Below are 144,179 nucleotides of genomic sequence, written 5' to 3' on the forward strand. Positions count from 1 at the left end.
GTGTGCAAGAATGTACCGTCCCCATCGCCGCAACGGAGACACGTGGGGGACCCAATTAAGTGTATGCGCCAAAGGCGGTGCCGGGTGTAATACGCCCTGTGCAGGTATTTGAATTGTATGAAGCGGTATTTGGTGGCCACCGCAGCATATCGCGGACCCGCTGTAGCGTCTGCCCAGTCATCCTCCGTGAGCGCGAGGATATCGCGCTGCCACGCCTCCTTGGTATTATCTAGGGTAGTGTTCATGAAGGTTGTCAGAGTCTGATAAATATGGCGAATTTTGTGATCCCCGAGGTCTCCCATCAACAGTCTACCCTCTAGCGGGTGGAACTCTGGCAGAGTGTCTAGGTGCTAGATGCTAGGTGCGAGGGCATGCCGCAACTGGAGATATTTGTGAAACTGGGATTTATGCAGCTCAAAATCGGCCTGCAGCATCTGAAACGACTTAAGCGACACTCCCTTCATTACATCCCCCAGCGAGGAGATCCCTATCATGTCCCAATAGCGAAAGCCCTCCAGACTTGCCATCTCCTTGAGCAGGGTACCCTGCCACAATGGGGTGGCCCGCGTAAGCCTGCCGCGCCAGCCAATAGAAATGACCGATTGCCGCCAGATCCGGATCACCGTAGCACACGCCGGGGGCAACCGGTCCAGCGAGGAACGGCTATAAAGAAAATGCAGCAGAGGCCTCTCCGCCAATGCGGCCCGGTCCAATGCGTAGGCTGGATCCGCGGGGGAGGCATACCACCAGTCATTTATGACTAGGAGATGCGCGGCCCTGTAGTATGCCTGAACGTCCGCCACCGCTATGCCCCCGCAGTAGGTAGACTGCACACACGTCACCAAGGCCACCCTCACCGGCCCGCCATGCCAGAGGAATTCATTCAAAAGTGCATTCAGCTGGCGGAACCACGCCTGGGGCACCTGGAAGGGGTAGTGTTGGAGATGGTACAAGAGACGCGGTAACGTCACCATCTTGAAAATGGCCGATCGGCCGTAGAGGGAGAGTGGAAGATGCGACCACACCCTAGTTTCATTGCAGACTTGGGTCAGCAGGGGCGCAATATTCAGAGTCCAAGCAAGATCCGGCGTGCGGGTGACCCGCACTCCTAGGTATTTGATATGGTCCAGGGCCAGCACTAATTGAGAGGCCCAAGCCTGGCTTCTCTGGTCACCATACAGGGGAAACAGAGTGGACTTAGCCGGGTTAGCCACGAGGCCCGACGTCTCGCCGAACACCCGCAGAATCTCAAGCACCCGGGGCCCAGAGGCCCACGGGTCCACCATAAAGAAGATGACATCATCTGCATATAGCGCGATACGATCAGAGTGGCCCGAGGGCCAGTCCATACCCCGAAGGACCGTTTTTTGTGTGTGGTCTTAATGATTACACAGTAACTTAAGATTAAAATTGTTGATAACCCCTTTTCCTCTCAGGCTACTAAAAAGGTCTATTTACCAGAGCTGAAGTGGAAGGAACTGCCTGGAGCACTCTCAGATGGTAGCATACAGAGGATTGCTAGTAACTGAAGCAACCTCAGTCCCTAGTGTCCATGTTTCGATTTGGAGAATCGGTGTTGCTGATGTTCCAGTGAGTCGAGAGTGAGTTGTAGCAGCGGAGGAGTGAGTATTAATATGGTTGTGTATAAGATGCTTATGCTGAGCTTGCAGTGTTTGTCACAACTGTGTGGTGTCTTGCGGAGATTGTATGATGTGATAATGTTTTAGATTATCGTGTGAGTGTAGCACTTATTGTGGGAAAGTTGTTATTGGATCCAACTTGGCCTAAGACTCCAGGATGATAATAAAAAGTGTAGAAGACACTATATTGTAATTGTCTGCTGAGATTTTGTGGAGTTTGTCATGAGATGTCGCCGACAGCCCAATCAAGATAGGGACATTTACCTTTTTATGTGAAAGTGAGGTATGATTAGTGTGGTGGACATTTTGAGCAGAGGAAATCTATAATGATCAGAGGGATCCCACACAGGACAAGGTTTTATTTGGCTGTGTGTTTTTGTTACTTTTGTATGATTGTTTTCTGTTGTTCCTTTAGTAAATCAGACAAATGTTTCTTGTTGCTATTTGCATTGTATTTAGTTGCAAGCATATTGCGGAAAAGGGAGCATACATGAAATTGTAAAGGAGGGTGAGCTGCTGCAAGGAGTGAGATTGTAATCACAGTGTGCTGCACTGGGATAGGTTGGTTGGTGTGAAGCTGCTTTGTTATTGACTCTCTATGTCATGAGGTGGTTATTAGTTGATTTGGAACAAGATTTTAAGTAAAATATAGATTTTTGTCTTGAATCAAAACATTTTTTTAAAAAGTTGTACGAAATTTGTTAGAGAAATTTTCAGATTCCTCTTAGAGGGGGGAGAAGCAAAGCCTTGAGACACTGCAGGATATTATATGGCGATAAATGTACGGTTACACACATGTATTTGGCTAGAACAATGGCCCAAGATCACGGAGAAAGAAGGTGCACTGGTGTTTTCACGTTATTGTAAATTTAATCTGAGAATTATTGAACATTGGAAGAGAATCCTTCATGAGGTGAAACTACAACCTAGACCCACACAATTTGAAGTTATTAACACTTCGAAGCATTTGGCTCAGGACACAGAAAAAGAGAGATATCAGGGATGAGTAAAAAAGGCAGTGTGTAGTTACGCGGATGCAAGGTGGGATGCATAGCAGAATAGGTAAGCAACTGACATGATAGAAGGAGCTAAAATACATCCATTATTGCAAAGCGGAGAAGTGGAAAGTGGGACTGAATAAAGAAAGAAGGCTAAAACAAGAGAATCCAGAGTGAAAGAAGAAAACAGTGATAGTGACACTAGTGACAGTCTTTAAATGTATTAATGTCTAACCGACCAGCTCCATATAATGATATTCAAATGGAGGTAGGTGTGAGCGAGGTTGAATGTGGGAATATTGGATTGTCTACTGGACCAGTAAGTGCAATCCCTGGTATGTTCGGGGTCTCTCTTGTACACATGGATGAGAGCCTGATGAGGACTATTACAGTGAATCAAAACATGATAGGAGAAAATGCAGGGACTTGTGTTTCTTGGTCCCCCACTGTCTCTTAAGTCCCGAATGCACTTACAGTTCCTGTAACCATAGGGCCAGAGGTTTCTGTATATAACACTGGTTCTGGGGGAAAGGGGATTCAAATCTTAGCTCAACAACAAGCATCATAAATCCCCTGAGTTGGAAGGTGAAATAATCCATCCCTTTAAGTCCGATTAATGCAAGTTCTCCTTGTGGCCCAAGTATAGACCGATCAGTGCATAAGACTGGACTTGAATCTTTAAGATCATTCCCGTGGTTACCAGATCTGGGTTTACTTACTTAGGAATATGCAGAGTAGCACACCTAAAGTAAAAGAGGTATCTAACCCCCTGAGGTTTGTCCCGAGCCTAATATTCAGGAATTGGAAGACTTTTTGAAAGTTCTTAATGCTACATCGAATGAGAGTGGGAGTACCGAAGTGAGTCAAGGAACTCTTCAGGCGTCTTTGAAAGTAAATTTGGTGGATATGGGAAAAATAAAGTTTGGAATTGGGTGAAATGATAAGTGGTTGTCTTCCATTAGATTGAATGAAAAAGTTTCAGCAGAGTGAACTTTTGTTAATGAGTAAGGATAGTTACTAGGAAAGCAAGAAAAGCCCATTATAAATTATCTGAATTAGCTCAGAAATATGAGGTAGGTTTGAAAAAGACAAAGGCTTTACAGAAAAGCTACCATCTCGCTTTCAGTGATCAGGACATAGAACATATGAGAATACCAGGGATGAAAATGCAAAGTTGGGAATTAATTCACAATATCCAAATCTGGAGCCAATTAGAGAAGTGGGAATTTAAATGGTTAAAAAGAGTGACTCCATTGAGAGATGGGAAGAAGGAACCCCCTGGGCCTGCTGGAGGGCACTGCAGTGCCCTCCGTTGTTGGACAATCTTCGGGAGATGCAGAGACTGAGGTTTCCTAAATATCACAGATGCTTAAAAGAAAATCACTCATCTGTGGAGTGCAGTGGGTTTGAGGGGCAAGAATGTACCCCGTGAAGGGGAACACATGTGATGACTCACGCTCAGAGCCCAACAGTGTCGTGGTAACATTGTGACAAGCTGGTCACAGGCTAGTAGAAGAATATGAGTGGTGCCTATACTCCTGTTTATGTTTATGATTTGTAAAGTGCATGACTGCCCAAGGGCTTCCCCACGCTACTGAGTGCTGAACTGGGTAACCATACCTACTAATGCATTCAGAGAGGGAACAACCAGGTCTTTAGTTTTTTCTAAAGGTTGATTCATCTTGCAGTGATCTAAGGCCGAGTGAAAGACCGTTCCACAAATTAGTTACCATGTGTGCAAATTATCTTCCTCCCCATCTTGTCCTTTTGACTTTGGTTGTGCTGAAGAGATGTAGTGTAGTTGAGAGGATCTTAAGAGACTGGCTGGAACATATGAAGATACCAGATTTCTGAGCTTTACTGGACCTTTGTTCTTTATGGCCCTGCATGCAATACAAAGGGATTTGAACTTGATTCTTGCCTCAATCGGTAACCAGTGGAGCTGTTTGAAGGATTCTCTTACTGGAACGTGGCTTGGAACCTTTAGCAAGAGCCTAGCTGCCACATATTGCACGACCTGAAGTCTGCTTATTACATGCTTAGGTGAGCCCACATAAACAGAGTTGCCATACTCTAGACTCGAGGCTATGAGGGACTGAATCACAGTTTTTTTTAAATGATCTGGGATCAATGCTATTATCTTCCTGATCATTTTGAGTAGCCCAAAGCAGATTCTAGACAATTTGTTTGCTTTACAATCCATTGGAAGGGCTCTATCCAGCCAAACTTCCAGTTTTTTATAGGGGATTTGTGGCCGGGGGGTGGTTTGAGAATACCATTTGGCCAATTTTCCAATGCTCTGGGTGAACTTGCGTGTGTGAAGTGGAGCATGGAGAGGTGCGTAGCCATGCTTTGTAATGACCCACTAACATGTGGAACTGGGTGACTGGTGAGCACCTAAGGGGATATGGGTATGCCTGGCTTCAAGGCAATACACTCATCAGCTGGCGAGGTATGGCAGTTATGAGCAACTGGATTATATCTTTACCCATTCGGGCAGTGAGAGTTGATTCCGTGATACCGGGTATCTGGTGCAAGGCATTTCCGATCACTACCTGGTAGTTGCAGCACTCTCGGACCCTACTAGGGACTATGTGCTTCCCTCCAAGATAGCTGCATGGTGCTTGAAGGATAGGGACATCCAAGATGCAATACGTGAACATACGGAACACTACTTACATGAAAATGCGGGGTCGGTAGACTCCACTTGTATTTTGTGGGAGGGCTCCAAGACAGTATTGCGGGATCAAACCCAAGATGTCTTAGGGGTACAGAGAAAGGAACGGGCCATCAAGTGCAAATCATGAGAGAGAGATATATCTCCTTCCTCAAAGCACAATGGCAAAAGGGGTGGAACCTGACTCTCACCTGACTCATAACATACAGCTGAAACAGTGGGAGCTGAGGGACTTAGTGGAGGATAGTGCCTGAGTGCATATACTGGCCATACAGAGAAGACTATATGATGTGGGCGATAAGGCCAACAAGCTGTTAGCTTTCTTTTAAAAGAGCAATAAGGGCAGAAACTGTGTGCAAGAAATCCGGGGTTCGGGGGGGGGGGGCGTCCTGCACCACAGGCTAGAAAATAGCAGAAACCTTCATGTCATGTGATGAACAAGTATATGCTTCCAGGACTGCTTGATCTGGTCGAGACCGTGCAGAGATTCTGAGGCACCTCACTCTTCGCACTCTCTCCTCAGAGCACAGAGATATGATAAAACAGTGTTAGACCTTGGCGTGGGTCTCCCTTCCATTTTTGTTGCCTCATATGTTTTTGCTGGTGTTAGATGCTTTGGGCACTGTGCCACTGCTGTCCAGCGCCACCAAACAGGAACTGATGGTGGACGAGATAGGAGCAATTAAGGGATTACAGTCTGGCAAAGCAGCTGGCCTGATGGCCATCTGGCAGAACTTTATAAATGTACAGCAAATAAAGCTACACCCTATATGCTTAGTATGTTCCACTATGCCATACAAGAAGGACCTTCTAGTATACCAGTGTAGTGCTGTGATTGTGGTTCTCCACAAGAAAAATAAACCACCAATAGCCTGCAACCCTTATAAGCCAATATCGCTTTTAAATGTTGAAGGCAAGGTCCTTGCGAATACCTTTGCTAATAGACTGGTGAATGTAATTTCTACGGTCATCCATCCGGGTCAAGCCGGATTTATGCCTCGTCGAGGCACAAGAAACACAATTGATGGACGGAATGCAGAACAAATCAAAACATTCACCCCCAGTCAAGATAGCTGGGTTAAATCCACCATTCTATTGCTCACCATGGCACCCCCGTTTAGACCTGGCCATATGCAAATCAGTCTTGACCCTGTGCCTGGAACAGTCCAGCCCGAACTGCCAAGCTAGGTCTTCCCTGGATCGGAAACAAGCATCCTAGGATTGGCTACAGGGTTTCACACCTCAGCAGCCAGAATAGCTTGAATCCAGTGGCATAATGAGCCTGGGACCTACGGCTGGGCATACCCAGCACACTTAGGGCGAGGAAGCAAAAGACACTCAATTGATGGACAGAATGCAGAACTAATCAAAACATTCACCCCTAGTCAAGAGATCTAGGTTAAATCCATCATTCTTTTGATCGGAAACAAGCATCCTGGGACCAGTTTCGGGGCACTAGACTGAACCTGAGACATCTGTACAGGGTACTACATATGACAGCAGCCACCCAGGTGGGGGAGGCCACATTGCTCTCACTTGATGCACAAATGGCTTTTGTAGCATCAAATGGCCATACTTGTTTGTAGCCCTGTCTAGGCTTGGCTTTGGACCCAAGTTTTGCTTCTGGGCCAGGCTCCTATATCAGGGTCCCATGGCTAGGGTGCTGGTCAATGGTGTACATTCTCGTACTTTCGCTCTCTTCAGGGCCACTAGACATTGTTGCCCCCTATCACCAATGGTTTTCACCCTGGCCTTGGAACCTTTGGCAGCGTAGATATGTCAAGGCCCTTTGCTTTGGGGGATTCAGGGAGACAGCGCATGGGAAGAATATATCTCGCTTTATGCAGGTGATATTCTGCTGTATGTGACACACCCATGCCATTCGATCTATTCTGGAGTTGATCCGGCTACCAGATAAACTGGGCTATGTATCTTATTTTTCCCCTGGCTGAAGGGGGGCTGTTTTGCTGCCTGGGTGCGAGGCCCCTGTAGTAACGGGGGGTTTTCAATACTTGGGCATATACGTGGCCAGAAATGCCAAGGAGTTTCTAAACTGCAATCTGCTCTGTCAGTTACAGTGTATAGGTGAGGACATAGCCCAATGGAAGACAGTACCCGTCTCTCTTATGAGTAGAGTGGTACTCTTTAAATGATGACCCTCCCCAGCATTCTATATGTTCTGCAAAACACCCCTTATAGGATTCTGCCTGAGTTCTTTCGCAAGGTGAATAGTGAATTGCACAAGTTGCTGTGGGATGGGGGCAAATCTCGGATATCCCTTGCTGAGCTGCAGCGGCAGGTATATGAAGGGGGTTTGGCGATTACGGACATTCACATCTATTACTGGTCAACACAATTGATGGTAGTGAACGATTGGGTGATCAGGGACATCAAGGACCCAGCGTTTCAGATGAATCTAGGTGTAATGGTGGACCGGGGCTACCCGGCAAACCTGTACATTAATCAATGGGCAGGAATGCTGCTGTGGCATACTCAGTTGGTTGCTAAGGCATAGAGGGACACCAACAGGTACTTGGAATCGAATTACAGGTTGACAGACAAGACTCCGCTGCGGGACAGTGAACTTTTGCAAGGATGTGATTATTTTCAGGGCTTCTGTAAATGAGTTATGCTAGGCATTGAGTGTCTGGGGGACATATGGAGAGGGGAAACCCTACTAACCTTCGCAGAATTGCAGCAAGAATACGAGCTTGGGGAAGTGGAGCAGTTTGAAAATTTACGGCTTGGGCATGCGCTACGGTGCCATCTCCATAAGAGGAACAATTCTCTGAATCCTCCCCGTTGGAGGACTGCTTAATACAGGATCATATGCCACAGGAAGTGGTTTCATTGACAAACAAAAAAATTATGAACAACTCTCCTGAGCTGTGTGCATTGAGCAAAGCTTGGGAGGGTGACATGGGGCTTATAGAGGATGATGACTGGTCTGAAGACATACAGAGCCCCCGGGAAATTGCCATGTGAGCTTGCTTTTGTATGATCCAGCTACCAATACTACACAGATCCTATTATTCTAGGCCCCTACTACACCAGTTGGGCCGGTGTGATACAGCCGTGTGCACAAGAATGTGGTATGGTTTGCTCATTTTTTCATATACTTTCTGAGGACCCCGAGATCCAAATCCTATTGAAAGGGGGTGGTGCAGGTCATGTCTAAAGTCACTGGTATCACAGTCAAACTGGATGCAATATGGTTGTTGCTATGCATAAGAAGGGAAGACATTTGGCCTAGGTATACTAAAATTAGGTTACAGCTGGTGGCTGGGGTGACCAATAGAAACATTATGAGGGCATGGGGAGCGAGTAGACCACCAAGTGTCCGGGAGTGGGAGGATGACCTGGACTGGTGCCAACAAGCAGAAATGGTGATCTAATGCATTGGTGGCTGCTCAAGGAAATTCAATGAAATATGGGAAAAATCGGGCCTGTAAAGAGTCAAATAAAGAGTTGACTGGGAAGGCACGGGGTGCAGTGGGGGTGTCTCTCTGTGACAACACATTCAATAGACCCTAGCGATGTTATCTATCTATGATTTGTAAGGCTAATCATCATTGCACAGTACTAGATAATGTACCTCACTGTCTAGGTAACTACGATTGTTTGTGAATGTCTTTGCCATTTGATATGTACTGTGCAACTGTTGAATAAAAAGATTTAATTAAAAAATCAGCTTCCAAGAGAACAACGGGAGAGCCGCCTTCTACTGGAGGGAGGAGCTGAGAGCTTCAAGTTTTCCTTTATAGGAAGTACCCAGTGGAGGTTACATATATGTACCATGGAGTAGGAGTGATCTTGTGTCATTTACAAATGAATGCCCCAAATTAAGAGAGAAGTCCATGAATTGGTACAGTCTGTGAACATTTTAAAGGTTTGTTTGACTGATTTGAATACCTTGTTTGATAAAGTGGTCTCAAGTGATATGTGGACAGTGTGCAAAATAGAATGGCCTGAAAGAGATTGTGTGACTAATGATGAGGAAGTATGAACAGGTAATGACATGGTTGAAGTCGACCACCCCAAGAAATTGACTGCTTTAAGATCGTTTGGACCCAGGAACGGAAGGAGACCATTCATGCATACCATGACAGATTGTTACAGGCATTCAAACAGTGTAGGGGAACAGCAACACTGGAGCCTAAACATATAGGACATTTTGTGACAAGGTTTGTGACAGGATTGAGGCCTGAGATTAGAATAATGATTCAACAGCATTTAATTTGTTGGTAGTATAAGTCGATTGACGAGATTTTGTGATGTGCTAAATATTGCAGCAATAAGATTGAATCAACAGGGAGCTCCGGAGATGCAGGGTAGCGGTGGATTTCATTCATAAGTTAGATGTCGGGGTGTCCCTATTGATCCAAGTAATGGAATTGATGTGGCTACATTGAAGAAGTCTAATTCAAGTGACTACTACAATAGGCTGGGACATTTGAAGCAAGAATATTGTCTTAATCCCACAAATCAGGGTTAAAAGTCAGGTTTTGCACCACCACAGAACATTATTATCATGCAGTAAAAGAATGTACCCAGACCTAGATCTCAGCATTTTATTGTGCCACAAGCCCCAGTGATGCAGGTTTCCCAGCCTCCGATGCCACAACAAGTTGTGCATGTTCCCAGATTTTCTTCAGACCAGGTCCCAAATTTAAATCAGAATTCTTTCTAGAATAATAATCCTTACCAACAATTTGCCATGTTCAAGACAAGTGAAAATGTTGGCATCTATCAATCTTCCTGATGGTGCCTGAACAGGGGAGGAACATAGCATGCTTGTTGCAGTCTTGGAGGTAGACCAATGTGGCCCATTTATAGATGCGGAGGTAAATGACTACGACATATCATTTTTGACTGATAATGGTGCTACACATTCTACTGTGTGATCAGTAGATGCTCCAAAGCTACCCCTCGCTGTAAGAATTATTCAAGTTTTTGGAGTTGTCATTCAACACATGAGGAACCTCTATTACTCAGGATGTCCCTGTAAAGATAGGATGTTTTGAGGATAATTTGTGGTTTTTGATTCAAGGCATGTTAGTTTGTTAGGACTGGATTTGTTGTGCAAATTGAATTGCACTACATACTGTACACCATAAGGAATAGAATTACAAACCCATGGTGAGGACATTGCCTTTAAGTTGGCAAATCAGAATCTAATTATTGGAATGTATTGCATGAAGATGACAGAAAACTTGCCTTTAGATCTTAGATATTCAGTGAGACCACATGGATGTGTTGAATCCAGTGCCTTTGGACAATTACTGTCTGGTTGCCTTCCTAAATTTGAGAGAAATCCTCTCCCACACCCCGGCAGTAGTAATGCCTGATTACAACAAATCGTTTTCGCTTTTCTGCAGTGAAAGAAATTGCTGAGCTCTTTCTGAGTTAACACAGAACCATGGAACTGTCCAAAGACCTGCTGTTTACTTCTCAGACATGTTAGATCCAGTGGCTGCCATGCTGCCTTGCTGCCTTAAAGCGGTGGCAGTGACTGAAGTCAGCATCAAATGGTGCAAAAGTATAGTCAATGGTCATCCCTTGAGTGTATATGTTTCTCATTCTGTCGAAACTTTGATATCTAGAACATGGACACAGCACCACACAAACAGCCGCCTGACTCGGTATGAGCAAATTATATCGGCAGCTGAGAACGTGTCCATCAGAGATGTTCTATTTTGAATTCTGCCACTGTGCTACCCCTTCCTGAGAATGACAATGATGATGGTTAGGTGGAGCATGACTTTCTCTGTATCACTGAACTATGCACTAAGTCAAGACCAGATATACAAGATGAACCACTACCTAAATCTGATTACTTATTATTTGCAGATGGCTCTTGGTACAAAACACAAAGGAAATTTGAGAGCTGCTCATTTAGTATGCACCATTTCAGGAGTAGTCAAAGCTACTTGGCTACAAGTAGTAGTCCTCGCACAAGTGGCAGAGTTGATTGCTTCTATTCGAGCATGCTACATTTCAGATCGATTGTAGATTACTATATGTGCAAGTAGTCAGTATGGGTTTGCTGTGGTGCACAACTTCAGATAGTTATGGTCCCTGAGGGGATTTATGATATCATCAGGATCCCCTATCCGTGATGGTGAGTAACCCTGGGCGTCGTTCACAAAGTAGCACTACGCGAACCTACGCAAAGTGCACTTCGCACTACGTGAGCTACACGTAGCACATCGCGAACTGCGTAGTACCCTGTTCGCACTGTGCAAGATGCCGTTTTCAATGATTGCACAGTGCGGACAAGCATCCGGCACTGTGCAATCATTGAAAACGGCATCTTGCACAGTGCGAGCTGTAGTTTTCTGCCGCTCGAGTAGATTTTTACTCGAGCGGCGGCTTTCTCAACGCAAACTGGTAGTTTCTCATCGCGAGCGGTCGCGAGCATAGGCGACCACTCGCAATGAGAAACCTGACCTCCTCGCGTTGAGAATCTCGCCGGGATGTTTATTTTCCACGCTCGCGATCGGCAACTTGATGTTGCTGATCGCGAACGAGGAAAAAGTCTCGCCGGGATGTCATTTTGCTTGCTCGCGGTCGCCAACTTGATGTTGAGGACCGCGAGCAAGCAAAAAATGACCGCTGCACTACGCAATGCTATGCTACGGATGTTTGCACTGTGCTACGTGCAATTCGCGTAGTGCGAAGTAGCGCAAACTTCATAAACTACGCGAGCGTAGCGTAGTGCTTTGCCCAGGCTTAATGAAGAGCAGATGAGAAAACTGTTAGAGGCTTGGCATTTGCATGCGCAAGTTGCGGTCTTGAAATGTTCCACACACTACAAGGGAGATAAAAGATTATATGACAGTCAGCAACAGATATGCTTACAAGTGTGCAACTTACTGTGCTTACAATGCTTCCAGATTTAATGGGGAGTATGCAAATGAAGAAACTGGTGAGACCAATTACAACCCTTTGCTCACAGCAGCTGATAACTGAGAGGAAGTTAAGAGGTTACAGTAAGAGGTATCAGAAGCAGAACAGCAGAGTTGGGTAAACTCAGGTTGTGTTAAAAGTGATGAAGATGAAATATGGGTCTCATGAGATGAAAGACCTGTGTTGCCAAATAGTTTCTGGCTGCCAATGGTGAGACATTACCATGGTCTGACCACTGTAGGGAGGGATGCTATGGTCAGATTGTTCCACCAAACATGGTTTAATCCGAAGTTCAGATGTGTTGTGTGCCAACAGAACACCGTAGGGAACAGAACAGCATTGATATTGAGCCACATAGAGAGGTCATGTGGTCCCTTCAACAGGATGCAAAGGGACTTTATTGAGCTGTCTGTGTTCAATGAGCTGAGATATGTGTTGGTTGTTGGGTGCATCTTCTCACGGTGGGTTGAGGCATTTCTCATTTAATAAACTAACATGAAAGTTGTTTTTCTCCATGTTTGGTCCTCTGCAGGTGCAGCCAAAAGGCATTCATTAGTTAGTAAAAAGAACATTTTAGAGATAGTTAGGCGAGGAAGAACTGGCAAGGTCAATCAATTTTAATGAAGAACAAATGGAGTGTTACTAGTAGGTACTATCAGGCGAAGAGCGCAAAGTTCTTTCTTGGGAACTGGAAAAGTACTATCATGCGTATGAGGTCATATTTCTCAAATTTCCTTTGTGCATTTTAATTAGTGAACCCAACTTGGATTTAGTTAGATTCCCTTTAGACTTGGAGAGGTATAGACTTCTCTTGTCCTCTCTCATTAGGACTCCCTTAGAACTTCTACAGAGGGTCTGATGCGGATACCATTCTTGCTTCCTTAAGTCAATAGGGTCTCCACTATCCTTTGTTTAGTGAGTGTTGCCCCCGGCAACACCCAATGAATGCCCCTTTAACGCAAAAAACTGTGTTAAAAGGAACAATATTTACAAGGCAGCATTAAGCCAAAAAAAGTGGATTAGTGCTGCCTGATAAATATGAAGCAGGCTTCTGCGCCACTGGAGCATCACAAAAATTCTAAACAAAAGTAAGGACCTGGAAAAATATATTAAGTATATATCCGGGCTGATGAAGGATTTGATAGAGCTGGAAGCAACAGGGGCTTGGGAAACTATTCGAAATGGGTTTGCTGCTATAGGTCGATGGTTTGAAAGCTTGGAAACTGGAACTATGGGTGTCATTTTGAAACCAGTTTAAATATTGCCCTTTCTGTGATATTCCTATATCTGATCTTTGCGGGATATCAGCATGCACAAGCAGATGTGGACTAGAAGAAGGTCAGAGCAGATATTTATGATTATATGAATCATTTAGGGGAGTACAGATGAAAGATGCTAAAGACCACTTGGTTTTGATTGGTCTAATCTGATAATGATCTGATAGTAATCTATGATTGCTTGATCGTCATCAGAAAGGAGATTGGAGTAGCATAATTTTGACTCCATCCTTTTTACATTTAGCCAGGCCATAAATGTGTTCACGTTTAGCCTTATGTACTCGTATGACACAATACTACCAATGAGATAAGGTGCACCAAAGGTATAGAAAGTGCATCTATTGTTTGTTTTGACATATATGTGTGTGCATATTAAAGTATTTCCTTTTTGGAGGCATTGGATTGCTGATGTTAATTTTCTATAGTCTTAGATTGTAAGGTGGTGCACTAAAATGCATTTGATGCAATGCATTCATCAGGGATTAGTGAGTATGAATCATAGGTGTGTTTAATACTTTCTTTATAAATTGTGACCAGTTGTTGTTTTTTGATTAATAATACATGTATTACTTTACTGTGCAACATATAAGAGTACATAATAACATATTTTGATTCCTTTATTAAGGATTTCATGTATTTGATTATGTGTAGGTTAGAATTAATTTGCATTTGAAGTAAACTGTTAACTTAGCATGATTGTGAGCCTTACGCTTACAGTAGAGCCATTTAATGAATTAACATGGAAGTTGTTTTTCTGCATGTTTTCTCCTGTGCAGCTGCAGCCAAAAGGCATTCATTAGTTAGTAAAAAGAGCATTTTAGAAATACTTAGGCGAGGAAGAACTGGCAAGGTCAAACAATTTTAATGAAGAACAAATGGAGTGTTACCAGTTGGTACTATCAGGCGAAAAGCACAAAGTTCTTTCTTGGAAACTGGAAAAGTACTATCATGCGTATGAGGTCATATTTCTCAAATATCCTGTGTGCATTTTAATTAGTGAACCCAACTTGGGTTTAGTTAGATTCCCTTTAGACTTGGAGAGGTATAGACTTTTCTTGTCCTTTCTCATTATGACTCCTATAGAACTTCTACAGAGGGTCTGATGCTGATACCATTCTTGCTTCCTTAAGTCAATTGGGTTCCCACTATCCTTCGTTTAGTGTAAGGTTTAGTAGATTTTGCTAATCTTTTCCATGTATGGGGAGAAAGATTTAAACCATTCTTTTAGTCATCACATCATTTTCCTTATTTTCGGCATAGCTACCACCAAAATTCTTATATGCTCCTTGCTGTTGAGGACCCATATGATACGCCTCTTTGGTCTTCCTTTGATACTGTTGTACTTTTATAGTATGTCCTTGAGATAGAATTATATTAGTCTGGCTTTGAGTTTGTATGAAACCTTTTGACTTCACGTTCATTCACTCAGACTGTTACTGTGTGGCCCTAATGATCACACTGAACCATAAGGTTCAATATTGTGTTAACCCCTTTCCCTCTCAGGCTGCTAAAAAGGACTATTGACCATGGTCAAATTGGAAGGAACGGCTCAGAAAGATCTAAAGTCTGCAAGCAGTCAATTTGAAGGGGGTGCAATGACTTAATTGTTTGGCTGGCGGTTAAAATAAATCATACTACCTCTAAGTCACAGGTTAACGTGACCCATGTTGGCAAGGATAACCATGATTTGCCCTTTAATACTTTGTTCCCCAACTAGTTTGTTTACAATTGGTAATATTAGTGTCCTTCCTATCCTGCAGGTGCCTTTAGCGGCCTGCCAGACACTTCCTGAGGAGACTGTCCAAATACCAACCCCACGCCCATCCATCACAGGCGTCACCAGTCAGGTGATCCTGCAAAATAAAGGGCCCCAGCGCACGTGTTCGAGGACAGTTATCTCCCCACAAATATGGTGTTGTGTAGTTCAATTAATCGGCATGTGGGCCTAAGCCCCACAACATGACAGTGTCCCCTCCACACATAGCCATCTACGCAAAAAGGAGAAAGTGGCAACCATGTCTGCTGCTTCGCTGTGTTAATTACTGAATATTGAATAAATATGAATCACTGTATCACAGGTCAGAGAAGATTTCCAGCACACTGATAGATATGACGTGGGTGCTCGCAATCTACTGGGTGACCTAAATGTATTGAGTTTTCAATATGGTACCTTTGCTCAGCACCAAATTCGTTGCGTAAATGCAACATAGGGGCATATTATCAAGCCAGGCGATAAAATTATCGCCGCTTTAGCAGCAGAAAACTGCCGCTAAAACGGCGATAATGGGCTTGATAATATGCCCTATGGAATTCAAATTGAAGCCCATGTTAGATGTGAAGGACGTCTAATATGGGCTTCAATTGGAATTCCGTAGAGCATATTATCAAGCCCATTATTGCCGTTTTAGCGGCAGTTTTTTGCCACTAAAGCGGCGATAATTTTATCGCCTGGCTTGATAATATGCCCCTATATGAGTGACTAATGATAGGAGGAGTGTGCCAATTGTGCGTAAAACTAGCGTAAAAAGATGGTAGTTGACTTTCAAGTAAAAAGTCAGAAGTCAAGCTTATAGGAGAACACTTTTTAAATTGAGGCTTTCTGTTAGCTATTTGAACCAGCATGTCTCAAAAAGGGCTCCAGCCCCTTATTATGTTTTAAGAATAACTTCTAAGTGGGTGGAATTTGCATTGATAAACCATGGAAACATTATGGATGTCAACCCCTTGCTAATTCCCTTGTTATCAGACAATGTGGTAGCTGTGAAAAGGAGCGCCGAGTGCCAGGGCTGCATTTACTGGTAGTTATGGAGAGAGCCCCAGGTGAGAGGTCAAGGTCATTGGCTGCTGTCCATCTGAAAGGTGAAGGAGTGTGAGGTGCGAAGAGCTTAGATTACATCAGAGTGCGACATGCATTGGAACACCTCAAAAAGTGATGCATTGCAACAAAAAAAAATAATTTTCCAATACATTAAAAGGAAGAAATGATGGGAGCTGAAGGCACAAGTAGTGAGGGCATCAACCCCAGCACCAGCCAAGATGTCCAGACAGAACCTCATGGGAAGAGGAAGAGTAATTTCAGTGAGGAGGAGAGACAAATATTAGTTGAGAAGGCAAGGAATGAACACCTTCTCTATGTTATGTTCAAATTGTCATTAGGGAAAAAATAAGCCATTTGTCCATCAATAGTGGATAAGAATAACAGTGTAGGGCAAACAGAAAGGACAGTGCCAGAGTCATGAAGCGCTGGCATGATTATAAGCGCAGGACCAAGGAGAAACTGGCCAATTACCTGAGCGCAGCCATGCGGACCGGAGGATGAGGACCTGTGGACCAGGAGGAGCTGGACTCCTTGGAGGAGCAGGTGGTGTCAGTTATCCCACCAGAGTTGGTAGCAGGAGTGGAAGGACAGGACAGTGCTGGGGTCGTAAACCTTGAAGGGGCAATATGGTTGAAACTGTTATGCAGTTAAGTTCAGGAAGCCACTGTGCTGTGCTGCACCGTGCTGTGTGCAAGGGAAAGGACAGGAATCTCTTACATGTCAACTCGTACATCACACATATGTAAGTTATTTTGACCAGTGCCATTTTGTTCAACCCAGTCAAGCCCAGCCACGGTTGTCAGGTCCTTGCGTGATGTGGTGACCCAGTCTTGGCTGTCCTTTGAATACGCAACTTGTAGTGCAAGGTCTAACATGAGGGACCAGGACTGCAAGTCCCACAATGCAAAGCAGAAAACCTGGACTGGAGCAGCACATCATGTATGGACCTTGGAAACCTGCCTAACTCAATTATAACAATGAAGACTCACTTACACCATAAGGCAAGTGTGCTCACCTTGGAGCTATGCAGCCAAAAGTGGAGTTTAAGTTATTGGAATGGAATGGGGTTGCCTGAGAATTAACTTCTCACCTCAGATGGGAACCAGGTGTTGAGTATGTGAAGCATCTCCAAGTAGGATCATGTGAAGAGTCACATATACAGTCACTAGCATGAAAACACTTTGCACGCAGCTGACCTGATGTGCTGGGTGAGATCTGAAATGTGTTGCCTGCCATGCCAGAGACCACACTACCTCTGTTCTTGTAAAAACTAATATTGGGGGTGGGGTTGAATGCAAGTGATGCACACTAGAGGTCCTCAAGTGTTTGTTTAAAGCATATATAGTGTGTGAGCTTGGTGGGCCCCTGGTAGTGTAGTGCCATGTGGCAGTGGCTGAGCACATTGAACTGGCACTGTGTCTGAATAGGGAGCCAATGAATCTCAAGGAGGATCAGTGTGATGTTTGTGCTGCAAGGTAGCCTGAGTGATAGGCACACACGGCTGTGTTTGATAGGGTCATACTTGTGTAGCAGCTGTGAAGGGTTGCCGTAGAAGAGGCCTTGGGGCACTGCATTCTACATGTGATGTGATCATGGGTGAAGGTGTAGCAGGTGTCAGGAGTGAGCCCATAAAAAGAATGTTACATATGTTAAAGTAGGAGGGTGTGTAAAAGGGAATTGTGAAGTGACAGGATGAAGTATGTGTCCAGAATGATGGGTTTTGTGGATGGTTGGAAGGTCAGGTGTTTGGAACAATTTGTGTGGGCAACCAGGGTAGGTACATGTTACAGAATATCATCACTACTATCTTGTGGGGCTTACGATGAACCATCGTTCTCACACACAGGTAGGCATTTTGGTCAATTGTATATTTTAACAAATGTTGGTGGTGTTCTGCAGGACACATAGATGACGGAATATGGCTGATAGGATATTTTGCTTAGCAGGAAGGTGCACCTTCATGCACAAATACATTCCTGCATGTGATATAGGCACCCTTGCTCCATGGTGCAAGGGTTCCTGGCCTAAACATCTCTGGCACAGGATGAAATCCAATTATTAATGATTTGTATAGTTTTAGATGTAGCACATTTCTTCCAATTTCACGTTCACGCATCTCCAGGCAGTAGACTGGACTTTAGGGGAGCAATACAGTGGTCCACATATATCTTGCTAACACAACATCATGACATACAGCGCACACACTCAGGCACCACACACATTTTGGTTATCCACTCCCTTTGGACTGTACTAGAGTGTCTGAAGGTGTACACCCACTGCCAGCACACACATATTCACCATGTGCAAACTGTTCCACATTTGAACCTACTTGTTCTTTATGTCTTGCACAAGCACATACATTATGCACTTGGCTTTATCATGCACATATATATTGATCAACAAGATGTTTGGCAGGGGTGAGTGTAAGACACAGCAACAGACCTTTTGAAGAAGTGAGTGTGCCAGTAGGCCTCACTGCATTGAACCAGGGTCACATGCCCATGTAAACTAGTTCTGTTCACTAAACAGCATGCTGCATACCCCACTTTCACTCTGTATTACTCCTTGCAAAGGTGGTGGTAGTAGATCGACTTTGCAGCCAGGTCTTAGTGTGGCCCAAAAAACTGAAATCCATGACACAGGCCTATGTAATGGCACACACTCAAATTACATATTCCCTTTGGGATGATACAAGATTTGTGAAACCATCAACTATGCATTTGGACACTCATGCAGGGATTAACTACTCTTAACATGCAGAGGTAATTTCATATCCCCAAAACTCCATTACATGATTTACAATGAGATAGTGTATTTGTACAAACATATATGTGTGACAGTCACTTCAACATAATTTCCCAGCACCCTCCGCCCCCTTAGTCAACAATAAGGTTGACTTAGGTAACAACAGACCTGTCTTTCAATCCTTTGAGCCTCTCAGCCAAGACCAAACTCACCAGGTGACTCTTGCCATCAAATCCGGTTCCCTTTTCGACCCTTGCCCCCCTCAAATCTGCATGCAATGATTGATACTGTCACCCTGTCATAAACACAATAATAAATGCCTCCCTGTCATTATCCAAAGTTCCCAATGAATGGAAGCTTGCTGCAGTGAAACCGCTCCAAAACAAACCACTAGCCAACCCCACCACTCTTACTAATCTCCAACCCATCTCTCTCCTCTCATGTCTAAGCAAAATCACCAAAACACTTGTCAACTCTCAACTTATGACTTATCTGGAAGAAGCAAGTATCTTACATTCCAATCAATCAGGCTTCAAACCTCAGCACTCAACATAATCAGCCCTCCTGTACACTGCTGAATTCCTTGAAGCCGCTCTCGATCAAGGAAATAACACTGTATTGGTCCTATTGGACCTATCAGCCGCTTTCGATATGGTCTCACATGTTATCCTTTTAGACCATCTCGAATCCTATGGCATTTCTCAGCCTGGCTAAAATCATTCTTGCAAAATCATAGACAAGTCATTTCCCTTGGGCAATATCAGTCAGTAGAATATCCCCTGCTTTCTGGGGTTCCACAAGGGTCTATCCTCAGCCCATTGCTGTTTAATGCCTATATGGCTCCATTGATTAGTCTGATATCGTCCTTTAACATCAAGATCATCTCATATGAGGACGATATGCAGCTAATCCTGGTTCTAGATAAAAACACCACACTGGCTGAAGAAAACCTCTATCACTGCCTTACATCAGTTTTCCACTGGATGAAAACCAATCATCTAAAATGCAACTCAGGAAAGACCGAAATTATGCCTTTGGGACAAGGTAACACTTTCTCCTCAAAATCTATGGTGGCCCTCGGACATCACCCCCACTCCCAATACAGTAAAGGTAGTCAGAAATCTGGGGGTCAAATTTACTCAACACTATCCTTTCACCAGCAATCATCAGTAGTAGCTGGGACCTGCTTCCATATGATAAAATCACTTTAAAAGTTATTTGACTTTCTCCCCAACATGGCGAGACCAGCAGTTGCAGTGGCCCTAATTACATCTAGACTGGATTACTGCAACAGCCTCTATACGGGTGCCAAAAAGTGGGTTTTACATAAATTACAGATGGTACAAAACGCGGCAATGTGCCTAGTGCTAAAATGGCCCAGGAAGTCATCAGCATTGGCTGCCCTTGAAGCACTACATTGGCTACCAATACATAAAATAATCTAGTTCAAGATCCTTATAATCACCTTTAGAATCTTCCACTTCTCAGGCCCTATCTACCTTTGGCACAGGTTTGCGCGCTATGTTGCAGATCATCTTAACGCCAATTTACTAAAACTTCCAGTGTACAGATGTGTCTCAAAAGGGGGAAAATCAATTGCAGTGATCTGCACTAAAGCCTGGAAACAATTCCCCAATTACCTTTGCTTTATCCAATCAGAATCATTGTTCAGGAATGTCCTGAAGACTTGGATTTTTAAGGCACCGGACACACTGTGTATCGCACTAATACAATTTTTACCTCAGTTAATCAGTCTACCAAGGGATCCGTTTGGGCACCATGATGCTCCTCGGAGTGATAGATGTGCTCTATAAATTTCTGTTAACATAACATAACATTTCACATGGAGCTTCACTCTTCTTCCAGCTCTGTATTATTGAGGTGAAGTGTTGGTTGCAAGATGATCTTCATTGTCTTACTTCTCTGGCTAATGCCACACATTGAAAGATCATCTGTTCATAGTGTTGTGTTACATGCCTTCGAGCCTCATCACATTGCTATGCAATGCATGGAAAGTGTGTGAATTGTCAACTGTGGGATGGTGTGGTATATATGATAGTGTGCCCATGAAGTGAGTCACATGTGTAGTGTTTTGATGATGGCCACAAATGCATGTATGCCTTCTTTACAATCTGAGATGGTATCTGCAACAACATTTGTTCCAGCAATGTGCTGCCATTCTGCATGCTACTGCATTGGCGAGACACACTACTATGAGGGCTTTGTCTCGGATAAGGACATATTGGGTGGTTTGTTTCAACACTCACTGAGTACCATTTGAAACACACTTTGCTGCTGTAGAACACAGCAGCAAACATAGCAAGACTGCCAGCTGTGCAGCACTGCACTACTCATGTCTGTGAGGACAAGAATGGTCATTTTTCATGTCGATATGTGGCAAGTCTTGCCTGTCCCCTTAATGTACTACTCTGAATCACATAGCACTTCTGGGTTGGTGGATTAATTTTTGAGAGCCATGGCCCCATGTTGCTCAATAGTTCTGAAGATCGGATTGTTATGTGTTGAGGATTACTTCTAGTTGAGAAGATGTGAGTGACTTGATGTTTGCAGTAGCTGTGACATAAAAGCAAGCACAATGAATGAATTCAAACATTTATTTTCATGTTGAACATTTCAGTAAATTGCAGACATTTAATCCATCATGTAACAAACAAATTAGGAAAATACATTTTGCACATTGTGGTCGTGCCACCACCAACCAGTCATTGTGCGGTGGATCTCATCTCCATACACCTCCTCCTCTGCCTCCATTGGCTCATGCTCTTCATGCTCCAAGTCCCACTTGACTTTAGTACGCACACAGATGTTTTGGATGATGGCACATACCATTAATATCTTGAAGACCATGGGGGCATGTATATCCCCATGAATGTCCAGGCATCGAAAGCTTCAACCACATTCGGGGTCTTGACAAGTGCCTGGTTGTACTGTCGTTGAGTCTACATCTGGGAATGTAAAGTGGGGTCATTACCTATGGCTGTAGACCATTTCATTGGTCAGCTAAAAGTATACAAAATAAAATTGTTGATGATTATCCTCATTGGTACTGTGACATTTATATCCATGTATGGTATGTGTGCTGCGTAACTCATAATACACATTTCTTGCAGTATTTGACAATATGTGTTATATATACAGTTGACCATTGTTTTACACATGTCTCTTCCAGTTCTCTGAGTCATTGCAATGTTGACCATGCCCTGATACTTTGGACACTTCTACATGCTGACTTTCATGCTTAGCCAGGACATTACTGTGATGGCCACTCTAAGTTATGTGCACTCACAACATGTGCAAAGTGACAAACAATTGATCTGATTTGCTGCCATATTTTAATCCCTAGGTAGACTGTGACAGTGCCAACATGTTTTTTTAAAGTATTTTATTTGGATTTTGAGAAAACAAAGCAGAAAGGCTAAATGTTTGACACTCGCACATACATGTTGATGCTGGCCTACAGGACATTGACACAGCCTTTGAATTGTTCACTTACTTTAGCATGCAAATTTGCTGTGCAAATGCCGACATGTAACATGGATAGTTGTACAATTTGTTGTCAGCCTTCAGCTAGTGCTTTTTGTCAGACAAGCTGTCATGGTGCACTTGGATTGACGCAGGTCTTGCAGTGTGGGCCATCATTTGTACAACACCCTGCTGTTTCAACAAGTAGCTTTCTACTACAGTTTGGACACTATACTTTGGGTTTTCCATGTATGTGTATGACCCAAACTTGTAGTGGATTCTGTACCTCTAGGCCCTGTTTCTTTCATAATCGATGTGTCAGCGAATGTTGAAATTAGTATCCTGAGTACACTATGATACGGTTTCCTGGTTGCATGTTATTCTATGTTAAATACTGATGTATGACATGTTTGACAGCATTGAGTTCGACTTTGTGAGTTTAACATTGTTGGATTCATATGCATGTAATTTGGCCAACTTTCACAACAAAAAGTGTGATCTATCACATTGATCACATATATCAATGTGGCTTGATTACTATGTGTAATGTCTGTACTTAGACTGTCAGTATGGCTGAGACATATTTGTGTTTTGTACTGTTGGTATCACATTGTTACCCAAATATTTACATGTACACATGTCTGGGGCCTACACTTAAATTGCATGCAGCACACAGACTTTGCAACTACTTCTTTCAGTGTTGCTCCTGAAACTTTGTTCAACATGCGGCCATGTATGACACACTTATTTACACAGGAGCTGTTATCACACTATTGAATTTGTGGCACTTTAACTGATACCCAGACTAGGTTTGCCATTGAGGAGACACTCATCTCACACTTATCTGTTATGCACCCTTCAAACTGATAATGACTTGTCTTGCGTAGCACATGTTTTGTGTCTTGATTTCTTAACCAGTGCAGATAATATTCCATTGCAGGATTAGTGAGGGAATGACAGAATGGAAAATAATTGTCTACCTGGTGCAGTACATTGTTCCCACCATGTGCACATGACACAAGGGGCTAGGTTTTTTGCTAAGTGCACAGTGCAGCACAGCTAGCCACCTTGTTGTGCTGCATTGAGTAAATGGGAAAGGACAGGAGTGCCCAGTATTCAGGACATATGGCACATTCCTGCCGTTTCTCCCTGCACTGGTACGTAACGGGTTGCCTAGCACATACAAGGGCACCCTTGCACAATGGTGCAAGGGTGCCTGCATTGCAAGCAGGATTGTTTTAGTGCAGGAAAGAATACCTTCCAGCACATAAACAATCCTTAGAACCATATGCCTCTATCTATGTGTGGCACAGAATGCAGCACACATAGGAAGTTGAAGTGACTTGGATGACTTAAGTTGTCTATCCTTGCTACAGCTCACCTGCATAGGCATATTTATTTGATGTGTTCCCTTGGTTTAGCTGGTTTTATATACATGACATGCATCTTAAACTATGGGAGGTGCATGTATACACCCACACAACACCCATGGAACACCTCCCTTGCACACAGCTTTTTGTGCAGCGTTCAATCAATCCACATTTTTAACACAATTCATAGCCAAGCAAAGTAGCTTTCCATGTCTTCACATATCTGACTTGAAGATTTGCATCACAAATGTACCACAACGCATGGTGCCAGCATGAGGCTCACCTCTCATGCATATGCCCCTTGCTCCCTCGACAAGCACAGACGACTAATATAGCACACATTTCGAAATTGTAGGTGGTATGTTGTATACTTCAGAATGCCTTACCAACAAGCAGGCAATTACCACATTGGCCATTCTGGAAGCACTCATTAATTATACTGTGCCAGAAGATGTAGGCATCATGCACACTTCCACTGTATTTGGCCAGCACATTGGTGAACATACCCAGATGCTCCACCACCTAGACATTGATTGAGTAGGTGTGCTTCCAGTTGCAGTACAGGTGGGATGTTTTGGCAGTGGGAACCAATTGCACATGTGTGCAATCAATGGCACCTAAGGCATGTGGAAATCCACAATGGTATAGAAGCCTTGCTTGGTGTCCATCTGTTGTGCCTTGGGGAAGAAAAGGTACTGAGGTGTTATCCTGATGATGGCATCCAGGACAGAGGGTAGTTAGGCAGAAAATGATGACTGTGATATTCCCACCACTCTGGCTGTTGTGATCAGGGAGGAACCAGATGCCAGCATGTGTAGCACTTCCATCAGTTTGACCTGTGGAGGGATGTTGGTGGGCCTGACAGGAGTGTTGGCACAATCGTGTGGAACAGTTGAATGATAGGCTCCCTCCTGAGTCTGTAGAATTTGATGACCTCATCCTCCCGGAGGTCAATGAAGGATATATGCTGCTGGAACACACACTCCCTTCTGCTTCTCTGCCTATGTGGTGGTGGTGGTCTCCTTGCGACTCCCAGCTGCAGAATGACCACCACCATGGCATAATCGAGCTTGCCAGATTGTGTTATGTGGTTTGGCTTGTTAGACCACAGCCACTGCGTCATTTCCAATGCCTGGTTAGCCGAAGCGCATACAATTTGATGCATTCCAGCTGCTTGCCGTTGATGCGCAACACATTAACTATAAATATCACTGCCTTGGTGTTGCACATGCCTGGGGCTATATCTAGGCTTTGATATGTTGGCAGGAGCCGACACTGATGTATGATTTGGCTGTATGGTTCTATTTGGGCATCCTGCCTAGCAATGTAGTGTTCTCTATGTTGATCAACTGAATTCCGATGTTCTTATGTTATCAAATATTATTTAGCTGTTCTCAAGTTGATGGAGTGTAATGGATTGTGATATTTTTCATACGGCAATGCCATTACTGTCTAAAAAGGAGTGTGCCTGCTGTCCAATGCTGCAACAGATAACAAATGTCACCCTCTTAGGATCACAGTACATAATAAATTCAAGGGGTAAAATACATGCTGGCTGTTTATCTGAAGAAAGAAATCAGCAAGATACATTCCTAAATAAATCATTAAATAATTTTGAATGTAAACATGTTTATCGCTTATGTTTCAATATTTTGGTGCATTACTCATTATTACCCCAACAGAAATGTATATGTAAGGTTTATTTTAAGTGAACATACTTTCCCTTTTTGTATTTGCTCAGTAGTGTGGTGAGTGGCTGAGTGGTGAAATGAGAGGCTTTGAGAAAATTTGTGCAGATAAGTAACATGGGGAGCACATGTGAAGAATACGGTATTGGTGCATGTGAAGGCTACATGTGAGTAAACGAATTTGTGCTGTAAGTGGTGGTGTGAGTCAGTGGTTAGTGTAGTGAATATGTAGGGGTGACCTAGTGGTGTTCTCAGTCATTGGATGTGCTGTATTAGGTTGAGTAGCTATGGGCAAAGAATGGTAGCATAGATGAGCGACATTGTAAATGGTATGGGTGCTTGCTTTTATAGATGTAAAAGTGTGACTTCATGGAATAAATGTGGATCAGTCTGTGTGCAACAATGTCTCAGTGTCATTTCAAGTGACTGGAGTTCTACATGGCTGAGCAGTATAGTGATCACGCAAGATCTCACAATTTATTCAAGTGCGAAAGCCAGGATTAGAACTTAAAATAATAGGGAAATTGCCCTGAAATAAATAAAGCCAAATGTGTGGACAAATATTCAGACAATACACTTTAGATATTCTGCATATAGTGGAAACGGACTATTAACGTTACAATTTCCATAGTATATACACAATGGAAAACTACACACAGATAAATACAGAAACATATACAAGAGTTCATAATATGGCTAATGATATGAAAATGACTTTGCTGTATGCTGCAATACTTAGCATGGAATTGTAGTGTGCTGACATCACCAGAAATAGAATGTGTTGATTCAAAAGGGCAAGAGTTGGAGCTTAGATGCTAAAGTAGTCAGACCTCTGAAGGATGTAGTCTCTATAGTGAAACTAGCTACTTACAATAAAGAGGATAACCCATCAACCATATATGTGAGTCTCCTGCATTTTCACAGACTTTTAATGTACGCGGATGATCATCTGATGACGTTGTGATGTCTTCTTAAGTAATCTTGTCTGACTTGAGTATGGTTGTGTTTTCTGTTTGAAGTCGGCGAGGCCTGATATCCCAAGAATTCAGGCAGCCATTTTGCCGTCAGATCTGCAATCACAAACTGCAAAAATAAAAGCCAATAAGACAGCCATTAACTGCTAGGTTTACATCTGAGTACTGTCAAATGCAATAGGAAAGGCTTACTGGAGTCAAACAAAACATTGTTTCTGTTTAGAATGCAAATGTGGTACAAAAGATTGATTTGGAGGTAGAAAACAACACCACACAACCAATAGCTTGTTTAGAGATGTTTACTCATTTGACAATGTGTATGTGTGTGCCTCTGAGTGTATAAAACGTTCTTGAAACTCATCTACAACAGTGTGTATTTAGCCTATGACCGTATTTTCAGATTTATTAACAGAGGTTTCGCTCAAAAAAATATTTTAAATTAAGATGTTGCATTTAAAAAATGTGTACAAAAATGAATTTACAATTTTTATTGCAGATTTCTTTTAATAGCGACAACTTAAAAAAATCCCAATAAATTCTTACGCATCTGATTTAACGTGAGATGTATTTCTGAGCTATGGAGATGTACAATTGCACAAAACTGCATCTTTGTAGTGCAGGGTAACATAGAAACATAGATCCATACATTCTACAGCATTGTTCATATGAGGTCATTTATATTAGGTCATTCAAATACCAAATGTATAACTATTGCATTTGGGTATGTTTTTCCTCTTTTGCACTAATTCCCTTTTAAGAAATTCAGCTTAATATTATAGAAAATGCCATTAACTAAGAAGGGAAGGTACAATATTTCGATCAAATGATGCATGTGGCAAAGCTCTGCCAGTAAAAATAATAACAAAAGCTGATTTGTGTTCAATTATTTGTGACAGGGTGGCATCTGAAAACAAATCGTCCAAGAGTTTTGAAATATTTCTCCACTTATTTTTCAGTTTGCTGAATCAAGTTATGATGTACATTTTGTCATTCTAATTTCGTTTCCTTATTTTCTGTCTCTGTGCTCTGTGCCATCAGCAGTGCCCTGTTCTTTGATATTGATCTATTTCAGCATGTTGTTGAGTTTATCAAAGTGACCTTTTCTTTTAAACCTTTGGGTCATGTTTTCATTTTTTCATGATCAAAACCTTGTCTTTTGTACAATCCGTCTGTATTAAGGAAAATTATAGAGTTTACAGATCAGATATAGCAACCTTTAGGTACATCACTAGGCTCGTACTGCCTAGATAATAACTGTTGACAGAAGATGAAGGAAATGTACAGACAGAAGTAGTTTATTGAAGATAGTGCACTTCAAAACTAGGTGAATTATTAAACATGCCAATGTTTATGGAATGGCAGGTCTAGTTCTGAGTTTCTACATCAGGGACAATTTGAGATTTAGCGTCACTCATTCATAGGTAGATGTGAGATGAAAAAAGTTTAATTGTAGCTAAACATGATGTCACTATATTGAGGTATGAAGAACCTTGCAAAAAGAGGAGTTCCTTAATTAAGTCTAGAAGTATAAACAGGATATTGAACATGACAAGAAATTACGGGGTCTCCAGAAATGATAGTGAAATTGTAACATTTTTATTCAATTGTAATTATTACAGTTAACATTTAATTTTAAAAATGTTATTTTAAATTTGATTTATTTAACTTTTTTTTATTTTTATATAATGTTTTATTTAGGTTTCACAAGACCCAGGTAAAGAGATTTAAAATAGTAGGGCAAACATTTGTTGGCAATTACACAACTATTGGCTTCTGTGTGCAATATATAATATCACCATGGAGCACAACACGTGCAATATGGCATTTAAGAAGAGATTTTTCAGCATGCGACTCTGCATTCAATTACACACAAAAAATGATGAATTGTGGAGCGCTAACAATGGCTGCTTGATTCCCGCTCCTGTGAATTTTAGTGCACGTGATGAGATTGAGGTTTTGAGTTTGCTTCAGTTTTCTAATGCAGAGCCAAACTGCTCAGTAGAGCATTCGCCCTGTGTTATTAATTTGTGAGAAGAACACAAAGTCATGAGGTTGCATAGAATACCCAAGGCACTTTACAGAGATATAAAATTATTGAGGACAGCAGCCTTGGGGAACTGGTAGATAGATGAAAGGGACATGAGGATGAGCCCAAATAAGCATCTATATTCTGTCTGAAAAAAATGAAAATGAAGAACACAAGAGATCAGGTCACATCATGGGACTTAACATGAGTGTGCTCTTTTCAAATTAACTTATTTTACCTTCTCAAAGGTTGAGTGTGCAAGACTGATATTCTTCGGAATCCTCAGCTAGTACTATCATTCAGAGTAAAATGAAAAGTGCTGACAAAAATGTAGGGCTCAAAACAGAACCAGAATTCACAAACTGGGTGATTGAACCCATGAAGGTTTTGAAAGACACAGTGGTTTTGGATGTTTGCTCCCTCTCTTTTATAGATATTTTAATACTCTATTACACCAAGGTTAGGTTATTCATCCACTTGATATTACTGAATTTCAGATTTTGGGGAAACTGCAAACAGATCTCAACTGAAAGCATGAAGCCATAAAAACAGGACACCATGCAGTTATGTAAAAAGTAGGATTATGCTAACTGAGGATCCAATATGTGATTGGTTATAAATGCCTCTGTGCTATACTAAGTTCTTTTTCTAAAGTACCCAAAGTCAGTGGACCTCTGCTCCAAAATTCACCCGGCATTGCCATTCAATGAAGGATACATGTAAATGTTACTCTATAAAACTGTAAGTGACAATGAAGAAAAAGGTGCCATTCCGTGCGTATGGCCAGAGAACAACATTTAACATGGGACAGTCCTTTATGCAAAATAAATTATTCTTCCTTACTTCATCTTTATGCATACCATAAACCCCAGCCTCTATTCACAAATGTAATATAAACTGTAAACATGTGTTTATGGCCCAAAATACCTTCTTTATGGCAAACCCACAAAAGGGCTCCTGAGGGGTGTTAAGGCATTTACTATTGCAGATTTCTCCACCAACAGTACAGAGAAACCTTCAGTAGTATATTCCACTCAAAAGTCGGGAAGTTTGCCAACAGAGGTTTGGTCTGCCCCAGAAATTTGGGAAATCCGCAAATATGTATGTGAGCATCCCACAACTCTTCCCTGATTCCTTTCTAGTCTAGAGAGGGTTGGCGATTACTCCAACCAAGGACTGGAATACCTCCAGAATTAAAGGGGTATGAATCAAATTCAGAGTGCTTGTTGGTTCACATATCAACAGGGTAGGCCTGGGCAGAACTCGTGGAATTTCAATCTGCAAAATTCCACAGAGTTGCATAAAAACTCAGCGGAATTCTGCAGAGATCTGCAATGGGGCAGAAAATTGAAGTTGCACTCCAATTTTAGGGCTGGTATCATGTTCCAAGCTGAAAAATCAGTGCACATGGCACCACATGGTGCACAACAGTGCTTGGCCATTCAAATTGATTTTGCTGTCACTCGGTTAGAAAATCTATTCTGGAAGCATCACTCCGGCTGTTCACGACTTTCCATGTTCTAACATCTCGTAGGAAGTTCTCCTAGCACCTGAAAATCCCCCTAGGGGACACCAAGTCTTGTTCAGCTCGCCAGCTTGCATTCTGGAATCTCGCGTTGTTCCCATTGTCAATGCACTTATCCAACATGAAAAAAATCCACCATGTACAAATTGGTGGAATTCTACAGGAATTACACATTACAAGAGTAACTCGGAGTTACCAAATTTCTCTTATTCTGTTTGCAGAACTAAAATTCCACCTGAGCATACAAAGTAGTCCACTTTGGAATGATGTTTTAATAGACATATTTCATTGGCAATCCAGATATTCCATTAGAGAAGCCATCCAATGATGCAGGAGTAGTTGACTGGGCAGGTAGCTCTTAGGCCCACATTGATCTCCTTTATCTTAAGTGTTGCCCACAATAAAATCCTTGAGCTCTCATGTATGAGATTGGTCCTATGTAAATTTCTTGACTACTTGATCCACTACATATGTAGAAGGGGCCTAGAATAATGTTCTAATATATGTATCACATGGGTCTTTCATAAGCACTCAATAAAGTTGTGCCAACATGATCACATATATGAACAATATTATGTTGGGGATCCTCAAACCAGTTATAGGTTGATCAAGTTTTTAGTATTAATTTTTATGTTAGCACAGCCATATATTCACCTGAGGTCAGTCAGCACTGAATAAATTGTTGGTGGGTAGTAATAGGCAGATCATCCTGATGAGGTTATTTATCTACATCCAGAAGTCCACTCAGTTTCCTTTGGTTGGGCAGTTCTTCAAACAGGGGGCAAAGCTTTGGTATTTCTTCAGTTTATTATATATCCAGAATTGGAGCTAAGTGTATTGGTGCATCCATACACTTGTGCAGTTCCTCGAAACCCATGTGTTTTTGTACTTGGTACGTTTTCCAACTATACCTTTTTGTCAACATCAAATCATCTGGACTTCTAGGGCAAGGTCACCCAAAGTGCATGCCTTTTTTGAGAGTGACTTCAGACCCACCTACCCTGGTTCCATGGAACTGACAGTGCTGGCAATGTTAGTTCTAGATATATTTCTTCCTTGTTCTTCTGTGATAGAACTGTCTACTAGCTAAAAGGTTTCTTCAGACTCCCATTATGGATTACTTAATCTTCATAATTCTTGGGACATGCACTATGAGGTTCTTTGTTGTCTGTGAGGGTGTTTTTTTTAATCGCTGTTTCTGGACAGTTGAAAGGTGGAACACACTGGACTCCTGATGTGCTTGCTACAGTAGATGGTTGCCTGATTTTTGAATGGCTGTCAATGTCTATATTGAGTATTTAGTAGGCACATTTAAGGTATGAGAGTTACCATACAACTGGATGGGAGAGACCACATCTCTCTAAACCCACTATTGGCCATCTCACCATACTTAGAGATTCCTACTGCATTAGTGAGTTATCACTATACAACGTTGCACCAAAGATTGGACTTTGCATCAACAGCTATGTTTGCTTGCTTGGTAATGCCCCATTATTATCTTGTTGCACAAAGGGGTGCAAAGCACCACAACGTTTTTTTGAGTTGATAGTAAATATCACTGCATTGTTTTGCACTGTTTTGGGTTGCTGTGTATTGCACTGCAATGGTGCACAGTACTAGTAAATCTGTGTCCCATTCTATAATATTCCTAGCCTTTTGGATGCAGCATAGCTGGCAGTCCTGTGACAGTTGAACCACTGGAAAAAAAACGTCTTTTATAGCAGGTGAGGCTCTGCTGATAGGAAACCAAGTAGCTTACCTGTCTCAAAATGTGTGAGATGTACTAGAAGATGAACATATGGTCAAGGCAGGTGAATGAGGAATCAAATGATTTATGGACAATGGTTTGCTTCCGTCCACCTCCAAATGTTTCTGAATTGTTAATTACAACAAATAGTTTAGAAAACTTTGAATATGAAATGCTATTCCTGTCTCATGTGCCTGCACTCCTGCATTCATCCCTCCCATCGGGTCCCTGCTCATCTTCCCTCCCCATAGTCTCTGGAAAGAAAGAACAACTGTTTTCTGACTAACAACAAGACAAAGGCCGTTTAAATGAAGCTTTTAGTGTACTAGGAAGTTTGTAACATTCAATGTTTCTTCTGCTGTTTTTCCGTGGCATAGTTAATTTTGCAGGTTAATGATTAGCGTTTGTTGCAACTTATGTTTAAAATTTCTCTGGGAGACTGCAGCACTGATGAGCATCCTGCTTACTTTAAAAAATGGGATAATGCTAACATATAATGCCATTACCGTGGTGCACTCTGATTCGTCAGAAGAAATGTTACATGGACCATGCCATGCTGAATCTTTGCTTCTACCTAATTTTCTATACAAGAATTTTGTATAAGAACTTCTTGGTTTTGGGGGTGAAACAGACTATACTTGTAGGCTTTCCTGTTCTGTCTGAATTTTTCTTGATTTTGCTCCTCTTTGAGACTTATAATGATTTATAGAATTTGATTATTTTGGATAACTGCTATTCTGAGCCTTTATGACATTAACTCTGTACCCCTTGATTTTGAGATTTTTATTTAGAAAAAACTTTGACTTTTCTGTAAACCAGAACATAGTTATTAAGTGGGTTTTGTAACTTAAGCAAGATCAACTCGGACTGAGCATTTATAAGGTAAAATTTAATATTTTAATGATTTCGGAGCAACATGATTATTGGTGCACAGTCCTGCATTTGAGAGTATGGGGTTCTTGTCCCCAGATTGGTAGCAGAGAATGGTTGCAAATGGCACCGTCTCTTTGAACGGTTTTCTCAAAAAGATTTCTTAAGGAGCCCTGCACTCCCGTAGTGTTGGTGTTCAAGGCCCTCGTCCACCCGCAGGTTATATCTGCGCCTCATCCCTAGTGGTCCAGTGGACCTCTGACTCCTCTCTCTCACTCCACATCTGCCCCTTTCTGCTCCGTTTACACCCTTCAGCTTTTTTCACCCTTTCACTCTCTTTAGCATTTTTCTTCTGCTTTCTGCTCCATTTCACCCTCTGACCCCTTTTTCTCGCTCCGCTTTCTACCCCTTTCTGCTTAATTTTACCCTTTTATTCTGCTCATACTGTACTCTTTATATCTTTTTTCCTTTTCTTTTTCACCCTTTTTCACGCTTTTACCCTTCTCTCCTCTTTTTGCCTGCTTTTCCCCCGTTTATCTCACCACTGCTGCTCCGGCGGCTCCTCCCCCCACCGTGACCAGCCTGAGCCAGTTCCCCTCCTGCCTCCCAGCTATCCAGCCCTCCCCGACCCCTACTTAATGGCGGCCGCGCCTCTGGCGAGCCAATGGCAGCACGTCTGTGCCCGTCCGAGCCCGTCCGTGACCCGACCGCAACCAGCGTCAGGAACCCTGGACTTCCACACCACCAATGCTACAATCCAGCGGCACTCCACGCACTCAACCCAGGCTGCAACAAAAACTGCAAGCTAGCATCAACAGCTGACACCCATAGACCCTTCGGCTGTCACGGCTGCTGGCACACCTGCAGCACTGCCAGGAACACGGACCCAGCAGAACTCGCCCGCAAGAACACTACCGGACCAAAGACCCTGCACTACATCCGAAGACCCTGCAATGCATCCGAAGACCCTGCAATGCATCCTCCTCAATGTCCGATCACTCCACAAACACGCCACCCAAATCTGGGACCTCCTCGACAGCAACACCCCGGGCGTAGCATTCTTCACCACAATCTGGACCAACACCACCTCAGGACCGGACATCGCCAACACCATTCACCAAGAATACAGGATCTCTCAGAAGGACCACCCCACCCGCCCGGGAGGAGGAATCTCCATCACGGATATCATCTTCCCCCAAGCCATCATCTACACCAACTACACCCTGCTGGGAGACCTCAACTTCCACCTCAACAACCAACTAGACCACAATACCACATCCCTCCTGGACAACCTCCACAACATTGGACTCTGCCAGATCGTGACCGAACCCACGCAGCAGGACACACCCTCGACCCCCTCTTCACAACAGGAAACTCCATCACTTTCAGCCACACCACCGAACTGCCGTGGACAGACCACCGATGTGTCCACTTCACCTTCAGAACACCCACCATTCACAGACACCAGCACCTGCTCCCACAAAGAAACTGGACCAAAATCACAGACAAACAGCTCACCTCCTCACTCAGCAACTCCACCCCAACCACCGCGGAAGACAACAATCCCAACACCACAGCTAAAACTCTGCACAGATGGATCTCCAACAGCTCCAACACCAAGAAAGCCAGATGGTTTACCACCGAACTTTGAGAGTCCAGACGCACATGCCACCACCTCGAAAAGGTCTGGAGGATCTCCAAATCCACAGAAGTCCACAACAACTTCAGAGCCGCCACCAACGCCCACCACCAACTCATCAGAAAAACTAGGAAAAAAGTGATCGAAAACAGAATCTCCACACACGCGCACAACAGCAAAGAACTCTTTAGCCTCATCAAGGAGTTCGCCCAACCCACCAGCGAGTCTACAGGCATTCCTCCCTCACAAGACCTCTGTAACAAACTCAGCACCTTCTTCCACCACAAAATCAAGAACATTTACGACAACTTCGACAAAGACAACCAAGACACTGAACCCTCACCAGCCACCCCGACACCCTAAAGCCAACGATTGACAACTTGACAGCTCTCACCACCAAAGACACTGATGCAGGGTGGAACCTGGGTAACGGGAATCAGGACATCACCCTGTACCAAATATCCTCCCTTAGTCACAGAACAAATATCACATTAACACATTCACTCTTACAATCATTGGTGGGGCCCATAACACCAACATTGACACTTCACTTCTCACTGGTCTGCACTTACAGGAGAGATGAATGTTCCAAGCGCTGACATGAGAGGAATACCTTATAACCTATAGAGAGAAATTTGTTTACATCATTTATACACTAATATCCTTACACCCTACAGATCTCAATCCGAAACAAGATACTCCTCCCACGTGATCAATGGATCATTTAGTTGGATTGATAAGATGAATCTCAAAAACACTTCAATATTTTGATCTTTACCTCACTCAATGAATGACAAAATGCATTTTCTTGTTAATCAGTGTTCAGTTATCTAATTTTCGCAAGAATTTAGCTCCGTCTAATATATTTATTAGATTTTACGCAATTCACAAAGTGCCATGTTTACCTAATCTGGCTATTTGTCGTCCTTTAAGTCATCAAATTTGGTCGTCAATCAATTGGAATTCGAAAGTTCTTCATGCGGCACGCTCCAGTCCCAAGAACGGACAAGGACCTGAGACGTGCAAGCATCTATCAGTGCCAATAGATTTTAGGAAGTCCTCAGTTCATCAATTCAGTTTGTCAAAGATCCAGGAACGCAGCAGTCACGTAGCGTCACCGTCGTCTCTGTCAGTGAAAAGAAAAGCATGCACGCAACCCTCTCTATTCTAACGTCATTTTATGATGAAAGTAAGGTCCAGTAGATACATTTTACAAGAGCCCATTGGTCGGTTAGGATCGTCCGGTGAGATTTCACACAGTTCAAAAGGTTAGGTCATTTTTCTTGATGGTTACGGTTTTTGTAAAACTCCTTTGTCAAAATACTTGGCGGGCTTCCTGTCGTGAACTTGCTTGGGTACAACGAGAGTAGGGTCATGTCGAGGCCACTGGTACATGTTGTAACACATGCGCACTTCGTCCAAAACCTCGTGGAATGGTGGCCATCGCTTCGAGTTAGTTTGGCGGCCATCTTTACTTTAGGCCCAACGGACAACTTAAGCGAAACAAACACAAAAGAGTAATTAATACATAGAAATACCTCATAAAATGTTAAACCCTAACTAATTCCCCTATGTGCTTGTAATTATCTAGCGTATAGCGACATTTAAAGCGTTCATATTCACCCATTGTTGTCATCTGGTGCAACATTATGAAAACGTCACAAAGCAGCAAATATCATGCGATATTCTAATTTTCTAATGTTAGTATGTGTACATATGTTAATTACAAAATATTTAGCCATGCAAAATGCAAATCCCACGTGTATTTTTATACATTAGTAATGTTGATTAAACTTCATGCAAACACATTGATAATATTACAATTAATAGAATATTCTAATTAGTATAAACATGCAGAATAGAGGGGGTATACAAAATGTTGAACTACCCGCTCCATCAACACCCTGAAGACAATGAAGTCAATCCACTCCGGGGCCCCCACGGTTCCCTGCCCCCACCGGGAAACAACCTTTATAACATAGTCATTACATCGCACTACCTTTACAAGGCACCCATTACAACGCAACATCCTTTACATCGCATGCCATTACAACGCTGTTACATCACATGTCACTACAATGCATGTCATTATAACGCATGCCACTACAACACATGCCACTACAACGCAATATAAGTTAAGTAATTGAGGAAATAAAAATTATGAGGCCTATGTGTCCCCTGTGTGTTCCCCGTCATTTATGTACACATGCATGTATCCCATGCATTTCCCCTCCATGGCCTGTCTATCATGATGCTTATACTATAAACGTGGTCTGCCATCATCAAGTCTCCCATGAGAGAAACGACAAATCTGCATTGAGGCCTACACGTTTTGCATCATGTTTTCTATACTCGTGTCATTTTCATGAAAGCCCATTATTGTGGCTCAGCCAGAGCCGAAAAGAGGTTTCAGGCCTCAGACGCTCTGAGAGCTGCAGCTGCGTATCCTTGGCCTTGCACACTTGGGCCTCAGCCAAAGGGGCCCTGTCCGAGGTGCCGAGACAGTATTGAGCACGGTTATCTGCTTACTCCTACTGAACCACATTCCTGCCTGGAGAAGGAGGAATAAACATAACCCGTCTGCAAAGGAGAGAGCCTAGCCTTTCTGTCTCTTTTTGTGTGATTGCAAAGCTCACGTCAGTGAAAAGCCCATAGCCCCCATGTAAGGCCTACGCAGTGAATGAAGAAATAAATGCCACATCGGCTCTTGGTGATGGGCAACCTATGTCACAAATCAGTCCCTGCTCCGGACTTTAGATATCAGATAATACAAGATGTACTGGTCGTCCTGACACTGAAGGCCTCTCTTCCAGACTCCCCGACTGCACAAGCAGCCTTCCCCCAGTCACACGTCAATTACACGTCATGCTCGAGTTGAGCACAAGTAAGGCAAAGTTCCAGTAAAGTTCCAGCTGATCACGCAACCCCCTCCAGGTATCCACCCACCTATGACATTCACCAATGATCATCACGTGGACGCCCACATGGACGCCCACCTTCACGCCTACTTACACGCCCACATGCTCTTATCTCATTCTCTCTTGCTCTGCCTGAAGCACTCCTGCTTACGTATAATATTGAATGTATATATACTGTACTCTGTGAATAAAGTTTGAGAATATTGAGAATATTGAGAATATTCTGAGCAGAAGACCCTTCCTGATCCCCTGTGGTGATGGAACTATTCCCCCTATAACTCAAATTATTGGAATAAAGCCCTTTTGAACCTGATACCACAGACTCAGCCTCTTGCTTTATGCATGATCATATTGATATTATAGAAATTATGAGTGCGTAATACTTTATTTACGACATTTAATGGCGCCCGAACAGGGACGAATCTCCTTCCCCACGCGCCGGAGATGAAGGTCCAGTTTTGCCCCTTCCACAGCCGTGACGGACTTCAAGTGCGCACGTCGCGGGTTTTCCCGCCAACTCCCTCAGGCCACCGAAGGAGGAGGACTGCGACCAGGCATCCATATGAGGCGGTGAGGATTGCGGATCGTCCCAACCCAGAGCCCACCTGCGAGAGAGCTGTGTCCGAGGTTTCTAGAGATCCACCAAAGATACGCCATTCCCTGCGCAGCGTCAAGTGTCCGAGGCCTTCAAGTTCTGCTTCCCGGTGAGTTTTTCATGGGGGTTGCATAAAGACGGGTTCATTTAATGAACACGGTAAAGACGTGTCTCACTTGTGAGACCGGTATGTTTTCAAGTATTAAAGAGCATGCATCAAGTATTAAAGAATTAAAGTAATCCAAGTTTTCAGGTGCACCGATTTAACTGTATGAATGTTATCGTCTTAGTCAGGTTCAGTTAGGTTTGAATGTGTCAGGTTTTTATGTAAGATTGTTTCATTGTGATTTTTGTTTTTGGGTCATTGTGATTTTTGTTTTCGGTTACATTCCAACATGCCGTTGTTTTCAAAACTGCGTAAGATATGTACCAGAAAAGGTGTACTAGAGGAACCAGTTAACATTCCGCCTAGAGACACACCTGGACATTTCATGTACTGTAAGCATGGTTTAGATGCCGTGTTGTTTTTAGAACTATGGGTGGATTACACGAAGGATTTAGAGACAAAGTATAGATGGCCTATCACGGGAACGTGGGATGCGGAATGCATCATGAAGGTAGAGGAAGAGCGATGGAAGAGAAAATGTAGACCTGCTCAGAAGGATGCCATTGAGTTTTGGCGCAAGGAGTCACATAGAAGAACAGAGAAAGAGTTCCACAAAGCAGAGAGAAGTAAACAGGAGTCTGAAAAAGCCAAAGAAAAGAAATTACAGGAGGAAGGGGAACGGGTAAAAAGAGAGCAGACTGAAAGAGAAAGAAATACTGTCGTTGCTGGTATTTACCCCGTCCTTTTAGAGGAACTAGCAAGAGTGGCCCCAGTAGAAAGACCCGTTAGGTTGCCACCACAAGTACCCCGAAAAATAAAACCAACAGCATCCGAAATGTTTATTAACATCTACCTAGAGGAATCCCCACCAGCATACGTGGACGGATCTTTCCCTGCACCCCCAACACCAGCCCAGCTCCAGGAGCTCGAGGACGGCGGGGAGGGACCCGGGACAGCATCAGGAGGGGGGCCGACAGTAAAAGTAGACATCTCCGAATGTATATATGATCCAGATCCAGGAAAGGGCAGAATGCTCGTGTTTTCACTAAGGCTTAGACGAGCAGTCGCAGATTTGGAAAAATTACCAGATATGGATAAACACCTAAAGAAAATGTACACATTCATAAGAACAGGGGAAGGTCCTGAGTGCATAGCAGAAGCCATACAAAATAGAAAAGTAATTATTAGGAACTATATCCTTCGCTTCCTAATTAACTGTCTGATCAGGGAAAAAGATGAAGGTGACGGAGACGTAGACCGTTGTTATATTGGTTGGAGTGATCGCATAGATGCCGGTCAGCATGATAAATCAGGACAGACAGACCACATGTTGACCAAAATCCGAAAGGCAATAATAGCCTCACACAAAGCAGGACCGAACGAAAAGGCTGAGTTATCATCTGATGATGAAGCAGGGGACAAAGATAGATCACTATACGTGGGCCATGCCCGACGGTTCGAGAGGCCCAAGGGCCTCAATCACCTTAAACAGGGAACGGCTATAAAAGAAAGATATTCCCTTGAAAGTTTATTGCAAATCACCGAAAAAGCAGTGAATAAATGGTTAGGTAACGATCAGCCCCTCACCCCGACTGAAAATGAATTAGCACGGTCAGCCACCCTGTGGGTATCCCAATATGATACATACAATAATGATATCGTAGCACAGACGTTCTTGAGCCTCCCACCAAACGAACAGCGCATAGCTGGTGTTTACATGGTCCAACATTTGATTACGTTGTATGAGAGTCAATATTCTGGTCCTGGTCTATTGTATAAGTTGCTGGACGACATAATACTAGACAGGTGGATGAACATGGGTACTGAATTGATTAATGTCATCCTGGATCAGCGACACAAATATATAGTATACGTGACTAGGTCCCTGCTTCCCGCTCCACCACAGGATAAGGGACAGTTATACGACAAGTTGAACCCCCTACGAGAGGTTCATCCTGTAAAAAATGCAAACAATGTGCTGCAACGGGTGTATGTCTACACCCCCTTGTCGAAATTATAGATACTGGAAATGAAAAAGATGTTGCCCTCCCATGATAAAGACCCGGGGGGTTTTCACCGAGAACTAAAAGACATTCTCCGCTTAGGAGAATATACATATGCTGACATCCTAAAGTTATTGAAAGTACTATTGCCTGCTGGTATTTACGAGAAGCTGAAAGAAAAGGACTGGGAGGTGGGAGAGAATAAGATTAGCTGGGATCTGTTGGAAACAGAGGAAGAAGATAGAGGCCCAGGGGTTGGTCTGGGTCCCCGAGCTAAAGATTTACCTGAACTGCTTGTACAAGTTTTGCCTAGATTATTAGTTACTAAAAAAGAAGACTGTGATGCTATTTCAGCCTGTAAACAGAAACCAGACGAGGACACAAGCGATTTTTACTCTAGGTTTGAGAAATGTTTTACTATCAATAGTGGCCTTAAGCCCGGTAGCGATTCATATCCCCATCTTTTCGTGAGCAAACTAGTAGAAAATTCCCTACCAGAGGTAAAGTATAGGGTACTTAAGGTTGAGAGTACTTGGCAAGCTAACAGCCCTTCACAGATGGTACAAATGTTACAATACCACCAGAACAGAATTAGAGAAGAACACGAGCAGGAAAAGAGACGCATGAAGGATACAAAAATGAAGATGCTGGTGGCCCAATCGACACCGGCAAACACTACCACAAACACGAACAAGAATAGCACGAAACAAACTAGTGGGACCTGTAATTATTGCAAGAAGCCAGGCCACTTCGTAAATGAATGTGCAGTCCTGAAACACAATATAGTTATAGGTAAAACAAAGCCACGTCCTTATCCTCCCAAGGGAAATAACACACATCAGATACGTTTCCACCGCCGCCACCGCCTGTCCATGCACCTGCACCAGCCCACGCCACATCACAAATGTATGAGCACGCTCAAACTATTTATCCAGAATACCAAACATATTCATGAAGCAGCCCAGAGAGGGAATTCGACTTGCCCCTTATTTCAGTTCCTGTGGACCAAGAGGGTCCCTATGTACATGCACGTTTACTAGGACAAAATAAAAAGTTTTTGATTGACACTGGGGCGAGTAGAACTACCATCAGTCATTCCGAGGTTCCAGGGGCACCCCTCTCGGGCTCAAAAAACATATCCCTGTGTTTTTCAGGAAAGCCTATTATTAATGAGGTTTCAGAACCAGTCTCTTTAGGAGTTGGTCCACTCATACATACAACAGACTTACTGCTTACTAAATCATGTCCAGAAAACTTACTTGGTATAAAGACATTAAAGGAACTGGGAGCAATTATCTGTTGCTCGCCAGAAGGAGTGCGACTGTATTTACGTGATTTCAAGGGACATTTTGTAATAAAAGATTTTGACATCAGGCTCCAAAATGTACCACAGCACCTATGGGCACAAGGCCCGACTGACGTAGGTTTCATGAACATTACACCACACCAGGTCACCCTCAAAGAAGGAGTAGTGTTGCCACGGATTAGACAATACAAGATCCCACCTGAGGCTGAAGTAGGGTTACTGAAAATAATCGATGAACTCATTGCACAAGGGGTGGTGGTGGAGACAGATTCAAACATATGCAACTCACCTGTTCTTCCTATTCTTAAGCGAACTGATCCCAATGCATCGCCTGTCTATAGATTAGTTGTGGACCTGCGAGAATTAAACAAATGTGTAGTGCCACAGTACCCTGTGGTCCCGGACATTTATTCATTATTGACTGCTATTGATGCAGAGGCTACGTTCTTTACAGTTATCGATCTGAAGAACGCATTTTTCAGTATCCCAATACATCCAGACAGCCAATATCTTTTTGGTTTCAGTTTAAAAGGCCGCAGCTTCAGATTCACAAGAGCACCACAGGGCTTCACAGAAAGTCCTAGCATCTACAGTCAGGCACTCAAACGACAACTAGACAGTATTCATATGCCTACCACTACAGCATTGATACAGTACGTAGATGACATTCTCATCACTGCAAGATCAGAAACTGACTGTGAAGATGCATCACTCACGGTTTTACACTTCCTGGCTGACAAGGGGCACAAAGTGTCCCCTTCCAAGTTACAATTCTGTGAACAGCAAGTGGCATACCTTGGGCACTTGCTATCCAAGGAGGGTAGGCGACTGACACCAGAACGTATTCAATTGATTTCTGGCCTTTCACAGCCCAAGACACAAAAAGAGGTACGTGCATTCATTGGCCTCACTTCATATTGCAGGCAGTGGAGCCCCCAGTATGCTTACATAGCCAAGCCCCTAATACGGTTGACGACACAGGAGGCAGCTTCTACTAATGTCCTCCCTTGGACACAGGAACACACTGTAGCATTTGAAGAATTAAAAAGAGCTTTATGTCAAGCACCAGTTTTAGCGATCCCTGATTACAACAAATCTTTTATGCTTTTTGTGACAGAGCGGGATGGAACAGCACTATCTGTCCTAACACAAGATCATGCAGGAAAACACAAGCCCTGTGCTTATTTTTCTAGTACATTGGACCCAGTAGCACAGGCTTTGCCCGCATGCCTAAAATCTGTTGCAGCAACGGCCTTAGCCATAAGACAAAGTGACTCGATAGTGCTGGGCCACCCCCTGACAGTACAAGTACCGCACGCAGTAGAGGTTCTTTTGAACCGAACACAAACCCAACACCTGACTGTAGCGAGACTGACAGGTTATGAGCTGACGTTATTTCAACCACACATAGAGATCAGACGATGCAACATATTGAATCCTGCTACTCTTTTGCCCTCCAATACAGAAAACGTTTCCCCACATGACTGTGTTGAAGTAATACATACCGTGACTAAGCGAGGACAAGACTTGACAGACGTTGCACTCCCAGACCCTGACCTAACACTCTATGTTGATGGCTCATGCATGAGGACGGGGGCGGGAGAATTAGTGGCAGCGTATGCAGTGACCACTGCTACTGAAATCATAGAGACTAAAAGAATAGACATACTGTCAGCACAAGCAGCAGAGCTCATCGCTCTGACACAAGCATGCATAAGAGCTAAGCACTTAAGAGTAAACATTTACACCGATTCACAATACGCATTCGGGGTAGTTCATGACTTCGGAGTACTGTGGAGAGAAAGAGGTTTCTTGACCTCTCACGGGGCCAAGATACAGCATGGCCCCCTTATACAAGCCCTTCTGGAAGCGATACATTTACCGACAGCCATAGCTATCCTGAAATGCAAAGCACACACTAAAGCCACAGATACCATTTCTCAAGGCAATGATCTGGCAGACCGAACTGCTAAACATACAGCTCAGACCCCACTAGACATGACGAACTCACAGATACCATCAATGACCAAAGCCATGACAGTCAGGGATCCTTCCAGGGATGTACAAGACATACAGACACATGCTACTCTAGATGAATTAAAGAAATGGTCGGAACAAGGAGGGGTACTGACTGATCAGGGTTGGATGACTAAGGGCAAAGAAACATGGTTTCTTCCTGATTCGATGGTACAAGTGATCATAAATACCGCACATAGTCCTGCACACTTAGGAGAGAAAGCAATGCTAGACAGCTTACAGAATATATGGTTCAACAAGCACCTGCGTGCAGCAGCGAAACAAAAGGTCAGAACATGTATGATCTGTTGCCAATTCAATCCAGGTAAAGGCATTCCGATGGAACAAGGTGGATTCCATCCACCTGACCACCCTTTTGAAGTCCTCCAGATGGATTATATCCAAATGGACAGATGTAGAGGTTACAAATAGGTCCTGGTAGTAGTATGTTCCCTGACAAGGTGGACAGAAGCTTATCCAGTCCCTGATTATACTGCTGTAACTACCGCCAGACAATTGGTGCGAGAGTTTTTCCCACGTTATGGATTACCGCGTGTCGTATATTCCGACAACGGTCAGCCTTTCTCCTCTGAACTCATGAAACAGGTGTCCCTCCTGTTAGGGTATACCTGGAAGTTCCACTGCGTACGACATCCTGAGGCAGCAGGCCTTGTAGAAAGACACAATCAGACCTTAAAGATAAAACTAGCAAAGATTTGCGCAGACAAAGGTGTATATTGGATGGTAGCCCTGCCGGTTGCCCTCTTTTACATGCGAATGGTAGCCCATTCCAGAACAGGCTTATCTCCCTATGAAGTGGTCTTTGGTAGACCACCGAATATGTGGGGCACTCCAATGCCTAAAAAGATTACTGATGCTGACAGATTACCTGGCTTCCTTGATGTCTGCACTACTCTCTTGTCGTTCGCAGGTTGCTGCCGCCTTCCCTGACAACACCCAGGTCAAGGACCACTCCATCGCTCCTGGGGATTATGTTTTAATAAGGAACTTTGATAGAACGAGTCCTCTTGAGCCGAGGTGGAAGGCGCCAAAGTTGGTTTTATTAACCACGAGGACAGCTGTTAAAGTCGAAGGACGGAAAGGATGGGTTCATCTTCATCATTGTAAACGCTACTTCGGGAATAACGATTCTTTTAAAAAGGACACAAACTTTTCAGACTTTGAGCCTCCTTTTCTAGAGGAGACTCCCCAGCAAGAGTACAAAGCTAAACTTAGATCTAAAAAGTCAGAACCCGTTTGATCAATTAAGTCCACTAGGTGGTGAAGCGGTTGAACATGTATTCTGGCTTGCATAAGATCTCGGACAATAATAATGATAAAAAGAGCAAGATGAAAAGCAAATACTGTAAAATATTACGTGGTAGATGTATAGTGACTTTGATTTTTCTATCTCTTCTGTGCATCACGATAATATGTATCAGCTTAATACTACATGCTGTTTTTCCTCCTATTGCCTCACTCTTACACTCCTCCACTAATGATACCATAAAGCACACATTTAGTGATCTGCCATCCCATGAGCTATCATATCGACTTGCCTTACGCAACAATACCTTTATTCAGATGCTGCACCATTCACATCAGACTAGCAATGCTACAGACTGCTGGGTCTGTGGCCGACTTCCCCCGTATCAGAAGGTGAAGGGAGTGTTGCCTCTTTTCCCTTTTCCGTTCTCCCATAATGGTTCTTGCAGAGCATGGTTTGCCTTAATGACATCCATCAACGGTGATGCCAAAGAATGTCAAGACAAGGAGTGTAGGGGCGAATGGGTATGGGGTAACTTGAATAACGTTATGAATGAAGCATGTTTCCCAGATGAAGAAGGTCTTCCCCAAAGAAAAGGTACAGATCTAGAAAATGAAGAGTACCAGCAAGGAAATGCGACCCTCGACTTTATAGTGTTGAATGTCAAGCCCATACACAATTTAGGTCCATCCTCAATTACAGTCCTGCCAGTAAAAGGGAACTTGTGTGTCAGAAAAGAAGGCTCAGTACATTTGGGGCACAGTGAGTGTAATACTATAATAGTGTTTAAAGACAAAGGAAAGTCCTATTTCAGAGCATCACGACACACCTACTTTATTTGTGGCCAGACAGCCTATGTACAACTGCCCTTAGACTGGGGTGGGACGTGCTACATATCATTTCTTTTACCACCCGTTTTCTTGGCCCCATCGAACTATCATCAAGATCTCCAACTAGCACTTATCAGACACAGACGAGGGCTCGATGCCTCCGGCATTGACCAGACTGAGACAGCTTGGGAGCAATATACAGATTTCAACAAAGGATTCTTTTTCTTCATAGGTCCCGTCCAGAATAGTAAACTTATCCGCAGGTTAACAAGGATTCTAGAAACAGTTGCAAATGAGACTGCATCAGCCCTGGGGAACTTGACCCAGGAACAGTCTGCTATGAGAATGATCGTTCTTGACGTCATCCTGGCGGATAGGGGCGGGGCTTGTAGGATCATAGGCTCCAGCTGTTGCGTTTTCATCCCTAATAACGCACCGTCTGTATACAAAGCAATAACAAGGCTCCACTAGATTGCCCAAAGCATACATCAAGACCCAGGCACGTGGACTTGGTCCAGTTGGCTCTGGGGAGTAATATCGGCATGGGGATGGAAAGTGTTGACCGTCTGTGGATTAATACTACTAATGATATTCAGTTGTTGTCTATGTCTGCAGGGTGGCCCGGCCATTTGCGGCCTGTGTGCTACTGCATGTGTTCCACATCCCCATTTACAAAGCATTGAAAATGGAAAAATAATGCTGCAAGAACAGATTGACTGTCTCATGAGAATAGATGTGACATGAAGGGTCCACTAGGGGACAAGGAGGGAATGAGGAAATAAAAATTATGAGGCCTATGTGTCCCCTGTGTGTTCCCCATCATTTATGTACACATGCATGTATCCCATGCATTTCCCCTCCATGGCCTGTCTATCATGATGCTTATACTATAAACGTGGTCTGCCATCATCAAGTCTCCCATGAGAGAAACGACAAATCTGCATTGAGGCCTACACGTTTTGCATCATGTTTTCTATACTCGTGTCATTTTCATGAAAGCCCATTATTGTGGCACAGCCAGAGCCGAAAAGAGGTTTCAGGCCTCAGACGCTCTGAGAGCTGCAGCTGCGTATCCTTGGCCTTGCACACTTGGGCCTCAGCCAAAGGGGCCCTGTCCGAGGTGCCGAGACAGTATTGAGCACGGTTATCTGCTTACTCCTACTGAACCACATTCCTGCCTGGAGAAGGAGGAATAAACATAACCCGTCTGCAAAGGAGAGAGCCTAGCCTTTCTGTCTCTTTTTGTGTGATTGCAAAGCTCACGTCAGTGAAAAGCCCATAGCCCCCATGTAAGGCCTACGCAGTGAATGAAGAAATAAATGCCACATCGGCTCTTGGTGATGGGCAACCTATGTCACAAATCAGTCCCTGCTCCGGACTTTAGATATCAGATAATACAAGATGTACTGGTCGTCCTGACACTGAAGGCCTCTCTTCCAGACTCCCCGACTGCACAAGCAGCCTTCCCCCAGTCACACGTCAATTACACGTCATGCTCGAGTTGAGCACAAGTAAGGCAAAGTTCCAGTAAAGTTCCAGCTGATCACGCAACCCCCTCCAGGTTTCCACCCACCTATGACATTCACCAATGATCATCACGTGGACGCCCACATGGACGCCCACCTTCACGCCTACTTACACGCCCACATGCTCTTATCTCATTCTCTCTTGCTCTGCCTGAAGCACTCCTGCTTACGTATAATATTGAATGTATATATACTGTACTCTGTGAATAAAGTTTGAGAATATTGAGAATATTCTGAGCAGAAGACCCTTCCTGATCCCTTGTGGTGATGGAACTATTCTCCCTATAACTCGAGTTATTGGAATAAAGCCCTTTTGAACCTGATACCACAGACTCAGCCTCTTGCTTTATGCATGATCATATTGATATTATAGAAATTATGAGTGCGTAATACTTTATTTACGACAGTGATTTTTACCCATCCCCTATCCAACACTTACCCTACTGTTGCACTCACTGGAGTGGGAATACTAATTTTTACCCCTCCCCTATCCAACACTTACCCTACTGTTGCACTCACTGGAGAGGGAATAGTAATTTTTACCCCTACACTATCCAACACTTACCCTACTGTTGCACTCACTGGAGTTGGAATAGTAATTGTTACCCCTACACTATCCAACACTTACCCTACTGTTGCCCTAAAAGTAATATGCGTTGTAATGGTATGCATTGTAATGGAATGTGTTGTAAATGTAGTTTCTAAAAATGCCTTGTGCGAAGTAAAATCATGCATTGTAATGGATGTTGCGATGTAAAAACTGCATTGTAAAGGCATGTATTGTAAATGTTTGCATTGTATCGTCATACATTCGCCCCACCACATCTTCAACAGAGCAGCCGACACCATCGCACCCATGCTCCGCCACACCATCAACCGCTTCCTGGTGAATTCCTCCTTCACCGGCGACTTCAAACACGCTGAGATCAACCCCCTCCTGAAGAAGCCCTTGGCGGACCGCACTGACCTCAAAAACTACAGAACCATCTCCCTACTCGCATTCCCAGCGAAAGTCATCGAGAAAGCCATGAACAGCCAACTCGCCACCTTCATCGAACAGCACAACATCCTCGACTCCTCCCAATCCGGCTACTAAAAAAACTACAGCACAGAAACTGCCCTCCTCGCCGCAACAGATGACATCCGCTCCCTACTGCACAGAGGAGAAACAGTAGCCCTCATCCTCCTCGACCTCTCAGCAGCCTTCGACACACCCATCGCACCCTGACATGCAGACTCCATGACGTAGGGATCCAGGACAAGGCCCTCGACTGGATCCACTCCTTTCTCTCCAGCAGAACGCAGAAGGCCAGACTCCCTCCTTTCCTCTCGGACCCTGCACCAACCACCTGCAGAGTCTCCCAGGGGTCCTCCCTCAGCCCCACACTCTTCAACGTCTACATGGCTCCGCTCGCCCCATTGTCAGAACCCACGGACATTGTGTCCTTCGCAGACGACACCCAACTCATCCTCTCCCTCTCCAAGGAACCCAACGCAGCCAAACACAACTTTCAAGAAGGCATGGAAGCTGTCGCCAAATGGATAAAAAGCAGCTGCCCTCAACTCAACACCGACAAAACAGAAGTACTCATCATGGGCCCAAACCCCAAAGCCTGGAACGATACCTGGTGGCCCCACGCCCTCCGCAGCCCACCCACCCCCACGGACCATGCACGTAATCTTGGAATCATCCTGGACTCCGAGCTCAAAATGGACTGCCAGATAAACTCCATCGCATCCTCCTGTTTCCACACCCTCCGCCTCCAACTTAAGACCTTCAAATTGATCCACCTCGAGCACAGAAAGACCGTCACTCACGCCCTTGTCACCAGCAGACTCGACTACGGCAACGCATTCTACGCTGAAAAAAACAAACACCTCACCCGCATTCAGAACGCCGTTGCAAGACTGGTCCTCAACCTGCCAAGACACTGCCATATCTCCCAGCACCTGCAAACACTCCACTGCCTCCACATCGAGGCTAGAATCACCTTCAAGATTCTCACCCATGCACACAAAGCCCTCCACAACACCAGACCAGCATACCTGAACAGCAGACTCAAATTTCACGCACCCCAAAGGACCCTACGATCAGCCCAGCTCTCCTACGCTGTGGTCCTCCACACTAGAAAGAGCAGATTGGGAGGCCACTCCTTCTCCTTCCTTGCGGTCAGAGCCTGGAACGCCCTACCGCTCCACCTTAGACAGACAACATCACTCCCCATCCTCACGCGAAACCTCAAAACTTGGCTCTTCGACAGATCCCCTCCTTGATGGACCGGAACCTGCACCCCCCCCCCCCAGTGCTTTGAGACCCTTACGGGTGAGTAGTCACGCTTAACAAACATGTGATTGATTGATCGATTGCAGAAGGTAGTGTGAGGCGGTGCATGCACACAGGTAGTGGTTTCTGATTTAACGAGTTTCTGTTTTCTATGATTTTGTGCCCAATCCTAGGTTGATGTTTCTTTGTTTCTCACTGCACAGAGTAAGAGCATTCACTAGGGTGGATTTCCGCTGGGTGAATTGAGGTTTAGGATGGTCCTGTGAAGGCAACTTCAGTATTTTGTAGCTAGGCTATTGCCTGTGAAATTTAAGAGGTATTACTGTAATTTGTTGACTTTCTTCCTATTTAGGTTAATTAGACAAGAATTGTATAAGTTTAAAGTTGTTTTGAAAGGTTCTGCAATTGTTTTCTAGGTTCACTGGCAAGTCACTCTGTGATTGGTTAGTCAGCCAGGGTGCTGGCCTAAGCTTGGTGAGACCTCACCACAAATCAATCAATCAATCAATCAATCAATCAATCAGGCTACTTGGAAAGCGCGCTACTTACCCATGAGGGTCTCAAGGCGCTGAGGGGTGGGGGGGTGGTGCCGCTACTGCTCGAAGAGCCAGGTCTTGAGGAGTCATCTAAAGGCGAGTAGGTCTTGGGTCTGTCGTAGGTGGGTAGGGAGGGTGTTCCAGGTCTTGGTGGCGAGGTAAGAGAAGGATCTGCTGCCGGCGGTCGTACGTTGGATGCGGGGGACATCTGCGAGGGCGAGGCTGGCGGAGCGGAGCTGGCGGGTGGGGGTGTAGAAGCTGAGTCTGCTGTTTAGGTAGGCTTGTCCGGCATTGTGGAGTGCTTTGTGTGCGTGGGTGAGGAGCTTGAAGGTGATCCTCTTGTTGATGGGGAGCCAGAGAAGATCTCTCAGGAGGGGGGTGATGTGGCTGCAGCGGGGGCGTTGGCGATCAGTCGGGCGGAGGCGTTTTGGATGCGTTGTAGCCGCCGTTGGTGTTTGGCTGGGATTCCTGCGTAGAGTGCATTGCCGTAGTCCAGTCTGCTGCTGACGAGGGCCTGTGTCACTGTTCTTCTTGTTTCGGTCAGGATCCATCTGTAGATCCGGCAGAGAAAGCGTAGGGTGTTGTAGCAGGAGGAGGAGATGGCGTTGACTTGCTTGGACATGGAGAGGGAGGAGTCGAGGATGAATCCTAGGTTGCGTGCGTGGTCGGATGGTGTCGGTGCTGTCCCTAGCGCGGTCGGCCACCAGGAGTCGGCACAGGCTGAGGGGGTGGGTCCGAGGATGAGGACCTCGGTCTTGTCCGAGTTCAGTTTCAGACGGCTGCTCCTCATCCAGTCGGCGATGGCCTTCATGCCCTCGTGAATGTTGGTTTTGGCGGTGTGGGGGTCCTTGGTGAGGGAGAGGATGAGCTGGGTGTCGTCGGCGTAGGAGATGATGTTGAGGTTGTGGTGGCGGGCCACTTGTGCGAGGGGGGCCGTGTAGATGTTGAACAGTGTCGGGCTGAGGGATGTGCCCTGGGGGACGCCGCAGATGATGTTGGTGGCTTCTGACCGGAAAGGTGGGAGGCGGACGCTCTGGAATCTGCCGGAGAGGAAGGACATGGTCCAGTCAAGGGCCTTCTCTTGGATTCCGTCTTCTTGGAGGTGTGTCTTTAGGGTGCGGTGGCAGACTGTGTCGAATGTGGCTGACAGGTCCAGGAAGATGAGGGCTGATGTTTCGTCGCTGTCCAGTTGGCGTCTGATGTCGTCTGTGGCGGCGATGAGGGCTGTCTCGATGCTGTGGTTTCGTCTGAATCCGGATTGGGACGGGTCCAGGATGTTGTTGTCTTCGAGGTGGCGGGTCAGTTGAATGTTGACGATTTTCTCGATGACCTTTGCCGGGAACGGAAGCAGGGAGATGGGTCGGAAGCTCTTGAGGTCCTCGGGGTCCGCCTTGGGCTTTTTGAGGAGGGCGTTGATTTCGGCGTGCTTCCAGCCTTCCGGATATGTCGCTTTTTCGAAGGAGATGTTGATGACCTTTCGTAGTTGTGGTGCAATGGCCGCGTCTGCTTTGTTGAATACGTGGTGTGTGCAAGGGTCTGACGGAGATCCTGAGTGGATGGAGTTTATGATCTTGCGTGTCTCGTCGTCGTTGGTGTTGGCCCAGGAGGTCAGGTGGTTGGTGCTGTTGGTGATTGCGGGGGGGGTGGAGTCGTGCATCGTAGGAGCGTTCGTGGAGTTGAAGCTGTCGTGGATGTCAGCGATCTTGTGGTGGAAGAAGATGGCCAGTGAGTCGCACAGTTCTTGTGAGGGCGTGATGTCGTTGGCGCTGGCGTCGGGATTGGAGAGTTCTTTCACGATGCGGAAGAGCTCTTTGCTGTTGTGTGCGTTGTTATCCAGGCGGTCTTTGAAGGATGATCTCTTGGCTAGTCTGATGAGGTGGTGATGTCTGCGGGTGGCGTCCTTGTGGGCTGCGTGGTTTTCTGGCGTTCGTTTGTGGAGCCATTTCTTCTTCAGCTTACGGCAGGCGCGTTTGGAGGTCTGGAGCTCGTCGGTGAACCAGGTGGCTCTCCTGCTGGCGTGGCTGTTGGATGGTCTCTTGAGTGGGGCGAGGGTGTTGGCGCAGTCGTCGATCCACTGTCTGAGGTTGCGGGCTGCGGCATCAGGGCAGCTGGAGATGCTACCATTGGTTAGATGTTGACAGAGCTGTGCTCTGATAGGTTGACATTTGGAGAGCCGCAATGGGATTGGTTGTTATTCGCTAACTTATTTCTTGTAATTTTGAGTTTATATTAACCTAGAATAATGGGGAATGTTTTGAAAAAGCCTAAATATTCATTTGTGCCTGCCCTAGAGAATAAGAAAATTCCAGAGGAGGGAACACTTGCATACAAAAATGATTTCTAACATAGGGTAATATACTTGAGCCTGAAATTCTGAATTACATGATTACACTGCTTCTAATAAAAATGTACAATTTCCTGTAGAAGTTATCTTTGACATTAAAATGTTGGATTTCTTTAGAAAGGCAGTGAGTCTCATGAAGCTGATGTCCAGACACTTTGAGCATTACATAAATGGGATCAAATGACCACAGAAAAAGATAAAAAAAGAAAATTTCAAAACAGGCAGAGGTGTTATTTAAACAATGGTTAGAAAAGATGGGATACTCAGGAGACATGCTGGATAGAGCGTTTGATGGATAGAGTCAGTGTTTACCCTGCCATTACTACTGTTAAGGAAACAGAGAACCAAAGCAAGATGAAAGGGAAAAAGAGACAGAATAATGAGTCTGAGGAGAATAATTTCTTTAATGGTCTTTTGAATTCAAGATATATTCAGTATAATGCTGCTGCAGTAGGGACAGGGACAGCTAGTACTGGTTATGGTTCTGATTCTGGTTCTAGCTCTGGTGCCAGACCCGATGTGGGAGTGAGAAGAGATGGGACAACTGTATAACCTCCTGCAGCTGTGGTGTGGTAAATAATTTAATTACCGGAACTTAATTTGATGCGGAAAATCTATAATAATAGCTCAGTAAAATAAGAGGCAGAATCCGTGGTATTAGAGGTTCGGAACGGGCTTTATTCCAAAATCAATTCGAATTGAGGACTCCATATTCCATCACCACGAAGGTTCAGGAAGTGAAGGACCCTACTTTATTGACAAGTAATCATTTTTATACAATAGGCATTACAGTGAAACAGATGCCGGAGGCGTAACAGTTGATAACAAAGATAAGAACATACATGCGTAACTAAAGTGGGTGTAACTAAAGAACGTCATCAGGTATGATGTCATAAATGGGTGGTTCCATGAAAGAATTTCGCAATGTCAGCAGAAATACTAGGCAGAGATGCGCGCGCAGCAGCATGACGTGTGATTGACGTGCAACTAGGGGATGAAGGGGACTTTGACATTTAGCTCTACATGTGGAGACAGAAGTCTGGGGTTATGTCAACCTAATCCCAAATCATATCTAATATCCTATGTTTAAAGAACTGTGTTATCCAGAAAGAAAGGTCTCTTAGGATAGAATCTTATTCTATACTGACTATACTGTCCGTTAGTGCGTGTACAAGCGTCTAAGTGTCTACACTAGAAGCGAGGGCAGAAATCTTCCATAGTAATAGGGCTATGAATTACTTGCATGAAGACAGAGAAGCCGGGCCCTTTGCTCGATAGCTGGAAGAATGTTTACTTAAACTACTAGACAGGAATGCATTGGGTAGGGAGCGGAGCAAAACAGATAATCTTGAAGGTGAAATACAGTTTTTGGCAGGCAACAGGCTGGAGTCAGGCACCGTTAGCCGCGCAGGGAGTAGGACAAAGTTCATGGGTACAGATGCGAGCTCAGACTGGAGCTTTCAGAGGCAGAAGGCAGAAAAGACTTGATGGCAGAATCAGGGCCTACTCGCCTGAACTGTAAAATGGGATAAGTGAACCATATAAAGCCGGTGGCCTTTCATACTTAGGAATAGAATATCCGGCCCATTCATGGCGGATCTGAAAGAGGACATGTTGACGGTGGACGCACATGTGTTTGCGTCTTCATAACTGGAACTGGAGGAAACATACATGTACTTATGGTTTATACATGAAACCGTTGGGGTCCAAGATAGGGGACATAACTGACCATAAAAATCCATATTTCCACATTCCCTCCTTGTCCCCTACTTGCCCTTAAGAAATATCAATCTTCATCAATCCGTTGATCTGTTCATATAGCATCATTTGTTCTTCTTTCTTCTTCCGGAATCTTGAATGAAAACTTGGATGTGGGATACACGAGGTGGCACACAGACCACAAATCGCTGGTCCACATTGTAGGCATAAGCAGCAACTGAATAGTATGAGAAAGCCAATACCTAGGAAGGATAGGACCCTCCATCCAAAGGTAGATAATACACTCCAAAACCAACTGGACCAAGTCCAGGTGCCTGGATTCTGGTGTATCTGGCTTACAATCTTATGAAGGCGAGTTATGGCTTTATATACAGATGGCGAATTTTCTGGTATGAAAATGCAACAGCTTGATCCGATGACCCTACAAGCTCCGCCCCTATCGGCCAGGATGACGTCAAGGACAAGACGATTTTGAAGCACAACAATCCGCATAGCAGACTGCTCTTCTGTTAAATTGCCTAAGGCGGAAATAGTTTCGTTCACTACTGCTTCAAGGGTTCTGGTTAATCTACGTATCAGCTTACTATTGGTAACTGTACCTATATAGGGAAAGAGACCTTTATTGAAATCTGTGTATTTTTCCCATGCTGTCTCAGTGTAATCGACTATTGGGAGATCTCTCCGTTCTCTATTGTGTACTAAATGAGTATTTCTATGATAATCAGGAGGAGCTAGGAAAACAGGTGGCAAAAGGAATCCAATGTAGCAGGTACCATCCCAGTCTAGAGGCAAACGTATATATGCAGTCTGACCACATACAAAGTAGGAATGGCGAGAAGCTCTAAATGTAGACTTGCCTTGATCACTGAATTCTATTACAGTGGTGCATTTACTGTGGCCCATGTGTATAGAGCCATTCTTTCTTATACATAATTCACCTTTAACTGGAAATACTGACATAGCGGGCAAAATTGGTGCAGCTTCGGATTCGACATTCAGGATCATGAGATTAAGCGTGAAATTACCTAATCCATATACTTCATTTTCTAGATCAGTTCCTGTTCTTTTGGGAAGTCCCTTCTTGTCAGGGTAGCAGACTTTGAGTAAAACTAAGTTCAGGTTTCCCCATACCCAGTTGTCTTGATAAACTGCGGAATTCGAATCTTGGGAATTAATTAGACTAAACCATGCTCCACAGGAGCCATTGTGTGTGAACGGATATGGAAAGAGAGGCAGAATTCCTTTATAGTTCTGATAGGGAGGGAGTCGGCCACATATCCAACAATTTGTAGCATTGCTAACCTGATGGGAATGATGTAACATACTAATAAAAGTGTTATTGCGCAGCGCAAATCTATATGACAACTCATGCGGGGGAAGTTCACTAAAAGAATGTTCAGCAGTAACATTATGAACATGTTTAGAAATAGGATAATATATGTGCAACAATATACTTGCAGTTATTATTAAAAGACATAAGAAAAACAAAATTAATAACGTCACTGTGCAATGACTACGCAGTGATTTATAGTACGCATGTTGTTTCATTCGCTTCCTTCGGTGTCTCTCTCTATTCAGGTCTAGGGGATTCATGTCAGGGACAAATTCGACCGATTCACCTTGGAGAGGACTTAAACAATCAAATTGTCTGACTTGGTAGACCTTAATTTTAGTCTGTATTGTTCTTTGTCATTCAGTTCAACCAAAGGAAGCTTTGAGTCAATCGGTGAAGACACGCAAGGTGTGTCATTTACATCGGACGGTAGTCCATGAAATTTCTTGATATGACTTGAATGTATCCAGCCTTTTCGACCTTCGATCTTCACGGCTGTCCTCGTTGTTAACAGTACGAGTTGAGGCGATCTCCACCTAGGATCCAGCTGAGACTTTCGGTCAAAGTTCCTCACTAACACCAAATCCCCTGGAATTACGTCATGGGGTTTCACCTCGGTGTTGTCGGGAAAGGCTGCAGCTACCTGTGAACGACAAGATTGTAGTGCAGACATCAAGGAAGCCAAGTAATCTGTCAGCATGTTACAGTCAACATCAGTTATTTTTCGTGGTATAGGCGTCCCCCACATATTTGGTGGTCTACCAAAGACCACCTCATAAGGGGATAGCCCTGTTCGAGAGTGCGCTACCATTCTCATGTAAAAGAGTGCAACTGGTAAGGCTACTACCCAGTCGACACCTTTCTCTCTACATATTTTGGACAATCTAATTTTCAGAGTTTGATTATGTCGTTCCACGAGACCTGCTGCCTCGGGGTGTCGGACACAGTGAAATCTCCACTGATAGCCTAACAAAAGTGAAACGAGTTTCATTAGTTCGGAGGAGAACGGCTGGCCGTTATCTGAGTAGACAACACGTGGTAAACCGTATCGTGGGAAGAATTCTCGAACCAACTGTTTGGCAGTAGTCGGGGCAGTGTAATCTGAAACCGGGTATGCCTCTGTCCAACGGGAAAGAGCACAGACAACTACGAGAACATATTTGAATCCTCTACATCGTTCCATCTGGATATAATCCATCTGGAGGACTTCAAAAGAGTGATCAGGAGGCTGAAATCCACCCTGTTCTACGGGAATGCTTTTACCTGGGTTAAACTGACAACAGATCATACAGGTACGGACTTTTTGTTTAGCTGTTGCTCGTAAATGTTTGTTGAACCAAATGTGTTGAATGCTGTCTAGCATAGCTTTTTCTCCTAGGTGCGCTGGACTATGTACAGTGTTAATGATAACTTGGACCATTGAATCAGGAAGGAACCACACAGATTTTTCCTTCATCATCCATCCTTGATCCGTTTGGGTCCCTCCTAATTCAGTCCATTTCTTTATTTCATCTGGTGTAGCATGTGTCTGTATGTCAATTACGTCAAGAGCGGGATCCTTAACCGTCATGCAATGCGTTGGTGTCGGAACTATTGTCTTTGTCATGTCAGACGTGTGGGTTTGAGCAGTCTGTTTAGCTGTTCTGTCAGCTAAATCATTGCCTTGGGAAATGATATCAGTAACTTTCGTATGAGCTTTACATTTCATAATTGATATTGCAGTGGGTAGATGTATTGCATCTAGTAAGGCATGAATAAGGGGTCCGTGCTGAATGTGGGTACCGTGAGAAGTTAAATAACCTCTCTCTCGCCACAGCACGCCGAAGTCATGTACAACTCCGAATGCATAACGTGAATCAGTGTATATGTTGACCTTTTTATTCGTAGCTTGAATACAGGCTTGTGTCAGAGCGACGAGCTCTGCTACTTGAGCGGACAAGGTATTTATGCGATTTGTTTCAATAACTTCAGTATCTGTTGTGACTGCATACGCGGCCACTAACTCTCCTGTACTTGTTCTCATACATGACCCATCTACATACAACGTCAGGTCTGGATCTGACAATGGGACGTCTGTCAAGTCTTGTCTAGGTTTCGTCGTGATAGTGATAACTTCAATACAATCATGTGCAAGTGGGTCTGTTCCGTTTACTGGTAACAGTGTGGCAGGATTCAATGTACTACAACGTCTGATTTCTATATGTGGCTGAAACAATGTTAATTCGTAACCAGTGAGTCGTGCTATAGTCAAGTGTTGTGTCTGTGTGCGGTTCAAGAGAACCTCTACTGCATGTGGTACTTGTACTGTCAATTGGTGTCCTAACACTATGGCATCGCTTTGTCTGATTGCTAAAGCTGTTGCTGCCACTGATTTCAGACACGCAGGCAGAGCCTGAGCTACGGGATCTAATGTACTAGAAAAATAAGCACACGGTTTGTGTGATCCTGCTTGTTCCTGAGTGAGTACTGACAAAGCAGTACCTTCGCGTTCTGTAACAAAGAGTGTAAAATGTTTATAGTAACATGGTGTTGCTAAAACGGGTGCTTGACATAAAGCTTTCTTTAGGCTTTCAAAAGCTTGTGTATGTTCCTGTGTCCAAGGGAGGACAGTCGATGTGGCTGCCTCCTGTGTTGTCAACTGAATGAGTGGTTTTGCTAGAAATGCGTACTGAGGGATCCACTGCCTACAATATGAAGTGAGGCCTATAAAAGCCCGCACCTCCTTTTGTGTCTTGGGTATTGGCATGTTAGCAATTAACTGGATGCGATCTGGTGTAAGCTGCCTTCCCTCCTTGGACAGCGAGTGACCAAGGTAAACAACTCGCTGGACACAGAATTGCAGCTTAGAAGGGGACACCTTGTGCCCCTTTTCGGCCAAAAATTGTAAAACCGTCAGTGAGGCTTTTTCACATTCAGGTTCGCTTCTAGCGGTGATCAGCAGATCATCGACATATTGAAGCAGGGCAGTGTTGACTGGCATGTGTATACTGTCAAGTTCTCGTTTCAGTGCTTGGCTATAGATGCTGGGGCTTTCTGTGAATCCTTGGGGTGCGCGTGTGAATTTAAAACTTCGTCCATTTAAACTAAATCCGAACAAGTATTGGCTTTCCAGATCTATTGGGAAGCTGAAAAAGGCATTCTTGAGATCAATTACAGTAAAGAATGTTGCTTCGGAATCAATAGCTGTCAGTAACGAAGAAATGTCTGGAACTACGGGGTATTGTGGTACAATACATTTATTTAGTTCGCGCAGATCAATAACCAATCGATATACTGGCGGGGCCTTTGGATCAGTTCGTTTAAGAATCGGAATTATCGGTGAATTACATACATTGGAGTCTGTTTCCACAACCACTCCTTGGGTAATAAGTTCGTCAATGATTTGCAGTAAAGCCACTACAGCATCTGGTGGTAACTTGTATTGTCGCATTCGTGGTAGTACCACTCCTGCCTTTAGTGTGACTCGATATGGTGTAATGTTCATGCAACCAACATCTTTAGGGCCTTGTGCCCATAAATGTGTGGGTAAAGTCTGCAGTCGGTGATCCATGTCTCGGGACACATAGTGCCCTTTGAAATCACGTAAAAACAATCTTACTCCTTCCGGAGAACAACATATTATAGCTCCTAGAGCTTTCAAAGTTTTTATACCTAACAAGTTTTCTGGGCATGATTTAGTAAGCAATAAATCTGTAGTTCGTGTCAGAGGACCAATCGTAAGGGGAAGAGGTTGTGATACTTCGTTAACGATAGGTTTTCCTGAAAAGCCAAGGGAAATATTCTGTGAGCCTGAGAGGGGTGCCCCTGGAACTTCACTACGTTTTATTGTTGTTCGGCTTGCCCCTGTATCAAGTAAAAATTTTCTATCTTGGCCTAATAGTTCACTGTGTACATAAGGTCCTTCTTGATCTACAGGGACCTCAATAAGGGGTAAGCCAACTTCCCTCTCTAGGCTGTTTCATGAGTATCGTTGATAATCAGGATAGTCATACTGTGCGGTCTGGTACATCTGTCGTGTCGTTGTTTGTGTGGCAGCAATAGGCTGCGGTGGTGGAGCTGGCAGAGACTGTTGCGGAGCTGGCATGGACTGCGCATGCTGCGGAGCTCCTTGTTGGTTCTGATCCTGTCTAAGTGGCCGTGGTCTTTCTTTTGTATTACCTATGGCGATATTATGTTTTAAAACTGGACAATCGTGTACATAATGACCTGGCTGTTTACAATAGTTGCATGTCCCTTTTACAGGACCTGTTGAAACACTGGACTGTGTCATACCCTTTTTATGACCGTCAGCTGGAACTGTCTGGGAAACTAGCATTTTCATTTTCGTATCTTTCATGCGTCTTTGTTCATGTTCTTGTTCCTCTCTAATTCTATTGTGATGGTACTGTAGCATTTGTAACATTTGTGACGGAGTGTTACCTTGCCAGGTACTCTCGAATTTCAATACTCTATTCTTAACTTGGGGCAAAGAATTTTCAACTAACTTTGTCACAAACAGATGTGGATACGATTCGCTACTTGCTTTTATTCCACTATTTATACCGAAACATTTTTCGAATCGGGCATAGAAATCACTAGTGTCCTCGTCTGGTTTTTGTTTACAGGCTGAGATTGCACCCCAGTCTTCCTTGTTCGTAGTTAATAAACGTGGCAGTACCTGTACTAGTAAACCTGGTAGTGTTTTGGTCTTTTCCCCAAGCCCTGCACCTGGACCTCGAGCTTTTTCTTCGTTTTCTAATGCTGTCCAATCTATCTTTTGGTCTCCCACCTCCCAATCCTTTTCCTTGAGTTTTTCATAAATGCCCGCAGGCATTAATACTTTCAATATTGTCATAATGTCGGGGTAGGTATATTCTCCCATGAGTAACATGTCTTTAATTTCTCGGTGGAAACCCGCTGGGTCTTTGTCATGACTGGGTACCACTTTCTTCATTTCCAATAGTTCTATTTTAGATATGGGTGTGTATACAAACACACGTTTAAACTGATTGTCCTCACCTTTTATCGGGTGCACTTCCCGTAAGGGATTCTGTCTATCCATATAGTACGTCGTTCTTTCCTTGATGGGCAGTGAAACATGTTCGGGACATACAAAAAGAATGTACTGCTTTCTGGATTCTAGTATTTCTCTAATTAGCTCAGTACCTGAACCTCTCCATTTATTCGTGAGTAATTCAGTCAATATATCAGGTAAGGGACCAGGGTCGGAATGTTGGCTTTTATATAATATAAGGAGTTGTTGAGTCATATAGATACCAGCTAAACGCTGTTCATCTGGGGCGAGGTTCAAAAACGTGTGTGCTAATGTATCATCACTATATTTTCCGGGACTATCAACCCAATGAACGGCTGACCTGGCTAATTCTTGTTCGTCCATAGAATCGAGTATATGATAACCCCTTCGTTCTCGGAGTAGGTTGTCAGCGGCTTGGAACGAATGTTCGGGGGACCTTATATTTATTATAGGAGTTTGGAAATTTCTGCTATTATCTGGACGTACCGGACGTATCGGATCAGTGAAGCATCTAGTATTATTGCAAGATCTTCCTCTACCTACATAGGCCATGGTTTCTAACTGTCCTGTGGGTAGTTCTAATTCTTCCTCGTCTTCGGTTTGTTCAGGTTCGTCTACTGCTAATCTTTCTTCGTGTATTCGTTCTATTTCTTTGCGGATCATTCGACACATAGCTACTATACATGATCGTTTATCATGTCTCCCCTCTGATATATTCTGGCTCCATGTGGTAAGAATTTGCATTTCTTTTGGATTTACCCCTGGTTGGTCTTGATTTCTGATCACACAATTTATGAGGAAACGTAACAGTTCCCCCTGTATTTCCACTTTTTGGTACTCCATGGCTCTGTTAATACTCTCAGAATCTCGCCCTGACTGAACAAAGTGATATATATTTTCTAAGTGTGTAGTCATTCCTGGTAGCTTCCCTAAATATATTGCAGCTCGTCGGATACGTAATGATGCTAGCATCATTTCGTCCCCTTTTCCGGGCACCGGGTCATATCTACAATCTATTAGAAGTTCCTTGAGCGTGTTGGGAGTTACTAGTTTGGGCGTACGTTGGTGGGCTAATTCTTGAAAGGAAAGTTTATTTACTCTGGGTGGCGTGGAAAAAATGTTTGATGTACCTCCGGTAGCCCCACCTGGGGTGCTGGATGTGAAAGGATTCGTCGAACGTGATATAGCAACTATAGGTGTGGATACAGATGTCGAAGCAGATGTGCTTGCCTGAACTTGTGTCGGAGTTTGCTGTTGCGGGGGTACAGACGGAAGAGGGTCTTGGCGTTGAACCCCCTCTGCAGGCAGTCTATGTGGCGCAGCATTAGCATACTCGGGAGCTGCGTCGTCTAAATAAGAGGAAAGAAAAACATCTTCTGCGGTTCTGGGATGCCCTTTGGGATGTACTTTTATCGGAAACAATGGGGGTGGCAAGTCTTTTGGTATCTCCGGAGTAGCCTTAGGTAATCCTTCGGCCAGGAGAGGATACATACCATTCATAAGGGCATTTCGTTGTCTGTCTACTTGTTCTGATTTTACTCGAGTACCTTCTTCAATTAATATATTTTCTCGAACTTTATTTAAATTCTCCTTACTCTTCTCTTCCTGTCTACGTGCTTTTTCTGTACGTCTATACGATTCTTTACGCCATAATTCAATGGCGTCTTTCTGTGATTGTCTAGCTTTCTTTTTCCATAATTCTTCCTCTACTTTCACGATGCAATCTGCATCCCAGGTCCCAGCTGCGGGCCACCTCTGACTTTCTGGTAATTCCTTGGTGTAGTCTACCCATAAATCAAGAAATAATATGGCGTCTAGGCCATGTTTATGATACATGAAGTACCCTGGAGTGTCCCTAGGAGGAATGGGAACAGCTTCTTCGAGTACCCCTTTTCTAGTTTTGATCTGTCTTAATTTCGAAAAGAGCGGCATTTTGAGAACTGATCTGATCTGATACCTAATTTTGAACACGTTTAATACCACGAAACACAATAATGAACAGTCATTCACACCACAATATGCAGAACGTATTTAAAAACATTTAACATTTAACATTTAATGAACAACAATGATGGCCGTTCACTAAGCATAATACTCGATACTAACTAGATAATTCTGACTTCATATACTAGACATACTTGATATACTGCTAAACAGTACAGATACACTGCTGAAACAGTGCAGACCGGATTTGTGTACCCAAACCCGTCTTGACCGGCACAACCTATGTGCACGTCAGAACGCCTCCCCGACAATGGTACTCACCGGGTAGCTCGGAACGGAAGGCCTCGGAACTGAACTGAACTGGACTCGGACCGGACTGGACTCGACTCGATACTTCGGAACTTCGGAACTGGTGGGCCTCTGTATACCTCGGATCTTGCTCTCTCAGCTAGGCTCTGGTCGGGATACTTCGCACTTCTCACCGCCTCGTCTGGGTGTTGATCGCAGCCTCAGTTACCCCCGCTCGGCAGGAGGGAGATGCAGGAAATCCTGTGGGTACGCGTTGTTGTCCGTCCAGCTGTGACAGGAGACCGGGCCTGCAACGCACCTCCGGCGCGTGAGATGAGAAAGTGTCCCTGTTCGGGCGCCATATATGTGGTAAATAATTTAATTACCGGAACTTAATTTGATGCGGAAAATCTATAATAATAGCTCAGTAAAATAAGAGGCAGAATCCGTGGTATTAGAGGTTCGGAACGGGCTTTATTCCAAAATCAATTCGAATTGAGGACTCCATATTCCATCACCACGAAGGTTCAGGAAGTGAAGGACCCTACTTTATTGACAAGTAATCATTTTTATACAATAGGCATTACAGTGAAACAGATGCCGGAGGCGTAACAGTTGATAACAAAGATAAGAACATACATGCGTAACTAAAGTGGGTGTAACTAAAGAACGTCATCAGGTATGATGTCATAAATGGGTGGTTCCATGAAAGAATTTCGCAATGTCAGCAGAAATACTAGGCAGAGATGCGCGCGCAGCAGCATGACGTGTGATTGACGTGCAACTAGGGGATGAAGGGGACTTTGACATTTAGCTCTACATGTGGAGACAGAAGTCTGGGGTTATGTCAACCTAATCCCAAATCATATCTAATATCCTATGTTTAAAGAACTGTGTTATCCAGAAAGAAAGGTCTCTTAGGATAGAATCTTATTCTATACTGACTATACTGTCCGTTAGTGCGTGTACAAGCGTCTAAGTGTCTACACTAGAAGCGAGGGCAGAAATCTTCCATAGTAATAGGGCTATGAATTACTTGCATGAAGACAGAGAAGCCGGGCCCTTTGCTCGATAGCTGGAAGAATGTTTACTTAAACTACTAGACAGGAATGCATTGGGTAGGGAGCGGAGCAAAACAGATAATCTTGAAGGTGAAATACAGTTTTTGGCAGGCAACAGGCTGGAGTCAGGCACCGTTAGCCGCGCAGGGAGTAGGACAAAGTTCATGGGTACAGATGCGAGCTCAGACTGGAGCTTTCAGAGGCAGAAGGCAGAAAAGACTTGATGGCAGAATCAGGGCCTACTCGCCTGAACTGTAAAATGGGATAAGTGAACCATATAAAGCCGGTGGCCTTTCATACTTAGGAATAGAATATCCGGCCCATTCATGGCGGATCTGAAAGAGGACATGTTGACGGTGGACGCACATGTGTTTGCGTCTTCATAACTGGAACTGGAGGAAACATACATGTACTTATGGTTTATACATGAAACCGTTGGGGTCCAAGATAGGGGACATAACTGACCATAAAAATCCATATTTCCACAGTGGTACCGAGTGTATTAGATGAGACATACATTATAGCAATGCCTAGTACTAGTAGGGATACCCAACCTGTCACTCAGGCTCAAATCGATTCTCCTGAAAGAATGGTGGTGATTAAGGAGCCTCTTGAGGCTATTACCATTGGTATTCTAAAAACCAACTTTGGTGAAATGCCACAGGGAAACAATAATTTAAACAGGCTGTTTACATACAATGCTGATGAAAAGAGATATTAAATCAATGAACTGCTAGATGTCCAATGAAGCACATGAGAAGCTAGAAGAATAACTTGATGAATGCAAAGTTGATATCAGAAAAATTAAAAATGCTAAACGAAATTGATTTGACACATGGTAAGATAAGAAAAATGGGCTTGACTATTTTAAGGGCTCATATTAAAGATTTGATTGAAAAAAAAATTGGTTGGAGTGATTTCAAGAAATATAGAGAGAGATGGAGTGAGGAACAGTGAGTAAAAAGAAAGCAAAGTGAGCATAAGCAAGGCAAGCAGCAAGTGATTCAGATGCTGGGACAGGAATGGTCCTGAAGTTTCCTTTGAGAGAAGTAAATTGAGGATTTTTTTTGCATGTGCCATGGACTAGAGCTGATCTTTAGACTTTCACTGTAAACTTTCTTAAATTGGGAGAGGAACCAGGAAAGCAGTATGAATCGGTATATAGGTCAATTAATATATCTCAAATTATTTAGATTGATTTTAATTCATTATTTGAAATTGTGAATCCCAGTGATTTGTGGGCAGAATGCAAAGCAACGGGTAATTGGACAAATGTAGAAGTAGGTACAGTTGTTGCTAATAAGGCTCCTTCTGAGGAGGCAGCCACTAAATACCATCAAGCAACCAAGTATCCGAAAAAGAAGGTGCCTGAAAAAGATATTAATTGGGTAAATATTTTGGGAACTTTGCAAGAGCCGAAAGAGTCAGTGCATGCTTTCTGTGAGAGGCTTATGCAGATTTTCAAGAAACATAGTGGTGTCAATAACCCCGTCGAAGATGAAGATGGTGTCCGTAGTTTCATATCTGCTTTCATGATGGGTTTGAGGCCAGAGCTTAGCAATCACATTCATGCAAGTGAATTATGTTAACAGACAAATAGCATAGATGAGATATTGATGCTGGCAAAATACTAGGGTATTTACGTTGATGCAATGTAGAAAAAGATTGAAGAGAAGCTGATGAATGCCCAGACAAAGCAATCTGAAAAAGGATCTCAGAACTAGATCTGTTCCAATGTGGATTTTGTTCAGTTGAATCAAATGCATTGTACATCAATCGGAAATGTAATGATGCAGATGCCAGGAGGTGGATGAGGAATGATGAGCAATGGCTACTGTCATCAGTGGATGGCAAAACTTTTAGTAAGGTATACAAGCTCCAGTACCATTTGATGAAAAATGCTCTGTTGCATTTACATTGTTGACATAGAGTCTGTGTCGTGCACCAGCACTGGGAGTGTCAGAATATAATCTGATATTTTATCTGTACTGTCATGAGAAAAGTGGATGTTCTTTATCAGTTATGACCCAGAGACATGGAGATCTAATGTGTCCAATTGGAATTGTTTTTAGGCGTACTGGATCCAGTAGCTGTAAGTGTTCCAGGATGTTTAAAATCAGTTGCAGCTGTTTGTGTTGGCATTGAACTAAGTGAAGGAATAATGATGGAACATGCATTAATTGTATATGTTCCTTATTCAGCGTAGATTTTGTTGACAAGAACCAGAACACAGCATTTTACTAATAGCAGATAGACTCATTATGAGCAAGTAATTCTTGCAGCTAGAAATATTTCAGTCAGAACATGCAACACATTGAATCCGGAAACATTCATTCATATTTCAGACCAGTTCTGGAAGGCAGAGAGAGTGATTAAGTTGATGATGAGCCTGAGTTTCATTGCATGGCAGTTACTGAGTTATACACTAAACCAAGACTAGACATAAAAGAGACTCCCTTAATAGTTGCTGATCTGACATTGTTTGTTGATTGTTCTTGCTTACGAGACCAATGTGGAAGTTTGAAAGCTGTATATGCAGTAAGTTCCATCTCTGAGAACCTCGAAGCATCTTATCTGCCAAATGTAACTTCAGCACTAGTGGCCGAGATAGTAGCATTGACAAAAGACTGCTGGTTATCAAATTATTTGAGAGTGGCAATATATACAGACAGCCAATACAGATTTGGAGGTGTGCATGACTGTGGTCAACTGAGCTCTCAAAGAATTTTAAGACATCTTCTGAAGCCTCAATAAAGAACAGTGTTTCCGTTTTGAATTTGTTGGAACCAATACAGCAGCTAGAAGAAATTGTTGCAATCAAGTGTATTGCCCATAAGGCTGGAAAAGATTTAGTCACGCTTAGTAATTTATGTGATGCTCAGGTGGCCAGATAGTGAGCAATAAATAAAGATAGAGTAGTACAAGAAAATTACGATGAGGACGCCTAAAATGTAAAATGTTTCTTTCTGAATTTGACTCAGAGTCCCTTAAATAAGTTAAGATAGTTGCAGATAGATTTGACAGCGGAAGAGAAAAAGAGAGGGAAAAAAATGTGTTCCAAACTAATTATCAAGATTTATAAATTAATCTTGAAATTAAGTACATACACCCTGATGGGATGTGTGTCCAATGGGGAAATCTTTGCATCAGCAGGGTCATACAGGCAGAGATAGCATATTGTGCACCTTTAGAAAACATTGGGAGAATTCTGAATTTAGGAGTGTAACTGAAGATATATGTCACAGTGCCCAATGTGTGCCAGAGAAATAATAAGGGTTGCAAAATCCTAACAATGAGGAATCACACTGGCAAATCAGGGGGCCTATTTAAGACATTCCAAACAGATTTACTGATATGCCAAATAACAATGGGTTAATGCAATCTTAAACTTAAACCGATACGAAGTGGCCTGAGGCACTTCCTCTTGTCCTAGTGAGAAGCACTCCTTATAAAGAAAGACAGGTTTATCACACCATGGGGTGATCATGGGATGAGTAATGAGACTTCCATATACTTCATCAGCTGCACTAGATTCAATAAGTGATGATAACGTACTGGATTACTGCAAAGGTCTACCTGATAAAATGAAATCTATGTCTTATCAGGTGAATGTGATGATGGAAGACACAAAAGATATTGCTTGTCACAATCTGAATCCAGGAGACTAGATAATAGATCTTGATGACCAACACTGCAGAGAAATGCTCCTAAATGATGCAATGGATCCAGAAACAGCCACTGAATCAACTGCAATGACACAAAGTAATACACAAGCAAGTGGTGCCCATGCTCAAGTTCAGAATCATAGTGTGGACCCAGAAGGGGTAAAAATGTTGAAACTGGTGAAAAAAGACATGAATAAAAACTTTAATTCACAAAGTTTCTGGTCAAGGAAAGCTCTGAAGAAGAATAAGAACCTAAACTTCTGAAGACCAGCTTCCAAACATGTGATCAAAGGGTTATTACTGTGCAAAAGTCAAATGCATGAGTAGCAACAAAAAGGTGTAGTCTCTGATCAACATCATGAAAAAACAGAAGTTGAAATTAAAGTTACTCGAATCCTCAGAGGAAGATTGAAATTTGCAGTAAATCAACTTGAAAAGACTGATCAAAGATTGAGTCAAAGTTTGAGTTCAATTGCAAATTTGATTTCAAGTTCATGTACAATTTCAAAATCAAAGTCAAGCTCCGCATTGAGTAGAGACTTTGACAAGGACTGTTGATTACCTGAATCAAGTTGGAGAAAACATCTAAAAAAACAGAACTTGTAAAAAGGAAGCACTATGAACCGGAAACGTTTGAGAGAAGTAATCAAATCTGAAAGTAGTGGCAGTGAATCACCTGTGACTAAAAGATCAACAAGGAGAAAAGTTTACCTCAATGAGTTTATCTACCTGCCGTCTCAGAAGAAGAAGATGAAGCTTCATTGGAAAATTATGAAAAAGTGATTTCGTGCCAGTACAAGTTTGAGGTTGATTCTGAAATTGAAATTATAATGGAAGAGCTAACTTTAATTATAGAAAGAGTTTCTTTTCAAATAGTATCGAAATTCAGTGACAAATGCCAAACAAGATGAAGACTGAAGCCTGAGAAATGAATTGAAATTAACTATTGACTGAAATGAAATTTTAAAGAGAATCTGTGAAGATTATTTTTGAATTTTCAAATCATTCTTTTGCTTCGATTATTATGTTCAAGAAGGAAGAAAAAAAGAACAAAACACATTATTATTTTAACAAGACTTTTTGTTGTCTTTGGATTTTTGAACTATAATAGTATTTTTTAAATCTAAATTGTTGATGGAAACAGGGTAAATGATGATATTGGAAACACTGATAGACTTAGTGGGATTGTTGTTGTCCTTACTTACGCCAATGGAAATGATTCTCATCACTTTGAATTTACTACTATAAAAGATGAATTAACACATAATGTACCGGTGCATAAAGAAAATGTACTTAGTAGTTTCCAAGATAAAATTAATGCTAAAATGATTCATGAATATGAAGAGACATTTCTAAAGTGCATGGCTACCCGGGGGCATCCCAGCACTAGTAGCAGTGTGATTTCAACCACGGGCAGAATTAAGGGAACAGATACGTTTTTAGTTGCTTTTGGGAGAAGAGATAGTTAGGCTCCAAACGAATCTCAGGGGGCAGAAGATTCCATAATTTAGCGGCATTATAAGAGAAATGACGGCCTCCACTACGTGTTCTTCTTATTTTTGAAACTGCCACTAGTTGTTTATTATCCGACCTTAAAGACCTTATAGAACGATAAGGTCGTATAATGGAGCTGATGCTGGGAGGGTCCTTTCCTGAGAGAACTTTGTGAGAGATACACAGGGCTTTAAACTGGATTCTCTCCTGGATGGGAAGCCAGTGCAATGCTGCAAGTGCAGGCTTAGCTGACATGCACTTGGAGGTATTCATAAGCACAAGTGCAGCACAATTTTGCACTACCTGCAATTTTTGTTAGTGGTGAATGGAACTCTCTGATATAGCTCATTTGCGAAGTCCAGGCGTGACAAAATCAATGCCTGGACCAGCAGTCTTCTCGTGGAGGAGGGTAGCAAGGGAAGGATTCTTCTTAGCATTCTTAAAATCCCAAAGCAGGAGGCTGCAACCTTACGAGCGTGCTCTTTGATATCAAGATTGAGATCCAGCCAAACATCTAGACTTTTGATTTGTTCTTAGGGACTGGAGGTGACCCTAGACAGCTGGGCCACAGTGAGTCGATGCTCAACATATTTGAGTTACCCAGGAGCATTAGGTCGGTCTTAGCTCCGTTAAGTTTTAAATAGGAGCTATCCATCCAGCTCGATACCTTTTCAAGGCATAAGGCTAAACTTGAGCCTGAGGCATCCTGTTGATTAAGTGACACCACCAATTGGGTATCATCAGAATAAGTGATTATCTGAATGCCAAAAGGTGTTACTACTTTAGCTAGAGAACTCATATAAATGTTGAATAGAGTGGGGCTCAAGGAGGAACCCTGAGGAACCCCACATCTAAGAGGAATTCTCTTTGAAGTGGTCTCTTCATCGAAGGCTACAAACGATCTGTCCTCTGAAAAGAACTGTAACCATTTTAACGCAGTTCCTGCAACTCCTGCCTTTCTTAGGGGCATATTATCAGGCCAGGCGATAAAATTATCGCCGCTTTAGCTGCAGAAAACTGCAGCTAAAACGGCGATAATGGGCTTGATAATATGCTCTATGGAATTCCAATTGAAGCTCATGTTAGATGTGAAGGACATCTAACATGGGCTTCAATTGGAATTCCATAGAGCATATTATCAAGCCCATTATCGCCGTTTTAGCGTCAGTTTTCTGCCGCTAAAGCGGCGATAATATTATCACCTGGCTTGATAATATGCCCCTTAGTCTTTGGATTAGCAGATGCTGGTTTACTGTGTCGAAGGCTGCGGCGCTGAGGTCTGACAAAATAAGAGCAGCGCAGCCCCCTCCAATCAGAATTTGTCTTAGCTCTTCCACCACTGTTAAAAGTACAGTTTCCGTGCCTTGGTGTGGTCTAAACCCAGTTTGTGAGGAATGAAGACGATTGTGATTTTCCAGAAATGATGACAAGATATGGTTTACATGTTTTTCAGCTAGTTTTCCGATTCCTGGTAAAAGTGAAATCGGACGGTAGTTTGTCAGCACTTCAGGATCAAAGTTTGGCTTTTTAAGGAGTGGGCTAATCATAGCTTGTTTCCATTGGTAAGGCACTAGTCCTGATGCCAGCGAAGCATTTATCACATTTAGGATCACTGGGGATACAGTATCTGAAATTTAAGATTACTAAGAAGCCCTTGAAGGGATGTCAAGCTCAAGGGGGATAACCTCCAGCCAACCATCTTCATCTGGGTCTATCATATCCCATGGGGATAAAGTTTGAGGGGGCGTTGATCGAGGAAACGATTCATAAATACTTTGAATTTTGTCAATTCGATTGCAGTGTAAAAGAATATTCTCCCGAGCAATGGGGGGCGGAGGAGGAGTTAGAAGTGATTTTGTGATCCAAAAGATTTCGCAAGGGCAGTTGGCTGCGAGAGTGATTTTCTCTTCATAGTAGAGCGATTTAGCATTTTTTATTTCTACTTTATAAACGTTTATAACATCTTTATATTTATCTTTATTGATTACTGAGGGAAATTTTCTCCAGTATCTTTCCAGCTCTTTGCTGGACTGTCTAAGCTCCTGTAATTTAGGAGTATACGAAGCATTAGGAGTAGCTCCAGCTTTGTTGTGGATCAGTTTCTTCGGAAGAGAGATTATGTTAGCCAGCTATCTAAATCATCATTAGCTGTGGCTGGGTTCGTTTTAAGATAGGGCCTGGTATCTTCCAAGGAAGTTACCCAAGATTTTATGGGTAGTTTTGACCACACCCATACTAGTTTTCTGGTTCTCACAACTGGAGAGATATCTTCCTGTGGTATCCATGAAAATGGGATAAGATAGTGGTCCGACCAAGGCACCGGCGAGGGTTCCTTGACCAGCAAATTAGGAATATTAGAAAAAACGGTGTCGAGAAGATGGCCTTTACAGTGAGTGGGACCGTTCACTAACTGAATGAGTTGAAGCGTCTCTAGCCCCCCTACTAATTCCATTATAGGGGGGAGTAGAGAATCATCAAAATGAAAATTCAAATCCTTAAGTAAGGTGAAATTAGGAAGGGAACTACCTAAATTGACAACAATATCAGGAAGGTCCTTGCAAAAAGTACCTGATGAGCCTGGGGTACGATAGACCAAGATCCCTGAGAAGGACCTGACATGGGAGATACCCAAGTTAAAAAAAATACTTTCACAGTCAGGTAGGGGGTTTAGAGCGATGCGGCAATTAAATGTATCCTTAAAAGTGATGGCAAGTTGGCAAGTCCACCTCCTCTCCCTGAAACACAGTCCAGTCTTTGTATGGCCTAGCCCGGTCGGAGGGTTTGGACAATTACCGGGTCAGCATCTTTATTTAACCAGGTTTCTGTTAAAAAAATAACATCAGGACTTTCTTCTTCTAATAAGAGGAAGATTTCTAGTGAGTGTTTAGTCATTGAGCGACAATTTATTAGGAACATTTTGCTAACTTCCTTTGTAAGCCAATCTGAGGGGGGCTCAAGCACAGGACACAATTTAAAGTGGCAGGTGTGACAGTGATTAGTGAAACTATCCAATGACTTAGAATGTGTGCACTCACTTTTAGGAGTTCCTTTGTAAGAGTTCAGCTCCTCCTTGGTGTAAACATACTTAGTTCTCAGACAACCGGCAGGGGTTCTGGCCCCTGGCCCGGGCTGGCCGCGGACGCGCACAGATGGGCTTGCCTTAGGCGCGTCATCGGCCCTTTTTAATGCCAAGCAAGCGCGCCAACGTCTTAAGACTGGTGCGTTGACCTAGTCTTGCACTGTACGCAGTTCAGCCCCCTTAATTTAAATGCAAAGTGCAAATTAAAAAGGACGATAAAATAAAGGCAAACAGAATAAAATATATAAGTATTATGGGAATTGGTGGGTGTTAAGTTTATATCTTTCTCCATACTTTTGCTGGGGAAGGTACAACTTATGTTCAACTTCCAAATTCATATGCTCTCTCCTGTATTGTGGATATTATTATATTTAACCAAGATTAATTTCTTTCCCCCAATTTTCTGATTGTAATGTGTCGCTAAAGGTTTTGCCTATAAAAGTATACAGTGCAACTGATATAACAAATTTATGAAGGTGTTTACACAAAGCAGGTATGATACCAAAATTACTAATAAAGGTAATATGTGTCTATTGACTATTGAGGAGCATGATTTTATTACCGAATATAATGAAAGAGGACTAAAGATTGTGGGGAGTTTAGTAGAGGGAAAGGCTGTTGATGACTGTGCAGTCCATGCCGTGGAGAAAAGGGGGTGCATGCAGACAGGGGGCACCCCTTGTGCCCCTGCATGGATCCCATTGCCCTGAGGCAACAGGGGGACCTGTAGCGCCACCTTTGTTTCCACACCACAACACTTTTCATGGCAGTCAGGAAACTCATAATATGATTGGCGGTGCTACAGCGGCACAGCCAAGCATTATGAGGCCTCAGGTCATCGCCCCACAACAAAGATCCCTGGCAGTTGAAGTGGTCCTATGATGGTCCAACTGCAGTAGCTGTAATACGGAGGTTGGACCACCAGTGCAGTGATCCCCGACCACCACCGAACCGCCACTGTGAGATTGATGGTCTAATAGACCTCCAAACTCGTAACCAGGCCCATAGTATTTTGAAGGAAGGAAAGGCTGGATTTTTAGGAGAAAGTATTTGTAGCAGAACTTATCAAGTGAGTGGAAATTATCTAATGGGAAGGAGAATCAATTTTGAGAGGGATCTATTATGCCTATGGAAAGGTTGCTTATTCTAACTCATTGAATGTGCATTGGATCTTGCTATTTCGCTTTAGTGTTACCTAGACTTTACCATAGTAGTTAAAAAGAAATGTACATGATAAGAACAAAACACAGTTTTTGGCAAGTAGTTTTAGAAATATTAAGTGCTTTAACCCCTTCAGTAGGTTTGACTATGAATGATGTGAAAAGTAGGCATCCGTTTGCAGTTGTAGATAAGCTTGCAGCAAGTACAGCAGGTTCCTTCAAATTAGTAATTGCTGAAATCATGGTTATCAGGGTCATGGTAATACAGAATGTCTAGCTTTAGAAATATTTCTGTTGACAGAGGGTGGAGCTGTAAAGATATAACGGCTAAGAGGTTTTGTGCTTTCATACCCAATAATAGTAGGGTTATTGATTCTTTCATGACTAATATGATTATTCATTCACATGAGGTTCAATCTTTATGGAGAACAGGTTTTATGGGAAATTGTAGCCTCGGTTTTGTGAGTTAAGAAAGTGTTTCAGCAAAGCTGGCAAATTGAATGTTAGAGAAAGTACATTGCACTTCATACTAACACCTGTCCTAATCATAATGATTTGTGCAATTGTCATTTTTCTTTCTTTTTAAATGTTCTGTAGGGTTGTTTAAAAGATATGCAAAGAAAAAAAGTGGTTCAAAGAGTACAAGGAAATCTGAAAAACGTGGAATGGAAGATGTAGTAGATTATGTCGAAAAGCAGCTAAAGAATTCTGAGAAAAGTTCCACAAAGAAATACAAAATTATACCAATTCACTACTTTTCCTGATTAATAAAGTTTTAAATGGGGTTAAGTGATAATCAGAGGTGGATTTGTAGAAGAGTTTTTGCGTTTATATTTTTCAGATTGCAACAGTCAGTATTAATTGTTTTGATGTTGAAACCTATACCTAAGTAATGAAATAATATGTCTGCAGTTGAATCAAGTTTCATATAATACTTAGAAGTGTGTTTTATTAACATGCAAAAAAGGTTTGGTTTTCCTTGCAGACTTGCAGATGTTCCCATTCAATTGGAGAAGCTGCCCTACCATTTTTTAATGTTACTACTCTTTTGAGACTTATAATGATTTATTGACTTTTGACTATTTTGTATAACTCTACAATTCTGAGCCTTTATGGTATTTACTCTGTGATACTTGATTTAGAGAATTTTGTAATCCAACTCTTTAACTGTTTTCTGATATAAAACTCAGTTGTTGAGCGGTTTTTATGATGTATTATGTTAAACTGCTAAACTGATGTTGGGTGGATTGTTCTCTTACCCAAGATCAACTCACAGTGGAACCTCCTAAGTTAAAAGGTGATATTTTGAAGATTTTTGGGGGACATGTTTACTGAGGTACAGTCCTAAATATTGAGGTACGGGGTTTTGCTTCTACACTATGATCTGAATCTTGCAAAGATTTGTAGATCTATGAACCCTGCTTTGAACAGCCCCCCATCCTCAGATTGAATTGGCTTAATCCTCAGCACCCTTTCAACATTCTTTCAGACTTTGGGCCCAATTTATATGCTGGTGGTAATGGCGACGGAGTAGGCTTACCACCAACATTATGGCAATCCCACTGAATTTAGATGATGGCAGACCTCTGGTTTCATCTCCTACTCCAGCTCCTTCATGGCCACTGCGATTAAACCTTTTCACAGGGCCATCGGAGGCAGACCTCTAATTCTACCCACCTAAATTACATGGATTGAATTAAAGGTCAGTTTTCACTGCCCCTTCACCGACAGGAAAGCCCTGAGAGTAAAGGAACTGCTAAATCCTCACCTTGCCATGGGAGAGAGCTCCCGTGTCAAGGGGAAACTTTTCATTTTTAATAAGAAATGCTGCTTCAGGATTTTCATTTGGAAAAGAAAAAAGTAAAGAGTTTGATGCAGGACACCATCATGTTGGTGGAGCCCTGCACCAAACTGCATGAAGCATTGACAGAAACCACCATTCTGGTAGAGAGGTAGGCGTCAAGGTCAGAGAGGGCGAAACAGTTATCAAACTAGTTTCTCCAGGGGTGTGTAGCCAGTAGCCACACCTCACAGGTAGGGTGCAACACTTGAAAGGGAGTTGTTATCAGGTGGGAGGGGATCTGGCTAGTAGCCACCACATCTTGGAGGGTAAATTCTGGGCATAAAGGTAGCACCCCTGGCACCCAGACTCAGATCATATTTGCACTGGAAGGAGGACAGAAGAAGGACTGTTCTGCTGTTCTCTGAACCCGGCCAAGAGAGGCTGCTCCAAAGGGTGCTCCAAAGACTGTACTGCACCTGCTGACCTTTGGGCTAGTAAAGAGATGACTGTGCCTCTGGTGCCCTGATCAAGGAAAAGTCATCCCAGAAACCCAGACAGATGAAGTGACCTAAGTGTCAGTTGCATAACTTCCTGTTACAGCTGCAAGGCCCCAAAATATGACAACGTCTGCCTTGGTGAATTGGTAGCCTTGATTGCTTGAGCACCACTGACTGCCGAAGTGTAGCCTGGGAGACCCTGTTTTGATGCTCAAAATTTTCACACCAGTCTGCTGGACCAGAGTCATTAAAGTGCAGTTTGGTTGCCCAAAACTGACACTAACCTCGGGTAAAAGGAACCGCTGGAAATGCTGGTTTCGCTGGAACTCACAACAAGTAGATAATCAGCAACTAGTTTTTGGTTGGAATTCAAACAGACTTCGAGAGACATTAAAGCCTGTAGCCACCAAACTGGAGTTTCACATATTCTAAATTCCATAATTACTGACATTTAAGGTTCTGGGTTATATGCACTCCTTGCACTTCTGGCATGTGTGAGCCGGCATGCAGCTGAGCTGAGCCAAGTCCTTGAATTGAGGTAGGGTCAATTGACATGCTTGTCTCCCTTCCCATAGTATAACAAGATATTCCATGGAGCTAATGAATGCGAGGCAGCACCCAACTGGTCAATATAAACAACAAAAGAAGGAAATGCAATAAAGGGGGTGCAAAAAGATGATACCAAGATGGTTTAATTTATGAGCAAACATCCAGTAGGACAGTGCAAATGGTAAAACATAAATTTGTGACCCAAATGGCTTAAGACCCAATAAGAGCAGCAGGGCACCAGTGCGTACACAGGAAAAACTAGCCAAATGTGAGCTACGACCCAGATCCAGAAAAGCCTGTCAAAAGCCCTAGGAAAGTGATTTTAAGAAAATTGCAATTAGAAGTTGAAGCAGAGTCTATGCCTTAGTGCAAAAGTCATTCAATATTATTTGACAGAGGAGATTTCACAGGAGAATCAATAGAACCCTAGGCCTTCCGAAATGCGGCTGCTAAGCCCTGGAAAAGGTCAGAAGTATGTGTCTCCTCGTTTTTCTGCAAGCAGCATAAGTAACATCAATTAGCTACTATCAGACACTAGGATGGAAATGAATGATTTATCACCTTTGTCAACAAAAACTAACAATGGTTCAAATTCATGAGTAGCCCTGAAGAAAACATGGGCTTATACAACTGCATAAACTTGGTTACATGGGGTAATTACTTTTTCTTTTTTATCAGAGATTGCATTTGTATCATCTGTACAATTGACTGAGCAATGTTTATCAGGTGCCTCAGGAGCTTATAGTGACAACAAACAGTTTGAATTACCACCAAAATAATTTATTCTCCCAGTAATCACCCAATCTGCAATTATCTACTTGACATCAATACCTGGGATACAAAAATTATTCCCCAAAAATGTATTCAAACTAAAAGCAAGAGGAGTGACCAGCGTTCAAAACATCTTGGTAATGCTATTTAGCCAGAGTTGCAAACTACAAATATCATCACTCTAGAAGAAGGTGCCACCAATGAATTTAGAAGCAGCTACAATATATCAGAGTCTATATAATTGTGATGTTCATCTACAATCTCCATTGACTCTCTTTGTTCAAGTTTCCAATGCAATAGTATTTCAACCAAAATTGTTCAAGACGTTAGTCTTGAGTCTTTGGCAGTTATTCTCAACACAATGGATGCATTGAACTTACAATCTCAAAAGATGGATACCGAGATGGACACATTTTTCAGAATAGATTTGCAGCTGTAGAAATTTGATTAAACTATTCTCAGTTCAACTGACTGTGTTGAAACCTCATTAAGCAAGCTCAATCACTGCTTCGATAGATAGATAGATAGATAGATAGATAGATAGATAGATAGATAGATAGATAGATAGATAGATAGATAGATAGATAGATACACAAGAGGTTCAGCACTATGTACTTTTATAAGGTCTCCAAGTAGCTATACACTTTTGTATCTTCTCCAGGTAACAATAAACTCTTGATAAAGCATGCGACACAAATAGCATATAAAGATTTTCTTCTTTATTGATTTTGAATGAAGATTTCTTCCATGTCACATTTCATATTCTCATAGCCATAGCCAACGCGTTTCGTCTCCCATGAGACTTCTTCAGGGCTCAATAATATGGTGAGTATGATTCTTTCCTGTGTGGCCGTTCTTTTGGATATGGTTTCCACGATGCAAGTTTTATTTGTGACGGTCTGGTAACCACCAACTCAGGTCATGATCTCGCTGAAATCATGACCTGAGTTGGTGGTTACCAGACCGTCACAAATAAAACTTGCATCGTGGAAACCATATGTTGTAGGACTCTGTCCCACATTGTTGAGAGTAAAGAGGGTAGTACTCTCTGGTTCTGTGCACTATCTCTGAGTTTTTTACGATAACCACTAATATTTGTTTGGTGCGGGATAGATAGATAGATAGATAGATAGATAGATAGATAGATAGATAGATAGATAGATAGATAGATAGATAGATAGATAGATAGATAGATAGATAGATAGATAGATAGATAGATAGATAGATAGATAGATAGATAGATAGATAGATAGATAGATAGATAGATAATTGATGAATAAGGTAACAAACCCAGTGTGCCATCAACCATGATTAGTTCATGGAAGTGGATGGGACAGGACATTCTGAATCACACCATGGACTGACTTGGACAGGACTGGTGTCAGGCCCTACAATCAGAAACTTGTTGTAACAATCTAAAGGGATTAAGATCACCAGGAGCTACTAGAACTGCTATATAACCTAGCCCAGCATAGCAATGAGTCAAACATTAAGCCAGGTAATATAGTAACTAAAACTCATAAAGCTAAGTGTGATGACAGTACCTTCACAAATCCAGCAAGTATGCCCAAAAATTGAAGGCATGTGGAGCCTAAGGCGCAGCAAGAAGCCACATTATTCCACAAGATGTCTACTGCCAACTCAAATGGGATATTACCAAGTGGCATATCCTGGAAAATAAGAAAAGGCCAAAACATTTCAGTAAAAACGTGTCTCAATGGCACAACAGCTAGATAATTATTTCCAAAGTAAGACATGCACAAGCCCAGGGAAAGCAACAATATGTAGGAAGGAAAGTTGTGATAAGTCCTAACTCAATATTATCGATAAAAAGGAGCAAGACACTTAACCCCTTAATTGTGAAATCTCAAGCCCCTAGCCTGATATTACCAACCAGTCCATGGTGAGTAAAACTCAAGACTGTATGGATTCATCTCCTAAATCAACAATGTCACATGCATCAACAAATATTAAGCAGTTGCACAACAATTAGATTGCTTCACTAAAATCAGCCCTATGATCCACAGCGTTGCTCATGAAACCGACAATTACTAAAATTTGCAAACTTGGTTATGTCACCACCTCTGAAAGGATTCCTCAACTCAATGCAATCAAAGAGTTCAGCAATCTCTCACAGCGGCCCTACTATTACCATCTTACTCCTCACAAACTGCCCGGTGTTCTATGGGATTGAGACTGAAACAAGTGAGCAGAGTCAAGAATTTGAACGTGAGGTTTTCTTTTTGCCCCTCTGGCTTCTCTGATGTATGGCAAAAGCATGAGAATGACCCAGAAGTGCAATTGCTGTTGTGGCATTGGACAGTATAATGAGTTATTACAGCATATTCTACGTCTGTTTCCTTATTCGCTTAACCTGAGTTGAAAATGTCTTCACCTCCGTTGTCTTATACTCAGTGTCCAAACACTTAAATATTTCCTCTTGGAGTGTTTGCAAGGTGCAGACTGCCAAAGCATTTACCAGATGATCAAATATCTTGATGTGGCAGTTGGAAAGCTGGATAAGAGCAATAGTTGGTTGCACACAATGAAGTATCAGGAGGGCTATTATTTTTGGGTGGGTAAGCTGCAAATCCTGAGCAATGCACCAATTAACAAATGCATATGGACTTTATTCCCAGATTTTTCTGAATTTTCTGATCAGCTTTTTAATCCAATTACCTATTGTAAGTGATAGAATAATGTAATTATTTGGATATTGTTACTTTTGGTGTAGCGTTTGTTCTAATAGGTACACATTTATGTATGCTTTATGGACAATTAATAGGAACGTTTTTATGGTTATCTTTCTAATTAATTCATGCAATGTGTTTACTTTTTTAGAAGAGTATTTCTATTAGGGAGCATCGTTTTACAGTATGTTTTGTACAGTTGGTGCATTTTTAAGTTCCCCATAGTAAGTACTCTGGTATGCTGTTTCTGAAGAGTAGAATCAAATGATTATTTATTGATATCATTGATTTGCACTAGTGTTTTATAATATCTTAGGAATATGCTTCTGTTCTATGATGATGTCTTGTTTACATTGATTTTTTGTAAGTATCAAGCTACACCAATTGTGCACTGTGCCTGTGTCATTTTATATGATATTGCAATGCTTTTAATAAATCAAACAAATAAAGAAATATGAATGCCCCCAGTGGCCAAAGTCTCACCAATGTGTTCATCGACTGAGGGGGGGGGGGGGGGGGGGGGGGGGCAGGAAGACCCTGATCATCATCTTCGGCATCCATCATCTCTTCCATCTGGATCACTCCTTTGACGCCTATGGCGATTCGCCCATAAAGCCTGGAACTGGACTGGATACTGCTTTCACTGCAAGGTATCTGTGCTGCCAAGCCACATTACCCCTGTCGCTCTCTCTCTGCCAGAGTTGGTCATCCAAAGTTGCCTGGAGTAGTCAGACACAACTTTACAAAGGTTTTCATACATTTTTAAGTAACCGCTAACCACAGTAGTTGCCAATGCTTCTTTGCAATTTGAATGAAAAGCAATGATTTATTATTTGCTTGATAATTTATATCTCTGGAAACCTCTAGTGGATTTTATTCATTTTGGTGTCAAAAAAGTGTTAAAATAAGTACTATATTTCTACATTTGTGTTGGATTTTCTCTGTGTCTTTTTCCTTACTTGTTCAACAGTTTTAGTACTTTAATGCTTTCCACTTGATCCTCTGACAAAGCCTGATTGCTTAAAGCCAAACCTACATGGGGTTGAACCAAGGTTTTGCAAATGAGCCTGACTTTAACCAAGGCAGGTTTGTGAGTTTATTACACAGCAAGGTCATACAACCACACCATATAACAAACAGCTTTCCTTACAGGTGACATTTTGATCTAAAAATAGTCTGTTTTTAGAAATTAGAGGACAATTTTTATTGAGTTGTGTTTTTGTGTCTGTAACTGTTTTTGAACTTCAAAACACTTTACACATTTCTTATGTTAAGCCTGTCTGCTCTGTGCTATAGATCCCAGGGTATGAGCGCAGGCTTAAATTATTGTAACTTTAATGGAACTAACATTACTACTTGTGGGGGACTACAATCCACCTCAGTTAATAATTAACTTTCTCACAGTTTCCATATAACTAATGACTGTAATTTTGTGTGTGGTGTAACACACAAAGCTCTGCTTTGAAATTTAGCTTATGTCAGAGCCTGGCAGCCAAGCATTGATATGAATCACACCATTTTCACAAATACATGCCTCAAAGTGTTCTAGGTATAAACGCACCTTGCCTCAATTTAAAAAGAAAAAATTGTCTGTGAACAAACATTTCTGATCAAACTTACTTTTTTGTAATGCCAGATGGACACAGGGATTCTAAGCCAGAGTAAATGCATTTACAAGTGAGGATTTCTCCAACATGAGTGCAGAGAATGCACTTTGTAAACCCAACAAAAAGGGTAGCTACAGGTCTTCCTAAGTGATGGTTTGCCTTGAAAGTTTGGTAACACCAACATGCATGTGCATTTGTGGGTATTCCCAAACTGTGATCTGACTACTTTATGCCTTGGCGATGATCAAAGATTTACCCCAGCAAGGGGTTGGAGTATGTCCCTTTCCAGTGTGAAAAAGGGAACATATCACCTTCACATTTGGTTGGGGGGTAGAAAAAGAGATATCTCCCCAGGGAAAATATCCACCCACCCCCGAGGTAAAGCACAAAAAAAATGAAAAGGGGGCTCCATTCACTCCTAGCGGTGTTTCTGCTATGGAAAACTCCATGCTGGGGAGTGGGAGCCCAGGGAAACAAAGATAAACAAAAGGCATATCTACTAGTTCCGACATCTCTAGTTAGAGAAGAACCCTTTAGGGAACAGAACCCATCAATCACCGAGGAGTCAGTGTGTTGTCATCATCTGGGTCTGTTTCTCTTGATACACCGCACCAGGTCTAGATGGAACGACCTGATCGCGAGTAAAGAGAGGTGGCATACAAGGGTTGTAATCAGATCTCCACCAGATATGACGAAAAGGTGAATTCTCCTTCGCGTGAGAGGGGTTCAAAAAAGTGCAGCACTAAATCAAAAAAGTGTAAATAAAAATGGCTAGAGAAACTCAAAAGTACTTTAATCGATAGAGTACCTCTGCCAAAATTAAAAAGCAAAATGGCAATTTAGCATAAATACATCGTCATTATGCTCATTGTCCATAGTATCTGGTCGACATGTTTCTGCCCACTGGGATCTAAATAGTATCAAGGGCATTCATCAGGACCTCAATTTTGCTGCTACTATGAAAAGTGAAAGTGTAAAAATATTTATTGTATTACAGACATTCCTACCACCGGTTGAACTCCGTGGATGTCAAAACCGGGTACCCTACAATTCTGGGTGATACCCTCACCTCAACCTGGTTTCTACTCAGGGAAGGGGGCCCCGCTCTCTCCGTCGGTACCCCGACGGAGAGAGCGGGGCCCCCTTCCCTGAGTAGAAACCAGGTTGAGGTGAGGGTATCACCCAGAATTGTAGGGTACCCGGTTTTGACATCCACGGAGTTCAACCGGTGGTAGGAATGTCTGTAATACAATAAATATTTTTACACTTTCACTTTTTCATAGTAGCAGCAAAATTGAGGTCCTGATGAATGCCCTTGATACTATTTAGATCCCAGTGGGCAGAAACATGTCGACCAGATACTATGGACAATGAGCATAATGACGATGTATTTATGCTAAATTGCCATTTTGCTTTTTAATTTTGGCAGAGGTACTCTATCGATTAAAGTACTTTTGAGTTTCTCTAGCCATTTTTATTTACACTTTTTTGATTTAGTGCTGCACTTTTTTGAACCCCTCTCACGCGAAGGAGAATTCACCTTTTCGTCATATCTGGTGGAGATCTGATTACAACCCTTGTATGCCACCTCTCTTTACTCGCGATCAGGTCGTTCCATCTAGACCTGGTGCGGTGTATCAAGAGAAACAGACCCAGATGATGACAACACACTGACTCCTCGGTGATTGATGGGTTCTGTTCCCTAAAGGGTTCTTCTCTAACTAGAGATGTCGGAACTAGTAGATATGCCTTTTGTTTATCTTTGTTGACTCAGCACTAGACCCAGGTTGTCCAGTGTTACAGTGATTCGGTTAAGGGGATTCACAACCTGCTGGTCTTTAAAATCTCTCCCTTGGACCTTCTCCCACGTTTTCTTGTTGTTACAGCCCTGGGAAACAGTCACATAATATTCTCAGAAGTACAGCTGGAAACCTGCAGGGGGTGAACCTTTACAAGCATGCTTCTGCAAATGTTTGTCAGTTCAAGAATGTAGTAAATCTGCACGTGCACTTAGACGTAAATCTCTGGCTGAAGATTTACTATATAGTTCAGACTCGGGCCCCTTGATTTTACCACTGCCAGTGAGCAACCATTAGAAACACAGCATAATGAATTAGCTAAACTTTCTCTGTTGGCCAATCGCAGAGCGACCTTGCAAACCACCCCCTAGCCTCCTGTTCTATTTTATATACAAAGTTTATGTGAAAGACACACATAAGGATGATTCGATGAAGCCTAAATACCATAATAGAATGATAAGGAAATGGACTTGGATTTCTTTGAACGATATTAGGTAGTTCTGTTTTCTGTGGTGGCGATGGAGAGTCATATAAACAACCAACATATCACAATGTATCATATAACAAAACACAACACCTAAAAACAGTCCAGTGCTTATTACACCTATGTTAATACTGTTTCGAGTGTCTCTGCCTTTTATTTTAGTATATCTTTTTTATTTTTACAGAGAAAAGCGTGTTAAATAAAATACTTAAAACCTAAACGAACATACAAATTAGATAAAGTGAACAGCACAGTGGTGTAATAAATGCCCCGAAGCACTCATGGTGCGGAGAGCCGCCCCCCCACCCGCAGCTCAAGGGTAGCCACCCCTGACACTGTCCACGGTCCTGAGAGTTCCTGACCAGGTCCCGAGTGTAGGAAGCCCCTCCATGTACTTTACCGGGGACCCCATTAAGTTTCATTACACTACTGAGCCCCCTAGGAGATATCATTCTAAATTTCAAATAATGATGCACACCTAAGGCACGTTTAACTCTTCAATTGTGATCACAGTCTTGTCTCGCAGAGAACAAAGGAGCTTATTGATCGATGTTCATTTTAACGTTTATTCTGCATATGGCATCTGAAAGGAACTGGCTAATTGCTTCAAAGAATGCTTATTCAGATTGAAATCAGCCTCCCTCGAACACAGGCAGGCAAACACCTTAACGGTGCCTTTTGTAGCTAAGCTGTATGCCCTTAATTAATGTAACAGAGTTCCTCTTCAGCAGAGATCATTGCTTTATTGTTGCAAATTAATCATGGCTAATTAATGCTCAAATTAAAGCAACGTTATCCTATAGAGAAGGCTTCCCAGGTAGTTAGGGATCCAAAGGGAAATTACAATTTCATGGGCGACCTCCCACCTATGCCGTTAACAAAGTTATTTTTTTAAATGGAATAATGCACCCTCGCCTGCTCACAAGAATAAGGCTATTGATAGTCACGCAATGACACATCAAGAGAAAAATCGTCAAGATCAACTGACTTTTTCAGTGTCACATAACCTCAATGTTATATTATAGAGACTTCTTCGTGGATTTGTGTGCTGTATTAGTAGCATTGGTGTACTACTGAATATAGACACCTGCAATATCGTGGAATAAGACTATTGATGCCAGAATATCGAAGGATACATTATCAAAAGTTAAGTGCATGTAGGGAATTCTAGACTTAATTTTCCTAACTCCAAATATGTGTACCTTGAAGATATAGGTACAGCATAGACTCATATATGTGGAGTTAGGTATAGAAAATCTAGACTTACATATCAAAATTTTTATTCAATATATGTCCTCACTCTTCTTTCCCACAATATTGTGGGTTTCATATTCAGAGGGCAGACCCATCACACTAACCCAGGCTGCACATTGCATTCATATAGTCCAGTCGTCTAGCAATCGCAGCCCTGCTTTCATTAATGAACCAACTACCCTTTAACATTTCTCATGCTTTCAGGCCAGCTCTTGTCACTCCCATCCCATCTTTTATTCCTTCCTATTTATTCTGCTGTCAGACCCACTCATAGCACCATGCCTCTTATTAGTGTAGTGGTACCTAGGTCCAGTGCTGTGAGGGGCCCACTGCCCAACATAATGGTTGCGTTTTACTACCCAACTCAAAAGAAATTGGTGGTTTAACTTGTTTCTATTCAGTGGCGAGTCACCTTTGCAATGCCAATGCCTGGTCACCTCGTGTTTCTTTGGAGCTAGACCTATCTTGTCTGGTTTAATGGTCAATCTGACAATGTTCTGCCATATTAAAATGTTGCGAGAGAGCCGCATTTGGAATTATATCCATGTGAAGCAAATGTATTGGTCATCCAATGCACCACTGCTCTTCATATTCATGGTATGGGTAGCATCCTGGTGATGACCCCTCCTCTGAATAATGCTCTTCAGGACAACAATCTGAAAACAGTTGTCTTATTTCTAGGTCCCTCTCTTACATCCCTCACTTAAGGTTGCTACCACTGCGTCTAGTCAGGTGCCATAATATACTTTAGTAACTCTGATTGTGAATACAGTAAATAACGCTTGCTGTTGGTTGTCACCCGACTAACAAAACTAAGCCCAAGGTGATGGAACATAAAGAGAGCGATGAACAATAAATAACACCACTCCTTTTGACTTGTGATTATTAGAATTAGAGCTTTATTTGGGGCTTGATGGAGATACAGGAAAGGAATAGCATCTGTTACCACGCATACTAAAACCACATGTGGCTTAACAACGCAGTCAATACCACAACTGTGTTGTTAACACGAGTTCCATTACAACGCAAATCATTGCTTTACGAAAGTGCTTGACTTTGAAATAGTTTAAATTACTATTCCAACTCCAGTTGGGGTATCAGTAGGGAAGGTGTTGGACTTAAAATCTAACACCAGTCCAATACCACATTCACCAAAACAAGTCGTTGTAAAGACTTCAGTTGTAATGGAACTTGTGGTAACGTCGCAGTCGTGGTTCTGACTTAATTGTAAGGGCATATATTTAAACAAAAAAAGAGAGAGGGAACTTCTTTGTCTACACTCTTATTCCCCAGGAATATTCAATAAACAATAGAAGAGTGAAGCCAGAATGTCAAGGGATATAAACAGGAGTCACTCATGTTTTTATAAAGGGCCCTCACTCACTAACCTAGTTGGTGACATGCTTCTTCATTGGGCCCCCACCAGAGAGGCCGAATGCCTCTACGGTGTGCTTCAACGCCTGATTACAGCAGAGCAGAATTTTTGTGTGATGAGTGCAAGTTGTGGTGCAGTAAGTGGAGTTAAAAAAGTCTTTACTATTCCTAAAGAATTTTTAATAGTGGGATAGTAAGGCTAGATTAAAAATGTGTAGTGGACGTTGCGACTGAGTAAATTGATCAGCCACATCCTAAATTAAAATGTTAGGTCTACATGTGTCAGCCTCTGTTTGCCAGTTGCGAAGCTTTCCTCAGGACCAGGGACCATGGCGGTATCCACTCGCTAAGGTGCACCCTAACCTATGGCCACGTAAGGAATCGGAATACTCATGGTTCGAAAAATCACGCCTTCAGTACTTCTGAATGCATTAATAAATCTGGAAGGAGAAAAGGGCATTCAAAAACAGACACAACATATGACAATTACACGTAATTTGCCTAGTAAGTAGTCCAAAATGCGAGCAATCCTATGCAACTGAATATGCCCTTAACTGTGACAGCATGAATTGTTACTGTCTTGAAAGGATTGGTGGCCCAGTGGGCAATTAAATTACAGTTATAGTGAGTGATTTATTATGTCTGAATGCTAGTATTAGCTATTCGTGATCTAGGTGCAATTCTGCCTGATCGTGAAAGAGTAGAGTATGTGCAATGTACTATGAGCGGCGCTTGTCTTATATACTTTCCAGCTCAGACTTATCTTAGATCTTTGCCTAAATATGTGGTGGAACTGCTTAGCAATGTAGGAAAAGCCTGTGTGGTCACATATTCTCAGGTAAAAACAGTTGAGAATATATTAGGGAGAGATTAAAGCTTACGTTTCAAAGTGAAGAGGTATTACAGCATGGGTCCTGGCATGGGCGGTGACTGATAGTCACACGCTAGCTGGTAGAAAACAGAGAAACAAGAGTCATTACAATGTTAAACTAGGAAAAATACCTTGTGTTGTCCAGGTCGTAATGAGTAACTTAAAGCTCCAAAGTCAGCTGGCCGCGTTGCCTAGGTCGTGCCCGTTTACAGGACCCGAAAGCTGGGAAGGATCCGCCATCGGGAGTATTTAAACGGATGTACCGCCGCTATTCTAGGGCGGAAAACACAGCTGCCAGCATGACGTCAGCGCGCGTGCGTCAATAACGTCAGAGGTGTGTACCGCTAACCTAGAAAACGAACGTGCCGGTGCCCCGAAGGTAAATGCACATGCGCCCACGGTTATCCCACTCTATTGATTTACTTTTTGTTTAGAGAAAAAACCCTCTCACTTTGGGAGTTTGTTTCTCTGAGCAACAACACAATTTGCAGAGCTGGGTCTTCAAATATTCAGCCTGCTCGGCAAACTTCACTGCTGTGAAGAGAGCTGACCCGGAGTTAAGTCAAACCACAGGAGAGAGATCCTTGTGAGGCATTGGAGGGTTGTCTATAAACTGATGGTCCTCCACCAGGGTGTCAGAGATCATGACCACCATCCTCCTGGCAAGATGGCGCCCCCACCCGCCGAAGCCTAAATGATAGTCTTAGTTTTGAAATTTGTTTTGTACTGAAATGTAATGCTTGAAGGTCACACAAAATTGTGCAACAAAGTTTGCCTAACTTTTGCTTTGACGGTACCTCTTGGAATTGTGTTTCACAAGAGCGATTCCCTGACAAAGGAAGGCTTTTTTGGTACTGCTGATGCAAGCACAAGCCCATTCACCTCTACAGAAATAAACATTCCTTTGTTTGCCATTATCCAAGTATAAGAAAAATCATATCTAGATGTATGCTTAGGAACAGTAGGTATAAGTGTTGCTAATGGGCAGACAACCCATATATGTGGACATGTAGAGAATATGAGCCTTGCAATATTCCATCAGTTCTGCACCTCGCACAGACCTTCATCGGAAGTACTTTATTCAATATGCTCGTTGGCATTTACACCTGTTATATTTAGTCAAACAAAATGGTACAGTGCATTTGGGGACAGACCAGGACACAAAAACACTACCAAATTGTGCAAAAGGCCCTAGACATATTTGTTAAGTACATATCCATGGAGGAATCACAGTCACACAGGCCCATATTTAACAGTTATTCACGCAGCGCAATGCAGAAGCCACAAACGCTGCACTGCGTGAAAAGGAGATAGAAGGCAAGGCACTCTCCCCCTCTTTCCCTAGCGCTGAAATCAGGTGCCAGGCGCCACAGAGACACCTTTGTGCAAGGGTGTTCCCATAGTGCAAGGGTGTACCATAGGTTTTGCACTGGAAGGATAGCCTTCCAGTACAAAATACCATGCTTCGACTAACTTTAATCATTTTTCCTCTTTGAAGTGTGCCTTAAAGTGCAGCACACATACAAAGTTGGAGAAGGAAGGAGAAATTAAAGTATTTCTCTTTCCTTGCGCCTACTTCAAAACTGCGCAGTTTTTTTTACGCTAAACCCTGTCTACTTTATTTATGAAATAGGGTTTAGTGTCAGAAACCTTGGGTGGTTACATGGGAATGCCCATGCACCACCCATTGTACGCCGCCTTGGTGCTAAGTAATGCAAAGTAGCGCTATGCCCTACTTCGCGTTTCTTTCATGTTATTTCCAGCACTAAACAAGATTAGCGCTGGGAAGTAAATTGGAAAAAAAGAGTTTGCACAACTTTTGTGACACAAACACAGCGTAACGTCTTAGTAAATCTCCCCCCCCCACCCACAGTGTTAGTTTTGTACTCTATAGTTCTCAAAGGGTCCCTATATGCAGTGCACTTTGTGCAGCTAATGACAATAAATGGCTTTCTAGGTAGCCTCACATAAATTTCTTAATATTTCTCCATGGAGTGAAGCCCTATGATCTATTCTAGCTACAATCCATTTCCTAATTTCATCTAGCAATCTACCCAAATATGCCTCATTATAATGCATCCCTTTTCCCTGCAGGCTATTTCAACACGGTCGTTACAACGCATACCTTTACCCTGCAAATCATAACAACGACTTGCTCTGGAGGGGGTGGGGGGGAGGCTAGATGTTGGAATAGTATAATTTACTATCCCAACTCCAGTCTGTGCAACAGTAGGGAAGGTGTTTAAATCCAACACCTTCTGACCCCTCCACAAGTCGTTATTATGACTTTACGGGATAATGGTATGCATTGTTACAACGCGCTCGTTGTATCGACCGCATTGTAGTAGCCTGCGGGGAAAAGGATCCGTGGTAAACGATGTTTTCCGTCTACGGAGGGAAAAAGCTTGCAAGTGATGGCCAGTTGAATGCCCTTCCTTGTAGGATAGGATACCGACAAAACAGTTGGATTATAAATATATTTTGCTTTTGCTCAGTTGCATTAGGCACCATAAATGGTTGATCAAACAGAGGCACCGTACACAGCACAGCAGGTAGCATCTTATTTTCTCCCTTCACCTCATGCCCCATGTCATGCGCTTGGCTTCTCATTCGTCCATGGCAAAAGGGTACCAGAGTTGTGGTAAGAATAGTTTTTGTTCAGGAAAAAACACCTCCCTTCACAAAATTATTATTTGAGGCATATTCCAATCTGTATGTGTGCAGCACACTTGTAAAGGGAAATTAATGAAGACAAATAAAAACATTTCTCCTCGTGAAGCCAGCATTGGGAAGGCGCAATATTTTGGTGCAAACCAATTTTTATTGACTTTAGTAAATATGGGTTTGCGTCAAAATGCATGGGTAGATGCATAAGAACCTCCATGCTTTACGCAAGTAACACCCTTCCGATGCAAGATAATGCAAAGCATCTCTATGTGCTACCTCGCATTACTTTTCTTTTTTTTTTACCAAGTCACTGAAAGCCACACAAATCGGGCACATAAATAGATTATGTGTCAGGGACGTGACAAAAAAGTGATGCAACTCAAAGTGAAATCTTACTAAATCTGGGCCTTATGGTCAATTGTTTTCCCTATTTCTGAGTTCTGGATACACATATATAAATTTTGTGAGTACAATAAAACACTTTGACATTCTTTGAAAAGCATCATAGTTATAAATAACAAGTGCAACCATTTGATTAGGGGGATACAGATCACTCTCGACGTCAGGGAGAGCTAGAGTGGGCTAGTGTGTGCATGTCCAGATGTCCGATGTGATGAGCGTGTGATCACTTTCTGCAGTCTGCATGTTGTGTCCTGATTGGCAGAGTGTTCCTAAATACATGTGGCATCTACCTTTGTGGTATTTTGGGAATGTTCGCCTTTGGCCAACCATGTTTTATTGGGGCCATGCTCCTCAATCCTGTTTGTGGTGTGACTACCTATATGTGGGATTGTTCAGGGATTTCCCTGGGTGTGCGTTTGTCTTTTGGCTTAGTGTAGCCCCCCGGTAGGCATGAGTTTGGGTTGTAGGGCCTCTCTGACCAGGTATCTCTGACTTGGGGTTGATAGGGAGGTCATCTCAGAATAATTCAATTCTCAATACTTTGAATTCTTTTGTATTCTTCACTACCTGCGGACCACTATCTGTATTCCTCTAACCACCGTTCTGACCTCGAGAGGTAACTTTTACTATGCTGATTGTCCACCCCAGCAAGGTAGACTGAACAGCCGTAATGACTTTATAAACCCAATGCTCTCTGTATGGCCAAATTCATCTACCTCATCTTGATATCTCAATACACTGAATGCTACTCCACTCACTGCTAGACTATCTTCACAATTTTTTTTGGTAAATTTGACAGTGCCCGTAGATAGACATTAAACAGAATTTCACAGTGCACTTTCCCCTCGTTGTGCTCTACTGAACTGGTAATACTAGTAGTTTACTTTTTTATCATTCTTTTGCCTCCTTATTCTATCTCACTCTAACATCTTGGTTTTTAACAGGTTTAACACTCCCTTATTTTTACCTGCCTTATGGTTTTTACTTAGTCTGCTAATCATCATTCCTAATCCTCCCCATCTCACCTCTTACATTCCCTCTAATGCCTCCCCCACCGCGCACCTTCCTAGCTCAGCCCTCTCCGGGGCTTACTCGAGTCACTGGCTTTCCCTCTGTTCCCCCTTGTTTTATTCCTCCTCCTCTCTACACCCCACTCCTTTTTCCTTCCCTCACAAGTTTTCCCTCTCCCCTGGACCTTTTTAGCGGAATAACCATGCCTCCCCTCAATCACCCCCTCACTACACTGGACTCACCCATAACTAGACATGTCCCAATTCTTGGACCATCCTTTACCCCCAACCTCTCAAAAAATGCCAAAAAGAACTTTAAACGCAAATTACTAATATGTCACCAAGAAACCTGATTTGTGGATAACTACCTCAGTCTCACCTCCACTATAAAAACCAGCTACATCTTCTACTCCAAACGCCCCTCTAAATGTATCTTCCTCCATCACCTCCCCATCATGAAATCATGCAAAATCCCATATGGTTTGAAACTGTCTACCACCCCTTCCCCTGCTTTTCTAGGCGAAATTGACATCTCCAATTTCAAATCTGGAAACATCCTCATTCAAGCCTCTGAAAACACCTCACCATCTTCGAACACCATTACAGCACCTTATCTTACCTTTTATCTAAACCTCCTTCCAACCCTTCCGCCTCCCAAACACAGGATGACCTTCTGCACTCTCTCTCTCCTACTATAACCCCTCCTCTCTCAGACACTTCAACCACCTTGGATGTCTCCCAATCCCAGACTCACAAACTCCCTCCCGCCTTAATAACCATAACCTTCCCTCTTTCTGATTCACAAAGGGCACCCTCAGCCACCCAAATTCTCTCTCCGCCTCTTGATTCTTTACCACCTCACACTAGTTCCTCCCTTTTACCATCTACATTCTCCCAGCACCCTAAATTCAACCCCCCTTCAGCTCAACTACTGACTCCAACTTCATCCTCTCTAAATGACCTTCCCCCCTTAACCCCGATGTCTGCCCTCCTCACTCTCCCCACGCACCCTTACCTTGACTCTCAACGGGCGCCAGTGAATCCCCTTTCTCACCTCGCACCCCTCCCTTCGTCTATCTACCAAAACACCCCTCTCCACCCCCTACCTGGGCTTCTACCCCACCCACACCCCAGACCTCCCGTCCAGACTAGCTCGGAACATTCTCCTCTGCTCCCGACCTCCCAGCCCCAGCCCCCGTCCCTATCAATCTTGTAACCCAGACACTTTTTGTTTTATATAGAACTCCATCTCGCTAACCTGTCATTTGAACTCACATCACTCAGAAAAGACGTCAATTCCCTCTCCATACTTAACCGCCCCAATCATTCTATTTCCCTGGGCTCTGGCCAAACCAACACTACATACCCCCAACAATTGAATACTACCCCCCTCTGTAACGGTTCACTTAGAACATCTCACGCCTCAAGCCATCTTCCCTCTCCTGATCTCCTTGACCTCTGTAACTCTTTCCCCCTAACTCTCTGATTACAGACCCTCTTGTCCCCGTGATCCTTGGGACTAGCAGATTGCCAGCTTCCCCAGCTTCACCAAGACTGCCTCCGCAACTTACCACTATCCATTCGATCTCCTCCCAAAACCAACCCTAAACCCCTTACCTGCATGCTGGTTAACTGCCGCTCTGCTGCTTGTCATGCTATTGAAATATTGGAAACTATCCTTAGTGAAACCATTGACATCACCTTTCTAACTGAAACTTGACTCAATGATCACTTTTCTTCCATTCTTGACCTGCTTTCTCCCCCTGGCTACTACGTCCTCAGAAAAGATAGACCTGGCAGAATTGGAGGTGGTCTTGTCATAATCTTTCAAAACGAACTCCAACTCTCACTTGTGCAGAACTCCGATTACTTTTGAATACCTCGGAGCGGAACTTAGAGTGCATGGTTCCCCTCCAATTCGCCTACACAATATCTACCACCCTCCTAGTGACTCTCTTCCATTTGTAGAGGAATTGTCCGACCTTCTAACCCAATCCTCGCTTTCCAACTCTAAAAACCTCTTCCTCGGGGACTTTAACCTCCATTGGAACAAAAAGGATGATCCTATGGTTAACCTCCTCACGGATCTACTTGATATAAATGAACTGAAACAACTCTGCCATTCACCTACTCACACAAAAGGAGCCACTCTTGATGTTATCATTACAAGCACTGATCTAGCCTCCCTTTCCTCCATTGTTCCCATCGACTGGTCTGACCATCACCTTATCCTTTTCACAATCTCTAACACAATGATACCCCCTCCCCCCAAAACCATGAAACATAGGAAATTGACTAGAAATCTCCATCTTGTTCCCCAGGGCAAACTTGAGACCACAGTCAAAGAGCAATTTTGACTCTCTCCCAAAATGCTAATGACTTCACTGAACACTTTAATAAATCCATCACTGAGGTCCTTTACCAAATTGCTCCAGCCAAGCTAAACCTTCAGAAAAACACCTCCTCCAAATCCTGGTTTAATGCTGATCTCAACAATGAGAGGCGCGCACTTAGGTTGACTGAACGCATGTGAAGGCAAAACCCATCCTCCTCAAATCTTGCCCTCACTATAGAGAGATGTGAAGAAATTGCTAACTACTTCTCTTAAAAAATCTCCAAAATTGAGCATTCCTTCATCTTAACTCCCCTCCCACATAGCCTGCTACCCACCATTACATTTCCTCCAATTCTCCCTCCCTCTTAACACTTCCTCAACCCCTCATCTCTTCCTCTCGTCGTTTCTCTTCCTGAATCCAACCCCACCAAACTTGAGCAAAAAAAATATGCTTCCTGGCATAACTTCCATCCAGTTACTGAACTTGAAGTCCTCAATGTCATTGCCAGACTTAAACCATCTTCTCACTCCAGAGACCCTCTCCCTGCCAACCTTGTCCATTTTAAAACACATCATTGCCCCTTATTGGACTTCTATCATCAACTCCTCCTTTGCCACGGGTTGTGTCCCTGTTTCCCTCCAACTTGGACAAATCACTCACATCCTCAAAAATCCTGCTGCTGACCCTAATGACCTAAACAATCTTCGGCCTATCTCTAACCTTCCTTTTCTCTCTAAAGCCCTTGAAAAATGTGCCCTGCGCCAATTAGATAAACACATTGACACATTCAATCTTTTGGACTCTTTACAATCAGGCTTCAGAAAGGGCTGTAGTACTGAAACGGCATGCTCAATATAATTGATGACATCCATCACTCCCTCGACAAGGGCGAGTCCTCCCTTCTCATTCTCCTTGATCTCTCTTCTGCTTTCGATACTGTTAACCACTCTACTTTACTTAACACTCTTAAAGATCGTTTTGGCCTCAGCGGCTTAGTCCTCAAATGGTTCACCTCCTTTTTCCAACAGAACCCAGCAAAGAAAAATTCACGACTGCCTTTCGAAACCTTTTCCCATCTCTCAGGGTGTACCCCAGGGTTCTATTCTCTCTCCCTCTCTTTTCAACCTCTTTATGGAACCCCTCACCCTTATTCTTACGCAAGCGGGAATCAATTACCACCTCTATGCCGGTAACACTCAACTTTATCATAAGATTCAATCCCGCTCTGACGTGCTACACCTCAATGATGCCTTGACTAAGATTCAATCCAGGTTCCACTACAACCACCTCAAACTCAACCCCAAAAAAACTGAAATCATTCTTTTCTCCCCTAAAAACAACTTGCTCCCTATCCAATCCCAGATCTCGGACCTTACAGCTCTCAACTGCTCTCTTACCATATCCAACTCAGTTAAATCCCTCAGAATTAACATTGACCAGAACCTTACTCTTATCCCCCACATAAAAAATGTGGCCAAAAGCGCTCTCTTCACTCTCCATCACCCCAAGAAATTAAAACCCTTCATTTCTGCAGATGACTTTAAATCAGTTGTCCAATCACTGGTCCTGTCAAAAATCGACTATGGTAACGCCATTCTCTCTGGAACACCTAAAGTCCACTTAGCCCCAATCAAATCTGTTCTTAACCTCGCTGCTAGGCTCATTACCGACCTCAAATGGTTCGATCACATCTCCCCTGCCCTTAAATCCCTCAATTGGCTTCCCATTGAAGGCAGATCTATCTACAAGACCGCTTGCATTGCACACAATGCCCTGCATTAACACACCCGCTGTACCTCCCAGATAAACTCCACAAAAATGAGCTGCTCTTGAGCACTGAGGAGCTCCAACACTCTCGTTGTTGTCCCTCCTCTGTTAAACAAGAAATCCACACAATCGCACTTCTCCTCCGTAAATGCGCCTACCATCTGGAATTCACTCCCTAAAGAACTTCGTTGCAACCCCTCCTACTTCAGATTCAAAAAAGACCTCAAACTACACCTTCTCGACAAATTCTGGGGTCATTAACCCCTTCACCAGGCACACATCCCAACCCGGTTTCCTACTGTTTTAGGGACCCCCCTTCTGATCTCCTGATTCCCCCCCTTTTCACTTTTTCTTTTTTTCTTCTTCAACTCTTCCACTAATCCCTCTCATAGGCCATGCTTTACCTACTTGGTATTTCCTTACCCATCCCCCCACACACTCACCTCATTCTTACATCCTTCCCCCCTCTTCTCTATCCTCTCCTTTTCCATGCTAGCCTCTCTTCTCATGATTTGCTGTTGACTATCGCAATTTATGTAATTAGATTGTGTAAATTGAGCTGTTATTTACTGTTTTAATTGGTTTTGAATGCTACCTCATTGTACTTTTGCTCTATTGTAATTCCTACTCATTAACACATGTAAAGTGCTCCGATACCCTTGGGTCCAGATAGCGCTATATAAAACCTTTTAAATAAAGTAAAAATAAAATAGAATTCGACAGCAATGAGTGTGTGCATGTGTAACATGGCGGTCATTGATATAATTACCAATATTCTCATTATATGTGCAGTTGTTACATCGTATATCAACATTGCATTCACTGATATTGTCGTCATTATGCGGGTATAATTTTTTGTGTACATCAACATTGGATTTACTGATATTGGCATCACCGTGCATGTATAGGTTACAGCGTACATCATTATTGCATTTACTGGTATTGATTTCATTTTGCATTGCATAGACTACACTGTACATCAATATTGCATATATTGGTACAGCCGCTGCTATGCGTGCACACATCAGGGTGTACATTGCTATCATATTTATCGATCTCAACACTCTAACGTATGGATTTTGGAATCCTTCTTACATTGTGTTTTTGGTTCAACTTTGCTACTGTGATTTTCCAATCAACTGCAGTTCTTAAGTCATAGGTGTGCCTTTAGTGATGGAATTTGTGGACACATGACTACTACATATTATGAGTTATGCAAAACAGTCTGAAAATATTTTGTTTAAATTTTTGGAACTAATCTGATTTCTAAGATCTGTACTAGCTGAAGTTAGTTTAGTTTGTTCTTCGAAAGGCCTTGACATCTAGCACTGTTCATAGTAACAGCATTGATATTTAGTTCATATTGTGTACAGCGTGGGAAGATTTTCAATGAGCTGAGTGCAAAGGAATAGAGAAGCTGTTAGAAAGAAAAGTTGAAAAATGTCTCCTTCAATATGCCTTTATTTTTGGACTTGAATCAAATATTTCAGGTACAGAACCGAATATTAACAACAATGAATTTCTCAATGGTGTTTTTTTTTACCAAATCGGATTCCTTTAGGAGAGTTGGAGAGATTTTGGAGGAAAGTAATGATTCAGTCGGTAAATGCAATCTTTAACTGCAAACAGAACTCGACACAGCAATGTAGAAGTTGAGGGAAATAAGTACTCTCTTTAGGCCTTCCCCTTCTATTTTATAATCGCCTCAATTCCATTGATCATCACACCTTCCTTTTGGGAAAATCCCATTCCCAGACTTGCTAGTCTATTCTTGTTTTCCCTTGTGAGGGCTCATTCCAGGTGACTGCAATGGATGCTCTTGTTTTCTCTGTCTGCCCATTTTTTGAATATCCTGACAAGGATCATTCACAGGAAGGCTGCTATCACCAGCATTACCTCTAATAAGCCATAGCACAGGGTAGAAAATTCAGGGGCGAAGAGAGATTGAATATAACAGCAGGTACACACTTCATCCCTGCTGCATTGATGGAACTATAGTGGAGCGTTAAATGTGACTCCAAGCCTTCTGGCTTTTAATAGTGATATTTGGAGGTTGCCCATGAGCTTAACAACTTAGAACAACATCTGGTTTTGTCCAACCATGTTTATTTTTTACATTTCTTTATTGTTTTCCAACTATAACAATGGTATGTGTGTGGTAGGACACCTGCTTCCAAAAAGAAAACTTAAACAGTGGAGATCCTAATCGGTTACACACTTATCATATGGTGATGTTCTACATCTTAACCATACCTTAAATAGGCTGAGGCAAGTTGACAATTGAAGCATAAGCATCTCATGGTAATACATACATGCACTATATTATAAAATAAAATAGTCTATTGTAATCTCCAGTGCATCCAGCTATCATTAGTCATTTGATGAGGGGTTCCAGGGAAAAGAAGACTGAGGCACATATAATTGTTGCAAAGAAGTTTGATGGACAGATTCAATGTATTTATTGTCTCCTGTAGGTTCCGGTCCTGCACCATGCTTGATGGGCACTATTTGTGTTATTAGTAGAATAGGCCTCACGTTGAGCTTGTGGTATTGTGTCAACAGTGCATTGTATAAGGGTGTGACTAGTTGTCATGTGCCTCCATAGGAGAGTATTGTGTGTATCATAGGTGATGAGAAGGGTTCAGAGTGGCCCTGTCATCATGGGATGGCCAGCGTGAACTAGATGGTGGAATATGTGAAAATTGTCTCAAAGAATTCCCACATATATCTGTAATGTCCTGAAATGACCACATCATGCCCTCTGCACATAAATCTCCTGCTATATATATCCCTGTCTCTCTCCACTGTGTGACGTTGTGCTGTGAATCAACAGCCTGGAATGATGGTAAGTTCCATGTTGATGACAGTGGTGAGAAAGGTGATATTGGTCTACATCCCTGTACAAATTTATGCCAGCATATGGAAGCGCAAGCTAATTTAATCTATTAGGTTTCATGCAGTGGTGTTTCCAGAGCTGTTGATGGGCAAGTGCATATGTGTTCCATATTGAGCAGTCATTGAATATCAGTTCTTTCAGCAAATGGGGCCAAACCGAGCCATCGCAATGGCCACCGCAGCTGTGCTGCAGCGTAGTACCACTCGTAGTTAGGGGCGCCCAGACCCCCTCCAGAAGCAGCCTCTGTGTCATATGCAGGGATATCTGTTCTCCACATTAGTTCTGAAAGACGTCCATTTAATTCCTTAAAGAATCTTGTGGGGAGTACTACAAATAAGGCTGTGAAGAGGTACAATAATCTGGGAGAACTAACATCTTGGCGATCTCAATGTTCCAAGCAGGGAAAGAGGGAGCAATGTCCATAATGGCATGGATCTTCAGATGGAGCTGAGGGCTTTAGTCAAGTTGCCCTCCAGCTAGTCACATTCTTTTGTGGTAGATCCAGATTCCTAGATACTTAGGGGCTTATTACGATGGCGGGCGGATCGCCACCGCCGGGCCGGTGGTGGCCTTCGCACCGTGATCGTAACCTTGAAAACTGCCGGTCAGATTATGTTGGCGGTGGTGACCGTGGCGGTGTGAAAATCCATCTGCCGCTTTTCTGCTGGTGGCAATCCACCCGCTGGCCTGGCGGGCGGAGCTGGACTGCCAAACTGGTGCAGGTGCCCAGCTTTTTCCACCATCCAGATTAGGATGCATGCGGAAGCCAGCTTTTCCGAGGCGGTCTCACTGCTATGGAATGGCTGGCGGGGATTGTGTTTGGGGGCCCGTTGTGGGCCCCCCTCATGTTGGGGGTGTATGGGTGCACTTGGCACGTAGTGCAGTGAAATGCACAACATGCTCGTTTTCGTGACACAGCGGTGCTGCTGCCAGCACCGCCCGCCACAATGTTAAAGCTGCGGTCGGACCCAATCTCCACTATGGTGGCAGGCAGAAAAATTCCGACCGCCATCGTAATGGGCCCCTTAATTGTGTCAAAGCACCACTCAAGTCTAGTTTGGGTTATTGTTTCTACACTGTGGTCTGGTAGCTGTGATAGTGGGAACAGGCAAGACATGATCCAATTGACTTTTAGACCTGACATGTCTCCAAATTGCTCTAGGGTTTCTATCAGGGCCAGGTCTCGCAGACAAATCAGGGTATCGTCGGCGTACAAAGATATCATATGCCAGCTGCCAAGGGCTTATAACCCCCATTTGTAGGCCCGGAGGAGTACCTTGCATGCCAGCAGATCTTGAGCCAGAGCAAATGTTAGTGGTGAGAGGGGGCATCCCTCTCTGGTGCCCCACTGTATTTTGATGCTATATGAAATTGTTTGCCCTGTTTTCACTCTGGCCATTAGCTGGCTGTAGAGCACCTTATCCAGATAAAATATCTTGGCCCCAGTACCATTTTTGTTAATGCTTCCAGCTGGAAGTTCCACCCCAGGGTGTCAATAGCCTTTTCTATGTCTAGCGAGACCGCCACGTGAACTCCCTCATTCCCTGGTTCGGCACTCATCAGCTCCAGTAAGTGATGTATATTGAGAAATGTGTTTCGCTCTGGTATAAATCTATTTTGGTCGGTATATACCAGTGTGTCGATTAATGGGAGCAGTCTGTTAGCTAATAATGTCCCCAATATTTTGTAATCCAGGTTATTGAGTGATAATGGTCAGTAAGACCACACTTCCAGTAGGTCACATTCGGGTTCAAGGAGAACCACTATCATTAGTTCCCAGAATGTGTCAGAGCGCTTCACAAAAAAGATATAGGGAGCAGATACAAATATAGTAGAAAGAAAATGATTGAGTCTAGTACACAGAAATAGCTCACAAAAGATAACATATACATTACAAGGTTATATACATAATTTTTAGAAACATATTGTCCCTTAGAATATAGTTAAAATCTTGTTGAGAGAGGTCTAATACAGGGTAGTAGCTAAAAATCCGGATATAAAAACAGTTCACGTAAACTTAGACATGAAGATCGATTACACTTTTTTTTAAAGAGGCAGTAAAGGGGTTCTGTCTTGTTTCTGGGGGTAAAGCATTCCAGATCCTGGGGGACCATTCCTGAGAAGGATCGGTTATATATTTTTTTTTTTGGCAAATCTTTGCGGTTTCAGAAGAAGATTCCTGGAGCTCCCGGTGGATCTGTTACCACACAAGAGTGTCCGTTTTTGTGTTAGATAAGTTGGGGTATTGTGATGTAGGTCCTTGTGCGTCATACATGCGATTTTCAGATGAATTCTTGCCTCGAAGGGTAGCCAGTAGAGAGCTCAAAGGTCCGGGGAGATATGACAGTTTCTTTTGGAGCCTGTGATTAGTCTAGCAGCTGTGTTGGTTGTGGCTCTGAGAGGGGAAGGCCTCAAAGGGCAACACACTCATATTCTACTCTTGGGATTACTAAGGCTTGCACTGCCATTTGCAGGCACAAAGGGTTTCAGTTTTCTCAAGGTGTTTATTTGAAAATGTGCTCCTTTAATTGAGGCACTGATGTGTTTCTGCATGTTTATGTTTCTGTCCTGTGTTATTCCCAGTGATTTAGCTGAATCGACAATAAGTGGTTGACCTTTGAGTGCTCTTAGGTGATTCAGCCAGTCATGACTGAAGGTAGAATGGTTGGCGGGAGCGATTAGGAGGAATTCAGTTTTGAGGGTGTTTAGTTTTAAATGGTTTTCGGCCAGCCAGGACTGAGTTTTTTGCAGCGTTGAGTTGAAAGATTTGATGTCCTCAAGCGAATGGATCTTTATGTAGAGTTGCGTATCATCTGTGTACATGTGATAGCGGACCTTAGATGCGTTGAGAAGTTTGGTGAGTGGCTCCATAAAGAGGTTGAAAAGAGTGGGTAAGAGGCATGATCCTTGCGGTACTCCTAGAGTCTTTGTGATCTGTTTTGGAGGAAGGAGGTGAACCAAGTAAGTACATTCTGTGTTTCAGGAAGTCTAGCAAGTTGTCATGTTTGACTGTGTCAAAGGCCGAAGATAGGTCTAGCAAAATTAGTAAACAGGTTTCTTTTTGGTAAAGGATTTTTAGTGCATCATCTATTATGCGTGTCATGGATGATTCCGTACTGTGACCTGCCCGGAAGCCAGATTGGCATTGGTTGAGCAGGATGAAATGGTCTATGTGGTTGCCCAACTGTGTATGAACATAATATTCTAGGAGTGTGGCCAGAGTGGGGATGTTGGATATTGGGTGATAGTTGTTTAAGTCCGATAGGTCCGCCGATCACTTCTGATTCTGGCGTTTGGTGGATCGGACAGGAGACAGTGTCTCTATCGAGTATAAGTTGAATTGGACACTACTTGTCTCTTCTTTGCCATACTTTCCTAATGGAATTTTTTGGCTATACATTGCCTCGAAAAGTTGGTTACCAAGCCTCTTTTGTTTACGGATAGGAAAGTGCCATTATAGATGTGTATCTGACATCTTTATTCATCTGGGAATCTTTTGAAAGTATTCTTAATAGAAACCACTGGGTAGTAACAGAATCTACGCATAAAATTACTGCGGTCATGTAGATATAAAAATATTTGAAATCAAGAGTGGCCGGTGTGTCATTAATTTTCCCTGAAGAAGTCCTAAGTCAACAGGACAAAACGCATTGGCTGATGAAGAAAAACAATATTGTTATCGATTTAAATGAAACAATAAAAACAGAAGAACGAAATGCCAATAATTTAATTTACTCTTACTATTCCTGCATAATCACAGACTTTGATTCTTTTTGCTGCTGATGATTTGTGGTGCTGAAACCATATCTGTGGTTGTTTGTATTGTATCCCCTTCAGTGGGGAGGTGCTCTTGGGCAGGGTACCCTTTTTGGTTTTTCGGCACGCTTTTCATCATTGTTATTACATAGGTGATTTACGGTACAGGTGCTGCCACGTGTGTATGGTCCACTGCTCTCCGCTTTTTTTTGTGCCTGTTTGATGTATGAATTGTATGTGAGGGAGGTGCGGTTGAGCCATGAGTGTATATGGGGGATCCATAGTCTGGTCCGTTGTAATGCAGTCTTTCTGTGTGTTTTTCGATAGAAGGGGGGGTGAAGAAGCGGGTTCTGAGGACGTTTGGATGTGGTTAATGTGTGGGACTGTTGTAATAGTGGTGTGGGGAGACGGGGTGTGGGTAGATGCTGGAGGTGAGGAGGTAAGGGACTGAGGTGTAATTTGAACAGTGTGAGTGGTGGTGGGGTTGGGGGTTGAGTAGGTGTTGGGGTGAGTTGTGTCATCGCAAAACTGTGGGGGGTTGTTATTTTTATTGTTAATTTAGTCTTATTAGGCGCACAGCTACCCAAGGGTTTCCCGGCGGGTTATAGGTGTGAGATGTGGGAGGAGGGTAGGGTTTTTGGCGAATGGAGAGGCTGAGGTGGTGTGCATGTGGTTAATGAGTGAGATGGTGGGAATAGTGGCGGGGAGACGGGGCATGGGGAAATGCTGGTGGTGAGGAGGTAAGGTTCAGAGGGGTAAATGGGGCAAAGTGAGTGGTAGTGGTGATGGGGGCCGAGTAGAGGTTTGGGTGAATTGTGTCCTCCCGCAATTGTGAGGAGGCATAGATGTGAGTTGTGGGTGGGAGAGTGGGGGTATTGGAGAGTGGAGAGGGTGGAGGTGGTAAGGCATGATACAAGGTGGTAGGGGTGTAGGGTGTGATTGGGACAATGGGAGTATTGGGGGTGATGGGGGCCTCATAGGACATGGAGAACTGCATGTCATCACTAGAGGTGACTGTTATGTCTGGGGTGTGTTATATGCAGGATGGGATGTCAGGGGATTGGACTTAAAGGATAATCTGCTAGGGAGTCAGTAAGTTGGCAGAGGTTGCCATCAGCTAGGGGGGTGAGATGGGGTCTAGTAACGTTATCCTTGATGACAGGAAAGATGTTATCTAGAAGGTTTAGGTTGCGGTCCGAGGATTGCATGAGGATGATTCCATTATGATAGATGGTGATTGTTGCTGCTGCTTTGTAGAGTGGGAAGGGGGTGACAGATAGCGAAAGGCCATGTGCTGTTTTCCAATTTAGGGGAGAGTAATGTGTCATAAGTAGAGCAATATTCAATTGGGCGATTTGTCGGTCCCTTGGGTTTTATTAATGGCATTTGGGTATTGGCCATGCGTATTTCCTTCAGCTGGAGTGGTTTATCTAGCTCAGCTCTCTGATGTTAATTTAACCGGGGAAAGGTAGATGTCCATGAGATAGTCCCATAGTTGCGCAGCAGTAGTGCTGTGGCTCACCACGTACAAATGGCAGTAATATGTGACAAATGCCCTGTTAATGTCCGCTTGCGTGGTGTGTGTGACCATTTTCAGTCTTGATGGCTCCTATGGGGGGTGAGCTTAGTCTTCCCACAATAGCCATGCCAATAGCTTTCCTTGTATGTCCCCCTAACTATGTTGGCATGCAAGAGAGTGTTTGCAATCTAGTTTCAACAGGCATGCCTCGAAAGCATTGTGTTTCTTGTAGACTTGCAATCATCACAAATGGTCTGGTTGCAGTGGCGTCTCAACCTTGAGTTGACACAGTGAAATTTCCGAATGAAGGAACTCCCTGTTTAAGGTCCTTCTATGCCACCCACGTGGTGGTGCAATGGCTGCGTATAACTACTTTGTGAGCTTTCTAGTCCACTACTTTGGTCCGGGCTGAGCCGGAATTTCAGTTCAAAATGCTGAGCGATATGGTCTATGGTCTCTCGGAACGGCACGTCCTGTAAGGATTTTGTGTGTAAGTGGGGATGGTGGCATAGGCCCTCCCTCACCCAAGCGTCACCTGCAATGGGCAGTGATTTGATAGGGTGTGTGCCAAGTGTGCTGACCCCACCACCCTCTAGACCAGTGTGTCACTACAGAAAAAGAAGTCTCACCTCTTATCGGATTGTTGCAATTGCCATATCTTGTGCACCCTCATCCATTGTCAAAAACAGTGTTCCACTCTGTGACAGAGGACCCCTGCCACTGGAGGGGGGACAGAGCGGTTGCTGAGCATATCCAGGGTACAATTGAAACATCCCCCCTAAAGCACAGGACCTGCAGGTTACAAAACACTGCATGAGTCATTTGACCCTGGACGCAGCGTGGCTGGTGTTCAGGATATACATCACCACCAATGTCAGTATTCTCTGTCTAGGCTGGCTGCCACTACCACATATCTGCCATCGGTATCTGTATGGTATGTGTCCAGTACAAATGATACTCAAAGGGCCACCCAGATCAGCACCCTCCTTGCAAATTTTTATGTGGTTTCACCATAGAGCTGGCCTCTCCACTTTCCTCACACTTTCTGTAACTCGTTGTGGGTCAGGTGGGTTTCTTTCAAAAAAGCTATGTGTTTCTTGTGATGTATCTGTGTCTCTTGGTGGGGGGGCATGCCCCTCATGTTCCACATCAGTAAATTATAGTGTGCTGGCAAGGAGGTTGTGAGTGTACCCATTGTGGGCATCTGTGTTAGACACCTTTCCCCAAACCATGATTTGGGTGTAGTAAATCTTGGATGTGCAAACCACTGCAGTGTCTCCTCATAGCTATCTATGCAGTCAGCAAGTATCACTCAGCCTGGTGAGATCCATATAAACTTCTCCAGCAACTTAACAACAAGTAAAACATTGTTCCCAACTCCCTCTCCTTGTCAGGTGTTCCTCTTTGGGCCCAGCGATGTGAGTATACCATATACTCTTCGGTCATATTGTCCACAAGTGAATAATACATGTCCATTGTGGTACAGTGGATGAGTGCTGTGGCGCCATCATGGCCTCCACCATAATAAACCCTAATTGGTGCATGTGGTACTTGATGACCTTCCTCCCCATGACCCCTCACAGCATACCCCTGGGATTACCAAGATTTACCTCTAAAGTCAGGTGCATAACAGCAAGGGGAGAGCCAGCTAATTTAACGCAAGTCACCTGCCAGTAGGGGTGTTAATGCTAGACCTTTTCTGGTCTCTCCAGCAGAGGCCCTGGTCTTGTGGTAATTTGACTCGGTGTCTGATGCAGGATCTGATTGCAGGACAGGAAATTGATTTTGTTGCAGAACCACCACCACCAAATGTGCTTGCTCCTGGACCACGTGTTCCACAGTAGGCCTGTTGCTCTGTCTCCTGTGTTGCTTCTATTTTGGGTGCGGTGTTACCATACTCTGTCAAGCTGGACCGAGGCTACAGGCGCTTCAATGCTTTTGGAGTGCAACCATTCCCATGACTCTGGTGTTTGTAAAAAATGTAATGTCTTGTCCTCTATCTTCCTAAGTTTGTCAGGGAACAGGAGTGCATATTTCAGGCCCATGGAACGTACTTGCTGTTTGCCCACCGCATGGGCTCTGTGTTACTGCTGTACCTCTTCTGTGTGGTTCGGGTAGGCAGTAATGACAATAACTTGTAAGTTCCAGGGACCTTTTATCTGAAACAGCAGCAGAATAAGATTTTTGTCCCACTAGTTGAGTATTCTCCGAATCACATGGTGTGGCTAGACCCTGGTCTTGGAGTCTTCCGTTATCCAATGTGACTGTTCAAGGAAAAGAATTTCAGTAGCTTCCCAGCAAAAACAAAAAACAGCCATTGTTCTAGGAAACTTTCCTTGTTGGAGCCCTCCAAACATTCCAAAAAGCCCATAAAGTGTACATTATAATATCGAAAGTGGCCTGCTGCATCATCCGCTCTCCATTGTAGGAATTCTATGTTCCATCACATTTCCAGCATCTGCGTATGGACCTGCTGTAGTGTGGGTCACATCATGGTTATTGCTGTTTCTGCATCATCCGCACACTCCACCAGTTTCTTGTTCTCCACATGGAGCAGGGTAGCTTCCAGTGACACCCAATCGGTCTTGCTCTCCAGTGTGGTTTTGGTTTCAAGAACCACCTGTAACAGCTTCTCAAATTGACAAGAATGTTTTTCAATGGTGGCCTCAGGGTGGTGCAGAGGTCCCATCCTTGTATTGGTGCATTTAAACACTCCATTATGTCTTAAGTGAGGGGGTATTTTGGTGGTCTTAGGTTGAAACCATCATGCCCACTGTAATAGTGTCTTTTATAGTCCACACTGGTGTTTCTCCAAGGTTGCAGCACACACCAGTATAAGTCATGTGCTGCGCCTTGGGGCGGGATGTAATACCTGAATGTATTTGTGGTTCTGCAAATTCTAGTGTCCTCAGCCCTGCGCTGTAATGGCACTGCACCGCGTAGTGCACTGGGGGAGCCAGTTGTTAATTACTGTGTGCCAGTCTGGCTGCAACTAGAGCACAGGTGCATTAATGCGAGGACCTCCTCATGCGTGGACAACACCCCTTGTTGTACATGCCACCGGGAGTCTGGACCTTCTTTGCAGCAGCATCATGGGTAGGCCTCTGTCTCAGGATCCATCTGCTCATTCACCCCTTCAAGGTGGGGGCAGTGCTTGCGCTCATGGATATCAGTGGTGGTTTCCTCTGCTTTTCTGTGGCTCACGCACCCATCCATGTGGCTACTTGTTGGCACGCCACATTCGGCTTTGAGGATCCGGTCATCACTGCCACATCTACACTGCATGGTCCTTCTTGGGTGTTCTATGGGACCTCAGATAAAAGGCAGCCAAGCCTCCACCTCCGTTTGCCCGATGCTGCATCTGGCCGAATACATCAGTCTCTGCTGTCCCCAGTATCTCTGAGTATGGATCTGTGTCCATTGGGTGCCCTGGAGGGGGGCATGTCTGCCAGGAAGAACACTTGCTCAATGTATCGGGGAGAATTGCGCAGGATTTACTCAGGATCCGGGCAGGAGCTCACAAGTCTGATATGGTTGCCATTTTCACCATGCCCCCTTGTCTGACCATGTTGAGTGATTGAACGTCTGTTAGATGTAGACATAGTCATCCACTACATTCTGCAATCTACTCTTTAACGAAATGTAATCAGATATGGCAATATGGAATTTGCCCTTGTGGGTTACTTTGATTTGATTGAAATGGAGCTCAAGCTGCATGAAAAATGTGTACATTTGAAAGGGTATTGTGTTCTTCAATGATGACACAAAGCCAGCACATATTCACATTATATTGAGAAAAGGAGAGAGCTGAGCCTTGCACATATGTATGTGTCTATATTGTATTTGTATAGTGCCAACCCAGGCAGAATGCAGTGAAGCACCTTGTAGGGGGTAAAGCAAACATAAAATTAGTGTGCTAACGTGGGCAGAGGGTGTTGAGTTCTGAGAGGGGATGTGCACTATTTACGTTGTTGTGAATTAGCATTCATTAAATAGAGATGTTATTCCAGATCCTTGGTGCATGGATTGGAAAGTCTTGTAAGATAGTTATTTTTCTTGCACATCTTTGTCTCCAGTCTAATGATATCCTGGTTGAAGTTGGACTTTAGATAATAAGCTTGCCAGCAGATTGTCAGCTGATGATGGCTTTGTAGAAGATGCTGCTGGTTTTTAAGTTGGTGCAGGCTGGCAAGAGGATACAGTGAAATTTCACTAGAATGAGGTTTATTTAGCCACATTTTTTCATGCATTGGAAGAGCCACAAAGTGAAATCGATGATGCCCTTTATGTGGACCATGTGGAGTTTGGACGGGCATAGAGTGAGGCTTTTACACTATCCATAAGTATGAGTATGAGAGCTTGAACTGCAGTTCAGATGTCTCATTATGGCAGGAATGTGTTCACATTCTTTATTTAAATGAACTGAACTGTATAATTTATATTTTAAACGCAGGCCTTTTAGAAGAAGATAATTATCCACATAGTTCTAACCGGGATATTCTCATATGCTTCTCTAAATAATTTATTCAGATACAATGACATTCAATTTGATTTGCTATGAAGAATGTTAGTAGGATTAGAGTTGTTGGTTGCTGTCATTATAAGGCTCTCACTATTTAGATTCTTTTATTATATAGTACAAAGTTTTCCTCTAAATATAGGTTGATAATGGTGTAATTAGTTAATTGTATTGCTGTTTTTTTGTAGTTGCTTTGCTTTAGGTCAAAGTTGATATATCGTTCACATTCATATTGGATTTTTTGCTACAGTTTAATTCATGCTGCATTATACGAGTCTGGTACTAGTCCCAACATGTGATAGATAAGGAAATGGACATCATACAACTTGTGATGATCTTATGAAATGACTGAAGGTGATAGGAGAAGATGTCAATTGACCTTTTAGGCTAAACATTTCACAGGGCGCTGAGATACCAGCTAACTTTTATAGCTAAACCTATCTAAAACTATAACAATCTACATACAAGGGAAACTTCAGGTTATTGAATATAATCACTATTTATCTGACAAATATTGAGATTTGGGACTGTGACCAAAATCAGTAGTTGTGGCTGCCAGTGGCAACTTAAGACTAAAAACTGATGGTTGTGGTATCATGGTACTAGTTGGATTTGTTTGCAGAATTTTACACTACCTGCCATGAGCTTTTATTTGAATGCCATAGCCATTAGAAACACTGCACTGGCATGCACTGGGTCATTTATCCATGATTTACATCCAAGTGGTACCTATATCCTTTATCCATGAAAAATATTACTCTGATGACTTCCTCTATTTCCTTTGTTTTTCAATCTGTAACAACTATTATAAAGAAAGTTCAGCAGCCATTAAAAAAACAGCATTTCACAGCCCAGAGTTGTTGGCCAATGTTTTATTTAACAGGTGCTGTACCTAATGTATATTGCCACTGGAAGTGCCAGACATGCAAATGACTCTCTCCACACACAGCATAGAATTGGGTCATAGAACCACTAAGTCATATTATGCAGGGTGCATGAGCAAGGCAACAAAAGTTAAAATCCCAGATCCTTGGTAATGGTGGAAGAAGCCAATCTTTGTGCTTAATTAGATTGAACAAGATTATGTTGCAATATCCAGTCACATTTTTTGTGAAGAGCCAATTCAAATGATAAACTGCACCACTACAAGTTTGCTCCAACAGTTTGATTAGTCTTGGTACATAAAGGATACGTGACTCCCAGATAATTTCAAGGTGGTTATAAATCTGGCTAAATCCAGTGATAAATTTCTCTTGTGTCTCTCAATCACTGACAGGTGACTGTTCATCAAGCTTTTGAAAATGAATATACATACAACTGAGATTGGAATCTCAAAAACAAAAACATTACTGCTAATTGCTGTCCAACAACATCTAGCCTAGAACAATAGTAGATCAGTTTAATCCATTAATCTTAAATCATCACTTCCCCTCCAGAAATAGATATGCACACTGACTTGATATTTTACTCTTAAGAGCACTTTAACACCTTCCTGAATCACCTGCTCCACCTTATGGTCACAAACTGTCCATAATTCCCTCAGCTAAACTCAACACACCTATTTCAACCTCTATTTGAAACACTATTAAGACACAAGCATCAGCCTGAAGATCCTTGACCTACATTTCCCCATTCTCTTGAAGTCTAAGACCTCTAACCAAAGACAATCCAATCTCTATCCTTTGCAATCATACTAGCAACCCTTCAAGTATTCTCTTAAACACCAACCAGTTGTCCCTCAACAATTAAAGCCTTACAACCACAAATTTCAATACCCCTCAAAGTATTCCAAGTTTCAGCCGTCAACTCTTACTCCTTATCCATACCTAGATCAGGTGGCTAAGCCTCCTGCAATCCAAAATGCTATCACAATCCCACATTGAGCGATCCACTCTTCAGGAAATGTGACTTCCAACGATCATATCACACATCTTTATGCCCCTTACAGCGCTGCATGCTCGAACACACCACTCCGTACACATGACCCTATTCCTACAAAATTACCTAGAGATCTCGACAAAACACAATCCATCAAATGATGAATTAGTGACAGCTACTAGACTCAGGAAGGATCCTTCCCTTCATTCTTTTCAATAAGGAACCTTCAAATATGTTTCTTTTACACCATGACTCCACCTTGGTTGAGTCTACCTACACTGGACACAAAGGTGCTTCTCCTCACCACACAGTCTGCCACTCACACATTATATTTTGTGTCCATTCTGTCTGCCAAACAAGTGCCATTCTTCCCCATTCCACCTAGTCACATGACAGTCTAGATAACCAATTGATTGATGATTGTCCCTTCTTTATATCTGTCTAAGAGTCAACTCCCTAACTAAAGAGATCAACTCAGTATCTTAATAAATGCAGTATACAAATTCACATTTGCTAATATAATTGTGCTACTTTTCTCTGTATCCCCTACGCAGAAATGAGCAACCACCTCAACATTACTGCCCAAGAATATCATATTGTGACCTGATAGTAAAATGCATTGCCTCAGTACTGGATGACTATAATCCAATTAACCACATCTTACTTTTACTAACCCAATTCAAAATCAACAATGTTGAAAGTAACAGGAACAACCGCTCCTGCATCATAATAGAAAACAAAAAATATCTGTCCTAACAACAAGTCCTCTCTCCCCTCCTGAACCCAACCTTACATACATTAACAAACACAACATAAAATTAAGTCTATTGACCTGCCAGTCCACTAAAAAACACAAAAACACTATAATGAGATAGGGTAGGCAAGCCACTCACATGACTTAAACTTTCTTTTGCTCACAGAAAAATGTGACTCTGTGACCCCTCTAATGGACCTCTTAATATCCTCTGACTACAAAATTATAAGATTACATTGAGCATTCCAGAGAAGGGCTTGCAGTCGTTCACAAAAATGTGCTCAACATTATTTGTTATTAGAATACCTGGGAGTGAGTCTCCATTCTCCTAAAACAGTAACCATTAAGACACACATCATCCACCACCCTCCAGAAGATAACCAATTCCTTATGCACCTCATCACCAATAATCGATCTCATCCTTCAACAGCATCTTCAAGATGGACTTCAACCTCCCCTGGGGTGACCTGTTGGACAAATAGGTAGCCCAACTTAATCATTTCCTTATTATCAATTAAGCAAATTTGTACAGGTCCAACCCAATAGGGGGTCCCCAACCTTGCTCTTCTGATCCCCAGTGAAGGAGCTATCTTTATTGAAACTTTGTCTCCTTGTAGACTGGTCTGACACTTCCTTATTGTTTTCCACCTTGATCTCAAAGGAGTTTCTCACAATGTTAACTCAGTTAGACATTAAATATTGTGCTAAGACACACAAGAAATTGACTCTGATGTGCAATCTTCCAAAATCATACCTCCCCTGCCGCGAGTCAATCAAACGCTAGTTATCACTCAGCTGGAAAACTACTACAATGAAACCATGCCAAATATTATAGATGAGCAAGACCTATGGAAACCTAGAAGGAAAAAGGCAAGAGTTTCTGCCCAATGGCACAATGATAACCTAAATGAACGTAGACTACAACTTAGACTGAGGGAATCGAGGAGGAAATCAAACGTCTAAAACTTGAATCTATTCCTTCTCCACCTAGAAAATAGAAGATACAAAACCAGCATTTTCATGGCCAAAATTCCCTGTTTCATATCACAATTAAACTAAGCAAAAAATAGACCAAGTGAACTTTAAGAGATTAGCAAACACCATAAGAAACACACAATAAAACACGTGGTCATGCCATCTGCATGTAAAAGGAAAAAGTTTTTAGAATTTTTAATAGAGAAATGCACAAAGATTGAACTTTCACTACTAAGAAAGAGAGGTTGCCATAACTATAACAAACACAAAACTGTCCCCTTACCACGTAAACCTGTTTCCCACTTCCATAATCAAATAATAAAGATGGGACATCTCTTCTTACTGGACACAGCTGATTAGCAACTTATTGACCCATTGAGAGATCCCAGAAAGTCTGAAACAGGGTGAAGTCCTGCTGCTGATAACAGAAAAAGCCAACCAACCCAGAAAACATGAACAACTTCTATCCAGTAACAAACCTCCAATTCATAGCCTAAAATCTCAAAGGTGCATCACTAGTCAAACAAACCAGCACATTGAGGAGCAAAACAAGCACAATGTAAACTCCTCACCTGCACTATAAAGGAACTACATACCACTAGTCTAGCATACCTTAACAATTTCATCTGCTTGCACAAACACTCCAAACACCTCTGCTCGTTCAAACCCTTACTGGCACATATCTTACACATTCAAAAGCCAGATCTGATGGTCAAGCCTTGCCCTACAATGTTCCAAAAGCGTGGAAAGAACTGCTTCTACACATAAGAACTTCCTCCTGCCTTCCTGAAAACCTGGCTAGACACACACCTGCTCAGAGTCAGGATAGCCTCCTGGGAGATTCTGCATCCTTAAAATCTGCATAACATAACATAGCATAAAATACCATAACATACCATAATGTAACATAATAACCTGATAGACAATCAGGCTTCAGACTAGTCTATAACAGAAAACAGCCATTCTCCAGAACATGGTTGATGCCTTGCACCACTTGGATGAGGGAGACTCCTACCTAATCTTACAGCTGGACCTTTTCTCAGAATTGGAATGGACTGAACAGTACCTAGCCAGTTTGACTCCTAATTAGACAACCATCACCAACAAGTTATATTGGAAACGTATCTTGCAGAACTGAACACTGTGACCTAGGTAGTATCTCAAGGTTCCATTCCTGTCCTTTGTCTCTTCAATCCACATAGAACATGTGACCACCATCTTCTGTACCTACACAGCTTTATCTTAAAGTTGCATCTCTGTATGACATTAGACTGAGTAAAGTTTTGCTATGCTGGTGTAATCTCATGTAATTCCCAGATATTTACACGATGCTTGTTATGTGAAATTCCCAGAATTACACCATTATGCCAGGATGTGCTGATGAACATATCCTATCCCAGCAGTTGTAAACAATGCAACCAACCAGAACATGAGTGGCTGTGTTTGCAGCACTTGTTTTGCTTGCACTAGTTCTTTTATTGTGAAGAGTGCCCTCAAAAATGCATTTTGCACTAAATATAGGGCCAAATGCTGGATTTCTTTCTTCATTTAAATCTAAATTCTCGAAATCTTCAATAATTACTTAGGTCCATTCAGGACCTTTGAACTTTTTGTTCAATACTCTTAATCTTTGACTTTGTTGTCTGGGCTGTTCAGCAGATGTCCCAGACTGACTTTAAATTTCGTTTACTTGGTCAGGTTCTTGATTAACTGTTTTGAAATGATACTTTAACCTTTTCACAACACTTGGCCAGTTGTCACCCCTTCTGACCCTTTTTGCTTGTAATGCACTGTCACTGTCTTTGAGTGTTCTTTTATTTTTATTAAGTTGTGGCACAATTTGATTGTTTTCGGTTTCAGAAACCCTTTCTGTCTGACCCTGTCCAGGGCTTGTTTTTGCAATGTCTTTTTCTGCCTGGATGCGTTCTTCTTCCCTGTCTTGACCCTTTTCAGGTTTTATTTCAGTTTTCTCTTCTTCTTCTACCTGAACTTGTTCTTCTTTTCCTGTCTGGTCCTGCTCAGGTCTTATTGCACTTTGGGTTTCTGCAGCCCAAACGTGTTCTTCTTGACCTATCTGTCCCTCTTCAGACTCGTGAAAGGTTTCATCCACTTCCGTCTGAATACATTGTTCTTTCCTTATCTGGTCCTGCTCAGGTTCCTCGATAATTGTATCACCTTCCTGAGCTTGTTCTTCTATACGTATCTGGTCCTCACTAATTTCCTGCCTTTCTAACTTTGCTTGACTTCTTGTTCTCACACTTACTTCAGGTATGTCAACCACTGGTATCTAGTCATCTTGACTTGTGCTCGGTTGTTCTTGATCAGCTATTTCAGGATCCGATATTCTAGATCCTTCAGCTGTACCACCTTCTGCAGCCTCAACCGCTTGCGTCAGTTGGGAACCTTCTGCGTCAGGTGCTGGTACTCTCTTGGTATGGCTTGCATGAATCCAATTAGGCAAGCCTGCACTTTTCACTGCTGTGGTTGTAACCAATATATTCTTTTTATTTTTTTTTATTTTTTTTTTTTATTTTTTTTTCAGTGGCAGAGGCATACAAAATACAAGGATGAGAGAAACATTTTAGACAATGACAATCAATCGCATAATTATTGATACGTTATTATCAAAACTAGGTGAGAAAAGATGGAAAAGAGGAGAAAAAAAAAAAAAAAAAAAAAAAAAAAGAAAGAAAACAACATAGAATATCTCTTTTTACAGATGAGGTCGTTATTAGATTAAATCCAATTTTCAATAGGAGACCATAGCTTCCTAGCGAATGTCTTCTTCCTGTGTCCTTTCAAATTGTACACTGCTTTATCCATTCTATAAGCATTTAACAGCTTTCCCAACCATTGCTCAAATGATGGTGGATCAGAATCTAACCATCTTGAAGTGATACAAGAACGATAAATAGACATTCCAATAAAAAGAAAATGTTCTTGATCAACAGATAGGCTCTCAGATGGAACATATAAGCCAAAAATAATCACGGATGGACATAGTTTAATATTAGCATTAAGCAAATTGGTCAAGAACTTTTCTATCCTGTTTATATATACAGTTAGTTCAGAACAACTAAAAAACATATGACATGAGTCAGCTGCTAAAGTTCCACAGCGGCTACAATTAATACCTTTCGTAGCTTTCCATTTGGCCAGTTTTGCCGGTGTATAGTAGAGATCTAAAGATGCCATGTAATGTTGACTTTTAAGAGAGCTGTTAACTAATGTTTTATTGCTAATCTCAAATGCCCTTGCAAGATCTATTCCTTCTATACACAGTTTCTTTTCCCATTTCTGGGCTTGTAAATCGAGATCATCATGCAGCCTGTTGACCATTAATTGGTAGATTGTATCAATGCGACTATCTCTCCTACCATTTTCCATAACTGCATTGGTCTCCATGGCGTTAGTATATAAGAGGTGTTTTTTTTCCAAAAAGCTACGAATTTGTAAATATTTAAAAAATTCGTTTCTGGAGAGACCAAATATATCTTGAAGTTTGGAAAAGGACATTAAAGCCCCATTTTGGTACAATTGCCCAATTGAATAAATCTGTCCCAGACAGAATCGATTCGTAGGGATGTCTTGAGGGATACCAAGTAATGAGAGATTGCAACAGATGGGTGTATAAAAGTTATATTTTGAAATTATCCGTAAAGCTTTGTTAATTTGTCTCCACACCAAAAAAGCAGAAAGAAGAACCTTAAATCTTGTTTTTTTGTAATAGCTTGGCTCCATGAATATCAATAAACATTGGCGCACATGAGCACCCATAAGCATTTCAAAAATAGATGGTGACATAAAAGTTTCGTTGATATGATCATGAAATAATAAAACCTTTATGTTTTTAAGAGTTATAGCCCAATAGTACATTCTAAAATTCGGGAATCCCAGCCCACCACGCTCTTGCGGTAAAATGCACCATTTTAGAGATCTTCTTGAACGGCGATACCCCCATAAAAATCTGGACAGCATCGTATCTATTTTATTAAAAAGGGACATAGAAAAAAATAGAGGAATGGTGCGAAAAAAATAGAGAAATTTTGGAAAAATCAACATCTTGATGACATTGGTCCGTCCAAATAGAGATAGATGTAAATTATTTATCCTTTCTAAAGTTCTATTGGTGGATATAAATAAAGGATCCAGATTAAGTCCAACAATGTCATCTATTTTAGATGATATAGTTACACCAAGGTATGAAGCAGTATCATTTAGTGCAATATCAGTGGGTATACCGGTTTTAGAATGTATAATTTGGGTTTTTGAAATATTTAGTTTGTATCCAGAGAATTTACCAAATTCACTAGCAATTTCTATTATTTTAGGTAAGGCAAAAGAAGAATCAGAAGTTACAATGGCCACATCGTCTGCATATGCTAAGACTTTGTGGTCTATCTCATGGAGTCGGACAGGTGGAATACCGGGTTCTATAATTAATCTATTCAGATAGGGTTCTAGATAAAGTGCAAATAAAAGTGGAGAGCAGGGGCACCCTTGTCTGGTCCCCCTAGTAATTGAAAATGGACTAGAGATATCCGTGCCTAATCTTATTACACCCTTTGCATTAGAATAAAGTGACTGTATTGCTTTAATAAATTGTAGTGGGAAACCCTTCCATTTTAGTACGGACCAAAGGAACCCCCAGTCTACTCTATCAAACGCTTTTTCAGCATCGAGTAAGATAACTCCGACTGGGGATTCCTTTGCTTGGGCCCAATCCAGCATTGCAATAACACGTTTAACGTGATCTGTAGTGTCCCTATGTTTAATAAACCCGTGTTGAATATTAGAAACCAGGCCCGGCATAACTTCGTTTAGTCTATTTGCAAGAATTTTAGAAAAAATCTTACTATCGGCTGTAATCAGGGAGATGGGGCGATACGAACCTAATTCCTTTGGGTCCTTATTGGAGGCAAGATGGCTGCCGTGGGGAAGGCTGTGTAAGCAGCTAGCTCCCTCGCTCCTGGCGTCTTATTGTTTTCACCGTCAGAGAAGGAGAAATTCAGCTATTCTACGTGTTTAAATGCTCGAAAACCGGCCATGGGGCTCTCGTGTTGGTATTATGGCTAACTACAACTAAACGAGTTCATTTTACCTGTGTTCACTTTATCCGGTGACGGTGACCACGCTGCTCAGTATCGGCTAGCCAGCCGCCGCTACTATTGCGGTTGCGGAAGCCGCCCGGGCTGGGCAGGGCTGCTCGGAGAAAACGGAGAGGCATGAAACAGAGCAGCGCTGTGTGGAACCTGAAGTGTTTTTTTCATCTCCGACCGGAGGGCTGAATTCGGAGCAACGCGCTGGCAGAGAGGCAGAGAGGCGTCGACCGTTTCCTAGCAGATCCTAGTAGCAGGGGAAAAGTGCCTAATAATTGTTTTTGATACTATCGGAGCTTGGAGCTTGGAGTTTGGCTCGTGTAAGCCTGCCAATGTCACAGAGCTATGGAGACAAACTGCACCAAAAACGGAGAAGAAATAACATTGCTGTGCTTCAGTATACAGCAATTATAATCTGCTACAAACTATCCTTGCGTCAGGCAGAGCTTACGAATGTTGCTAAATTTCTTTGAGTTTAATCGGCGGTCTCCGCTGTGGCGTGCTACACTCTGCTTGTGCTGGCCACAGAGTAGCGTTTTTCCTGGAAGAGGTGGTTCACGGAAGAAGAAGAGGACGCCACTTCCATCTTCTATAGCCACACACAGCAACAGAAAAACCGGCCCTGGGTCTGATTTGAGCAACATGGAGCAAGAGAACGAGGAGACCGAAATGGCAGAGGCAACATCAATGATCCCTGGCAAAACCATCACTAAACAGGGTAAGAATTCTAATAAGGGGGCTGCTGCTAAATCTAATGAAATACTCGGCATAAAAAGCTCTGCGTTACAAACTTTACCAGATTTATTTGAAAAGCATGCTGCAAAAAAGAAAATAAATGACAATGTTAACCAAAGCACTGATATAACCGTAGGACAGTCTGCTAATCAATCATTCACAAGTGGTGATAATCAGAATGACTCTAATAATCCCTCTACTTTGATATCCACTCTAATACCGACCGATTCTTTGAAGAAGGGGGTTATGGGACTTGTAGTTCCGGATGGAGTTATCACCGATAGAGTATGCTCTCTTCCATCACCGATATTATTACCAAATGAAGTACCAAGTGTAAAAGAAACTAATGGGCATCAACATAATCAAGAGCTCCCTGAAAATTTCTATTCACTATCAGAACTCTCATCCGACGAAGCGACTGGTCTTAATAAAGACTGGGCAGACTTTAGTGGTGAAAGCTTATCTTCTGAGGGTGAGATCAGTATGAGTCCTGACAATACTAATGTGGCAACTATTATAAAAAAGAAGCTGAGGAAGAAGGGATCTTCTCGTACAATAAGTCAAGAGGCTGCTTCTAATTCCTTATCTTCTAATTTAATAACCACCGCTTCTGCTGCCGATAATATTCCGGGGTCTAGCTATAACGCTACACCAGATTCCAGTGTACAGCAAGTGAATAACGAAGAGATTACACTGAAAACAATTTTTGATACTATGATGTGTCACAGAGCAGAGAGCAAGGCCGAGAATCAACGTATGCAAATGACATGTGCCAAAGTTAAAAATGCAGTACGACGTGCAATCAAACTATGCTCAGAGACTGCTGATAGGGTCACTGAAGCCGAGGCTAGGATATCTGTACTAGAAGAAGAATGTATGGCTCAAAGACAAGAAGTGGGAGATTTTAAAGCACAAAAGGATGACCTATCCGATAAACTAGCTAGTTTGGAAAATCAGGCCCGCAGAAGCAATTTGCGTTTTTTGGGGATCCCTGAAAATAAAGAAGGAGGGGACCCGAGAAAGTTTATCATTAACTTATTAAACGATGCTTTTCCTGAAATTACTGATTGGGATTGGGCTCGGGAAATACAACGAGCACATAGATTCCCTTTCACAACAAGGAAACCACGACAAGGTCAAGAAAGCTATCCTAGGGCCATTCTGGTGTCATTTAATAATTTCCTTGCTCGCGAAGTGATATTCGCAAATGCTAGACCAGACAAGAAAGCGGATGGTCTAGGGTGTCAGTTTTTTGTGCGGCCAGACTACTGCCAAGCTACTGTGGCTCAACGATGGCAACTGAAGCAACTAATCCCTGATTTTCAGAAAAAAGAAGTAGCAGTATTTCTTCAAGGTCCTGCAAAATTAAAGACTATATACAAGGGCCAGACAAAATACTTTATCTCTACAATCAAAGCTAAGGAATATCTGGAATCTCTCTGAACAAATAAAAAGATTTTTTTATGTATAGCATGATAAATCCAGAATCTGAGCGTAATAATTATACTGTATTGTTTAATAATTTTCTGAATGCAGGACCATTATGCCTCTCTATCTTTATATTTTCCTTTCTTCTTTTCTGATCTTCCTTCTTTTGCTTTTCTTCTATTAAGGACGCCACGGGTTAGGGACACGGCATTCATTCGTTCAGGAACTGACAGTTCCTGTGCCTCATATAATGGGGAGGGTGGGGGGAGGGGTTCTGGGATTAAGGGTAGGGGTGGGTAAGGGCAAGGGTTGGTGGTGGGGGTGTAAGGCAGAGGTGTTCAACACAGGGATGAATATAAGGCATTTAAATGATAATATTGAGGAACAAATACTTTTGATGATGGTCGATAATCTGTTTCTATTATTTTTGAAATGTATAAAAAGGTGAAAATATGTACTATTAATATAAATGGTCTCAATGATTCAAAGAAGATTGCTATGTTCCGAACAATGCTTCAAGGGCTGAATATCGATCTCCTATGCATACAGGAAACTCATATTTCATGGGATAAACGTTTTCTTTTGAATAATTTGGGATTGGAAGTCTTGATTACATCTAAGCAAATGGGTATCAAAAGAGGTGTTGCAATTTGCATGCGAAAGGGAATAGGGAGATGTGTAAAAACACTTTCTGATAAATGGGGTAGATGGGGACTGGTCGAGCTAAAAATTGGAAACTGCAAATTTACTTTATGTTGTATTTATGGTCCCAATCTGGACGATGCCGAATTATTTAATAATATGAATGCAGAATTATCCACTTGGGCACAACCGATTATAGTCTGTGGAGACTTAAACATACATATGTCAGCCGACTGGAATATTAAATTAGAGAAGAGATATACGGGCCGAAAGGTCAAAACTTATAAAGCACTTAGAGACCTGGTACTAAGTAATGGGTTAACTGATGTCTGGAACAAATTTCATTATTATGACCCCGGATATACTTTTTTTTCTACTCCTCATCAAAAATTTGTCCGTTTAGACTATTTTTTTGTATCCTCAGTTTTTTTGGAGAAAATTCGCATCGAGATACTACCACAAGTCATTTCAGATCATAATCCTATAATTGCTGAGATGCAATTTTCTACCGACTGTCTAAACTCCACCAGATCCTGGTCATTTCAAAGAAATTTATTACTAGATGAAGAATACCTTCAATTTATGGTTAATATTATTAAAGATTATTTTTTAATAAATAACGATACTGCCTCTCCACAAGTAGTCTGGGACTCTTTCAAATCTATTATACGTGGCGAGACAATCAGTTTTGCAAATTATAAGAGGAAAAAAAACCAAGAAGATTTTAGGGACAGGCTAAACAAGATAAGGCAGGTTGAGTTGGAATTATCTACCGCATACAAAAACAATGCTAATATAGAGGATGTACAAACACGATTAGCTATTGAACGTTCAGGTCTTCGTACACATATTGCTGAAGAAGTAGCTGCAAAACTTAAACAATATAAAACGGAACGTTACGAATTTAGCGAACGTACGGGAAAAATTCTAGCACAGCGCTTACGACAAAAATCTTCTTTTAATGAAATACATTGTGTTAAAGATACAAATGGGGTCCTTCACGAAAGTAGGGAAGGAATATTAGAGGCATTTCAGGGCTTCTATAAGATGTTGTATAACGACTTTAACAATGAAACTGACAAGACCCTTGATCCCAAAGATTACTTACAAAACATTAACCAACTTTCTTTGTGCACAGAAGATACAGATTTATTTTCTAGATTAATAAGTTGGGAAGAGATTGAAAGGGCTATTACGAGTCTTGCAGCCGGTAAAGCTATGGGGCCCGATCAGATTCCTCTTGAATTTTATCGGACATTCAGACTTTTGCTGAAACCAGAGTTGCTTAAAATCTTTAATGCAGCATTTCAAGAGAAAGCTCCTGATTCCTGGTCCATAGCTACTATAGTTGTTTTTGTTAAAAAGAATAAGTAACCAATATATTCTGATGTGGTTTTCCCCACCTGGGTGCTAGAGACGACTCTTGAGTGTGACCTTCACCATCACCCAGTCACCAGGATTCTGATCATGTGCTTGATTCAGCTGCCTGGCAACTGCATCTTTTCCAACCTGGTGAGAGATAGAACGCACTAGGGCAGCCAATTCTTTGCAATATTCCAATACCACGTCATAAGATATATTCAACAGTTTATGTCCTGGTATACATGCCTGCCTCATTGCTCTTCCCATGAGTATTTCATGGGGACTCAACCCTGTATTCCTATCAGGAATGCTTCTGTGCCCCATCAGAACAAGAGGTAAAGCATCAGGCCAGTCCATTGCGGTGGATGCACATACCTTTCCCAGTCTTGCTTTTATAGTGCCATTCTGTTGTTCTACCACTCCAAAAGCCTCCGGGCGGTATGCACAGTGCAATTTTTGTTCGATTTTAAATGCTTTATAGATTAGTCGAATTACCTCATTATTAAAATGAGACCCTCTATCTAATTCCAAGGTCACTGGAAAACCGAACATTGGAATCAATTCTCTCAACAATAATTTGGCAACTGTTATACTGTCATTTCTTCTAGTAGGGTAGGCCTCCCCCCACCGTGAGAATAAACAAACTTTGACAAGTATATACTTCAAACCTCTGCAAGGTGGTAATTGGATAAAATCTAATTGTAACCTAATAAATGGACCTTCAGCTTTTCCAATCTTTCCTGTACTGACCACTGTCTTTTGATCTGGATTAATTTGTTGACAAATTAGGCATCTCTGGCATAGACTCTCTGCTATGCTCCTAAACCTTGGGTTATACCAATCTTGTTTGAAGAGTCTGATCATGGCATCCCTGCCTACGTGGGTGTCACCGTGGTACATCTTAGCAAATTGTGAAAGCATACAGTTTTGAATTACTGGCCTGCCATCTAGGTAAATCCACACATCATCTTGTGACCTTTCTTCGCATCCTTCTTTCACCCAATCTTCCTTTTCTTTCAATTCTACTTCCTCTTGTAGTTGTCTTACTTCTTCCCATGTTTCTAATCCTGAGAGTAGCATAAGTTGGCAGCTGATTTCACTTGTTTCAATTTTCTTGTTCACTGCAATTTTATATTTGGCACAATGTTGGGCAACCTGGTCAGCATACCTGTTACCAGTTGTCACATAGTAATTTCCTGACTGATGTGCGGCACACTTGACCACTGTCACTTCTTTTGGCAATTGTATTGCTTCCAGCAGTTCTTTTACGAATTTACCATTCTTGATTGGGGATCCTGAGGAAGTCAAGAAATCCCTCTGCATCCAGTGCTGGCCAAAATCATGCACAACCCATAACTATACTGGCTATCAGTAAAAATGGTTACTTTCCAATTTTTCCCAATTTTACATGCTTTAATCAAAGCCACCAACGGCTACTTGTGCAGATTTATTCCTGGTAAATAGGATGCTTCAACTATTCCAGCCAATGTACACACAGCGTAAGCAGCACTTAATCCTCCCTTCTCATGACGCATACACGAGTCATCTACAAACAGCTCATGTTCAACATTCTTCAGGGGTGCTTCTTGTATGTCTGGACAGGGTTTGGTACAAAGTTCGGTCACGTCCAGACAGTCGTGCTCCACCTCATCTCTCACTTCTCCATATACATCTGGCAACAAGGTAGCTGGGTTTAAAACGGTACACCTGACTATTGTTACATTCTCAGCACCCAATATGATTCTTTCATACTCAGTCATCCGACTAGGGGTAAGATACTAAGTTCGAGTTCTTGTCAACAGAATCTCAAATGAATGTGGAACATGCACTTTTACCGGATGTCCCATCACAGTTGACTCACTTTGCTCTAGACTGGTACAGGTTGCAGCTACTGCTTTTAAACAACCAGGTAGAGCTGAGGCTACAGGATCCAAAGTAGCAGAAAAATATGCCACTGGTCGTCGCATCAAGCCATGTCTCTGAGTTAAAACTGAAAGTGCACAACTATTCCTTTCACAGCAAAATAGTGTACATTCTTTCTAGTAATCTGGCATACCTAAGGCAGGAGCTTCACACAGGCATTTTCGTAATTTTACAAACGCTTCCATACTTTCATCATCCCATTCTATTGGATCTTTCGCTCGTTTCTTGGTAATTTGTATGAAGGGTTTGGCTAGCAAGGAAAACCCTACAATCCACTGCCTACAGTATCCCACAACTCCAAGGAACATTATTATCTCTCTTTGTGTTTCAGGCAATTCCATCTGTCTTATTATTTCTATTCTCTTGGGAGTCACTCTCCTCACTCCACGTTCTATTTGGTGTCCAAGATATTTGACTCCGGTTCGGCAAAATTATAATTTTTCTGGGGGCACTTTATGTCCACCTTCAGCCAAATGGTTCGACAAGGCAATCGAATCAGCAACACAGTCATCTCTTAATTTAGATGCGACTAGCGAGTCATCAGTATACTGCACCAGGACTGACTTCCTAAGCAGCACTAAAGTTTCAAGACACTTTTCAAAATTTGATTAAAAATTGAAGGACTTTCATTATACCCTTAGGAACATGATTCCAAATGAAAATAAGAACCTCATATTTAAAGGAAAACAAATATTGGCTTACAGGATGCAATGGAATAGAAAAGAAAGTGTGACATAAATCAATTACAGTAAACCATCCTGCCTTCCATGGTATCTGGAACAGAATTACTGCTGGGTTAGGCACTACAGGGCAGCATGGTATAACAATCTTGTTGAATTTTCGTAAATCTTGAATCACCCTATATTTCCCATTGTGTTTCTTAATGCTAAATATAGGTGAATTGCATGGACTGCTCATTATTTCTTTTAGAATGTCTTGTTCTACCATTCGATCAATTTCTGCTGCTACCCCAGCTTTAACTTCGGGACTCATTTTATATTGTCGAGTGTTAGGATAGACTGCACCTTCCTTCATGGTTACTTTTACTGGATCTACATTTGCCATTAGTCCTACGTCTTTTTACTGTAAAATCCCACACATCTGAATTGACTGTCAATTTGACCTCATCTGGCAAATCATCTTTTGTCTTCAGAGACTACATTTCGGCTACTTCTGTGCCTTGTTTAGCTAACATGATTTTGTAGACTCCGTCTTCATCTGGGGTATTGGATTGCAACACCGCCCAGTGTGCAAAATATTGTGCAATTCATTTTGCATAGTAGATCTCTTTCTAATAAATTTACAGGACTGGAGTCACACACTACGAATTTGTGCATTTCCCTGAAATTGCCAATGCGTACCTCCATGGGTTCAGTAATAGGGGTTCTAATCTGTTTATTGGAAATGCCCACTACTTGGATTGAATCTCCCGAGAGGGGTAGGTTTGGAATGTCTGCTGTTCTCACAGTAGAACGGGTAGCACCAGTGTCCAACAAAAAGGTGTTATATTTTCCTTCTGCTTTACCATCAATATATGGACATGACTGATCTACCGGTAAGGATGCACCAAGTACGCACTTCTCTTCCTCTCCCCTCAGGCACCGTCATTGATCGCTATCACTGAAATAATTATCCACTAAAGGAAATTGTGATGTTACAGAATTTTTCTTACCACTTCCTCCTTGAAATCCGGTGTCCGCACTGTACTTGGCTTGGTTCACAAAATGTGGCATAGGGGCAGGTGGCAACTGACTCTGTAGATTAACAACCTGCTGCGGATGGCTCATTATTAGGCTTGGGCCAAAATTCCATTCCGTTCGCGGAAATTGGGATAATTTGGCATTTTCACGTTCCGCGGAAAGCGCGAAAATGTCAAAATTTCCGCATTCCGCAGCTTAGCGATAATTTGTTTCTTGCTCGCGCTGTAAAATAATACATTCTTGCGTGCGCGCGATCGCCTTACCTGAATCCCCGCGTTCGCCGACAAGTTTTCCTGATCCGGTCGCGTTCTCCACGAGATGTTGGATTGTTGGTAGCCATTTGCGCTGTCTCGCGATAGTTCGCGCCCGCAGTAACGTCATGCGTCGCGCGATCACGTCTTTCTTCTCGCGATCATGCACCGCGAGACAAGTGAAAACAAGATGGCCGCTCCCGCGAGCAACCGCATGGGTAAGTTGGCGAGCCGCGACCACGCAGAAAATACCGCGAACGGGCGGGAAAAAAACTTCTGCATCTTCGCGATGTTTGCGGAGATTTTTAACATTTTCGCGATAATTTGCGAAAGTGAATTTAGCAAATTCCGCCCACCCCTACTCATTATCACCTCATTCTGCGTCTGTGGATTTAAATTTTGATTTGGGCTATTATTATTCTGTATACTTTTACACTCGTTTTTCCAATGCCCCAATTTTACGTACCCGTGACAGGGAAACGTTTTCTTTACCTCCTCTCTACTCATTTTTGCCTTTGGTTTTCCCCCGTTATTTTCACCTTGGCCTTGGCCTTTTCCTTGATTTCCTGTCTGATTATTTAATTGGAGTTCCTGCTGTTCTGCTAATTTTACTTGGGCCCACATCACTTTTTCTTCTAACTTTTTCCGGTTATTGTCAATTTCATCTCCGCAGAACTTTGCGAACTTTGAGTATGACATCTATTGGATTTGCTTGCCAACACAACATGTGTTGGCGAATCATGTCTCCAATTTCTGGGTTTAATCTTGTCACAAATCGTTATACAAAATGTCCCATATCTTTATCTCCGATATTCTCAAATCCGCTATATTCCTTAAACACTTGCAGCTGTCGTTCATAATAAGTATGTACCTACTCATTTCTATCCTGGGTTTTTCTCTCTATTTTTACCCAATCTGATTCTTTCGGAGGAATTTTCCCTTTCTAGAAAGTGATCACCTGGTGATATTTCTTCATTACCTCTTCTGAAGAAGCTCCTGTTTTCTCATCTCTCGGGTATTCAACACTAGGCCAATCAACGGTAATTTTACATTCAGTCCACAAATCTGCTGGTCCTAATATGTCAAACAGACCATCCAAATCATTTAGCAAAACATTTGAAACCTTCAAAAATCTCTCACTTGCCTGTACCATTCAACCGGTTTTCGCTTAGCTTCAGAAAATCATTAGTGAATGATGTTTCATCTGACTATCTTGAGTTTCACGCTTTAGTCTGGGATAAAATCCACTAAGGTTTCTGCTACTTCTAGATCTATCGCGCTCAAATGCTTCAGTTTCCCATTCTTCTAATGCCTCATACTGAGTTAATCTAGGTCTGGGCTCTAATTCATCCATTCTCAATCTTAGATTATGTAAAATTCATCCATTAAACGTGCCATGTTCTGGGAGAGCTCGCACTCTATCACTTTTTGTATATTCTATCCAATTTGCTAACCATACACAGGTATGGTAGCCTGTTTTTATCATCATGTATGACGCGGGCATTTTCGGGGGAGGAATACAAATTCCATCTCTAGTCTTAAGGGGTTTATCCTTTTTAAAATCATTTTTAATTTTCTGCATAAATGTCATCTTCCTCTTTTCTCCGTACATTTTTTGTTGTCGATCCTTTTATATATTGGTCTCTAGCAAATCCTAAATACCTTCTGTCTGTGCGATTCCCTATTAAAGTTGGGTTGTGTCTCCACATGCAAAACTCACTATCAATTATTATTATGGCTTCTATTTTCAAACTAATCAAATGTTTGCTTTTACTTTAATTATTGACCAATACCAGCGCGGGTTCTATTCTTCTGACCAATCAAGTTCCGTCTCACGCTATGCGTTTAGCCAATACTAGCGCGACTTTCTATGACGTCAGTATCACTCCTTACTACTGACCCCTCCTTCACAAATTTCGCGTCAGTCACACACCCGCTGTTCCAACCAATCCCAGAGCGGCCCTCTGTGACGTCAGTGGAGTACTCGCACCTGACCCCACCTTTACAAGGAAACACGAATGACTTCTTTTCTTATAATTTTCATGCAAAATTTATTAAATGACAACATAAAAACATTTGCTACTCTGTTTGCTTCTGCTAGAAAATCGGTTTACATTTACTGCGAGCAAAACTTTTCTGCTTACTCTTCACACACTACAAGCAAAACCTTCTGCTTACTCTTCACTCAAGCATCGAAGAACCTGCTACTCCTTCAGGATTACCCTTTCTAGGTGATATAAGACCAAAGTTTCACCAGCGAACTCTTTGCTGTCAATCACTCTCACTTTTATACAAATTAATCCCTAACTCAACACTGTCAGCCCTGCATAGCTATTCAGTGCTACCTTAAGCAAACAAGTAACCTCACTGCAGTGTGGCTTCCAGTTACCACCCGCTATTCACTATTACCGGGAATTTCCAGACAATATATAACAAGATACAAAAACAGGTGTGTTAATACATTAAATTTAGATCTCAATATATTCATCTAGCTTAACTAAAACTAACCATCCTCTCTGCTACCAGAAAAGCTGATGGAGCGGAGCGGTTGCCAGCTAGAGATACACACAATTCACATACTCACCTGGGCCCATAAACATTCATACAAATGCTAGTAAGCTCCGCTCGGATCAATTTAGTGTGATGATTCCTGTGAGGTAAATTTACTTACCAATTCTTACCAACCCTTTGTCTGTATATAATTTCCTCTGATCAATGGATCTAGTTGTTAGCAGTATAGGTGTAATACCATCCAACTATATACTTTAAATAACCACTGACTCAAGAGAGTTTTACATTTTAGTATAGTAAGTTTCATGTGAACCAAAGAATACAAAGTACAGCTCGAACACCGTTTTCTTTCAGGAAGGAAAATCAAATTAGGTCAGAGATTTCAGACTAAGTTATAATAATGACAGTACCTGTAAAGAATAAGAATAGAGAGAGCAGTACAATGACATACTACACAGAATTATATTTACCTAGAATGGTGTGGAACCAACCCCTTTGCCTAGGAGCAGGACTGGGTCCCCCGGGACACGTCAGGAGACCAAAGGATTCAGGACAGGATTCAGGACAGGATAGGTGACCTCTTCTAGATCCGACGCCTGCGTCGCACCCCTCTCTGATACTCTCCTCCTCCTCGATTATTCCACGATCTTCTTCTAGCTCTTTACCTACTTCCCTCCTTGATTCTGCCATGATGTTCTTCTAATTTAGCTTTGGTTCTAAGTTCTGTAGTTTGGTTCTTCTTTAGGATCTGCTCAATTCTCAGACAGCATCTCGGTCTCTCAGCATCTCTGCAGCATGAGCGGGTATCAACTAACTAAAATACCTCAATTATACTTTTCTAATGGTAACCACCACCCCTAAATGTTTCAAGTTCATGAAACGCCTAATTCTGATTTGATGAGCAAGGGGAGATGCTCATCACACCATGCTAAGTTTTAATATTTTTCTAAAGCTTATTGTTTAATGTTCCCACCCCTTAATTTACTTTCTCAAGCTTTATTTCCCACCCGTATTCGCATCTTAATCAATACATTGTAAGCAATTTGTTTCCTGTTCACAGGACATCATGCTGGTTCCCAGGACATGCTGCTGTTTTCTTTTGGATGGCATTCAAGGCTTTGCATCACGGTTCCTGGTTTGTCGTTACTGAGCATGTGAACTAGTCACATGATACACGAGCTTCAGTCCCTCTTGGAGGCCCAAATACGAACTAATAGAGAGGTCAAAGAAAAGAATATTAAAATAAAAAATTAATGGTTTCACTGTATACCACCTATCTCTACTCTACTCCCATTTACTTATAATAATCTTTCGCATTAGCATTTTAGTAAACTTACATGGTTTAGTTTCAGCAAAGCATGTGCATTACCATGTGGGTTTGAAGCGGCCATTTTAAGAGCAACTGCGCAGCTGCAAACATTTCCCTCCAAGCGATAGTACGTCATACTACGTAGATGCAGTAGACGCATGCGCAATTCAGAATCCCGCGTTTAGCAGCCATTTTAGAGACACACAGGTATTTGATAGTAATACACATAGGCAAGCTTCCCATAGATTCAAATGTATGAATTCTGGTGAAGATTATTATTTACAAACACAATTAACAGAGTTCTGAGTTATTTTGAGGGAATTGCTTCCAAGCAAGTCTCATTTTATATGAGTCCTTGCTCCATCACTATCTTATTAGATTTATTTGGCTGTCTCTATTTTGTGGACTGATAATGAGGACTAGTATTTTCCTTCACACATGAATAAATATGTATAGACTGTTTGACATATTTACAGTTGGACAAAACTTCATATGATGTCTAGAAATGCGTTTATTAATGTGTTTTAGTTTTGCCACATTCTGATGCAAAATGCCATTTTAAACACAATAGATTCTATCTTTCTCACACACTCCTACTTTCCCCTGCTGCGCAACTCTCCTCCCCACCAGCTCCGCAGAGCACAGTCAAAGTGATGTGTAGTAGTTTAATTCAATTTTTATGATTACATTGCTTTCAATTCACTTTTCCCTCCTCTCTAGATTTGTAACAGTATCAATATCCATGCTTTCCACTGTGATCACTAGTCTATTTTTGTGCAGAAAGTTTTTATTGTTAAATGTTTAATATTAGTTACAACATCTCCGGATGACATGGCATAGAGGATGTTAAATTGTTTTTTAAAAAACTGGTGATGTGTTAAGGTAATAGCATTTATTACCCTTGTGTTCTGATTTGCGAAACAATTTATACTTTTGTAAACACAGCGGATTTCCAGTTTCTCTAATTGTCTATGCAAGACCTTTTTAGGAACCCCCTTGATTTTGGGGGTGAGCTAGGAACTTTAAGAATTCTTTCCTATGCTGCTTGGGATGCTTCCCAACTTCCTCTAAATTTTACTGATCATTTGCGACTTAGAATAATTCTATGATTTTACCTACTCTGTATAACTTTGCATCTCACAATCCTCGTGGGCTTGTAAGAAAATCCTTTTAACTTCTCCATCTAGAACTCAATTATTAAGAGGGCCCACATATTTATTGTGCTGTTTTACCTTGCTAATTGATGTTTGGGAAGGGACCTCGATGCGCAATTCATTCTGTGGGACAGCCATATGAAGTAACATTTTTGGGGTGTCTACGTTTTGGGGTACAGTTTGCTTCTAAATTTTTGGGAGCACAGGATGGTTGCATGTTAATGAGTCCCTCCATTTGCTAAGAGCCAGTTTTTATGTTTATTATTAACCGTTATGGCAAGTCCTGGAAGATAGTGGATTTCCTGGTGGAGTTCCCGGAGACAAACGTTTGCTGAGAAGCCTGGCTTGTAGTGTTGTTGCTGAACGATTTGGAATATATGTATGAATAGAGCAGTATGATTTGTGAGCTGTGAGTCTTATGAGGTATTTGTGATATGCTACTGAAGAGTGGGGTTGTGAGATGGATTTCTATTCAGTATGTGAGGCATTGGTCTATGCAATGTTGATTCAGGGCTCAATTGATGGTTTGATCGCTGTTGTCAATGTGTATTATTCATATGTGTGAATTTTGTTTTATGAAGAATTTGTTTTACCATCAGTTGGCTTGGCTAACAGATTCGTCCACATCCAAGATCACCAGACATTGTGGTTTTACATATTTGCATAAGGTAATGTGTAGTGCAAGGCACTGCATGCACACAGATGTGGATCTCTGAATTAACACGTTTTCTTCTTCGTGGCTATATGCTTAATTCAGATTGATGTGCTTTGCTCCTAAGTGCATAGGAGTAGATGCATTTGCCAGGGCGGTTTACCGCTGGACGGTAGTTAACCTAGTGCGAATTGAAGTTAAACGGTACTGCAAATAGCACTGTACTGTGTTCTTTTCACTTGTTTCTATTGAATGTGAGAGTTATCTTACCTTTATTTGCTGATTTTCTTCCTATCTCGGTTAAGCAAACAAGGTTTCTTTTTTGCAAAATTAAATGAAAAGTCAGCCAGTAAGTCATGCTGGGACTGGTGAGAGGTCACCAAAAAGCTGCACTGTCATTGGTTGGTTGCTGACAGACCTACACTGAAGTAAGGTAACCTTTGACAGAGCTGTGCTGGGATAGCTTGTTGCTTGCTAGTTTGTTTTGTGTAATTTTGTGACTTATTTTGAGCAAGAATAATGGATGCTTAATTGAATAAGCCTCAGGTTTCTGTTACACCTTCTCTGCTGAGAGAATGCCTGCATATGAACCCAATGTCTGTATGAAAACTTCAAACAATAGGCTGTAATGTGACATCAGGGAGAATGTATTTGTTTTCAGGGGTAACATAAAAATGTCAATTACTTTTCCTGTAACCCAATTTCTCCCATCTCTTTTTCTCATCTTTTGCAGCTTCTGCAGCTTCCTCCTGAAGGTCTCTCACCACTCTTAAAGATGTCTGGATTGAACTTAATAAGCAACATTTCAAATTTTCTGAATTTTGTGTAATGCTAATTCTTGATTCATCACTCTCCGTTTCCTGAACCCCTGTTTCATCCTTGTGAGAAAGTCATCCTTTTCGCTAATGGTTATTGATTCTGATTGTCTCCTGGGCTCTGGTTACGAGGCCCAGGTCCAGTATTCTGTTTAAAATTGATAATAATTTGGTGTAATTACAATTGGTACTGAAAACCTACCTGTAAGTCTCTAGCATATGTTAGGCATATAGTTTTAGAGGCCAAGTAGATTTAATGCACTTAAATGTGCACTGTTGTGGTGCCTGCTGTAATTTTAACAGCCAACCCTGCCTTGCAGGCTGCTTTTAAAATACAACTATGTCCAAATTTGCCTTTGGATTTGAAAGTACTTTCATAGTCTTAAACTACCTTATTTGTTCATGTCACCCCTAAGGTTGCCCTTGCTCCCCCAAGTGTTGGGTGTTATGTTAAAATAAGCAGGGGCATTATAAAAGATGCTTTTCATGCCCTGGTGAGGGACAAAAATGGCACGTTTTGTTTTCCTCCACCGTAGTACATTAGCTTCATAGGCTAACATGGGAAGGCTTTAATTAACATTAATAAAGTTTATCTTTTGACAGAAGTTAGCTAAAATGTTAATTCAAAGTGTCAAATTAATAGTTGGAATGAATCCAACAACTTCTCAAGGTTGGATTTATTAGAGCTATTGTAGGAAAGAAGTTATCTAACTGCTTTTCTGAAGTTACCCAATCAGTCCTGTAGCAGCCTCTTATGATTGGCCAGCCTTTGACAGGCTGAACCAAGCTGCCTTAATGAAGTGTGAAGTGACCTGGTCTGAGACAAAGGATATATCTGGTGGGAGGAGATCTGCAACAGCAGATGCCAGGACAGGAAGGGGGCTGCGTAGCCAAACTGGCCTTCAAAGGGTTGAAAGACAGTGAGGACTAGAACCAGGCTCACCTCCACTTCCTGCACACACTGAGCCAGGTGGGACCCCCTGTAAGTGAACTAGGAGAGTGGCTGGAATGGGAGTCTAAGGAATAGTTGGTTCCCCCTTGATGATACGTCCATTGGCATCTATCTAGCCTGTTTTCTGATCAATCCTTTCCAGATTCTTAAGAGACGTGTGCATCAACAGATTGTTGGAACCCATATGCTGGTACCAATCGTTATGGTTAGAGAGCAGCCTAAACCACCATAGGCTGGCAGATGTGTGTCTGTTTTCACTACTGTGAGACAATATAGTGAAAACAGCATATAGACAGAAACCAGTCTATAACATGGTAAGTAAACACGGCAATGACAACTGAGTGGTGTGTATTTCAGCTGGCTCTGAGCATAAAAGAATGTTCATTAACAAATTAAAAAGTTCTGTTGATGAAAGTCATGAACAATATGGATAATGGGAGCAGTGTTTGATACTGTCCATATATGTTCAGCAGATGAAACTGCCTTTCCGATATATGTCCTTTAAAACACCTGCAAAATGAATGAATAAATAATCTTTTTATGTACCCTTGCCTCAATACATTGTTTAAGAAATATATGTTCACAGGAGGTGGCACGTGCCCAACTCTCATTGAAGTATACAAATTTGGCGGAACCACATCTGGTTAAAATCTTGCTTTTAAGCAAAAAACTATATGAAAAATGCATGAAAAAAACTGCATTCTCTGCTAGTCGTTTTTTGGCATTTGGGATTTGCACACACAGGGGCCGATTCCGACCACAAAATGAACCGACTGACACGGACCCGGACCGGATACCCACCGACACGGACCAGCGCCGTACGACCCTTGCAGTACGATGCAACGTGTGTGAATTACAACCGACACGTACGGAATACAAGCCGCATGACCGAGCCGTAGGGAAAATAATGATCCAGCTGGAAAACCGACGCAAATTTCACCGACCGACACAAACCCGGAAGGAACCCCACCGACCCGTACCCGCGATGTCCGATCCGTGCAATACGATGCAATGCGTGTCAAACCAGACCGACTCGCACGGAAACCAAGCCGCACGACCGACACGCACAGAAAACCGGGCCCACCAGCAAGAGACCTTCGCGACCGACGGGTATGAAACACAGAAGATAGGCAGCATGAACGAGGCAGAGAAGCCCACACGAGCCAACATCAGCGTCCGTTTCCGTCAGGTGAACGTCTCCTTCATGCCTACAAAACCCAAATGAAAAAAGACAAAAAAAGGACCAAACAAGCAATGGCAAAGCCTATAAATATCAAATAAAACAAAACTGGGACAAAGACACACCCACAACACCAACTATATAAAGGACTACAATCACTACCATCATCCCTTGCAAACAGGAGACACAGCCAGCAGCAAACACCATTATACAGCAACCACAGACACTCACAACTCACCCATCACACAACCCACACACCATCAGTACCTCATCCAAAAGCACCACCAACCCACCCTCACTTGCACCCTCACACACACATCCCTCACCACCACCACCCATCACCATGCCTCCAAAGAAGAATCCAAAGTTCACAGATAGTGAGTTATAAGTGCTGATAGACGAGATCATCAGAGTAGAGCCACATTTGTTTGGTACATTGGTCCAAAGGACCTCCACGTCACAGAAAACCAAGATGTGGGCGAGGATTGTGGAAAAGGTGAATGCTCAAGCACCAGCAAGGCGCACAAAGGATGATGTCCAGAACAGGTGGTATGACATGCGCAGGAGGGTCAAGAAACTCTTCGAAAAAGATCACACCCTGAGTCAGTGCACCGACGGTGGCCCTCCTGCCAAACCAGTCTACTTCAGGACCTGGGAGGAGAAGGTGCGGGACATCCTACCACCAGAGAGCGTCCATGGGCTAACAGACATACGAGAGCTTGGTGAGTACACAAACAACATATCCAAGATTGTGTGGCAAGGGGACAGTGAAACCATGCACCGCAAGCAAAGCTACACTAACCAATAGATAATCATACCAAGATGTGAATGCCAGTCAGACAAACACAATACCTGCCATCTCATAGTGACTTGGAACTGTGTCATGACATGCACCAACCTACAAACAAATAGAGCAAGGCAGTGGCACAAAGCTAAATAGACACTGATAGACAGTTTGCCACCACAAACACACTACCTCACAGTGCAGCTGACTGACAGGAAGGAATTTTGGGGATGCAGGTGAAGTGAGTGTATCCAAAAGCATGATGGGCCTGTAGTCACAGATAATGCTCCCCCTCCTGATTGGCCCATCAAGACCTCTCTGAAACATGCCCACATCACAGGGAGTGGAAAATGACTGACAAGAAGGCTGACATTGGCTCCTGCTGTGAGAAGCACAAGGCCCTGCTAGGGCATGTGCACAAATCAGAAGCAGGACACCACTGACTGACATCCTGAAAGAGAACTTGCATGCCCCACAATGGAAGCACACTTCATGGTGGGATGTCTGGCCGGGTGGGAAGGAGGACTGACAGCTCTGACCATACTTACCAGCATGTGGAGACACACACACCCCTCAACACAAACTCCACACAACTCGCCGGGTAGAATGCATTGACCCACACCTCTGTGAAATATCAGCAAAAGATACACCATATTGGGTGCTGCTGTGTGAAGCACAGGGGCTCTCTTTGGACTTGTAGCCAAACAAACACCAGGATTTCACAGTCTGCCATCTTGCCATTGCTGTCACACCCCCTCACAGGGAAGCAGAGTCAAGAGGAAGGAAGTATGGGCATGCTGGGAAAGGGGTGTAGCCAGGAGCATGATGGGAGTTGCACTCACAGACAATCTACACCCACCCACATGGCCCAGCAAGTTCTAACTGAACCATACTCGCCCCACAGGGAGTGGGAAGGGACTGACAGGATGTCTGACACTGGGCTCTGTTGTGGGGAGCACAAGGCCATGCTGGGAAATGGGCAACAACGATATCAAACTCTGTCCTTGACAACCTGGGAAAAAGTAGTGTACAGGCAGGCATCTGTTTGTAAAGTGGAAAATGTCATGTTTGTGAACCATCGATGCATGTAGAAACATAACTCACATTGTGTGTCTCTTCCAAACACAGGTGTTGCTGGGCACCCAGCACCAAATGAAGAGGATTTCCAGTCCCAGACTCTGGCGGACACTGAGTTCTCTGGTTTGACTCTGTCTCTGTCCTCTTTGGATGACGACGACCAACCTGGCCCCTCCGGTGTGAGTCATCATGCAGCACCAGCAGCATCAACATGTGCACCCCCTGTACCCACGCTTCCAGCATCTGGAAACCGACAGGGCACCCCCGCCAACACGGACAGACCAAGGCCACTGAACACCCACAGCACAGGGACACAGGACCCCCCGGAAGCTACAGCAAACACCACCAGCAACACCACCTAAGGGGTCCCAGTGTCACCTGTGCTTCCCGCCGCTGGTCCTGCCCGTGTGGATAGGGGTGCTGGGAGGGGTGCGAGGCAGAGGGCGCGCCTTGCAGAGGGGTCTGGACTGCATGAGGACTCCCACCTGGCATGCATCATAGATGCATACCAGGATAGCACCGGAGGATTTGGCCAGGTAGTGGGGATCCTCAAGGGCATGCAACAGGAGCAGGCTGCCCACCATGCCCGCATGGAGGCCAAGTGGCATGCCCTTACTGCGGTACATCGGGACATACTCCAATGCCTCCACCAGATCAACACAAACCTGTCCACACCTCCCTGTGTGGCCACAACATCTGTTGCAACACCATCTGCCAGCGCCACAGGGAGGGAGGAGGACTCTGGCGGAGAGTCCCCTGCACCGCAGAGGCCTGCACCTGAGGATCCCCCCCCAGGAAGAAGAGGGGTCATCCGAAGAAAGACATGTGAGAGGCGGATGTCCCAACACATCCCCCAGGGCCTCTAAACCTGTTCTGGACAATGTTCTTTGTGCACAACCCGTTCACCTTGTCCAATCGCACACAACTCGCCCACATGACATGGAGGGTTCATGTTGGGCCAATGTAGCAGATGACTGTGGACTTTACTCTGGACATTTCATCTACCAGCACATCCAACTCTAATGTGAACTTTGGATTCCAAAACCAATGTACAGCACCCACCATCCTGTGCACTTTCCTCATGCATGATTGAAAATAAACTCACCAGTACACCATACTTGCCTCTGTTGTGATTCCAACTTGTCATGTGTCATGGAGATGTTGATCTGCTACACAACACAGTGCATGCCAAATACTGCAACACTGTGAACAAAGTAACGTGAGTCATGGTGATGTGACACATGTGAGGGAGACTCACCACTATGGCACCACAACACATACTCACTATGGCCATGTTACTCATCCCACACAATGATGTTGACCTGAAACACATTGGCATGCACAGACACAACACCAAGCACAGTCAGTGGCAACAAGTCCACAGGTGAGGTAAGCAGATGTCAGTCAGATGTGGGAAGACAGACAACGCACATAACAAAGCGTAGCACAGGTTCATTACACATCAGCAACACGTTTATTCCACACTAGTTGCACGATAATTCTACGTAACACTGGACACACGCTCACAATGTGTTGTTGAATTGAAGTCCAGGGATGTGTGGTATATCAGTTGATGGGAATTGACAACTTCCACACTAGTGTTGGATTCTGGGTGTTGGGGGTCAGTGTTGACCAAACAGCAGGCAAAGTACCCTGGGAAGGACAGACACAAGACACAGTCAATAGCACAGCAGAACAGGAGAGAAATGCAATACGCATGCACAAAACATGTAGCAAGAAACCTACACAAAAACAAGTTAGCCGTACTACCCTATTTTGGAGGACACACCACCTGAATGGACACATCACTGCACGCATCCAGTCAAGTGGCACACAGACACACTCAGACAGCAACAGAGCAGCCCCAACACATTCAAGGCTACCTCCATACATTGACATAACAACCCTGGAAACTCACATTCAGGTGAAGAAGTTGTTGATGAGCTGTGAGCGGACGTCACCCTCATCCTCATCATCACTGGCATCTTGGCCCAGGCCGGGATCCTCCACAGGTGCCGGAGGTTGGTCATCGTCATCGTCATCGTCATCCTGGATGAGAGGCACCTCCTTCAGCACTGCCATGTTGTGTAGCATGCAGCATACAAGGATTATTTTGCACACCTTTGCAGGCTCATATGGGAGGGCCCCTCCGGTCTTGTCCAGGCAGCGAAAGCGGCTTTTCAGAAGGCCGAATGTCTGCTCAATCATCCTCCTGCTCCGACCATGTGCCTCATTGTAGCGCATCTCGGATGGTGTCACAGGGTTCCGGAGGGGTGTCAGCAACCACGGCATGTTGGGGTATCCGGAGTCACCTACACACACAAAAATGAACAAGTAGCTGAGTTTTGTAGGAGTGAGGAATACAACATTGACAAACACACACAATGAGAAACAGTCAGTACACACCGACAAGCCAGGCATGCTGAGCTGGCATCTGTGACTACTCCTCATTATGTAGGCATCGTGCGCCTAACCAGGGAACCGTGCACACACATGTGTGATAGACATGTCAGCAAGACATACCACCAGAGCATTGACGGAGTGGTAGTCCTTCCTGTTCCGGTATGCCTGCTCATGTGCCTGTGGTGGTATCAGGGCCACATGTATCCCATCAATAGATCCAATGACGTTCGACATCCTCCCCAGTGTATAAAAGGCATCCTTTATTTCAGGGAGTTCAGCTGGGCTAGGGAACTTGATGTACAGGTCTAGATAATGCAACATCCCCTCCAAGACATCGCGTAGCACCCGCCTAAACATTGTTTGCGACATACCACCAGCAGTGGCCACAGTGTACTGGAAGGTACCAGTAGCAAAGATGTGCAGGGCTGCCATCACCTTCACCTCTGGGGTCAGTGCTGTAGGGTATGTCCGGCCAGGTAGCAGATGTGGCGCCAACTGCTCCGCCAACTCCTCAATCAGTGGCCTGGTGAAGCGGTACCGTCTAATGCAGTCGCGTTCCTGCATGGTCGCAAGGTCTGGGAATGGTCTATGGACAGCTGGTGCCCTGCAGTACAGAGATGCACAAAGGAAGATTGTCAGTTCATCCACCCATGTGGCCATGACCAGGCTCAATATCACATGATAGATCATGACATTACACAGTGTACTGAGGTGTGTGCTGTTGGGCATGGATTGTATAAGTGAACGGTCGCACTCCTTGATGGTGAATTGCGTGATCTAATGGTATACGTGTAAGTGCTTTGTGGGTGCTGTTGAGTATCACCCCCTGATCATGGGGTGTGGTGACGTATATAAGATGATCCTTACTATCTTGAAGGATAAACTCGTATAAGCACTCCTGGATACGAAATCAAATCGCCTTCAATAACTACTATGCCATTCTCCTTGATTCACTTTGGTTTATTAACTGCATATTCCATAAGTGAAATACTTCTTCATTGGTATATTATTTTCATTAAATCATTGTAACGAAGTCACAGAGTGTAACAATCCATTTTAGTTCACACAGTTGAGGTTAAAGTTCCCCGATGCCTTTCGGGTCCAGCCCTTCCTCAGGGGTTTCTCCCTGTAATAAATCAAAAATGCGTACTTTGATCCAAGGTCCGGAATGCGATTCCGTGATGTTTAAAAGGCGCAGTGCATGTTGGTATTCCCGACGAGTCAGTTAACGTGAGTGGGTTCTATTAAGAACTGAGATCGTGAAATTCGTGAACAAAGAATGTAGCAGACGTTAAATGCTACCGAAAGTAAGTAAATAAAGAGTAACGCGATGTGAGTTTGTTATGAGTCGAGCGGTGTGCAGTATCTGGCCGGTGGGATTAAAAATGTGTGTTAATAAAGTTATTCAAATTGCCGGTATATCGCCAAACGCTCTTCATTGCCCAAAAAAATTGTAAATGAATGTGAGTACTGGAAGTAGCTATGCGGTCCTTCGTGAGATAATCCTAAATGGTGACATGCTTCATAAACCAAAAAACTGAAAGAAACGTGGTTATCTGGCATGCTTCAACACAATCGTGTACGTTAGAACGAATAACAAACGGAGGCTAAAAGACGTGCTAATCACTAAGTTGCTAGTAACGTTATTCGGTAAGCGGGTTATCTGCGGTTAGTATTTTTCGTACCTGTGTGAGCGTTCAAACGGGCTTGCTCCGTGTACATGGACACATATGTCACCTACATGACCATCACCTCACATCTCAATTCCACATGTCCACATGAGTCCCATGTAGTGTAATGGCCAATCATCTGGCTGTGTCACCCAACCTATGTACTGCTGCGACATTCCAAACACACACCACAGTGACAAGTGAGGCCTGATGCCTCCCAGGCATCACAGATCTTTGCCATGCAGAAACCCAGGGTCCCTGTATTGCCACATCGACACTGGCATAGACATAGTGTATCACTTACATACCACAAGGCAAGCGTAAGTCCCACAGGTATAGGCCACTGTTGTTCCTGCAGGCCCTACATATACGTCTGTTAGACACACACACACCATCAAGGTTGATGCATATACCACATGGATGTGGAGACTGTCACCCATTGGGCACATTTGATCAGACACATCTGAGACACAACATGCATACAGACTGTGGGTGCACATCAGTATTGTGGCTACAGGTCTCACTGTGACGTACATGCCATCCCCCCCTGGACTCAGGGTGTATGTGACATGCCCCAAACATATCCAACATGAAACCTTGTCCATGACTCATGCCCATTACTGTACAATTGCACATCACAGTGGTAATGTGCACGACACACAAAGGATTCTGCCCCCATGTACACATGCCCAGCCTGGAAGTGGCTGCACAAAAGTGCCACCCAACAAACCAAATGTGGCCCCCCCCAAACACCCAGGGAATGCAGCCTTACATGCCATGGGACACTGTGTGGCCAATGCTGTAGTGTAGTAGGTGTGCACAGGTGTCCCTGGCTAGTAATTGTGTGTTGAATCCGTAGAATAGTCACACCAATGAGGTCCGACTCGGGTGACAATGCGTACGCATTGCACGGTGCATGACCGAGCCGTGCGTATGCTTTGCCATTGAATGCAATGAGGCCCGACGTGGGTGACTATCATGCATATGCGTCGGGCAGGCATGGCTCGAGACAGTCGTATGCCTTGGCCATTGAATCGTATGGAGACGGGTGCATGTGTATTTTCAAAATACGCGTTGTACAGTCAGTTGACCGAGCCGGGCGCACCCATTGGCTCTGGACTGTCATGGAGACGGATGCGGATTCAAAACTTGTACGAGTTGTGCACTGGAAATTCAGTTGGATGCCTACAACAATGTTGCAATTTCAAGTGTTTCATGACGGTGAAGATTTGAACGATGCAGAAGGCGTGTACTAGTCGTACAATTCCATGGATTGGCCAGATTCATAGAATGCAACCGTGTTAGACCTATCACTTGGGGCACACGGCACAGATTCTGCCTCTGCAGCACAGATATAATGATGGCTGGACCCCAGGGAGCTCACTTGCCTGCACTACATGCTACTGGACCACATCCCTGCTACCACTGCTGCTGTCTCTGCATCCTCTGGCTCCTGCTATGGCACATACTCTGGAGAGGGCCCCAGCCTTCACTGAGGAGGAGAATCCGGCCCTGCTGGATGGGCTCCTTCCACAGTACAGCAAGCTCTATGGAAAACCAGGGGAGCAGGTGAGTGTGCAGTCCACTGCCTTCCTAATTATGCATGTTGTCTGACTAGCAGTACTAGCAGTGTGTACACCAGTGGCAAGCATTCTCACTGACTACTTTCATCCCCCAAAGTGTGTAGGTACATGTAATGAACATGTGTTCTGCTGCTAAAGTGCATTAGTGCAAGCTTAAACTATCCAGGCATTGTTAATATGTCAGACATGCAGGTGATTTGTCCTTCCCCATGGTTGCACTACCTGTTTAACTCGTGTCCCTTAGTGATGATGACATGTATATCCAAATGTGTGCCGCACAAATCTGGGGCATGTGTGTTAATGTACTTTTAACTTTGTCATCCTCACAGGTTGATGCCCATCAGAAGCAGGAGATATGGCTGACCATCTCCCGGGCTGTTCGTTCGGTGGGGTTCTACAAGCACCGGATCCGCCACTGCCAGAAGAGGTGGCAGGACCTTCGGGGCTGGACCCGGAGGATAGCTAGAGTCCAGCTGAAGCTGTCACCTCCACGCAGGAGGGGCGGACACCGGACCCTGACCCCCCACATGTTCCGGATACTGGTGGTGGTCTTCCCGGACCTGGATAGGCAGCTGAAGACCAGACAGCAGCAGGAAGGGAGTAAGTCCATGCCTAATTTCTGGACTATGTCTGACATGCTAATTGCAGTCTTTTGGCCTGGTCACACTTCCACATTACCTAGGTCTTGTAGTCCAATACTCAGGTCCCTCAATTGTGTGATGCACCCTCCTCATCTGTTCCACAGGTGTGGCCCCTACAGTCTGTTGCTTGTGTCACCAGGGCACTGTGTCCCTGCAGTCAGCTATGCTTCATCTACCGGACAGCATCTGGTCCCGTGATTCTGTTTTGTGTTTCATGGGTGGGTCAATTGTTTGCCCAATGCCTGAGCTCTGACATGTGATCTGTGTGTGCTCTTGAGATGTGTTCCAATTGCTGGTCTGACTCGCCACATGTGGCTGGGGTATTTCAAACAAACCCATGCAGCAGGGGACTCCAATTTTGGAGTATGTATATCAAGTATGTCACACTTGCTTAGCCACCTGACTACTGTCCAGGGCCAAACACTGTTTCATGGAGACCTGGGCAGTCATGCCTCCTCAAGGGCATTTAGAAACACTCTGTAATCCCACTCCTGTGTATTAAATTACAGGTTGTGCTTAATGACATGTGCCCTCAGGTGTCTGCCTCTGTGTCATTAGGGTGTGGCTTGTTGTTACGTACAACTGGGGTGTCCATGATTCAGAGGGTCAGCAGGACATCCGAGATGTGACTGTGAGAGACAAGAGCTGTCTGACATATAGGTGTGTGATCATCTGACAGCGCACAATGGTGTATACAACGTTGTCCTTCATGCAGCTGGGTTACATGCATGGCAGACTGTGATGTGTTAATGTACAGGGAGTTGTGTTTGCAGAGACTCATATGTCTGATGTGCATGATGTGGGGTCTTCTGGGTCCTGTATATGTTGTTTGCGTGGGGATGGGCAAGTGCGCCGGTCATCTGCAGAGTTAGCTTTACCCCTGAGCTAGGATTGTGAGTCAGTGCATATTGTTGTTGTCTAGATGCCCTGTCCCTGTGAAAGGAGACAGTGTTGACTGACTTTCAGGGCATCCCAGTGCCATGGCATTTAACTTGCTATGAGTGATCCTGCATTGTATTCAAGTGTGCACCATGCACCCCATTGTGGCATTGCCCATCAGGACATGAGAACATCATAGTGTGTGTTGCTGGCATGCATCACAAACATGTGAAATGAGTCTCTGCCCATCCCTTCATCCGGACACCTGTACTGATTCAGTAACAAGAGATGTGCTTTGTGTATAGTGACATACTCCTGCATGTTCACTTGCATGTCCAAATAATGTGTGGGTGGTGCATGTCGGCACATTGGGGTATTAGCATCCAACATGCAACAGACACATGTGTGCAAGTCAAGGAGGGATATGTGTGCCATGGTTGATGTTGAGAATGACAATTGGCTTATTCTAAACAGTGTTGGCACTTTGAGCTGGGTTTAGCTGATGATGCCAGGGCTTGCCCTGTGAAGTGATGTGCTCACTGTGGTGTGTGTAGTCGGTGCAGGTGAATGATGTTCTCTTACTTCCTATTCCTATTCAGATACATCCACGGCCACAGGAGGGGACAGCTCCACAGACCAGGAGGAGCCACAGAGCCTTACAGGGACAGAAGGAGAGGAGTCGGGGGTACCCAGTGGCACGGAGGGCGAGTGGAGCCACACAGAGAAGTCGTCAGCACCATCCCCCCAGCTGAGGGCCACATCAGCTCTGAGGATGACTCCCTTGTGGAAGCGGGTGTCAGCAGCCACCAAACCCCAGCTAGTGAGGTTGTCCCCGCCACCACCACCACCATCACCACCCTCCCATCGGCTCCCATCCCAGAGGTCCCTGTAGGCTCACGTGCTTGTGAGCATGTCTCCTTTGTGCCAGGCACCGCACTCCCTGCTGAAGGTCCTCCATGCACACACAAGTCTGTTGACACAACTGGTGTTGTTCATGGAGGGCTTTTCATCGGACATGTCTGCCCTACAGAGGACCAATCAGTCCATGGCCTCCTCCCTGATGACAGCAGTGTCCCTCTTCCAACAGTCCTGCACCCCCCCTACCCCTGCACCACCCACGATTCCTAGCAGCCTACCTGTCCCAAGCCCACAAACACCTGCACATTCTCACAGAGCCACAGACACGGGTAGCACACAAACACCCAAACCAAGGTCCAGACGTGCACACAAGCAAGCGCAGGGGAATGATACCACACTCACAGGGGATTTTTTGCAGACACACACACAGTCATCCACAACCACTCTGCAGTCCTCCGAAACCTATCCCTCCCAGCACCCTTCCCTTGCCTCACCTGCAACCCCATCTCCCCAGAAGCTATTCCTCTGTGACCTTGGCCTCTTCCCCACCGACCCAGCAGATCCTGATTACAAGGGGAAGAGGAAGTCCCCACACACAAAGGGGGCACTCCCACTTACACCCGGACACCCTACACCAGGCGCAGTCAGACTGAGACCCCCACCCGCAAGTCCCCCCGGAGCCGGAAGAGCAAGACCCCACTGCCACCATGCAGCTCCAAGGCAAAGTCTCCGTCCTCCATCCCCCAGGCCACCACTCCAGAGGTTCCCCTGCCACTCCCTGCCCTGGGTTCCCCCACCCACAGATACACCATCCCCAAAATGCTAAGGCCCTCCCCCCCTACCACTTGCTCCTCCACACCTGGTCAGACGGTTAGTGCCACTGATGTGGGGACCGTGTCCCCCCCTGTCCTGCCCACTTCACCTGCACCCCATTCCACTCACATGGATGTAGGCACTGCAGTGGAGTCCACGACCACCCCGTCTGACTTGGGTACTGAAGTGGGGACCCAATCCACTCCATCTGACCTGCCCACTGGATTTGTGCCGGCACCCACCCCATCTGACTTGTGCCCCACAGTTGTGACTGCACCCACCACTTCAGTCAGCTCCACTGCAGTTGCAAGTGTCTCGCCTGCATCCACCACCTCTTCACTGCCTCCTTCTGCTGCACCCTGATCCTATCCCTGCGGTGCCTGGCCTGCCCCAAGTATGCCCCTCCAAGGGGATGACCTTGGTCCTTAGCAGTGCAGGCAAGCAACGTGTGACAGTTGTCTCTCTAGTTCACTCCTTGGCATTTGGACATGGACTGGCCATTGGCCTTTTGTTTGAACGGACGTTTAACTTTTAATATGTTGAATAAAGCTTTTTTCTTTCTCTCTGTGAACTTGATTTAGCTGTACATTATGTTGATGATGTTTAACATGCCCTCGCAGCTGTAATGCTTGGTTTCCAATGTAGAATGCGGATGTGTTGATGTGAGGTACTCCATGTGGTCCATGAGATATGTATCCTATTCTGGTGGGTATCCATGTCATCCTT

The 144,179-nt window shown here is 43.2% G+C and overlaps 1 long non-coding RNA gene across 1 annotated transcript; it reads right to left on the reverse strand.

The window, feature by feature from the left end:
- Window positions 1-21,715: 21,715 nt before the first annotated feature.
- On the reverse strand, window positions 21,716-86,809 carry LOC146802538 (uncharacterized). The gene is made up of 3 exons (XR_014967412.1): window positions 86,685-86,809; window positions 26,477-26,688; window positions 21,716-22,030 (listed from the first exon to the last, which is right to left on the reverse strand). It is a non-coding gene; the product is annotated as an uncharacterized LOC146802538 (long non-coding RNA).
- Window positions 86,810-144,179: the final 57,370 nt, after the last annotated feature.

Source organism: Triturus cristatus, chromosome 8, assembly GCF_964204655.1.
Source record: "Triturus cristatus chromosome 8, aTriCri1.1, whole genome shotgun sequence".
NCBI lineage: Eukaryota > Metazoa > Chordata > Amphibia > Caudata > Salamandridae > Triturus > Triturus cristatus.